Source organism: Panthera leo, chromosome A2 (assembly GCF_018350215.1).
Source record: "Panthera leo isolate Ple1 chromosome A2, P.leo_Ple1_pat1.1, whole genome shotgun sequence".
NCBI lineage: Eukaryota > Metazoa > Chordata > Mammalia > Carnivora > Felidae > Panthera > Panthera leo.
The window spans coordinates 60,785,387-60,922,143 of record NC_056680.1 but is presented as its reverse complement, the minus strand read 5'-3'; the positions used below and the strand labels follow the sequence as shown (position 1 = coordinate 60,922,143).

At 57.1% G+C, this 136,757-nt stretch overlaps 6 protein-coding genes and 3 non-coding genes across 23 annotated transcripts; 8 read left to right on the top strand and 1 right to left on the bottom strand.

Annotated features, from left to right (window-relative positions):
• Positions 1-8,535: 8,535 nt before the first annotated feature.
• TBRG4 (transforming growth factor beta regulator 4) lies at positions 8,536-16,944 on the top strand. 9 transcript variants are annotated; one of them, XM_042913451.1, is made up of 12 exons: positions 8,536-8,611; positions 9,182-9,260; positions 9,842-10,312; positions 12,429-12,746; positions 13,237-13,408; positions 13,686-13,843; positions 14,326-14,436; positions 15,122-15,266; positions 15,546-15,791; positions 15,905-16,016; positions 16,124-16,238; positions 16,685-16,944. In XM_042913451.1, the coding sequence occupies exons 3-12, from the start codon at positions 9,899-9,901 to the stop codon at positions 16,784-16,786; spliced, it is 1,893 nt and encodes a 630-aa protein (XP_042769385.1). In that variant the 5' UTR covers positions 8,536-8,611; positions 9,182-9,260; positions 9,842-9,898; the 3' UTR covers positions 16,787-16,944. The 9 variants fall into 9 exon arrangements, 8 of the variants coding, with proteins under 8 accessions (XP_042769385.1, XP_042769376.1, XP_042769419.1 ...); XM_042913442.1 differs by having other exon boundaries at positions 9,182-9,276; XM_042913485.1 differs by having other exon boundaries at positions 9,182-9,286; positions 15,550-15,774.
• LOC122214689 lies at positions 12,941-13,076 on the top strand. The gene has a single exon (XR_006200063.1). It is a non-coding gene; the product is annotated as a small nucleolar RNA SNORA5 (small nucleolar RNA).
• On the top strand, positions 13,454-13,587 carry LOC122214688. Its single transcript, XR_006200062.1, has one exon. It is a non-coding gene; the product is annotated as a small nucleolar RNA SNORA5 (small nucleolar RNA).
• A 14,734-nt stretch (positions 16,945-31,678) lies between the features above and the next one.
• NACAD (NAC alpha domain containing) lies at positions 31,679-42,032 on the top strand. 3 transcript variants are annotated; one of them, XM_042913397.1, is made up of 9 exons: positions 31,679-31,771; positions 33,566-38,136; positions 38,197-39,313; positions 39,442-39,569; positions 39,645-39,719; positions 39,975-40,121; positions 40,194-40,343; positions 40,445-40,567; positions 40,655-42,032. In XM_042913397.1, the coding sequence occupies exons 1-9, from the start codon at positions 31,705-31,707 to the stop codon at positions 40,667-40,669; spliced, it is 6,393 nt and encodes a 2,130-aa protein (XP_042769331.1). In that variant the 5' UTR covers positions 31,679-31,704; the 3' UTR covers positions 40,670-42,032. The 3 variants fall into 3 exon arrangements, 2 of the variants coding, with proteins under 2 accessions (XP_042769331.1, XP_042769323.1); XM_042913389.1 differs by having other exon boundaries at positions 33,566-39,313; positions 40,655-42,031; XR_006195963.1 differs by lacking the exons at positions 40,445-40,567; positions 40,655-42,032 and having other exon boundaries at positions 33,566-39,313; positions 39,645-39,699; positions 40,194-40,284.
• A 47-nt stretch (positions 42,033-42,079) lies between these two features.
• On the bottom strand, positions 42,080-83,606 carry CCM2 (CCM2 scaffold protein). Of its 3 annotated transcripts, none has more exons than XM_042913415.1 (10): positions 83,508-83,606; positions 61,431-61,604; positions 51,217-51,300; positions 50,618-50,801; positions 46,956-47,092; positions 45,602-45,737; positions 44,528-44,585; positions 44,234-44,372; positions 43,288-43,426; positions 42,080-42,508 (listed from the first exon to the last, which is right to left on the bottom strand). In XM_042913415.1, the coding sequence occupies exons 1-10, from the start codon at positions 83,535-83,537 to the stop codon at positions 42,228-42,230; spliced, it is 1,362 nt and encodes a 453-aa protein (XP_042769349.1). In that variant the 5' UTR covers positions 83,538-83,606; the 3' UTR covers positions 42,080-42,227. The 3 variants fall into 3 exon arrangements, with proteins under 3 accessions (XP_042769349.1, XP_042769363.1, XP_042769356.1); XM_042913429.1 differs by having other exon boundaries at positions 45,602-45,701; XM_042913422.1 differs by lacking the exon at positions 83,508-83,606 and adding an exon at positions 65,904-66,416.
• Positions 83,607-90,083: 6,477 nt separating this feature from the next.
• LOC122205203 lies at positions 90,084-92,917 on the top strand. 2 transcript variants are annotated; one of them, XM_042913372.1, is made up of 5 exons: positions 90,087-90,498; positions 91,441-91,478; positions 91,627-91,831; positions 91,992-92,148; positions 92,796-92,917. In XM_042913372.1, the coding sequence occupies exons 1-4, from the start codon at positions 90,130-90,132 to the stop codon at positions 91,998-92,000; spliced, it is 621 nt and encodes a 206-aa protein (XP_042769306.1). In that variant the 5' UTR covers positions 90,087-90,129; the 3' UTR covers positions 92,001-92,148; positions 92,796-92,917. The 2 variants fall into 2 exon arrangements, with proteins under 2 accessions (XP_042769317.1, XP_042769306.1); XM_042913383.1 differs by lacking the exons at positions 91,441-91,478; positions 91,627-91,831; positions 91,992-92,148; positions 92,796-92,917 and adding an exon at positions 90,907-91,288 and having other exon boundaries at positions 90,084-90,498.
• Positions 90,659-90,790, top strand: LOC122214694. Its single transcript, XR_006200068.1, has one exon. It is a non-coding gene; the product is annotated as a small nucleolar RNA SNORA9 (small nucleolar RNA).
• Positions 92,918-95,307: 2,390 nt separating the features above from the next.
• Positions 95,308-110,659, top strand: MYO1G (myosin IG). 2 transcript variants are annotated; one of them, XM_042913352.1, is made up of 22 exons: positions 95,308-95,505; positions 96,968-97,176; positions 97,301-97,394; positions 98,024-98,189; positions 98,364-98,417; positions 98,812-98,907; positions 99,146-99,265; positions 99,836-100,060; positions 100,170-100,315; positions 100,750-100,864; positions 100,978-101,148; positions 101,330-101,400; positions 102,504-102,578; positions 102,771-102,903; positions 103,463-103,629; positions 103,921-104,128; positions 105,785-106,008; positions 106,460-106,604; positions 107,189-107,293; positions 107,443-107,556; positions 108,091-108,245; positions 108,531-110,659. In XM_042913352.1, the coding sequence occupies exons 1-22, from the start codon at positions 95,414-95,416 to the stop codon at positions 108,685-108,687; spliced, it is 3,042 nt and encodes a 1,013-aa protein (XP_042769286.1). In that variant the 5' UTR covers positions 95,308-95,413; the 3' UTR covers positions 108,688-110,659. The 2 variants fall into 2 exon arrangements, with proteins under 2 accessions (XP_042769286.1, XP_042769293.1); XM_042913359.1 differs by lacking the exons at positions 105,785-106,008; positions 106,460-106,604; positions 107,189-107,293; ... (1 more) ...; positions 108,091-108,245; positions 108,531-110,659 and adding an exon at positions 104,669-105,772 and having other exon boundaries at positions 95,309-95,505.
• A 17,695-nt stretch (positions 110,660-128,354) lies between these two features.
• On the top strand, positions 128,355-131,412 carry PURB (purine rich element binding protein B). Its single transcript, XM_042913345.1, has one exon. The coding sequence runs from the start codon at positions 128,355-128,357 to the stop codon at positions 129,264-129,266; it is 912 nt and encodes a 303-aa protein (XP_042769279.1). The 3' UTR covers positions 129,267-131,412.
• The last annotated feature ends 5,345 nt before the right edge of the window (positions 131,413-136,757 follow it).

The following is a 136,757-nucleotide window of genomic DNA, read 5'->3' as shown; positions in this document are numbered from 1 at the left end:
CAGAGACCTGGCTGGCGGGATTTGGGCCGGCCACCCGAGCAGGGTCTGTGCCTTGGCCACTTAATCTTGCAAGGAGACCTGGCTCGGGAGCTGGGAAATTGCTTCCTGGCTACCTGTGACCCCACCTTCCTGCCAGTGGGCTCTGGTGAGGGCCGGGGAGGGGTGGGTGTGGAGAGCTCGCTGGCCCACCTGTACACAGCGTCCCTCCCTCCCCTGCCCCCACCCTGCACCTCTGAGGCCTCCATGTCCCCTGCAGAGGACCCCCTTCAGTGATGGGCTTCCCCAGGAGTCCCTGGCTGCCCAGAGTGACCCACCTGAGCCTGCCTGGCAAAAGCCTTCTCTCTCGGATCCAGAAAGCCCAAGATGTTTCCTACCTACTGCTAATAAAAACCCACTCAGCTTCATGTCTCTCTGTTGTCTGTCTGTCACATGTCCCGGGCACCTCTGGGCAGGGGCGGCAGACAAAGCACACAGGCCTCTGGGAGCTCCAGGCTGTCCACCGGCACTCGGGGCTCTGGCCCTCTGGGGTCTGGCCCCTTTGAGAGGCGTTGCTGGCATGGGGACAGGAAGAGAGTGGAGTCTGCAGGGAGGGCTGGGGCTTGGAGGTTGCCACGGCCTCTCTCCACGGCTTGTGTGTGGCCCCCACCCACTTGGCAGTGTGCAGAGGGCAGGCGTGCTTATGGGGAGTTTCCGCACAGACACTGCTCCCAGGAAGCCCTGTTTAGGACCTGCAGTGAAGCACGTGCACCCCACCCAACACCCAGGGGGCACCCCAGAGACCACTGCGGTTCTGATGCTAGGCCCCCCCAAGTTCCCACCAGGCTGCCAGCACCGCAGACACCTGCCCTACACCCTGACTCACTTAGCTACCAGCCCTGGGGTCTGACGAACCCCAAGCTACCAGTCCGGGGATCCCACAAACCCCAAGCTACCAGTCCCGGGGGGGGGGGGTCCCACGAATCCCAAACTACCAGTCCTGGGGGTCCCACGAACCCCAAGCTACCAGTCTTGGGGTCCCACGAACCCCACAGCTCCCATAAGTTGTGATAATGACCCACAGGACTCTGAAGGCACAACACTTCAGATCACACCCTGTGATAAAGGACACAGACCAGCAAAGCCAAATAAAGGCCACACATGGAAGGTGGGAGCGGAGATGCAGGAGCCTTTGTCCTCACTGGGCTGGGGCGTGCCACCTCCCAGCACGTCCACATGTCACCAACCAGGAAGCTCCCTGAGGTTTTCTCAAAGCTCCATTAGTAGGCATTTTGATGAAGCCGTTGTTGACCAGCTCAGTCCCCACGTAACCACACGGTTGGCTCCAGGCCACCAGCCCGTCCTGTGCCATGAGGGACCCCTACCCCAGAGTCACCGCATCTGCTTAAACTCAGGCGTGAGAAAGGAGTCCTTGCAAACAACACACGACACTTGCATCAGCCAGGAAACCACAAGGTGTTGAAGCGCTGCTCCAGGAAGGGGACAGAGAGAGACCAGAGCTCCTCACCATGCCCCCATGCACAGCCAGCCCAGGGGAGCACTTTCCCCCAGCCTGGCCCCAGGTCGCACACACTGAAGCCACCTGTCACATGCCAGACAACGTGTCAGGAGCCAGGGAGACAGGACGGATCGTCCCAAATAAAAAGGGCTTTCACCAGTGGCTGAATTTTGTTCCTGGACCATTCTCCAGCAAAAGGAAGCAGGATTCCTTGGGAGACGCCGTTGAGGGAACAAAGAACAAGGCCGTGGGGGACACCCTGTGTCAGAAAGTGGGAGCCAACCTGCAGCCACCCCCAGACAACCTTGCCCCCCCCTCCCCAGCGCCACCAGCATGCAGAGGAGAGGAGGCTCTTCTTAGCGGAAAATGCTAGTCAACACATCAGGGGGGAGAGAAGGACTAGAAACCCACCATCCCCAACTCCAAAGTAATCGTTCCTCCAGCCAAGCATCACCAGACGACCCAGATGACCAGAAACCCCTGCAGAAACATCACAGTCTCAAAGCAGCCCCGCTATTCACAAGGGGGAGCTCCTCCCACAACAGAGAGCTGGCCCCTAATTGAACCAAGGGATCAAACCTGGCATCCTAGGACCCACCATGGCTGTGTGTCCCCGTGCAACCCAAAGGGATACGCACCAACGGTCTTCACGAGGATGCCGTCAGATGACCGCAGCTTCCATTCAGGGTTCCAGAAGGGGATGGGGGGGGGGGCCTGAGCCCAGTCTGGGCAGCTGGAACCACCCAGCTCACCCTTCCTCAAGCTCAGAGTGAACCACCCCCATGCTGGAGAACTCCTCCCCTGCAGAGAACGCCCATCCCCTCCATCCCTGCGTTAGCCCTACATCCAGCTTCTGTAAGCCTGGTGCCCTAACATCTGCCCCGCAAGCATACTGGGCACTGATGTCATGCTTGAGTCAACTTACCTAGCCCACCCCCACCTCCCCCACAACTGCCCCAGGACTCCTCTCCTTCCATGGGGTAAGGGGAACACTTTTCAAATGCAAATCAAAGGATGCAGAGCCCATGCCCCAACCCCCTTCTCTCTGGGGTCTTACCATCCAGGCCACTATCCCCAGCCCTCCTCCCCTCCCAGGGGCAGCTAGGGGCAGCCCTTCCATAGCAGAGCATGCTAATTATTCACACTAGCCAGTCCTAAGCCCGCCTGCCCTCCCTTGTCTGGTGCTCTCCACAGAAACCACAGCAGAGGTCCGTACCACAGTGACCCCACCCCCGCCTCCTGACCAACCCAGTGCTTCCCTGTGTGACCCTGCCTTGTCCCTGAAAACCGTGACTCATACATTAGAGTCAACGGCAGTCCTCTCCTGATCTGTTGGCCTCACCAGACCCAGGACTTTCTGTTAATAAAGATATTTTAAAGACAATCGCTTTCAGGGACTGGAGGTCCATCTCAGAGAAGACCCGGGGGCATGGGGAATTGTCTCCCTCCTCCACCATCTCCCACCACGTGCTTACGGCGGCCAAGCCCAGAGCTCCCGGGCCCTACTAGGCTGATCTCCTGCCCAGGCCACTAAGCTCCATCCCCCCAAAGTGGATAAGGTAGAGGAATGGACAAGGAAAAATGGAGGAGTGATGGTGGAGGAGGAGAAGAGATGATGGAGAAGGAGGAGGGATAATGGAGGGGGAAGAGGGATGATGAAGGATGATGGAGAAGAGATGATGGAGGAGGGGGAGGAATGATGCAGGAGGAGGGATGGAGGAGGAGGAGGGATGATGCAGGAGAAGGGAAAGACAAAGGAGAAGGGGGGATGTGTCAGTCTGTGGGTTTTGGGGACCTGGCTGCTGGCAGGATTTGGGGGTTGGGAGGGCAGAGGGCTCATCATCCTTCCCCAGTTGGGAGGGAGCCTCCAGGCAGGATGGAGAGGCACTGGGAGTTCAGGTGTCTGTAGGAACCCTGGGTGCTCACTCTCCAGGTGCCCTTGGGCAGTCCCCTCCACGCCCTCCCTGGCCTCAGTTTCCCATACATGAAAAGCGTGTGAGGGACAGGTTCATGTGCTGGGCAGAGCCAGGGCCAGGCTGACCAGCTCTGATTCCTCCTCTTCAGGAGTCCATGCAGGCCCTGAGGGAGGATCTTTTCCTGAGAGAGGAAAGCCCTTTGGTGGAGAGTCCCCAAGACTGTCCCCAGGCTCTGTGATTCTGCAAAGCTAAGACTGCTTACAGCAGGAGGAGAGAAGAGGCACGGGGTGGGGGTGGGGGGGGGGTGAACTCTGGAGGAGGGCAGGCAGGAGCTTCCATACATCTCTCGGGAAAAGTTGCCCAGGAGGCGATGAATTCCGCAGTAACACAAGTGATGTGACGTCTGCCGGGAGGGGCTCAGTGCCCAGGGTTTCCCCCCGGCGCTGGGCTGGACGGGCTCCACCCAGAGTGTGCCAAAACCCAGCCCCGCAGAGGGCAAGCAGGTGCAGGACGGCCCCACGTCCCCAGGGAGGCCCAGGAAGGCCGCATCATGTATGGCACCTCTAAGCAGTCGTGTCTCCGGACACCAGCCAACCCTAATGTCCCTGACCACCATCCGTCGTCAGCAAGCGTGTTGGACAGAAGGACTGAGGTCTTCCCAGCAATCCCTCCTCTCCCTCAAGGGGAGACAAACCCATCTCAACCAGTGTTCCTGTGAGCCTGGTGCTGGCCCACCAGGCTGGGAGGGGGCACGGGAAACGGTGGGTGGTAGGAGGTAAGGAGGAGGAACAGGGAGGGGCTCTAACGGAGCAGAATCGGGAGGGAGACAAGAATGAACAAAACCGCCGCTTCTTCCCCACATCCCCACATCCCCACATCCCCACATCCGATCCATCCGGCCCACTGCCTCTGGTGGTCCAGGCAATGCCATGCTTGAAGCTCAGGAGCATGTTTGAACACATCCCGCAAAGTAAGATCCTCTCCACCGGCCCGCAAAACGGAGCCGCTACATTTCCCCACCCCCCACCTAGGCCAGGAGCTCCTCTCTGCAGAGTGTGGCCAAGGCATCTGGCCTGACCAAGAGTCTCAGAGCGTGGGGCTACCCTGCCAAAACCTGACCGTGGCCGCTCTAAATTAGCCCCCAGGCCCGACACTGCTCCCGCTAGAGTGAGGTCAGAGGCGGAGCTGAGACCACCTCTAGGGACCTCCTGTTTGCTCACTCATGGGAGAGGCTGCCATGTGGCACAGGGGCTCTCGGCGGGGATCTCCGGCCCCCAGCCGTTGCAGGGGAGGTGCCCCCCTCACAACCCCCACTAGCAACAGCGACAGGAACCCCGACAGAGGAAAGGTACGTGCGCTCAAGCCTGAGACTGTCTGTTCCCCCACCCAGCCATCCTCCCCCCATCAGGTTCCCCAAACGTCGGCAGCTCTGGCCCAAGAGGAAAGAACTAACAAGATGGCAACTGTAGGTTCCCCAAAAACAGCCTGACGGCGAGGTTCACTGCCAGCAAGTCCTCTTAATGGCCCGCCACTTTATTTTTAAGGTACCAGCTTTACTGAGATACAACTCACATGACGGATATTTACCCCTTAACGTGTAGAACCCACCGGCTCCCCATACCTTCACAGTTAATCGTGCAACCACCCAATCCCAGAATATTTCCAGCACCCCAAACAAATCCCAGACCCATTCATCACTCCCCATCTTACCCAACATCCACAGCCCCCTGGAAACCACTAATCGACCTCCAGCTCTGTGGACTTGCCTCTCGGGGACACTGCACACAAATGGAATCACACAGGGAGTAGGCCGTCTGGATTCCTTCATCAAGTGTAATGTTTTCAAGGTTCTTCTAGGTTAACTTGGGCTGACTGATATCCCACAGTGGATATACCGCGTCGTGTTTGTTCACGCATCTATTGGTTAGCATTTGGATTGTGCCTGTTTTTTGACTTTTATGAAAAACGCTTCTGTGAACATTTGCGTACAAGTTTTTGCACCGACCTGTTTTCAGTTATCTGCGGTATACACCTAAGTGACACACAGTAATTCTCTGACAAGAAACTGCTAAGCTGTCTTCCAAAGCAGCCATGCCATTTCACATGCCCCCCAACACTGCCTCAGCGTTCTGATCTCTCTACATCATCGCCATTGCTTGGTATTTTCTGGGCTTTCCTGTTGTTCTAATTGCAGCCATCCAAAGTGGGTGTGAAGGGGCCCCTCATCGTGGTTCTGATTTGCATCTTCCTGATGGCTAGGGATGCTGAGCAGTGTCCACGTGCTCCCCAGACTTCCATGTATCTTCTTTGGAGAAACGTCTACTCAGATTCTTTGAGCGGTTCTTACCTGGGCAATTGTCTTCTACTGTTACATCGTAAGGGTTCTTTCCTCAACATCATCGTTTTGAGACTCACCCATGTCCTTGCCAGCACAGGTGTTCATCGCTTTTTCTTTTTTCTTTTAATTTTTTTTAACACTTATTCATTTTTGAGAGACAGTGCGAGCAGGGGAGGGGCAGAGAGAGAGAGAGGGAGACCCAGAATCCAAAGCAGGCTCCAGGCTCTGAGCTGTCAGCAGAGCCCAAGATGGGGCTTGAACCCACAAACTGTGAGATCATGACCTGAGCTGAAGTCAGACACTCAACTGACTAAGCCACCCAGGCACCCCTCATTGCTTTTTCTTAATGTTCATTTTTTTAGAGCAATTTTAGGTTCACAGCAAAACTGAGTGAAAAATACAGTGAAATCTACCTCTTGTCCCCTCCGCACACCTAGTCTCAACATCCCCCACCAAAAGTGCATTTGCTGTGATCCATGAACCCATCGTGACTCATCACGACCACCAAACCCCACAGTTCACATTACGGTTCACTCTTGGAGTATACATTCTATGGGTTTGGACAAAGCTGTAATAGCCCATCCATCACAGTATCATGTGAATAGTTTCATTGCCCCAAAAACCCTCTGTGCTCAGCCCATTCATCCTTCCCCATTCATCCTTCCCATCCTTCCTAACCCTTGGCAACCGCTGGCCTCTCTACTGTCTCCACAGTTTTGCCTTTTCCAGAATGTCATGTCCTTGGAATCACCCAATGCACAACCTTTTCAAATTGGCTTCTATCACTTAGTAACACACATTTAAGGTTCCTCCATGTCCTTTCATGGCTTGATGGCGCCTTTCTTTTCGCCACTAAATAATATCCCATCATCTGGATGCACCACAGCTCATTTATCTATCTGCCTCCTGAAGGACACCTTGGTTGCTTCCAAGTCCTGGGAATTATGACTGAAGCTGCTGTAAACACCCGTGTGCAGGCTTCTGTGTGGATATGTTTTCACCTCCCCCAGGTGAACCACGGATCATGGTTGCCGGACTGCACGGTATCCTTTCAGACTGCAGTCACAAAATACCATAAACTTTGTGACTTACAAACAACAGAAACCTGTTTCTCACACTTCTGGAGGCTGGAACTCTGAGGTCAGGGTGCTGGCACGGTGGAGGGGGGATGTCTGTCCTGTAGTATAGACTTCTCGCTGGGTTCTCACATGGTGGAACAGCCAGGGGCTCTCTGGGGTTTCTTCTGAAGCCTCCACTCTCATGACCCAGTGACCTCCCAAACGCCCCACCTCCTAGCACTGTCACCTTGAACATTAGGTTCCACATATGAACCTGAAGGACAGAAACATTCAGCCCATTGCACAGTAAGAGTATGCTTAGTTTTGTAAAAAACAAACAAAACAAAAACTGGTAAACTTCAAAAGTGACGGCACCATGTTGCAGTTCCAACCAGCACAAATTGAGAGCTCCTTCTCCGCCACCCTTACATCTGAGAACAGAAACCAAAACAGTACGAATAATAACAGCAAGAGGAAAAAAATAACAGCAAGTAAACAGGGAGAAGAAAAACTCAGGGGGGAAACCCCTATCATCAAAATCCTTACAGGGGTAAGACAAAAGATCGCAATAGTGAAAAAAAAAAAATGTAAAAAGGAACATTCAGAAGCCAAAAAAGGAGCTCTTAGTAAAGAAAAACGTGTGGACAGGAACCTTCAGGAGAAGAGCTGGAAGCTAAGGAGGAAATAGCTCAGAAGGTCGAGCAAAGAAATAATGAGAGAATAACAAAGACAGGATGGGAAAACCAGGGAAAACCAGAAATTGGTGTACAAGAGCCAGTATTCAAACGTGGGCATTTTGGAAAGCCAGATTAGAGGAAATGGAAGAAAGGGAATATGAATAAACAACAACGAACTCCGGCCCGAAGACAAGTGCTTTTAGGTTGAGGGCCCATCAGGTGCTCAGGATGGAGACTTGCATCATTGAGAAATATCAGAAATCATGACAAGACACAAGCTTTTAGAAATTAAAAACAAAGCAAATTAAAAAGAAGAAGGAAAGAAGGGAGGGAGAGAAGGAGGGAAGGAAGGGAGGGAAGGAAGGAGGGAAAGAGAGAGGTCACTCTGCCTGTTTGAAGGACTTGTCCACAGGCAGTAAGGGAATTTGATTTTTCACTTGCCTTTGTTTCCCAAATCAAACACGTGGAATCTTAATCCAACAACAGAAAACAAGGCAATTACTAATTCAGAGAAAGTGAAAAAGCGTGGCAGGAAGGGAGATCAAGCCCGCAAACGGACTGCAGGTGCCTCGTGTGCTTGGCTTACCCGCACTTTAATTTTTTTCAAAATTAAACGTCAACACTCTCAAAAATCAGAAGATTGCACATAAAATTCCAGATTAAAAAAAAAAAAAATCCGGCAAGATGTGGGCAAACTGCCTGCAGGACCTCAGGCCGCCCTGGACGCCGTCCACCCCATAGCCACCCCACACGCTGGGGTGCAGGCCGGAGGGCGCCGAGCCTCCGGCCGCCGCTAACGGGGATCTTTGTTCCCCTCCACCCCCCCCCACCCCCCCCATTGCCCAACGCTCTCCTCTCCGCTCCCCCTCGCCTACTGCGCGCCCTCAGCAAAGATGGCACCCGTCCGGAAAGGAACAGCCAGCGTGACTTCCAGCTGGCTGCGTGCCCTCAGCAAAGATGGCATCCAACTTGAAAGGGTAGTGGCGTGACTTCCGGCCGGGCGGAGCGAGGCGAGGCTCGCTTCCGGCGGCGCCCAGAGTGACGTGACGAGGGCGCCGCGCGGCGTGGTCCGAGGACAGTGCGGGCGCGCATGGAGGTCAGCGGCGGCCCTCGCGGCGGCAGCTCAGGTCTCCCGGCGGCGGGGAAGGGGCTGCGGGGCGTGGGTGCCGAGGGCCGGAGGGCGTGGCCGGCTGGAGGAGACCGGACAGGCGCTCCGGGACGCGGGGGGTCAGGGGGCTGGGCTGGCGGGGTGGAGACGGGTTGGGGGGGCCGGGGCGCGGCGCGAGGTGGGGGAAGGAGCGGCTCCCGCCCGTGTGCGCACGCGCACCTCCACCGCGATCCCGCATGGTGACCCGCGAGCGGCGCGCTGACCCTCGCGTCTCAGCGCGCAGGCCCCCGCGCCTTGGTGCGGGTGCGGGGTCTGCATCTGCGGGCGGAGCTTCGGGGCCGGTGTAGCCCAGTTTCGCTCCTGGACCGCAGCTCGCTCCCCAGATCGTGGGATCGACCGGTCGTGACTTTCCGGCTTCCCTCTGACCGGGCTCAGCGGGGTGCGGGCTGTTACCTTGGGGCCGGTGTTCTTCCTGAGCCTCTTATGCTGTGTAATTAGACTAAGCGTTTTACAGCGGCAATAATGCGCTGGCCACGACCGGGTTCCGGGAAACCGAAGGTCGAACACGCTACGCTCTCTGCTTTGGCAGGCGCGCGGACCCCGTCACTTGATCGCAGAGGCGGGCAGGACTGAACAGTATCGGGATATGTGACACACCCCTGGAGGAGGTAACGTCTTGCCTGGGTGTGGAGAGGTGATGGGTGATTTTGTGGGTGCTGTGCTGGGGGTGGGGGGCAGTCGCCCTGGCTGGGTCTATTGAAGGTGCAGGGCCTGTCGGGATGAGGGAGTAAACCCAGGAGGTCATTCTGAGCCACGTTGTGAGGCTGCGGGATGTGGGTCATACGTCCAGGGCTTTCCAGGAGCATTCTGATGTGAAATATCATCTTGTGTTTCTGGAAGTCCATCATTCTTGATCCTGGGTTACTTTTAAAGTAAATGAAAGGACACTGTCCGATCTTGCGGAGACTCCCACCTAGGAACCCCGGGGCTGAACCTGGGGATCTGAATGGTTGAACTACCCCGTAGGCAATTGTGCTCTCCAGCCCTAGCTGTAATGCTCCTGGGGTTGGCATTTGGTTCCATCCTACAGCGAAACAAAAAGCCTCTGCCCCGGGTATGGGGCAGGCAGAAAGCAGAGGTTCTGGCTAGTGTGGAGAGTGGCCACAACGTTGTGTCACCTGCCGTGTTCTCGGATCTCTGACTCAGAAGCTGCGCCTGCATCACCCCTTTCTCTCCTTTTCCTCTTCAGGGCTTTGGACCTGGACCTGTTCACTAGGAAGCTGCCCTCCCTGCCACCCAGGCCATCATGGCAGCCCGCCTGGTGAAGCGATGCGCGTGCCTCCTGAGAGAGGCCACCCTTCTGGCCCCTGTGGTGGCTCCGGTAGGCCGACTGAGGCTTGCCAGCGTGGCCCATAGGACTCTGACTTTCTCAGCCACCTGCCCCAGTTCCCACTTCCCAGGCCCCTTGTCGGGCCTTGTGGAGAAGGAACAACTGTCTGCCCCCTGTCCAGAGCACCAGGAGGTGGAGCGGCTCATTGAGAAGGCCACCCGGCCAGAGGAGCTTCTGGAGCTGCTCAGTGACGGTCGCTGCCTGCAAGAGAGCCATGCGGCCCTCATGCTTATCCAGCTTTCTCGCCTGCTGTCTGACAAGCCGGAAGACAGAGCCTCGCTCGTGCAGGATGCCCGCTTTCAGCAGCTTCTCCATCTCGTTGACAGCCAGGTGGGTTTCTAAAATGTTCTCTCAGGGTTCCCCGTGCAGAAAACAATGGCACCAGAGTCCAAAGCAGCCAGTCACTTTGCAGGTATAGATGGGAACTGTGCTGCCTTGCTTAGTCCTCTCCGTCCTGTGAGAAGTTTTTGTTGTATAGAGTCTAGGCTACTTTTGCTTGCTGTTCCCCACTGATCTCAGAGCGGTCCCGTTAGGTGAATGTTGCCATCCTTCCACCGTCCTTTCAGCAGCACACGGGACACAGAAGCACAGGAAGCCGCACTGGTTCCACCCGGTTCCTTGGGTGCTCATCCCCTTGCCAGGGGATGTGGGGTGACTGACGGGGAATCCCAGGCAGCCGGGCAGGGTGGTCAGACCTCAGGCCCTCTCTGGGCTGGCTGAGGAAGGACTCCCTTCAGCCAGGCTGTTCGCTCCAGTGCCAGGGGCCCGTGGCACTGGCTGCGTCGGCCCTCACTCCCTGCCTTGGTCCGTGCTACCGGGAAGAAGCCGTGCTTCCGACACTGAGCAGGGAACCCTGTATTCAGTTGTCCGAGAGGATGGGGAGGAGAGGCATGGATCGGGGTGGCGGTTGCACTAACAGTGTTTTCCAAACCAGAGGCTGTGAGAGTAGTGGATGTGGCTGGCTGGTTTTAATGAGATAGGGTAATGGAGAAAATGCCAGAATGCATGTGTGGTAAGGGGAGCATGGCATCCTGGAACCTCTTGCTTCAGTTAGAGGTGTGTGCTGGGGTCAGGGCACCAGTTTGCTTCCTGGTGATGCCATAGCTGGTGACAGTTCACTGAGTCCCTTCTTGTTCCGAGGCTGTAAGCCTGTAATTGTCAGTGCACATTTCACACGCACGGAACCGAAGCAAGTTCTGGGAGACGAGGGCACCAGTTTGCTTCCTGGTGATGCCATAGCTGGTGACGGTTCACTGAGTCCCTTCTTGTTCCGAGGCTGTAAGCCTGTAATTGTCAGTGCACATTTCACACGGAACCGAAGCAAGTTCTGGGAGACGAGAGTGAACCTTGTAACAGAGTCGTAAGCTGAAAGCAAGTGGGGACCAGAGTGTGGGTAATGCGGATGGTGGCCAGGCTCTCTTATTTGAAAGTGTCCCTGCTGTCACGGAGCATGCGTGTCTCCAGCTGCCCAGCCCCTCCACGCCACCTTCCCTGTTTGCACTCAGCCCCCCCGCACCCCCTAACGGGCAGAGGCTGCATGCTGCAGGTGGAGCCGCACCTGGACCGCGGGGTCCTGCACCGGACTGTGACACACTGAGAACAGGGGGCCCCCTTGTTCAGAAACAGGCAGGCCCCCAGGAAGAGGGAAGCTCTGCCGTGCGCACTGGGGCTTTGGGGACGTCGTGGAGCCCAGCGTGAAGCTTCACGGCGTGCCGGTGTCTTACACGGTGCCGGTGGCAGCAGGTGGCTGGCCAGCCACTCCCCCCTCCGCCCCACTCCTCGCTGGTGCCAGGGAGTGTGGGGTAGGCAGGACTCTGTGACACCTGGCCTCTCTCTGCCCGCATATCAAGCGCTTTTTCACGTAGCTTCACGCGCGCCCCTGCGTGCTGGCTGGTGTCAGCAGCAGCCCTGGAAGGTGGGGGTTGGCGGGGTGCTGATGCCTGGGCATGCTCTGTAAGGATGTCACCTTTGCTGTCCTCGGTGGTCGCATTCCCAAGAAACTAAGTTTCCAGAAACCTTAGGACTGCTTTGTGGGAGAAAAGAGGTTCAGGGTTCGGAGTTTGTCAGATGCGATGTGGCCGCTGCTTCTGAAGAAGGGCCAGTGGGTCTGTAACACCTAAAAACTGTTACCGTCGCTACAAGCAACAGAACGAGCGGGTTGACAAAACTCTTAGTTCGGAGTCTGTCCCACATGCTTTCCCCTGGCTTCTGGACTCCACGGTTTTGCTTGGGTTTGGGCACACGGAGCCACAGCGAGTGTCTGTGGTCTCCCCTCAAGGGAAATCTTCTGACTCACACAGGGGTCCTTGCTCGCGGGTGACCCTGCACGGCTGACCAGGTGGCGCAGGAGGTAGACTTGGTGGTGGGCTGCAGACCAGCCCAGGGCAGGTGGGGTCCCGGCTGTGACTGCCCCGTGTGTGTCCCCTTCCCCCCCAACCTCCACCAGATAAGTGCTGTGTGGCACGGGACCCTCGTGAAACTGCTCCGCAGCCTGTATGCACTGGCACTGCCCGCGGCCTGCAGGGAGCTGCGCTCGGTGGAGCAGGAGGTCCGCTGGCGCCTGCGCAGGCTCAAGTACAGGCACCTGGCCTTCCTGGCCGAGTCGAGCGCCACGCACATGCGGGAGTCCCCGGAGCTGCTGGCTGAGCTGCTGCTGCACCTAGAGCGGCGCTGGACGGAGATCAATGATGGCCGCACTGTGGTGGCCCTGATGGCGAAGACGGGGCACCTCTCTGAGCCGCTGATGAACCGCCTAGAGGACAAGGTACTGCGGCAGGAGCCCCGGGCAGCTGCAGGCGCACCCCGTGGCCACACAGTGGACCTAGCTGACAGTGGACCTAGCTAGCGGGCTGCCGGCTCTCCTCCTCTCCCCGGAGGGCCTCGGGGGTAGGGCAGAGCCTAAGCCGCGCTCACAAGGGGGCTCCGCTTAACACTTCTGGTGATGTGCCACACGCCCCCGGCAGTCAAGTCAAATTCGGCCCCCGCTCCTGTTGTAGCGAGAGCTGGCCCAGGTGGCTGCCACAGGAAGCTCGCAGCTCATGGGCTCCGGGTCCCCTGCCCTGGGACCCGGGGATAAGTTTGGCTGCAGACAGGCCACTTCGGGCCCAGGGGTGCCCCGGCTGAGAACCGAGTAGGCCCGCACGGCGGGGTACTGGGTTACTGAGCTCAGGTCCAGTCGCTGTCCTGCAGGGGCGGCGCTGCATGGGATCCCCGGCCTGGGCCGCCGAGCTGACCCTGAGGGCTGTGGTTGACAGTGCCTGGAGTTGGTGGAGCGCTTCGGCCCCGACGAGCTGCGGAAGGTGCTGGTGACGCTGGCGGCTCAGAACCGGCGTTCAGTGCCCTTGTTGCGTGCCGTCTCTTACCACCTGGTCCAGAAGCCATTCCCGCTGACAAAAGGCATGCTCCTGGATCTGGCCTATTCCTACGGTGAGCCTTCCCCATGAGGAGCGGCCAGAAGGGAGGCACGCTGGCCGCAGCCGTGTCAAATTCGGTGCCCGCCCACCCGTGGCAGGCACCGGCCCAAGAGGCTGCCACAGGAACACCGTGGCTCATGGGCCCTGATCCTCTGTGCTGGGCCTCAGGGATAAATTCAGTCACGGACACCAAGCCCCTGGAGCTCCAGGCCAGGCACCGGGGGTGGAGGGAGGACAGAGCAGCCTGCCCACCCTCACCAGGTGAACCCTGGGGTCGCTCTGTCCCGAAGGCAAACTTGGCTTCCACCAGACCCAGGTGCTCCAACGCCTGGCCGCCGACCTGCTGCCCCACGTGCCCAGCCTGACGTCTGGCGAGGTGGCCCGTGGCGCCAAGTCCTTCGCCCTCCTGAAGTGGCTCAGCCCGCCCCTGTTCGAGGCCTTGGCCCAGGTGAGCCGGGCAGACCCTGCTCGTTCCACCGGGGAGGCACGGCCGCCCCGGACACTCCCCGGTTATGAACAGGGACTTCCTACCCGGCTCACTCATAGAGGCGCGGCCTCTGTGGGCAGTGGAGAATGGCGGGTGAGGACGGTGTCCTCCGTCGTGTCACTGGGCTCTGGAGGAGTTTCCATCCGTCTTCGGGTGGCTATAGCAGGACGTAGTGTGGACCGTGAGGCTTGGAATTTGCTCAGGACTAAACTTCATCCCCTGAAACAGCGAGGAGAGACAGTTAACGTTACCTGCAGCGGCTTGAGGCTGCACAGGCCACCCGGGGCGTTTGTGACACTACCACCGGTCTCTGGGTGGGGGCAATGAGCAGGGGGAGGTCTGGCCTGCCACCCTGTCCAGGTGACCCCCGGGCAGCTGGGGGCTCGTGGGCCCTGTGGGAGGGCCCCTCTCATTCTGTCCTCCACCCCATGTGGCCGGCCCAGCACGTCGTAGACCGAGCCCACACCGTCACCGTGCCGCACCTGTGCAACGTGCTTCTGGCCTTCGCACACCTGAACTTCCGTCCCGAGCGAGAGGACAAGTTCTTCAGCCTGGTATGGTCTGTGCACCTGTTCACCCACATGGGTGTGGAGGCAAGAGAGGGGGGCCCTGACCCGGGGGCTTTAGGGGTGAGAGGGGAGCTGGAGCCCTGTGTCACAGGGATGGTCTGGGGACAAAAGATGTGAGGTCCTCTACATGCCTGCTGTGCGGTCGTGTGCACAGGTCGGGAGGTGTCGGGTGGCTCACTCGCCGCAGGCAGGGCTAGGGGGCCACTGGTTCTCCCTTACTGTCCTGCTGGTGCTCTGAACCCTTGGCATACCACCATGCAAAGCGGGCCCGAGCAGGCCCACGCAGGCGTGACACATCTCGCGTGTGCACCTGGGCCTCCACGGGGACACTGCCCTCCTTGTACTCTCCCAAGTTCTCCCAGGGCCAGAAATCCATCCCTGTCCCCAGGGGCCTGTGATTTTGTGCCACAGGCCCTTGCTGCTGGGAGGGGCAGCAGGAAAGTCCTGCTGCATGTTGTGCTGTCCGTTAGTCCCGGGTGAGGAAGAAGGTTTCTGGTACTTTCTACTGGGGGAAGGGGGGGCTCCAAGCCTGGCCAAGAACGTCAGCCAGGATTGCTCCCAGTAGTTGTTCTAGCCTCAGCGCAGCCAAGCCATTCCAGCGCTCCGACTGCCTCCAGCCCAGGAGGTATGCGGCTGCTGAGCAGAGCCTCCCCGCCCCGCCCCTGTCCAGGTTAACGAGAAGCTGGGGCCCAAGCTGCGGAGCCTGCACCCGGCCCTGCAGGTGGATGTGGTGTGGGCACTGTGCGTGCTGCAGCAGGTGCAGGGGGAGGCGCTGCGAGCGGTACTCTGCCCTGAACTGCATGCCCGGTTCCTGGGTGAGTGCTGGGGCTTCCCCTCCCCTCCCTGACCCCAGGGGTCTGGGGGCCTCAGGCCTGGCAGGGAGGGGGCTCCGGAGCAGTGAGACGGTGCCCAGAGCTCACCTGGCTGGCGTCTGTTCCTCCATCCCTCTGCCTCTCCATGTGCATGGCCCTTATGATCTTGTCTCTGCCCCAATGATGCTAAGTTCAGAGTCAGTTGGGATCGAGGGTGTCACTGGCCCCCCTCTTTGGCCCAGCATCGGCCTTGGCTCACCCTCCCTTCTCGTTCTGCCTCAGGCAGCGAGTCCCCAAAGGACCAGAGCACCTTCCAGAAGCTGCTGCACATCAGCGCCACTGCACAGCTGGAGCACCCTGAGTACACGGGCCCCCTCCTCCCGGCCTCAGACTGGGCGCCCTGGCTCTTGGCCTGTGATGGGAAGGCCACACCCCTGCAGAAGGAACTGCGGGACACCCTGCGGGGGCTGCTGGGGAGCCCCAGCAGGGGCAGCTTCGCAGTGGCCACGCAGTACGGCTGGGTTCTGGGTGAGGCCCTCTCTGCACTACCCTGGTGGTGGGCACGGGGCTTGTTCTGTCCAGGACAAGGTCTCTGTGCCCCAGGGACGGTCCCTTCCATGTCCACCCGTGCCCCTCCCTAGATGCCGAGGTGCTGCTGGACACGGATGGCCAGTTCCTGCCCCTGAGAGACTTTGTAGCCCCACATCTCACTCCTCCCTCGGGGACCCAGCCGCTGCCCCCTGGGGCCAAGAGGTAGGTGGCCTGTGGCCAGCCTTGGACTCTGGCTTTTCTCTGGTGCCCCCCCTCATCCTTCCCCCTCCCCCGGGAGGATGCCTAACGTTCTGCCCCTCCCCCACCAGGCTGGCGTTCCTGCGCTGGGAGTTCCCCAACTTCAGCAGCCGGAGCAGAGACCTGCTGGGGCGCTTCGCCCTGGCCCGGCGTCACGTGCGGGCCGCCGGCTTCCTGGTGGTGGACGTGAGTACCGCCAGTCCAGTGGGCCCCTTTGTGCAGGACGAAGGGAACCCCGGAACCTCGTAGATTCCCTGTGGCCGCAGCCCTGAAGCGTCTGCTCAGGGCTCTTAGAGCAGGTCTGCGCCCCACGAGTGCCGGCCCCGGGGCCGCTGACCCCTTCCAGAGCAGACGGTCCTATATGGGCCGGGGAACCCAGGAGCACCAGACACCGTGTGAGGGTTTTGTCACATTTACTTCTTGTGGTTTTGGTATCTCAGTGGGTTTTTGTTTTTCACTTCAAAAATGAAAAAGTTGTCATCAGGTGCCACAGATTCTCAGATCCCTGGCCCCAGGGGTTCAGGCCCCGGCAGCTCCTTCCACAGCCACACTCAGCAGCTTCGTGGGCTTGGAGGGTGGGGAGGCCAGGTGTGGAGCAGCGGGCAGAGCACAGGTGCCCCCCCCCCCCGCAGGTCCCCTACTACGAGTGGCTGGAGCTCAAGTCTGAGTGGCAGAAAGGCGCCTACCTCAAGGACAAGATGCGAAAAGCAGTGGCGGAGGAGCTGGCCAAGTGACCCGGTCCATAGCCTGGACTGCACCCTGGGGGCCCTGGCCAAGTGACCTGGACTGCGCCCTGGGGGACCCGGCTCACCTGGACTGCATCGTGGGGGAGCTGGCCCCCAGCACCTGCTCTCTTGTGGGCAATAAACAGTGAATTCCAGTGTCCACACCAGGAGGTGTCCCAGACTTTGTCACCATTGCCACCACCCACCCTGCTCTCATGGTGGCCTGTCTGTCCCGGCTTCTCTGCCTCCCCAGGTCCCCTTGTCCCACATGTTCACACAGAGCCACCTGCTGTTCACACCATGTGGTCCACACCCAGGGTCCTGGGATTCCAGCATTTGGGCCGCGAGGACTTCCTGGGTCAGGCCTGTAGGGTTTTTGAGGACACGGCTTGGGGTTCTGATCTTGGTGTGGGCACTGACCACAGGCGTCCTGGGGGACGCCTCCTGCCTGTACTGTGGTCTCAGATGAGTGGAGGACCCCCAAGGACCCCAGCTGACCAGTGTCACTGGCTCTGGAACAGGGGACAGGTGCAGTCAGCTGACAGGATGCAGCTACCATCACCTCCAGACCAGGGGGATGCACCCTGTCCCTGAGTGGCCCGAGCCTCATCCCTGCCCCGCCCAGTAGTTTGTCCCTTCCCCAATCCTCCGCTGCAAAAGCAGGGTGACTGCCACATGCTGCCATTTGCCCCCAGCAGCTCAGAGCGGGGCGGGGAGAAGGGCCATCTCCAAAGTGGTCCCTCTGGAAGAGCTAGTCCAGTCTCCCAAAACCGCACAGCTCCCACAGGCGTTGGGGTATGGGTGGAGGGGGGCCTCTGGCACTTGTCATTTGCACAGGCCAGAGGGAGGAGCAGCTGAGAGGACTCTGAAGCCGGTGTCCCTGAGTATAGGCAAGATGTGGGAGCAGGGCGGACATCATGCAGTGAAGGACGGGCATGGATGAGGGTTGGGGTGTGGAGCTGGTCCTGTCCACTCAGGACCACAGGCTTTCACTGGAGACGCTCAGATCCCTTTGCAGTCTTGAGACATCACAGTGGTCCCTGTGTCCTCTATTACTCTTGGTGATGACATCTATAACTGGTTTGTGTTACCAGGACACCCAGAATAGGAACCCACGTGTAGGGCTACTGCCTCCATGCAGGGACCTCTCCTGCCACCCTTCACACCCACACCTCCCCCTGCTGGCGGCCACCAGCCTGACCTTCATCTCCACTCTTGTTTCCAGAGCTTTCTGTAGAGGAGTCTGCACAGCCCTCAGGCTGGATCTGCCTGGGCTCTCTTGGAAGACTCATCCGGGGGTCCATGCTCTGCTTCCGTGTTCCTGCAGGTGACCGGTCACCCCACACTCGGGGTGGAGGGAGCCTCGCTCTCCGGGATAGATGCCCGCCATGTGCATTTATGTGGGAGTTTGAGCTGCCCAGCCCTTCCAGAGTCACTATGCCGTCCTGTGCATTCCAGAAGGTGGTACGTCTTCCCTTGGCCAGTGCCAGGGAGCGCCCACTCCAGTGGCCAGTGGGCACCAGCTGCTGCCTCTGGGCCTTGCATTTCCCTGACGGCCAGTGCATTTGCATCGTTGCTCATCTGCGTGGGCTCTGGAGAAATTCCCGGCCCGGTTCTGTGTCCAGGACTTGATTCAGTCACCTTACGGAGTTGTCAGAGTTCTCTGTACACTCAGAACTCAGTTCCCCATCAGGAAATGGTTTGTGAATGTTTTCTCCCGTTTCATGGGTTCCGTCTTCACTTTCTCAGTGGTGGCCCTCAGGCAGCAAGCTTCCTGTTCTGGCAACATCCACCATATCTTCTTGATTTGCCTGTGCTCTTGGCATCCTGTCCCAGAGTCCTTTGGTGAATCAAGGTCATGGAAATATACCTGTTTTCTTCCAAGAATTTGATTTACTTAATTTTGCCCTTACAGATTTCTCCACTTCGAGTGAATGTTTGTATTTGGTGTGCAGTCAGCTCCACTCTGCACATGACTCTTAAGCTGCCCCAGTGCCATCACCAAGAAGATCATTCTGTCTTCTGTTCTTGGCACCTTTGTTGAAACTCTGCTGACCACAGGTGTCTGGGGTTAACTCTGGGCTCTCGGTAGCTGTCTCTTGATTGTTGCTTTGCAGGACATTTTGAAACTAGAAAGCGTGAGTCCTGGATTACATCAGAATAGCTTCTGCACAGTGAAGGAAACCACCAACAAAACTAAAAGTCAGCCTCCTGAACGGGAGGAGAGATTAGTACCCAAAGAATATAAAGAACTTATTCAACTTAACACCAAAAGTGAAATAATCCACTTAAAAATGGGCACACCAGGGCACCTGGGTGGCGAGGTAGTTAAGCGTCCAGTTCGTTTTGGCTCAGGTCATGATCTCATGGTTCAGGTGTTCAAGCCCCACATCGGGCTCTGCACTAACAGCAAGGAGCCTGCTTGGAATTCTCTGTCCCTCCCCCACTGCACTTTTCTCTCTCAAAATAAATAAACTTAATTTTTTAATGTTTATTTTTGAGAGACAGAGTTGAGCAGGAAGGGGCAGAGAGGGAGACACAGAGTCCCAAGCAGACTCTGAACTGTCAGCACGGAGCCTGATGTGGGGCCCAAACCCACAAGCCGCAAGATCATGACCTGAGCCGAAGTCAGACACTTAACTGACTGAGCCACCCAGGCGCCCCAAACTTTATTTTTTAAGGTTTGTTTATTTTTGAGGGAGAGCACAGTGGAGGAGGGGCAGGGGGAGGGGGAGCGGACAGAGCATCCAAAGCAGGCTCCGTGCTGATCGGGCTCAACCTCAAATGGTGAGATCACGACCTGAGTCAACATCAAATGCTCAACCAGCTGAGCCACCCAAGCACCCCTAACAAAATAAACTTGAAGAAAAGATGTGGAAAACCGGCACAACACGTGAACGTTTTTCCAAAGAAGAGCTCCAGGTGCCTAACAGACACATGAAAAGATGCTCCACATCGCTCCTCAGGGAGATACAAACCGAAACCAGGATGAGATCACCTCACACCTGTCAGTGGCTAAAATCAACACAGGAAACGAGTTGTCAAGGATGTGGAGGAAGGGGGCCCTCCCGCACCACCGGTAGGGATACAGACTGGTGCAGCCACTCTGGACAATAGTATGGAGGGTCCTCAAAAAGTTAAAAACTACCCTACAATCTAGCAATTTCGCTACTAGGTTATTTACTCATATAATATAAAAACGTGAACTCAAAGGGATCTGTGCACCCCAGTGTTTACAGCAACATTATCTACAACTCCAAACTCTGGAAACAGCCAGGCCATCAACTGATGAATGGATAAAGGAAGACGTACAGACACACGCACACACGCACTGGAATATCAGCCATCAGATAGAATGAAGTCTTGCCATTTGCAGAGACATGAATGGACCTAGAGAGTATTACGCTAAGTGAGAGAAGTCAGAGAAAGACCTACCATATGATGTCGCTCATTCACTGAAGAAATAAATGAACAAAGGAAAAAAGACAAACCGGAAAACAGACTCTTAACTGAGGGGCAGGGTGAGGCTGGGTAAGGGAAACAGGTGAAGGGGGTTAAGCATGTTTTTCTTTTTTTTTTTTTTTTGCTTATTTTTGAGAGAGACAGAGCACAAGTGGGGGAAAGGCAGAGAGAGAGGGAGACAATCAGAAGCAGGCTTCAGGATCTGAGCTGTCAGCACAGCCCGATGCAGGGCTTGAACTGAGAGATCATGACCTGAAACCAACTGAGCCACGCAGCCGCCCCTACACTTGAGCACTGAATGATCTGCGGAAGTGTTGAATGACTATACTGTACCCCCAAAACTAATACAACACTGTATGTTAACTACACTGGGTTTTTAAAAAGTGTGAGTCCTGCTTTATTCTCTATTTTCCAGGTAGATGGTTTTGGCTATTCTGGGGCCCTTGCAATTCCGTATAAATTTTAGAAGTAGCCTGTTGGGGCACCTGGGTGGCTCCGTTGGTTAAGTGTCCAACTCTTGGTTTCGATTCAGGTCAAGGTCCCACAGTTCACGAGTTTAAGCCCTGCTTTGGGCTTTGCGCTCATCGTAGTGCTGAGCCTGCTTGGGATTCTCAGCCTCCCCCCGCTTTTGTGTGTGCTCGTTCTCTGTCTAAATAAATTTTTTAAAAAAAAGGGAGCCTATCGATTCTTACAAAGAGGTAGTTCAGATTATGGTGGGGATTGCAAGGAAGCCTTAGATCAGTTTGGGGAGTGTTATCTTAACGTGATGCCTTCTGATCCGTGAACGTGAGATGTTTATTTAGGTATTCCTTAATTTCGACAGTTTTGTAATTTTCAGAGTATAAATTTTGAGTTTCTTTGGCTAAACTGATTCCTAAGTACTTTATTCTTTTTGGTGCCATCATGAATGGGATTTTCTTTATTTTAATTTTGGATTGTTTATTGCAAGTTTAAAGAAATACAATTGATTTTCTCTCTTTTTTAATTTTTTTTAACATTCAGTTTTGAGAGACAGAGCATGAGTGGGGGAGGGGCAGAGAGAGAGGGAGACACAGAATCCGAAGCAGGCTCCAGGCTCTGAGCTGTCAGCACAGAGCCCAATGTGGGGCTTGAACTCACAAACCATGAGATCATGACCTGAGCCGGTCAGACGCTCAACCGACCGAGCCACCCAGACGCCCCATCTCTCTCTCTTTTTTAAGAGAGAGCATGACAGCAAGGGAGAGGGGCAGGGTGGGAGAAAGAGACAGGAGAATCTTAAGCAGACTCCACACTCGGCTCAGAGTCCGATCCCACAACCCTGGGATCATGACTGAGCTGAAATCAAAGTCAGATGCTCAACTGACAGCCATGCAGGCACCCCACAATTAACTTTTCCTAATGGAAGTATAACTCACACACAATGAATTCACATACAATATTTTTACATGTGAAATGATCCCCATAAGTCCAGTTACCATCTGTCACCAAAGTTATTGAAATATTATTGACAGTATTCTTCATGCTCTGTGTTAACATATGTGACCTATTTGTTTTGTGACTGGAAGTTTGCACCCTCTTAATCTCCTTTATCTGTTTACCACCCCAACCCCTCCCTCCTGTGGTAACCAACAGTTGCTTTATCTACAAATGTGCTTCCATTTGGTGTATTTTTTTTAGATTTATTTGTAATTTATTTTATAATTTTGGGGGGAACCTCCATACCATTTTCCAGCAGTGGCACCAACTTACATTCCCACCAACAGTGCGTGAGGGGCCCCTTTTCTCCACATCTTCACCAACACTGGTCATTTTTTTCTTTTTGATACTAGCCATCCTGACAGGTGAGAGTCGTGTCTTCCCGGGGCTCTGACTTGCGTTTCCCGGATGACGATGGTGTGGCACCGTTTACACGTCTTTTGGCCATCTGCAGGTGTTTGGAGAAATGTCTACTCGAGTCCTCAGCCCTTTTATTTGTTTAATGTTTGTTTATCTATTTTTGAGAGAGCACAAGCAGGGGAGGGACAGAGAGAGAGGGAGGCACAGAATCCGAAGCAGGCTCCAGGCTCTGAGCTGTCCGCACAGAGCCCGACGCGGGGCTCGAACTCATGAACCGTGAGATCATGACCTGAGCCAAAGTCAGACGCTCAACTGACTGAGCCACCCAGGCGCCCCCTCAGCCCATTTTTTAATGGGGTTATTTGTCATTGTTGTTTATATTAAGGTGTGTAAGTCCTTTATATAGTTGGATGTTAACCCTTTATCTGTTGTATGATTGGCAAATGCCTTCTCCCACTTAGTAGTTCTCTCTGTTTCCAGCTTGAAACAACCCCACCTTCTCTCGCCCTTGCCTGAAGAGACTGGTCCACAAAACCATTGCCGAGACCAGAGTCAGAGAACTTACTGCCCGTGTGCTTCTCTAGGATTCTTAAGGTTTCAGGTCTCACACTGAGGTCTTTGATCCATTTGGAGTTCACGTTTGTGCGTGGTTTAAGAAGGATCCAGGTTTCCTCCCTCTGCCTGCAGCTGTCCAGTTGCTGAAGAAATGGGCTTTTTCCCATTGCATATATTTGCCTTCTTCATCATAGATTCGTCGGGGCACCTGGGCGGCTCAGTCGGTTAGGCGTCTGACTCTTGGTTTCGGCTCAAGTCCTGATCTCACAGTTTGTGAGTTCAAGCCCCATGTCGGGCTCCACAATGCACAGCCTGCTTGGGATTCTCTCTCCCTCTCTCTGCTCCTCCCCCACTTGCATTAGCTCTCCTGCTCTCTCAAAGCAAATAAATAAAATAAAATCTTAAAAAAATAGGTTCATTGACCCTATAAATGTGGATTTATTTCTGGGCTCTCTATTCAATTCTGTTAATCTGTGCATCCTGCCAGTACCGACTGTTTTGATTACTTATTTGCTTGGCAGTATAGTTTGAAATCTGGGAGTGTGATGCCTCCAGTTCTGTTCTTTTTCAAGATTGCTTTGGTTATTTGAGGTCAACAGTTGATTTTTTTTTTTTATGTTATTTGCTAGGAGGGGGAGCACAAGTGGGGAGAGACAGAGAATCAAGTGGGCTCCACGCTGTCAGCACAGATTTTTATATTCTGATCTTGAATCCTCCAGCCTTGCTGAACCAATGTTATCAATCCTAATGATTTTTGCTGCTTTTAAAAAGATTTTGTCTTTGACTTTACACATTTTTTTTTAACGTTTATTATTGAGAGACAGAGAGAGACAGAGCGTGAGCAGGGGAGGGGCAGAGAGAGAGAGGGAGACACAGAGTCGGAAGCAGGCTCCAGGCTCTGAGCTGTCAGCACAGAGCCTGACGCGGGGCTTGAACTCACAAACCACGAGATCATGACCTGGGCTGAAGTCAGACGCTCAACCAGCTGAGCCACCCAGGCACCCCTGACTTTACATATTTTTATATGATACGTGTGTTTGTGAGTCTGTCCACATCCACCCTGCCTGGGGTCCATCGAGCCCCCTCAGTGTGTGGGAGGGTTTTGTTTTCAGCTTGGGAAGTCTGCAGCTGTGCCTTCTTTGGATGCTGTCCTCCTCCTGGTACCCCGGTCCGTGTGTGGTCCGCATGTGCTGGTGCGGATAATGTGTTCCACACCTCTCGGAGGCTCTGTGCATTTTTCTGTTCTCTTCTCCAGCTCACGTAATCTCCTGTGATCTGTCTTCAAGTTCACTAGTTCTCCTCCCAGTTCAGATCTTCTGCTCAGCCCCTAAAGTGAATCTCGTCATTTCTGTCCCTTGTGGATATTCTCTACTTGCTGCTACCTCATCATCGTACCTTCCTTTGCTTTAACCGTGCTCTCCTTTAGCAGTGAGCATAACTTACAACAACCACCTTGACCATCTTTCTCTGTGACATACGGCATCCGGTCGCTCTTGTAGGCAGTTTGTGTTGCCTGCTTTCTCGCCAGTACATGGGTCATACTTCCTATCTGTGCCTGGTAATGTTTTGTTGGCAACTGGACATTTATTTTTTTAATTTTTTTTTTTAACGTTTATTTATTTTTGAGACAGAGAGACAGAGCATGAACTGGGGAGGAGCAGAGAGAGAGGGAGACACAGAATCTGAAACAGGCTCCAGGCTCTGAGCTGTCAGCACAGAGCCCGACGCGGGGCTCGAACCCACGGACCGTGAGATCATGACCTGAGCCAAAGTTGGACGCTTAACCGACCAAGCCACCCAGGCACCCCGGCAACTGGACATTTAAAAAAAAAAATTTTTTAGGGGCGCCTGGGTGGCTTGGTCGGTTAAGTGTCCGACTTCAGCTCAGGTCACGATCTCACAGTCCGGGAGTGGGTCTGGGCTGACGGCTCAGAGCCTGGAGCCTGCTTCCGATTCTGTGTCTCCCTCTCTCTCTTCCCCTCCCCCGTTCATGCTCTGTCTCAAAAATAAACGTTAAAAAAACTTTTTTTTTATTTTTTTTATGTTACTTTATTTTTGAGAGTGAGAGAGACAGAGCGTGTGTGGGGGAGGAGCAGAGAAAGGGAGACACAGACTCTGAAGCAGGCTCCAGGCTCTGAGCTGTCAGCACAGAACCCGACGCGGAGCTGGAACCCACAAGCCGTGAGATCATGACCCGAACCAAAGTCGGACGCTCAACCGACTGAGCCACCCAGGCGCCCCGGCAACTGGGCATTTTAAATAAAATATTGTAACAACTCTGGGTTCTGGCCCAACACCCCCTCTCCTCTGGGGCTTGTTACTGTCGTTACTTGCCCGTTTGCTTGGTGATGGGTTAGATGATTTGGGGGAAGCCCACTCCTTTTCCCCTGCAGGGCCCTGGGGCTTTTTCTCGGTGAGGTGCGTGGCTGCGCCCCCAGTCACCCGGGCCCGCTGCCGAGGCTGCGTCTTCACTGGCTCAGTGTGTCTTCTCCCAAAGGCCTTTGACCACAACCTCCACAGTCCCGAGGGGGTGCTCAGCTTCACACTACCCCCTGCTCAGTTGCAAGTGAAGCCAGATCCTGTGGGAAGAAACTGGGAGCCACCCACTTCACAGCCCGGCCAAATCTCAGCCGGGGCAGGCAGGCTTGGGAGAGACACCCCCCAGTGTGGGAGCTGAGCCCTCAGCGGACGGGGGATGGCAGCCTCTTCTGGTGTGGAACCATGGCCTCGAGGGGCTGCCAGGCCCAAGGGAGGGTCTCCCTCCCACACACGGAGGCTAAAGGGAGGAGGGGCCACCTCAGTCACACTGGCCTGGGACTCCTGCCCCCACCCCTGCAGCAGGTGGCGTCTCTGGCCAGGAAGTGCTGGGGGACCGGGGGCCCTGTGCTCTTCGGCCGGGTCAGGTGCATTCTCTGCCTTGGAGAGCAGGAGCTCGCGCCCCTCAGTTCCACTTCCTCGAGGACTTGGCACTCAGTGTCTTGAACAGCTATTTCATTTGCACATCAGACCCTTTCTGGGAGCTTTAACTGTTGGCCATAAGATCTCCACTGGTGTCACGGGGAGGTTGGCCGGTGGAGCCCCTCGTGCTTCCGTTCTGGAAGTCTGTCTGCTTTGCCTTCTTCTCTTGCCCCGTTGCAGGATTAGGATCTGCGGCCTCGTGTTGAAAACGGGCACAGCAGCGGAGGCCCTTGTCCCGGCCCGGCCTTAGCGTTCAGTCTTCTGGCTCCCGGCCCGGTGTCGGCTTAAGATTTTTGCGTATGCTTTTTATGGAGGTAATTTTAACTTGCTGAGAAGTCTTTTACAATCGGAACGGCTGTTGGATTATGTGATTGACACAATCACGTAATTTCTCTTCTCCAGCTTGTGGGCTTGACAGGTTCCGCTGAATGATTCTCACATGCTGAGCCGCCCGTGCACACCTGGTCAGAGGTGTGTGATTGTTCTGTACATTGTTGGATTGGATTTGCCAATATTTGATTGAGAATTTTTGTGCCTAAGTTCATGGGAGAGATTGCGCTGTAGTTTTTGTTTGTATTTGGTGCTGTCCTTGCCTTGCTTTGGTAACAGTATTTAACTCTGTCTCGTGGCACACCTGGGTGGCTCAGTCTTTAAGTGTCTGACTCTTGATTTGGGCTCTGGTCATGACCCCAGGGTTGAGATCGAGCCCCACATTGGGCTCCATGCTCAGCATGGAGCCTGCTTAATATTCTCCACCTTCCCCCCCCCCGCCCCGCCCCACCGCCTCTCTCCCTCTCTGCCCTTGGCCCTTGTTCCCAGCTCATTCTTTCTCTCTCACAAATAAAAATAATAATAAAATAAATTTGTCTCAGGAAACGAGTTAAGAGGCATTCCCTTAGGGCGCCTGGGTGGCTCAGTCGGTTGAGCATCCGACTTCGGCTCAGGTCACGATCTCGCGGTCCGTGAGTTCGAGCCCCGCGTCAGGCTCTGTGCTGACTGCTCAGAGCCTGGAGCCTGTTTCAGATTCTGTGTCTCCCTCTCTCTCTGACCCTCCCCCGTTCATGCTCTGTCTCTCTCTGTCTCAAAAATAAACGTTAAAAAAAAAAAAAAGAGGCATTCCCTCCTCTTCTGTTTTCTGGCAGAAATTGCTTTTTTTTTTTTTTAATTTTTAGTTTATTTTTTGAGAGAGAGAGAAAGAGAGAGAGCAGGGGATGGGGCAGAGAGAGAAGGAGAGAGAGAATCCCAGGCAAGCGCTGCACCATCAGCACAGAGCCCGATGTGGGGCTCTAACCCACAAACCATGAGATCATGACCTGTGCCGAATGAAGAGTCAGATGCTTAACCAACTGAGCCACCGAGGGGCCCTGGGCAGAGATTGCTTTAAGTTGATATTAATTCTACTTTAGGGGTGCCTGGGGGGCTCAGTCGGGTAAGCATCCGACTTCATCTCAGGTCACGATCTCACGGTTTGTGAATTCAAGTCCCATGTTGGTCTCTGTGCTGACAGCTCAGATCCTGGAGTCTGCTTCGGATTCTGTGTCTCCCTCTCTTTCTGCCTCTCCCCTGCTCACGTTCTGCCCCTCTCTCTCTCTCAAAAATAAATAAACATAAAAAAAAATTTTTTTAATACTTGGTAGAATTCCCCAGTGAAATCATCTGGGCCTGAAAGTTTCTTTGGGTGAACTTTTAAATTAAAAAGTAATTTCTTTCATGGCTACAGGACTGTTCAGATTATCCATTTCATCTTGCTTGCTCGAATTTGGTGGATTTTAATGTTTCTCATGCCTCCGGGATTTCATGCGTCACTCTGGCGCTCCCAGAAGAATATCTCACCTGCCACCCAGGCTTCCTGCGGCCCCCTCGGGCTGACATGGAACTAACCATCCAGCCCCCCGGTGTGCTCCTGGCCCTGGTCATCTGTGTCTGCTCTTTTAATGTTGGCAGCCTCGTTAGAGGTTTATCTATCTTACCAATTCTTCAAAGAACCTTTTCTTGGTTTCATTGATGCCCTCTCTTTTCCTGTTTTCCATTTCACTGATTTCTGCTCCTGACTTTATTATTTCCTTCTTTCTGCTTGTTTTGGTTTTATTTTGCTCTTTCTTCCCAAGTTTCACAAGGTAGGACATACGATGACTTTGAGGCCTTGATGACTCTTGGCACTCGCAGACCACACACTTTGATGTTCCGTATTTTTATTTTTATCCAGTTGAGTTTTGTGTTTTTTTAATTTTTTTGACGTTTATTTATTTTTGAGACAGACACACGCACACAGAATCTGAAGCAGACTCCAGGCTCTGAGCTGTCAGCACAGAGCCTGACTCTGGGCTCGAACCCACGAACCACGAGCTCATGACCTGAGCCGAAGTCAGATGCTTAACCAGTTCTGTGTTTTGTTTTTTTTTTTTTAATTTTTTTTTTTCAACATTTTTTATTTATTTTTGGGACAGAGAGAGACAGAGCATGAACGGGGGAGGGGCAGAGAGAGAGGGAGACACAGAATCGGAAACAGGCTCCAGGCTCCGAGCCATCAGCCCAGAGCCTGACGCGGGGCTCGAACTCACGGACCGCGAGATCGTGACCTGGCTGAAGTCGGACGCTTAACTGACTGCGCCACCCAGGCGCCCCAACCAGTTCTGTGTTTTTTTTTTTTTTTTTTTTTTTTTTTTTTTTTTTTAATTTTTTTTTTCAACATTTATTTATTTTTGGGACAGAGAGAGACAGAGCATGAACGGGGGAGGGGCAGAGAGAGAGGGAGACACAGAATCGGAAACAGGCTCCAGGCTCTGAGCCATCAGCCCAGAGCCTGACGCGGGGCTCGAACTCACGGACCGCGAGATCGTGACCTGGCTGAAGTCGGACGCCCAACCGACTGCGCCACCCAGGCGCCCCAGTTCTGTGTTTTTAAAAATGCCCTGGAGCACTTGCAGTTTGAGCCAGGATCATTTACAAGAGTGTGGTTTTCTTCCCAGTGTTTGGAGATTTTCCTCTTGCTGATTGACTTTGTGGGAGTCCACTGCAGTCTAAGTATAAACCCTGTGATTTCAGGTATTTTAGACATGTTGACGTTTGCCTTACGGTCTGGGGTTTGATCTGTCTTGGGGAACATTTCCCACGTTGAACACAGAGTCACTCTGCGCTGCTGGGGGGACCACCCCGCAGACCACTGCGGGCGGGCGACGTGACTCCCTTACATCCGGCTGCTTTTCTGTCTAGAGGTCCTAATGGTCAAGTCCAGTCCTCCACCGTTCCTGCAGACCGGCCCCCTCCTCTCAGCTCAGTCAGCCTCGGCCTCATGTGTTCCGAGGTTCCGAGAGCCAGTGTGTGTGGCTCCATTACCCGTAACGTGTGTCAGTCTGTTGCCGCCTACCCCTTTGCCCCAAAGTGCACTTTCTCACGTATTGACTTAGCCACCCCCGCTTGTGGTTGTGTGTTGTGTGTGTTTGGTTACTATTCGTGTCATTTTCTGTTATTTTCTTCCAGCACAGCTGTCACTGGACTTGAAGTGAGTTTATTATAAACAGCATGTAGTTGTCTGGCTTTTTTTAATGATTATTTAACTTGAGAGAGAGAGAGTGCGCGTGCGCACATACGCACGCACAAGTGGGGGAGGGGCAGAGAGAGGTAGACACAGTCCCCAGCAGGCTCCACGCTGTCAGCACAGAGCCCACATAGGGCTCGGTCTCACCAACCCTGAGATCATGACCCGAGCCGAAATCGAGAGTTGGCCGCTTAACCAGCTGAGCCCCCCAGGCACCCCCAGTCTTGCTTTTCTATCCACTCTGCAAATCTTTGCCTCCTGATTTGTGAATTTATTTTTATTTATTTATTTATTTATTTGAAAAAGAGCACGAGGAGGGGAAGGGCAGAGTGAGAGGGAGAGAAGAGAATCCCAAGCAGGCTCCACACTCAGTACTCGGTACAGAGCCCCACTCAGGGCTCAGTCTCACTAACACGGTGAGATCATGACCTGAGCCGAAACCGGGTCAAAACGAAGTCTTGGACAGACGCCTAACCGACTGGGCCATCCCGGAGGCAGGAGGGTTCTCAAGTGTTGAAAGAAAGTGTCGTTGAAAGAAAGTGTCGCTGGAGAAGGAAGGCGCTTTGGCCACAGGTACACACCCCGCCTGCCTGGAAAAGCAAGCCTGTTGACAAAGGAAGGACAGGACAAGTGAGCACCTGGAGGGAGGAGGGGTGGGGCCTGGGAAAGGCAGAAATGCTGCATGACGGGCTGGCTTGAGGGGAGAAGTGCACGGGGGCTCTCCTCGGTGCTCCCTTGGGTCTCTCAGCCGCTTCCCTGATTTTGTCTTCAGCGCTAGACGTCACAGGTCAGGCGTCCCGACGTGGGTTGCCTTAGGGTTTGAGATTTGCTCAGCTGCTTGAAGATATGTTTCTATTTTTTGCCTACAAGCTTCAGCTATCATTTCTTTGAATACTCTTTTTCCTTAGTTTTTATTTTATTTTTTCCTTATTTATTTTTTGAGAGAGACAGGGCACGTGCAGGGGAGGGGCAGAGAGAGAGGGAGACACAGAATCCGAAGCAGGTTCCAGGCTCCGAGCTGTCAGCACAGAGCCCGACACAGGGCTAGAACTCATGGACCGTGAGATCATGACCTGAGCCAAAGCTGGACACTCAACCGACTGAGCCACCCAGGTGACCCCCTCCCTCTTTTTTTAATGTTTTTTATTTTGAGAGAGAAAGAGAATCTCAAGCAGGCTCCGCACTATCAGTGCAGAGCCCGACGTGGGGCTTGAGATCATGACCTGAGTGGAGATCAAGAGTTGGTCACTTAAGTGACCGTGCTGCCCAGGCGCCCCTGTTTTGGTTGTCTCTTATTTCCTGCATTTCTTGTTAGATTAGTCAGGAGGAAAGGAGAGACCAGCCTATGCCCAGACTGGAAGCCCCTCGGGACTGCTGAAGGACTTTGGGTTTCTGGAAAATCTGTGTTGTCCAGATGGTAGGGGGTCTGCAGGGCAGTGGGAGCTAGGAGGGGGTCTGCCAAGGCAAAGGGTGAAGGGCCCTAGAAGGAGGCAACTTAGGAAAGCCTGGGAGGTGTGGATGAAGGGTGTGGGGGAGGAGAGGAAGAGAAGGGGAGCCCATGGGGGGGGAGAGGGAGGGGGACGAGGGGACGGGTCGCCGGCATTGCCAGCAGGTGACAGGGTGCAGGACGCAGAGAGCCAGCCCCACGCTGTGTCTGGGGTCGCGCCAGCAGCAGACAAGGTGGGGGACACTCCCCCCACCCCCACCCGCGACAACCGCCGCTCTGATTCCCTGCCTGCACCCAGCTCAGGGGTGGTGACAATGGTCATCTGTGTCCCCGGGCCGGAGCCTGGCACTGGGCGGGTGTGAGCGCGGGAGGGCCTGGGTGGGAGTGAGGGCACAGATCAGGGAGGCTCGAGAGCGCTGTCGCCCCTGGGGTGTGGCCCGGGCGGCCTCCGGGACGAGGAAGGCGTGTCTCCTCTTCCTCTGCCCGAGAGCCCAGCGGCGGGGGGCACGGGGACCGGGGCGGGAACTGGGGTTGGCCGCGGCTCCCCCTCCCTCGGGGCCGCCCGCCCCGCGGCGCTCCCACCGGTTTCCCTGCCCTCCGGTTTCCATGGAGCCGGGAGGCGGTTGCCACGGAGACCGACGGCGAGGACCAGCCAATCAGCGTGGAGCTGCGGCTCCAGCTCACCTCCGGGATGGAGGCAAGGGGTGGGGGGCGCAGGAGGCCGGGCACCAGGACTGCGCCGCCGCCTCCCCCAGAGCGCCCAGGCCCCCGCAGCCCGAGTTCTGGCGACCGTCCCCGCCCCCGCCCCTGCCAGTTCCCGGCTTAGGTGTGATGCTCCATGGGGTCGGGCTCCTCCCGTTAAAGACGGAGATGCTGCGGGAAAGGCGGGGCCGCGCGGCGCGGAAGGAGGGCGCAGCCTGGGTCGGGGGAGGGAGGGAGGCTGCACCCCCACCCGGCGCCTCCCCCCTGCACGGCCCTCCGCAGTGCTCGGAGCGCACGCGCACGCTCACTCGGGGCGCCAGCGGGCGGGGCGCCTCTGACATCATCCGCTGACCCCCACCCCCCGGCCGAGGGGCGGTGGCCGCGCAGGCTCGGCCTGACGGACACACGGACAGACCGGGCACGGAGGGAAGGGCGCGCGGTCAGGCCATGCCCGGGGAGGCTGCCCGCGCCGAGTTGCTGCTGCCGGAGGCGGGCGGGCCCGGGCCCCGCACAGGTGAGGTCTCGCTCCTGCGTGCGTCTCGGCCGCCCTCCGCCTCTCCCCGCCTGTCCCTCTCCGCCCTTCTCTACCCAGCCCCCCTCCCCGTCCCCTCCCGGGTCCTTTTGGAGTCCTGCCCTTTCGAGCACCTGAATCCTGACCCCCCCCCCCCCCGCCCCCACCCAATGCCCTGCAAGTCCCAACTCAGGACTGCGGGGAAGGGCAGGGGGAACCCGGGTGTCCTCCAGGAGCCAGAGGGGCCTTGTGGGGATCATCCCCCAGCTCTGGGGCTCGCGGGCCCACCGCCCGCCCTCTGGGCCGCCGCCCCATTGTCTTCGAGGAGCCCAGGGTCAGGCAGTCCTGGGCGGCTCAGGTCTCAGCTGAACCCTCAGATGCCTGAAGGCCGCCCCAGCGCCGGTGACTGGTCGGGCCTGGGTCTGCGGAGCAGGACTGGAGCTGGAGCCTGGGGAAGGCAGAGGGGCCGCTGTGAGCCGGGGTGCCCTGGGGGAGCAAGGTCTGGGGAACTAGGGCCGGGGCGCAGGCCCACATCCTCAGAGAGGCCGGGCCAGCACTGCTGGTGGAGGCTGAGGGGGTCTGCCTGGGTCTGGGAGGGCCAGCCAGGGTGACCAGCCGGAGGTCAGCCATGTGTGGGTCCTGGAGGGCCATGGGCACCTTGCTGTGGATAGAAGTCACCCAGCAATTTGACCAGTCCTGGGCCCAGGGGCCCGGTCTCCCTCTGGGGTCCCGTAAAGTGGATGGAGGCTAGGACTCCCCAGACCCAGGGTCTCAGGCTGGCTCTGCTCAGGCCGCTTGATGACCTTGATGGTTACAAAAACCTTTGACCTTTGGCTTCCCTTCCCCTCCCCCCTTGGCCCAGCTCTGCCCTCTCCCTGCCCCAGTGCAGGTTGGTAAGGGCACCACACTGGCTCGGTGCCAAGAGCCCCGACTCCACCCGACCCCGCCCACCACACCCACCTCCAGGCCCTGGGTGTCTGTCACACTGCAGCCAGCTTGTGAACCCGCTTCTCAGGGTCCCTCCACCACCTGAGAATCCCAGTGGTGTGGCCCAAGGGCCCCGGGCTCAGCCACGGCTGCAGGCCCGCGGGTAGGCCCGGGAGGGGGCTGCCCCTTTGTGAAAGTTTCCTCTCTAGTCCTGGCAAATACTCTACTTTGCAGACAGAAAGCCAGGGCACAGAGGTACTTGGGGGGTGATCGCAGGTGAGCATCATAGAACAGGACCCCCAGAGGCAGCCTCCCTAACACTGCCAGGGGACCCACTCGTGTGTTCCTGGGCAGGGGGGGAGCCCTTCCAGCCCCCCGTGACTCCCCAGGGCCCGTCCCCACTGCAGCGCTGCCCCCGCTGTGTGCTCCAGCCCAGGGCCTGTCCCGTCAGCTCTGGGAGCAGGTACGGGGCAGGGCCGGCTACAAGCAGGCAGGCTGGCCTCAGGTGCCCACGGGGCAGTGAGGAGAGGGATGAGGAAGAGGGCCCGGGCCCCCGCCTCACAGGAGCTGTGAGGCCTTCATTGTCCCAGGGCAGTTGAATGCGGAGGCCTCTCCCTAGAGGTCACGAGAGGTCACAGACTGAGGGCAGGGGGCCAGCCAGCTGGCACCCAAGGAGACAGGTACCAGCCTCACCCCTGCAGAGCCTCAGAGAGAAGCCCATTAGTGTGTTCGGCTGACCCCCTGCCACTCCCCATCCCCCCCGTTGCTGCTGCGCTGCGCCCCACGCCAGATGGTGCGGCCCCAGGTCACTCTCCCACCCGCCCTGCACTCCACACCCCGTACCCTCCTCACGCCCTTCTCTTCCCACAGAGTCATCCTGTGATGTGGCCTCGGCCTCCACCCCTAGAGGGGACCGGCTGGAGCACTGTGCCCTGAGCCCGGGTCCTGGCGGCCTGGCCCTCGAGTTCCTACCCAGCAAGCCGGGCACCCGGCCCCCGCCGGAGGGAGCCAGCTGGGATGCGGGGCCGCGCGGCACCCCCTCCGCCTGGGCGGTCCCCGCAGAAGGCAGCCCCAGCCCTGGGCCACCCGAAGCCCGGCCCGCCGGGGGTCCCCCTCCAGCCACCCTGGAGCCCCGGATCGTGATGGGCGAGGAGACCTGCCGGGCGCCCCCGCCACCCAGGGCAGCCCTGCCAGAGCTCAGGGACCGGGAAGGTGGGCATCCCAGCCTGAACCCACCCTCCGAGTTGTGTTCTCAGGGTGACTCTCCTGTGCCTTGCCCTGCCCCAGACCCCGACTCCTACTTCACGCCTCCCTCCACCCCCACCGAGACCACCTGTGCCCTGCTCCTCGGCGCAGGGCCCCGCAGGGACGCCCGGGACACCCAGGCTGAGCTGGGGGACTCGCCGCCAGCCTCGCCCTCGGGCTCTTACATCACAGCGGACGGCGACAGCTGGGCCTCGTCCCCGTCCTGTTCCCTGAGCCTACTGGTCCCGCCCGAAGGGCTGGACGTCCCCTCAGGCTGGGGCTTCTCCCCGCCGGGGTCTGTGGCAGACGAGCAGGAGCCGTCCCCTGCCGGGCCCCCAGGGCCCCTGTCCCCGGAGTCCAGCATCTCGGCAGACAGCAGCTCTTCCTGGGGCCAGGATGGCCACTTCTTCGAGCTGGACTTCCTGGCCAACGACCCAATGATCCCCGCCTCCCTCCTGCCTTTCCGGGGCAGCCTCCTCTTCCAGGTGGAGGCCGTGGAGGTGACGCCGAGGGCCCCTGAGGAGGAGGAAGAGGAGGAGGAAGAGGAGGAGGAGGAGGAGGACAGCCGGGACTCTGCAGGGGACCCTGCCGGGGAGGGCGAGGACGACAGCACGTTCGCCTCCTCCCTGCAGTCACTGTCTGACCTCTCCATCACCGAGGGCATGGACGAGGCCTTCGCCTTCCGGGACGACACCTCAGCGGCCTCGTCCGACCCCGATTCTGCCTCCTATGCGGGGGCAGACGACGAGAGGCTGTACAGCGGGGAGCCCCATGCGCAGCCCGCCACCCTGCTCCAGGATGGCCCTGGGGGGCTGCCCGCTCCTGGGATCTCTGAGGGAGAGGCCGGCCGGGCCATGGAGGGCCACGAACCGGGTGCCCAGGAGACAGGGGCGGTCCCTGCTCCCGCCCTGCAGGAAGCCCCAGGCCACCCCTGGGTGACCTCGCAGGCCTGGGGGGAGGAGGAGGGCTCCGTCCTGGGCCCAGCGCCTGTTGCCACAGTCACACTTCAGCCCCTGCAGTTGGAGGACGGCGCTGCCGTAGGCCTGGCCCCTTGCACTGCCCCAGAAGAGGGGGACCTCACACCAAGCCCAGACTCTCCGCAGACCCTGAAGCAAGAAGCAGGCCAGGACCCTGACTCTGTGGCCCCAGCCCGGCCCCCACAGGACACAGGCCTCCCCTTGGGCCGGGGGCCTGCCGCTGCGGCCAGGCTTCAGAAGCTGCACGTACACACCCCAAGGATCAAGCCTGTGGTCACCGCAGCCCAGCAGGAAGGACAAACAACCTTGGAACCGAGGCCGGCACCTGAGGAGAGGGACACAAGACACGCTGGAGGCCTGGAGCCTTCGGCCTGGAACCAAGCCCAGCTGGAAGGCGTGGAGCCAGCTGCAGACACTGGTACACTCTGGGCCTCAAGGGGAACTGCAGGCACCCCCAAGTCTGCCACGGAGGCCGCACAACCCCCACAGCCTGCCACGAAGACCCCAGAATGCCCCAAGGTTGCCACGGAAGCCCTGGAGCACCCCAAGACTACCACAGAGGCCCCAGAACACCCTGAGCCTGTCCCAGAGGCCCCAGAACACCCTGAGCCTGTCCCAGAGGCCCCAGAACACCCTGAGCCTGTCACTGAGACCCCAGGACACCCTGAGTCTGTCCCAGAGGCCCCAGAACACCCTGAGCCTGCCATGGAGACCCCAGAACATCCTGGGCTTGCCACAGAAGCCCCAGAACATCCTGGGTCTGTCATGGAGACCCCAGAACACCCTGAGTCTGTCACTGAGACCTCAGGACGCCCTGAGTCTGTCACAGAGGCCCCAGGACACTCTGAGCCTGTAACAGAGGCCCCAGAACACCCTGAGCCTGTCACAGAGACCCAAGAACTTCCTGGGTCTGCCACGGAGACCTCAGAAAACCCTGAGTCTGTCACTGAGACCCCAGGACGCTCTGAGCCTGTAACAGAGGCCCCAGAACACCCTGAGCCTGTCACAGAGACCCAAGAACATCCTGGGTCTGCCACGGAGACCCCAGAACCCTCTGAGCCTGCCACAGAGGTCCCGGAACATCCTGGGTCTGCCATGGAGACCCCAGAACACCCTGAGTCTGTCACCGAGACCCCAGAACACCCTGAGCCTGTCCCAGAGGCCCCAGAACACCCTGAGCCTGTCCCAGAGGCCCCAGAACATCCTGGGTCTGCCATGGAGACCCCAGAACACCCTGAGTCTGTCACTGAGACCCCAGGACACCCTGAGTCTGTCCCAGAGGCCCCAGAACACCCTGAGCCTGCCACAGAGGCCCCAGAACATCCTGGGTCTGTCACGGAGACCCCAGAACACCCTGAGTCTGTCACTGAGACCCCAGGACACCCTGAGTCTGTCACAGAGGCCCCAGAACATCCTGGGCCTGTCACCGAGACCCCAGGACACCCTGAGTCTGTCACAGAGGCTCCGGAACATCCTGGGCCCATCACCGAGACCGCAGAACACTCTAAGCCTGTCACAGAGGCTCTGGAACATTCTGAGCCTGTCATAGAGGCCCCAGAATGCTCTGAGCTTGCCACAGAAGCCCCAGAACACTCTGAGCCTGTCACAGAGGCTCCAGAACACCCTGAGTCTGTTACAGAGACCCCAGAACACCCTGAGCCTGTCACAGAGACCCCAGAACATGCTGGGCCTGTCACCGAGAGCCCAGACCACTCTGAGCCTGTCACAGATGCCCTGGAACATTCTGAGCCTGTCACAGAGATCCTGGAACATCCTGGGCCTGCCATGGAGGCCCCAGAATACCCTGAGGCTGTCACAGAGGCCCTGGAACATCCTGGGCCTGTCACCAAGACCCCAAAACACTCTGAGCGTGTCACAGAGGCCCTGGAACATTCTGAGCCTACCACAGATGCTCTAGAACTTCCTGAACCTGCTACGGAGGCCCTGGAGCACCCCAAGACTACCACAGAGGCCCCAGAACACCCTGAGTCCATCCCAGAGACCCCGGAACATCCTGGCCCTGCCACAGAGGCCCTAGAACATTCTGAGCCTGCCACGGAGACCACAGAATGCCCTGAGGCTGCAACTGAGACCCAGGAACAGCCTGAGCCTGCCACGGAGACCCTGGAACACCCTGAGCCTGCCACGGAGGCCCCGGAACACCCAGAGCCTGCCACGGAGGCCCCGGAACACCCAGAGCCTGCCATGGAGGCCCCAGAACACCCACAGCCTGCCAGGGAGGCCCCAGAACACTCAGAGCCTGCTATGGAGGCTCTGGAGCACCCCAAGACTACCACAGAGACCCCAGAACACCCTGAGTCCATCCCAGAGACCCCGGACCATCCTGGGCCTGCCATGGAGGCCCCAGAATACCCAGAGCCTACCACAGAGGCCCTGGAACATTCTGAGCCTACCACGGAGACCACAGAATGCCCTGAGGCTGCAACTGAGACCCGGGAACAGCCTGAGCTTGCCACGGAGGCCCCAGAACAGCCTGAGTCTGGCACGGAGGCCCCAGAACAGCCTGAGCCTGGCACGGAGGCCCCGGAACAGCCTGAGCCTGGCACGGAGGCCCCGGAACACCCTGAGGCTGGCACGGAGGCCCCAGAACAGCCTGAGCCTGCCACAGAGGCCCCGGAACACACTGATCCTGCCAAGGAGGCCCCGAAACACCCAGAGCCTGCCACGGAGGCCCCGGAACACCCTGAGCCTGCCAAGGAGGCCCCAGAACACCCTGAGCCTGCCAAGGAGGCCCCAGAACACCCAGAGCCTACCAAAGAGGCCCCGGAACACCCAGAGCCTGCCATGGAGGCCCCGGAACACCCAGAGCCTGACAAGGAGGCCCCGGAACACGCTGAGCCTGCCACGGAGGTCCCGGAACACGCTGAGCCTGCCACGGAGGCCCCGGAACACCCAGAGCCTGCCACGGAGGCCCCGGAACACCCAGAGCCTGCCAAGGAGGCCCCGGAACAGCCTGAGCCTGCCACAGAGGCCCCGGAACACCCAGAGCCTGCCACAGAGGCCCCGGAACAGCCTGAGCCTGCCACAGAGGCCCCAGAACACCCAGAGCCTGCCACGGAGGCCCCGGAACAGCCTGAGCCTGCCACGGAGGCCCCGGAACGCCCAGAGCCTGCCACGGAGGCCCCGGAACGCCCTGAGCCTGCCACAGAGGCCCTGGAATGCCCTGAGCCTGCCGAACGCCCTGAGCCTGCCCCGGAGGCCCCGGAACACCCAGAGCCTGCCCCAGAGGCCCCGGAACACCCTGAGCCTGCCACGGAGGCCCCGGAACACCCAGAGCCTGCCCCGGAGGCCCCGGAACACCCAGAGCCTGCCACGGAGGCCCCGGAACACCCAGAGCCTGCCACGGAGGCCCCGGAACACCCAGAGCCTGCCACGGAGGCTCTGGAACATTCTGAGCCTGCCATGGAGGTCCTGGAACTCCCTCGGCCTATCGTAGCAGCCCTAGAACCTCCAGAACCTGCCAGAGAGGCCCTAGAATGCCCTGAGCCTGCCACGGAGGCCATGGCCCCACCCACTCCTGTCTCTGCTGGAGAGGAAGCAGTGGCGGTCCTGTTGGCACCTGAGCAGGGAACCCATCCCGGGGCCCGTGTGCGCACTGCCCACACAGCTGGGTCCTGCTCAGCCCCAAAGGAGGCCCTAGGGGGTGAGAATTGCCGGGCTGGGGGCCTTGAGCCAGCACCCCAGGGGGCTAGGAGGGCACATCCTGCCGCTCGCCCTGAGGTAGGCCAAAGAGCAAACCAGGGGCTCGGGTTTCCCCTTGCTGTGACCTCGGAGGCGGGGCCGGGCTCCAGTGCAGAGTCCCCACTGAGGTCCGCATCCAGGCCAGGCAGGGGCTGCCCCAAAGAGCCTACCCCACACGCACCAGCACCCTGTCTGCAGCGGGAGCCCGTGACGGGCCCGGGAAGTGGAGCATGGGCGCAGGTGGCACCAGGAGCCCCCAGCTCGTCCCCAGCACAGTCCCTGGAGAGCCCTGCCAGAGGCCCACCCAGCGTGCCCCGGGACAGGGTCCTCGGCCCCGAGCCCTCTGCTCCCCGTGTCCCCACAGAGGCACTCCTTGCTCCCTGCCCTTGCCAGGGCCCCAGGGAAGACTCGGTGGAAGGCAAGGAGCCCTCGGGCTCTCCGGGCCTCCAGCCACCACGGGCAGGAGCCCAGCGGGCGGCAGCTACCTTCTCAGGAACCACAAAGCCTCCAGGGGCCGGGCATCGTGTAGGCCTCCTGCCCCACTCCCCCCTCCTCAGCCCCAAAACGGCCCCTGTGGGGGACACCCATGCCAAAGACCAGGCCTGGAGGCTCTCGCCCCCCTGCCAAGTGCCTCCTGGCCCTCGAGGGCTCCCGGCCGCCGAGCAGCAGGATGACCAGGACAGCCTGGAGGAAGGTGAGTGGGGGGCAGGGGAGGACACAGCCGGAGCGCAGTCCTGAGCAGGGCACCAGAGTGGGTGGGTGGGCGGGCTATGGGGCCAAGTCAGAAGGCGGAGGCCTTCTTCACACCTCCCCCCTCCCCAGACTCGCCACCCAGGGCCCCGGGATCCGGCCAGGGATCGGCCCAGCACTCCGACAGCCATGGGGAGTCGTCAGCAGAACCAGAGGAGCAGGAACTGTCGGGAGCACAGGGCGCACAGTGCCCAGCTCAGGTGCCCGGCCAGGGGGGAGGGCGCACCCCTGGAAGGGCATCCCCTACTCAGGGGCTCAGACCCTGTCCTCCCCAGGCCCCCGCCAGCGGTGGCAGCGAGGAGACCGTCGCCAAAGCCAAGCAGAGTCGCAGTGAGAAGAAGGCCCGAAAGGTGGGTGGGGGGGACGGCCACTTAAGGGGACCCCTCAGAGCCAATGGCCGACGAGCCGTCGAGTAAACGCAGTCCCGGACACCGGTGCGAAGCTGGGGCCCCATGTACGCCCGGGGCAGGGTGGGCCCAAAGCCCACAGAGGGTCCCCCAGAGTCGGCGGCAGAGCCCCCCTTCCCCCGTCGGCGTGCTGCCCCCCCACCCCAGCCTGGGACCCCCCCCGGCCGATGCCCGGGTCTGAGCCCACTGTGCCCCCAGGCGATGTCCAAGCTGGGCCTGCGGCAAATCCAGGGGGTCACCAGGATCACCATCCAGAAGTCCAAGAACATCCTCTTTGTCATCGCCAAGCCTGATGTCTTCAAGAGCCCGGCCTCGGACACCTACGTGGTCTTCGGGGAGGCCAAGGTCTGGCCGGCCCAGGGTGGGGGTGGGGACTCGGGGCGGGGGCCTGGCTGACAGCCGTGCCCCCTGCTGCAGATCGAGGACCTGTCCCAGCAAGTGCACAGAGCCGCCGCCGAGAAGTTCAAAGTGCCCACGGAGACTTCCGCCCTGGTTCCCGAGTCCACGCCAGGGCCGCTAGTGAGGCCCGAGTGTGAGGAGGAGGAGGAGGAGGAAGAGGAGGAGGAGGTGAGGCCCAGGGACACAGGGGGGCCAGGGGCTCTCGGGGCTCTTCCCGGGGAGGGGGCAGCCCCAGAACCTGCCTGCTCACCTCCCCCCACCCCGCCCAGGTGGACGAGGCAGGGCTGGAGCTCCGGGACATCGAGCTGGTGATGGCGCAGGCCAACGTGTCAAGGGCCAGGGCCGTGCGGGCCCTGAGGGACAACCAGAGTGACATCGTCAACGCCATCATGGTGAGCGGCCGGCCCCTTCCCAGACCCCTGTCGCTGGCCCTGCCGGGCCCCTCCCCAGCCTGCCCTGTCTTTCTGCATTTCCCACAGGAGCTCACCATGTAGCCGCCGACCGCCACCCGCCCGCCACGGATCCATCCCCACCCCCAGCTGTGCTGCTCAATAAATGGGTGTCTTCTCAGAGCCTCTGCTCTTGCTCCAAAGTCCCGGGCAGGCTGCGGTCACATGGCATTTGTGAAGGGGAGACACTTCCTGGACCCATGCAGAGCCCCAGGAGAGCGGGGGGGGTCTCCCCTCCCATGTCCTACAGGGTAGAGGTCTGTCCCCTGTGTTCGTAAAGGCTGGTGTGCCCACCCACTCATGTCCCAGAAATGGTGGCCTCCCCATGCCCCTGGAGGGTGGGTGTCCTCTCCCTCTGTCCCCAGAGGTCAGGGCTCTGTTCCCACATGTCCCACAGAATGGGGGTCCTGTGTCCACCCCCAAGTGGGGCTCTGTCCCCACGTGTCTCTGGAGGGTGGGAGTCCTCCCCCGTCTCCCAGGGGGGAGGCCCATCTATGTCCAGGGTGCCTCACCTGCCCAGAGAATGTGGGCAGTCACGAAGGCGTGGGCCTGGGGATGGGAGTTTCGGGAAGGAACCCCCAGACTCAGGAGCTCTGGATGATCAGCTGCGGAAAGGCATTTGCTGGGGCAGTGGGTCCCCAAAGTCCTTGGCCCCTCACTGCGCCCGGAATGGCCATGCAGCCTCTCCACATTTTCTCCAAAGTCCAGGGACCCACTGAGTGGGGCCACATGGGAGCGGGGCCCGCAGAGGGGAGGGAGCCGTTCCTGCCATCCACACAGGACACTTAGGCCAGGGCCTGTCATGTGGCCACCTCCCCCACCCCCACTATGGCCACTCAGACCCATAGTGGGCTGGGGAGAGGCTGGCCCCGACTGGATGTCCCCTTAGCTCTGCCTGCCCGGGCCCACGACCAGTTCCCAGACAGCGCAGGCCAGAGCCAAGAATGAGACCCCTCTTTGCATCCCAACCTGCTGCTGGGACCCCTGCCTCCCTGGAAGCTGAGGGCCCTGTCCTCCCTCCTTGGGGACCCAGCACCCACCCAGCTCAGCCTGGAGCTTCTTACACATGCTGCCAGGGGTCTCCCCGGGCAGAGGCATCTCCTGGGTGAGGAGGGGCTCTCCACCTGACCCTCCTGCACTACAATCTCCAGGCCCCGACCCCAGGGTGGGTCACCCCTGCTGCCTCCCCATGTGCCAAGGGCACAGGAGGGGCCCAGCCAAGAAAGACCTAGGATGCAGTGCCGATGGCCCCCTGAAAACCAGGACCCTGGGCTCTCAGGGTGGAGAAAGGGGGACAGGTTTGGGGTGGGACCACCTGTGACAGCAGGGAGACCAAGGAACCGGGGACTCAGGTGAGGGGTCACACCAGCACCTGCTGCCCCAAGAGCCAAAGGGCAGCCACCCCAGGCCCCCAGCCCCCCACCCACCAGATGACAAGCACACTAGGACCACGGATGAATCGTTCACATCGCAGTAAACTTCTTTGAAGGTCTCTGAGGGTTTCGACAGGAACGTCGTGTGCAAAACCAAAGGGACCCCCAGGATCCCTCCAGGGACAGGCCCGTGCACCGGCGCCCCGGGGCGCGTCCTTCACAGTAGAGGGTCAGGCCGAGTCCCGGTCCATGCTGCAGCCCAGAGCCTCGATGTCGTTGCTGATGTCCGAAATCATGCGGTCCCACTCGTCCCCTTCCGAGGGCGCAGACTGGTCGTCCGAGCTGCCCGTGGCCCTGTTCCCAGGGCAGGTGCAGGTGGAGGTGGAGCTCAGCGCCCGCCGGTACCTGCCAAAGCTGTCAGTGATGATGCCCCGGCCATCCTTCACCCCGATGGTCTCGAGAAAGTTCTCGAAGTGCTGGCTGTCCTTCTCTGGGATAAAGGGCCGCAAACCTGTGGACACAGGGTTCGCCTGAGGCTCCTGCCCCGCGTCCAGCCCCGCCCCCTGGCCCAACAGACGCAGAGGGAGCGCCGGCAGGTCCTGGCTCTGCAGCAGGTGGCTGGCCTCCCATCCCTGCCTGGTTCTGGCTGCGGCTGCTCACAGGCCTCTGAGTGCAGAACAGAGGGGGTGGGCGGACCTCCCCCGGCACCTCCCACTCCTCCGTGCGAGGACCAGACACAAAGGAACATGGGGGCGGTGGGGGTGTTTGCGGGTAACTGACCCCAGCGGGGAGGCTGGGGGTCGGCGAGAGCTCGGGCTGGATGTGCCAGGTGGCAGCTTGAACAAACGCACCCTCCCTGGACAGTGGGGGGCAGAGCCCACATCACCGGCTGCCTTCTCCAGGCTCAGGGTTCAGAAGACACATCCGAGGCGGTCATCCCACAGGGTGTGCATAGTAGGCATGGAGGGCCACATGTCACCCACCCACTGCCTGAGCTCAGGGCCAGCGTCTCAACAAAGGCAGGTCCTTCTACCTGGAAGTGGTGCCTTCGCTTCTCCGCCCAGCGAACTCCCTAGTCACCCGCCAAAACCCACTCAAGTGCCACCTTCTTGGAGGAAGCCCCCCCACCCCCAGCAGTCGCTCTGACCGCGCACACAGTCCTGGCTTCCTCAGTCTGGCTCCCGTGGGCAGGTCCTGCCAGTCAACGGAAAGAGCCCTCCAGGCCGACCCACCCTGATCCCATCCTCAATGGAGCCTCCCACACTCCAGCCACACCCCTGCGGGACTCACCCAGCAATAGGAACTTGCGGCTGTCCCCATACAGCTGGCGCAGATTGATGCAGAACTCATGCACTGAGGCCCCATCCCGGTACTCATGCAGCAGCGCCGCGAACTGCTGGATCTCCTGCGAGGACAGCTTGGTGCGCAGCTGCCGGGGGAGGGGGGCGGGGATGAGCGGCACTGCCACAAACCCCGCAGCCCCTTTCCCTCCACACTCGGCCGCAATCCTCCCACACACAAGGCTATGGTCCTCCCCCCTGCAGTCGCCATCCTCCCACACACACGGCTGTGATCCACACACACAGCCATGATCCTCCCCCACGCGGCCACGGTTCTTCCCCTGTAGCCGCTGTCAACCCCACACTCGGCTGTGCTCCTCCCCACAGCAGCCACTGTCCTCTCTCACACACAGCCACAGTCCTCCCCCCTACAGCCGTGGTCCTCCCTCCCACAGCCACAATCCTCCCCCCACACACGGCTGACTTCCTCCACACAGCCGCGGTCCTACCCCACACACAGCTGTGGTCGTCCCACACACACACGACCGCATTCCTCCCCCCTGCAGCCTCTGTCCTCCCACACTCAGCTGCAGTCCTCCTCCCTGCAGCCGCTGTCCTCCCCCACAGGCATGGTCCTCCCCCCTGCAGCCTCTGCCCCCCCCCCACACACAGCCGTGGTTCTCCCCCTCTGCAGCTGCTCTCCTTCACCCCCCCTGCAGCCACTGTCCTCCCCCGCCCCCACAGCTGCTGATCCCCCCCCCGCCGCCGCCCCGCAGCTGCCGTCCTCCTACAGGGAGGGGAACGCTGACCGAGACCCACGAGGAGCCCACCCGGCAGCCCTCCTCTGACCATGAGCGCGCCCTAAGGGTGCGGGCACACAGAGAAGCACACGAGGTCACCAGCAGGGTCCCCTGTCCCTGCTCCCTGCATCCCCCCCCCTGCCCCCTTAGGCGCACCGTGAGCATGTAGTCCTGCAGCAGCTCCGTGGCAGTGGCGCTCAGCTCGCTCTCACTGACCGTCTTGGAGTGGGGCGCCGTCTGCATACAGAAGGACAAGGGCGACACGCCGCCTGCGTGCACGCACTCGGGGAAGGAGCTGCAAGGACAGGGGCCATGGGCACGCGGCTCCCCGCCTCTGCCCCGCGCACGTGCCCCACTGCGTCCCGCGGGGGCCCAATGACAGCCAGGGGGCGCCCAGCATGGCAGTCCGGGCGGCTGACAGGAGCCAGGGGCAGTGGGTGGGGTACTCACAACGTGCCCACTTCTGTCTCATACGGCTCCTTCACGTCCACCTTGGTGGAAGAGTCGTCTGCAGGGAGTGCGGAAGAGGCTGCGGGTTACACGGGGAGGGGGCACGGAGACCGGCGGCCCAGCACCTGGCAGAAGATGCGGGCCCCTCCTGGGGGGTCCTGAGCCACACCACCTGCTGCAGGTCTGGGCCTGAGCGCAAGGCTCTGGCCTCAGAGGACGCACCAAGCGGGCGCCTGAACAGTGCTCCCCAGTGGCCAAGGATAAGGGAAACGCAACTTGGGGGCGCCAGCAGCGTCCTCGAGGCTGTGTTGCCCGCTTTGGATGAGGAATTGAATCCCAGAGGTCGGACGACCTGCCCCACATCTCACGGCCGCAGTGGGGGGGGTGGGGGGGTGCAGAAGCCACAATCAGAGGTGGGTCTGACCCTCAGCCTGGACCCAGGGAGCTCCATGCGGGGACAGCTACTCGCCGAGGACAGAGGCGGCCCCCGGGGGCCTGAGACCCTCACACCGGCAGAGCCTGGTGCACAGCAGCTCCTCGGGAAACACTGGACAGATGACCTCAGGTCCGTGTGATGCAGATCATGAGGAACACGGACACCATTGTGTGCAGCTGGTGAGCTCTGAGAGGGGCGGATGGGACAAGCAAGGGGCATCCCTGGCAGTGGGAACCAATGGACACCCTTGGTGTGCAAAACACAGATATAGTGAGCCAGCCGTGTGCAGGTGAAGCCCATCCCGTGCTCTAGCGCACCTGAAAATGCTCCACAGATACCAGAGGACGTGGTGGCTTCCAAGTGCCCACCACCCAGGCAGCCTTGGTCCTGGAAGAAGCCCTCACCCCGAGAGCAGCAAGGCGTGGGGGTCCTGCCCCATACCCACCCTCCAGCCCCCCGTGCTCCGAGCCCCTCGTGGCCCTCTGTTCAGAGGTCAGTGAAGCAACTGGCTGAGAGAGCGTTCCCTGGCCCCCAGTCATGCAGGATGCCACCAGGCTAGCCAAGGCGGAGGACCTGGCTGCCTTGTCAGGCCACGGATCAACGCCTGACAGCATGGCTGTTTGCCTAGGCCCACGTACCGCTGTGGAGAGACAGGTGGTGGGTGGGTGTCGAGGCCCCGTCAAATATGGCTCGGTCCAGAAAGTCGATGGTGGACTCTGTGTACACAATCTGGAAGACCTGCCCGAGCAGGGAGCACAGCTCCTCAGCAGCGACCTGCAACAAAGCTGGACCCTCCTGGGCGGCTTGCCGGGCACCTGCTTCTCAGGCCCTGGGCCCCCCACCTCTCAGCAGGTCCCCAAGGGGACCAGCCCACGTCCAGAAGGCTCTCTGGACCCGAGGGGCCAGGTGCGTCAGCCGCCAGCCCCCATCTGCTGCCCGGGGCTGCCCAGGTCCCCTTTGCTGCCCGGGGCTCGGGGAGAGCACACAGCTTTACAGGCATGTGGGTCCCGTCGGGGGCAGTTCTGCCCCCGGTCACGGGGTGGTGTCTAGAGGGACCTGCAGTGGGGACAGGCCAGGGACACAGCCCCCTGAGAGCTGCCTGGCTGGAAGGCAGGCAGAGCTGAGGAAGGGCACTGATCAGAGGCTCCTGCGCACCGCGGTCCCCACTAGTCTTACAGACATAAACTAAACTGACGACTACTAAAGAGCTCTCCTAGGCTGCCAGCCCTGAGGCAGCTGGGGGGCCCCAAGCCCACACTCGCCCCTCTCAGGGCACAGCTTGGGGTATGGGAGACCACTGCCCCCATCGGTCTTAGAGAAAAAGGGGTGAGGCCCCTGGAATAAAAAAGCAGCACAGCCTGAAGGCACCAGACTCAGTGTAGCTGGCAGGAGCCTAAGCAGGGCAGTGGGCCGGCATGTGGGAGGAGCCTGGATTGGGATGTGGGAGGGGCCTGGGTCATGGATGTAGGCAGGTTGTGGGAGGGACCAGGGCAGGTTGTGGGAAGGGCGTGGGCCGGCATGTGGGAGAAACCTGGATCGGGGATGTGGGAGGGGCCTGGGTCATGGATGTAGGTAGGACCTGGGCAGGTTGTGGGAGGGGCCTGGGCCGGCACGTGGGAGGAGCCTGGGTCAGGGTGTGGGCGGGGTCTAGACAGGGGTATGAGCGGAATCTGGATCAGGGTGTGGGCGGACCCTAGGTTGCAGCGTGGGAAGAGTCTAGGTCAGGGTGTGGGCAGAGCCTGCTCAGGGTGTGTGAGGAGCCCCCGGGGTCGGAGGAGTGTAGGAGAAGCCTGGGTCAGGGTGTGGACAGGGCCTGGGTGGGGGGCATCTGAGAGGAGCCTGGTTAGGGTGTGGGAGGGGTCAGAGTCTGGGTTGGGGCGGGGCCTGGGTTGTGGGCGGGGCCTGGGTTGTGGGCGGGGCCTGGGCCAGCTCTAGGAGGCTCAGGGACCTGGTGGGGACAGGTCTAAGTGCCAGGGCCCATCCTCTACCCACCTTGCTCTCGGTCGCCAGGATGACCAGGCAGCACGCCTCCACAGGCCCCACTCCGCTCTCTGACAGGGAGACTGCGGTGAGGCCTCTGGAACTTTCTGCACACAGACTCTGGCTGGGGGAGATGCCAGGGTCCTGGGCTGGGAAGCAACGTTGCAGCAGGTTAGGGCAGGTGTGGAAGCTCAAGAGCAAGCTATGGGCAGCCCCTACCTGGCTCAGGTGAGGGACAGGCCTGCCCCGGGTATGCCCCTCCCTCACCCCCTCTAAACAAAGCGGGTAACAGGTGAGACACGCCTTCACCCTGGGCCGTTGCTCGGCCGCTGCTCACTGAGAATCAGCACCCTGCAGGACCTCCTGGCATCCCCACTACCGATGACGCAAGCACCTTAGGCTGAGACACGAAATTGCCGATATTCGGCTGCTTTGGATCCACACGAAGAAGGTATTCCCGGGGTTCCATTCACAGCGTCACTGAACCATGGGCATGAACACAACTCCGACAGGAGACGGGGAAACTGAGGCACGGGGGCCGGAAGGGCCGGGCCCAAGGGCATGAGAGGAGCAGAGGCCAGGAGGGAGCCCGGCCCGCACACGCTCCCACCCACATTTCTAACACCCCACACAGCACCTCCCCAAAGGTGCCCTGGGGCAGACGCAGTGGGGAGGCCCCCGTTGGGCGGCCCGGGAGCAGGAATGGGAGGTGGAGCCTCCCTGATGCTGGGGTGTCTGGGGGCAAGCCCACCTCACCACGGAGGACACCCAAGACTCACACGTGGCCTGACACGGGAACCAGGCAGGAGCCACAGTCGGGACACCTGTGCCCACAGAGACCGGGGCCCTGTAGGGCGGGCAGCACCCCATGTGGGGCCAAGACCCACAAACGCCGCAGTGAGACCCCAGGGCCGCACAGCCCCACGTCGGCACCAGGCACTGCGCACGTCCAATATGACAAGTCCACCCTGTGGTGCGCATGGAGTGTGAACGACACACAGGGTCTCGGGAAGTACGGAGAAGAACACGTGACGTCTTAATGATGGTTGAACTGGCGACATGCCAGCACCACATCTGGGACACAAAGGACACCTATTTCCCTTGCTTGCTGTCACTGCTGTGGCTACGAGGACAGTCTAAGTAGCTCCATGGCCATTCCCAGGGACGCAGGGTGTACGGCCCCACAGTCAGGTCCAGTGCGCGTGTGCGGTCTCCGACAAGCCCACGTCCGGCCGCCAGCAGCGTCCCCACCAGCCGTCCCACAGCTGCTGCCTCAGATCCCCACCGACCTTCACACATCCACGGAAACCCCTCCACGAGACTGCGCAGTCCGCTCCAGCCCGGTGAGCCTGGACGTCTGGCCCCCGCCCTCCGAGCCGGGCCTGCCACGCGCGGAAGCCCCCACAGCCAGACGTGACCCCCACGCGCTCCTCCCAGCACCTGCGAACCCTGGACCCAAAGAGGCATCCAGAGGCGCTGCACGCGGTAGGCACTTAACAAATGTCAGCTGCCCGTGCCAGCGTGCTGAGGGCCGCTCTGCTCAGGACCTCGTACACAGCATGCCTGGCGCACACAGGAGCCTCGCGGATGTGCAGGCTCACGGTCTTGGGCCTTTGCTGCAGGGCCAGCCACTAAAATGACGAAGATGCCCAGGACACACGGACTCATTCTCTTCCTTCAACTCGAAAGCTCTCAAGTTTTCGTCTCACTTTGCCAAGTGTTGGAGTTCGCTCTCTCCCTTTAGAAAAATCCGTTCCCCATTTCCTAGCAATTGGCTCTAATGATGAACGCAGATGAATGTCCCGCAACACAAGAAACCAGGGGGGCCCGGCTGCCCACCCAGCAGGCTCAACACTGGCAGGCGCTGCTCAGAGGCCGGTCTTCCCACCGCTTGTTGTCCCTCAGGATGCCGCAGACCTCGGGCCTCCCGCGGGACTGTCTGTCCCCAGGCAGGGAAACGGGCGGCCACAGCGGCACCAGGCAGCAGTGGCGGGAGCACTTCCAGCGCCATTTCCTAGGCCAGCCAGCCCCCCCATCTCTCCCCCTGGCCCTCCGCCAGTCTCGCAACCTCTGTGCTCTGGTGGTTCATCCGTGAAGCAGGAGAACGGGACCTTCCTCACAGCTTATGTGGAGAGTGCACGAGATGATCCGGGGCCCACACTTTCTACTAGTTTGAGCCACACCAAACCGCCATTTTTATAAATTAAAATGGTTACGTATGGTAAGTTTTGCATCATTCAACCTGAAATAATGCCCATCATTAAACATCAGACGCTCAGCTAAGGCAAGAATAAGCAGATGACAGAGGGGACCTCGATGCACAGTGTGTCAGATCAGGGGTGTGAGTATGAATGTGCCTGATGTGTGGGGTGTGTGGTGTGAACCTGTAAGGTGTCTGTGATATGTTTGGTGTGTGTGTGTCGTGTGAACGTGTCTGGTGTGTGTGCGAGTATATGTAGTGTGTGAGTGTGCGGTGTGAACATGTCTGGTGTGAACGTGTGTGACGTGAACATGGTATGTGTGGTGTGAACGTGTGTGGCATCTGCGGGAATGTCTGTGGTGTGAACGTGTGTGGTGTGAATGTGTGGTGGGAACGTGTGTGATGTGCAGTGTGTGCAGGAGTGCTAAGCCACAGCCGCACAAGCAGAGGGCCTGCCTGTCACTCTCAGGGCAGCCCCCACAAGCCGCTGCAGGTACCGTGTGGTGGCCCCACAGTAGGCCTCCTGGATTCATGGCGGTAACCTCCCGACTGTCCTCGAGAGCCGCCCACACTCAGGGGCGTGTGTGAGAAGCCTCACCCGGACCCGGTCTCTTAAGAAAATCTCTCAGATGCCCCACGAACCGCCAACCTCGGGCAGAAAAACAACGTTCCGCCCACACTGCCTGAAGTGTGCTCTGGGTGAACCACCTGGCCCCCCGCAGGCCCTGCTCCCAGGCCCCCTGGAAATGAATGGCTTCAGGACCCCACCGGCCCCCAGAGCACCCAAAGGAGCCCAGGACATCGGTACCGCGGCGCCAACCTCAGATTTCCCCGAGGGGCACAGCTCAAGCAAGACCGTGACTTCTTCCTCATGTCTCAGGGACTGGGTACCAGGCAGAGGCTGCGGCCCCTGGTGGGCGGCCCATGGGGAAAGCCCAGCAGGCAACACTGGGCGCCCATCCCCGGAAGAGGGGTGGGCTAGGTGCAGGGGGCCCACCCCCTGGGGGCGGGTCTTAGGGCCCTCCTGACTCCTACAAGGACACGCGCAGAACGTCTCAAGGACCAGGAGCTCCGTGAAGGTGCGGTCTCACCTCTGCACCCAGCTTTGAGAAGCCATGGCCAAAGGCAGAGCCCAAATACTTGGAGGGCTGAGCTGAGGCGCACTTCGTGGCTGTACCGCGCCCGCACACCTAGAGGACACTCCAGTGTCCCAGAGGGGGCAGCACCAGGCACAGCGGCAGGCCCACAGACCCCCAGGGAGAGGGGCCGGCTCAGCACCTCTTTCTCCTGGCCTCCCGGGTCACTGACCTCCGGCCGAAGCTGACCTCAGAGCTAGCAGGGCAGGCCGGAGCAGCAACCCGATGCCGGAGGCACCGTCTCCAGGGCTCCATTGGATTCCCAGACTCACTACCGAGGACCAGGCTGCGGGCTGCGCCCGACAAGGACCCCTTGGCCCCACCTCCCAGGTCCATACCTGTCTTCAGGACCACCAGGTGCGAGGCGTCGTCCCGCACGTAGGACACGGCGGCGATGTCATGGATGGGGACCCTGAGGATGGTGTCTTCCCCGTCCCGCCAGGCCAGCTTGACATTGTAGGCAGACAGGCTGATCACAGCGTCGTGCTCCTGGGTCAGGTGTCCGGGGAGCTGATGGGCTCTCTGGAATGTACCACAGCATCAGAAGCGCAGGCCCGGCCGTGGCCCCAGGAGCCCCACGGCGTGTAGAGGCCGGGACTCGCCCTACGGCATAGCCACGCGTGCTCCAGGAGCTCTGTGGCTTCTGGAGCTGCCTGGGTTCAGACTACAGCGTGTGCTTTACCTATCTTGGAAATGTGATTTCCAGAAACAGCCCCAGGCCACAAGGAAGAATAAAGTTCATGTTCGGACAGAAACAGTCTTTATGGCCAAGAGCCAAGCGCACCCATAACATGACGGGACAGGGCCATCGCTCACGGCCACGGAGGCCCAGTGTCAGAGGACCAAGAGCTGGTGTCACAGTATGAGGGTCAGAGGCCAGAGCTAGGAGCTGGAGCAGAGGGAGGGTCAGAGGTCAGGGTCAGGGGGATGGGGTTACCTTTGCATTGTCTATGAAATGCAGGATTTCGGTCCTACTGGAGGGATTCAGGTATCCTGGTATGGACGTTAACTGACCTAAGTACTGAGAGAAAGCGAGGAGAGAAGCCGCTGTGAGGAAGGGAAAGGAAGGGAAGATCAGCCGGCGTGGATATGCAGAGGGCACAGCCCGGCCTCCACCTTCCGCCACCAGGCCTGCTGGCCCGGCTCGGGGCGGAGGCCCCCCGAGGAAGCACACCCTGAGCTCCTGGGGAAACCCTGTTGGCGGAGGAGACGCTCCCACACACCCCGCCGTCCTGCACTCTGAGCAGAGCGTTCTGTTCTCCATGACAAGGGCCTTCCCGCAAGGAGAACTCGCTTCCTAGCACCAGAGCCACCAGGGACGGGAACCCCCGACTCCGGCCCCCAGCCTTCTCTCCGGAAGAGGAAGCAAAGTGAGAGGCATGTGTGGCCGTGGCAGCACAGGGGCACAGGCTCGCGGGAGGGTGCAGGCAGACCAGCCACGGGATGAGAGTGCACCCCGCCCCCACACGTCGACCTCCAGCCAGATCAACACGCAACCTCACACGCATGGCGTGTCTACCTCCGTTCCTTCTACCTGATACATCCTGTCCAGCTTCCAACAAAAAGTCACGGGGCACGCTGAGAGGCAGAAACACTGTTTGAACGGACAGGGCAAGCATCACAGCCAGATGCAGACGCGCCAGAGCTGTTCTCAGGAACCGCCAGACCCAGAGCTCAAAGCAGCGTGCCTGGTACGCTAAGGGCTCCGACAGAAAAAGTGGACATCGCTCATCATGGGTGATGTGAGCAGAGACACGGAAATTCCAAATATGCATCAATGGGAAACATGGACGATCAAAAACACCACGACAGAGATGAGGACCAAAGAGCGCCTTTGACAGACACGTCAGCAGGCTGGACACGGCCACGGGAAGAATCGGTGAGCGTGGAGGCGTGTCAGCCAGAACGCAGAAAAAGAGGCCGAAGCATGAAGAAGATGGGACAGGATATCAAAAAACGGTACGAAAATGACAAGAGGTACACCATACATGTCGCGGGACCACCAGGAGAAGAAGAGAAAGAAGAAGAAATATCTGACGCCGGAACGACCCCCACACCAAACCACAGACTCGGAAAGCTCAGGGAACACCAAGCAGGACGTAGAGGCAGAAGAGAGGAGCGAGATAAAGGAAAAACCCTACACCTCGGCATTTCATATTCACCCCATAAAAAATCAAGGACAAAGAGAAGAACTTAAAGTAAGCCATGGGAGAACAGTACATCCCTACCGAGGAACAGGCCAAGGAAGGACATCAGACTTCTCCAGACACCAGGCCCACAGGAGAGGAATGAAACACTCAGGTGTGGAAAGAATCCCATCAACCTACAACTCTGTATCCACTGAGCCTGTCCCTTGAAGCAAAGGGGAAAAAAAAACCTGTCTCCAACAAACAAAATTGGAGGGATGTAATGGTTACCTGGCAAGAGACGTTAAAAGAATGTATTCAGAGAGTTCAAATAAAATCAGAGAAGGCAGAAAAAGAATAGAAGGCCAAAAACCAAAACAGAGAAAAGAAGCAAAGAACAAGGGCAATGAATATACACAGCTACAAATATGATAGACACGAATCCAAGTGTCAGAATCATCACTTTAAATGTGGCAGTTTGCATATACCGATTAAAAGACAAAGACTGTCAGACTCAATACAGAATTCAAGACCCAGGAATGCCTGGCTGGCTCCGTTGGTAGAGCATGTAACTCTTGATCTTGGGGTCATGAGTTCAAGCCCCAACTGGACACAGAGCTTGCTAAAAATAAAATTTTAATTCAAGACCCAACTCTAAGTTGACTACAAGAAACCCCCTTTAAAGAGGGGCCTTAGGGGGTGGCTGGGTGGCTCAGTCAGTTGGGTGTCCGACTTCAGCTCAGGGTCATGATCTCGCGGTCTGGTCTGTGAGTTCAGGCCCCGCATCAGGCTCTGTGCTGACAGCTCGGAGCCTGGAGCCTGCTTCTGATTCTGTGTCTCCCTCTCTCTCTGCCCTTCCCCTGCTCTCTCTCTCTCTCAAAAATAAACATTAAAAAAAAAAAATTTAAGAGGGGCCTTGGGGGGGCCTCTGGGTAGCTCAGTCAGTTAAGTGACCAACTTCAGCTTGAGTCATGATCTCACGGTACATGGGTTCAAGCCCCACATCAGGTTCTGTGCTGACAGCACAGAGTCTGCTTCACTCCTTCTCTCTCCCTCTCTCTCTGCCCCACCCCAGCTTGTGCTCTCTCAAAAAAAAAAAAAAAAAAAAAAAAAAGTAAAACACAAAGGGGCCTTGGGTGGCTCAGTTGGTTGGGCAACCAACACTTGATTTTGGCTCAGGTCATGATCCCAGGGTCATGGGATCAAGCTCCATGCCTTAAGATCCTCTCCCTGCCCACCCCCTAACCCCCACCACTCCTCTCCCTGGTTTGTGCGCACACAGTCTCTCTAAAAAAAAAAAAAAATTTTTTTAAAGTGGGGCCTTACATAATGAAAACAGTTCTCTAAGATGTGGCAATCCTTAACATATACGTACCCAACAACAGAGCATCAAAATACACAGGGCAAAAACTAAGAACTGCAAGGAGAAATAAATGAATCTACAACTGTAACCAGAGGCTTCAACCCCCTCTCTATCAGAAATGGAAAGACTCAGCAGGCAGAAAATCAGTGAGGACACAGGTGAACTCAACACCCTCAATCAACAGGATATAACTGGTATCTACAGACGACTTCAACGGACAGCTGTAGAGCACACATTTTTCCTAAGCTCACGTGAACATTCACCAAGGGGCAGCACATTCTGGGCCATCAAATACACCTTAAATTTAAAAGACTACAAACCGCACACAGTATGTTCTCAAATCACAATGAAATTCTTTGCAAGACCCAACTATCAAAATTCACATAAAGAGAAATGGATAATCTGAATAGGCATAATAGATCTATTACAGTAATTGATTCAATTTAAAACCTTCTAAAACAGAAAGCACCAGGCCCAGACACGTTCACGAGTGAATCCTAGCACACGCTGAAGGAAGAAATGATACCAACACTCTATAATCTCTTCTGGAATATAAAACCAGAGAAAACATTTCCTAACCCATTCTATGAGGTGGTATTACCCTAGTATCAAAATCAAAGATCCTACAAGAAAAGAAAAACTACACATCAGTATTTCTCATAAACATAAATGCAAAAATCCTCAATAAAATATTAGCAAATTGAATCCAACAAGGTATAAAGATAATTACGCACAATGACTAGGTGGCATTTATCCAAGGTAGGCAAGGCTGATTCCAAATTCAGAAATAAATTAATGTAATCCATCACACATCAACAGACTAAAACAGAAAATCATATGATCATATCAACAGACACAGAAAAAACCTTTGGCAACATCCAACACCCGTTCGTGACAAAAACACTCACCAAAGGAGGAACAGAAAGAAACTTCCTCAACCTGATACACAGCATGAACAAAAACCCTACAGCTATCATCATAACTAATGGTGACGTGCTTGAACATCACTTACAACAGGAAAAAGACACGGATGTCCCCTCTCACCACTGCTTTTCAACGCTGTATTGGAAGTCCTAGCTAAGGCAACGAGACAAGAAAAGGAAATTAGAGGTACAGACTGGGAAAGAAAAAATCAAACTGTGTTTATATGCAGAACCCTCTCCGACTGGGGAACTGAGCAGGTAGGTTACTCTGAAGATCAGCAAGCGCAAGCAAGGTAAACACGGAGTCACTGAGCACGAGCAAGATAAACACGGAGGCTCAGGCTGGTCTGCCCAGGGCTATGCCAGGCAATCACCTGCTCACCTCCCCTCGAGGAGGAAACTGGTGGAAATGCACACCGCACACAGCAGCAGGTGCAAGTCGAGCAGACTAAACTTCAGAAAAGCTGCTTTCAACAGCTGTCCGCAGGTGCCAGGCAGCTCTGCAGGGAGACACACACTCGTTCTAAAATGTTTTAGGGGAGACCGGGCGGCTCAGCCGGTTAAGGGTCCGACTTCGGCTCAGGTCATGATCTCACGGTTCGTGAGTTCGAGCCCCGCATCGGGCTCTGTGCTGACAGCTCCAAGCCTGGAGCCTGCTTTGGATTCTGCCTCCTCTCTCTGCCCCTCCCCCGCTCGTGCTCTGTCTCTCAAAAATAAACAAACATTTAAAAAAATTTAAAAACAAAACAATGCTGTGCTGGCAAGGATGTGCAGGACTGGAGCCCTGTGCACTGTTGGTGGGAAATGGTGTGGCTGCTGGGGAAAACTGTGTGTTGGCTCCTCAAGAAATGAAAAATCAAATCACAGTATTCCACTCCCGGGTCTACACCCACAAGACTGGAGAGCAGGATCTCAAAAAGATACGCACACCCACGTCCACAGCAGCACGAACCACAGAGCTTCAGGCTGGAAGCAACACGGAGTCTATCCACGCAATGGAAAGTGAGTTAGCCTAAGAAGGAAGGTGCACCCCGGGACACCTGGGGGCTCGGTCAGTTAGCATCCAACTCGTTTTTGGCTCAGGTCATCATCTCAGGGTTTCGTGAGTTCGAGCCCTGTGTCAGACTCTGTGCTGACAGCGCAGGGCCTGCTTGGGATTCTCTGCCCCCCTCTCTCTCTGCCCCTCCCCTGATCATGCTCTCTCTCTCTCTCTCTCTCTCAAAAATAAATAAACAACAACAAAAGAAAACAAAACACGGAAGGAAATCGTGCCATAAGGTGCAGGGTGGACTGTGAGGACACTACGCCAGGTGACATAAGCCAGTCACAAAAAAAACAAACGCTGTGTGATGCCACTTAGATGAGGCACTCGGAGCGGTCAGAACCACAGAGACAGAAGACACAACGGGGGCTCCCTGGGGCTGGGGCAGGGGAGCGGGGAGGTGCTGTGCGGGGACAGCTTCAGGTTTACGAGAGGACAGAGTGACGGAGCCGGACGGTGGCGGCAGCTGCGGAGCGGCGTGGATGTACTCAATCCTCTGAACTGTGTGCTCATAGACGGCTGAGGTGGCAGACTTCGTTATGTGCATTTTAACACAACGGAGCCACAGCAGAGACTTGAGCAGACATTTGTCCCCGTGTTCACAGCAGCGCTATTCACAACGGTCAGACAAGACGGACACCACCCACTGCCCTGCTGGATGAGGGGTAATAAGTAAAATGTGCGTATACACGCCGGCATGCACCCAGCCATGAGGAGAGACTCTGACACCTCCAACAACACAGCCACAATTGGGGGACGTGGCGCCGGGTGGACCGAGCCAGACACGGAGGGACACACACTGCAAGGTTCCATGTGTCAGAGGTCCCACAGCAGAATGGGGGGTGCCAGGGGCCGGGAAGCTGGGGTTCCACGGGGACGGAGCTTCAGTTTGGGGAGATGAGAACGTTCCGCACACAGATGGTGGCAGGGGCTGCACATAAACGTGAGTGTCCTTTGTGCCACCAAAACACACACTCAAACGTGGTTAATGTGACAAATTTTGTCGTGTATGTTTTACCAGGATAAAAAATGACCACATTAACTTTACTCACTTCATTTGCTAGAAATGTCTCGAATCACCATCAACATGATACTGGGTGTTAACTAGCACTCCTAGCTTCAGTGCTTGGCTGAAGTGAACGTGTCCCAGTTCCGCGTGTGCGGGATATCGCGGGGACTGCCCTGCTTCCCTGCAGCCACGGGGGGCGGCGGGGGGGGGGGGGGCAGTGGGGGGGGGAGGGGGGCGGGGACAACGCCGCCCATATCCTCCCTTCCTCTTAGCGCCACCAAGCTTCAGACTCAGGCCAGCGGATCTCCAAAGAGAAGTCTACTTCCTTCATAGGTGAGTCCTCATTCGAGATCTTCTTCGCGGTCGAGTGGGTCTTGGTGAAACAGGGTGGCCTGGCCAGTTCTCACCACACCCTTCCCAAGGTCCTGCAAGGTCCCTGGCCACCCCTGCAGGCCTGGCAGCTGGCCCACACCCACAGCACGCCCAGGGTGCCACCACAGCAGGGCCAAGATGATGAAGCATGACAGACCGAGGGGACGTCTGACTGGCAGTCATGTGCCCGGTGGCCTGGCACCAGCGAGGGGCAAGATGATAGAGCCAGGCTGTGTCGGGCACCGCTGACCCCACTGCCTTCCCACCACCCTCATGGGGACCACAGCGGTGTGCTGGCAAGCTCACGCTCCAGACATGGAAGGTGCTTCCAAAACTCCCTGCCGACGGGACACAATGCAAGTCCATTTGAAGCTGACCCCAGGCTGGCCTCTTGATGACGTCCACCCCGTGCAGGACTCGATCAGCGATACCCCATGGCAGGCGGGGCCGGCCTGGCAGGAGGGCAGGGCTTTCACACGGGGAGGGGGACACAGGGAGGTGCACGTGGGGACCTAAATGTCTTCTCGATGCCCCAGGCCTGCAGAAGTGGCCCATCCCCACTTGTCGGAAGACAGACAACCCCCGCCCCCCCCCCCAACACACATGCACACACAGGCATGTACACACCCCTTGCTGGGCAACGATACTCAGGCCTCAAATGGGATGGGCACGTTTCACGACCCTTCACCCTCCCCAGGGTCTGGCCTCAGTCAGATCTCAACAGAACACGTCTGGAGACTGAACGCTGACGGGCTATGGGCCTCTCCCCACGGCACAAACGCCACTGGTCCGGCTGTCAGCGGCTCAGCAAGAGTGAGGGCCGCACTCAATGCAGGGGACATTGCACCATGGCTGTGGTGGCCAGGGCCCCCCGTGTAAGAGGGACCCCCAGGCTGCTGCTATCCCCGCCCCTTGGGAGGGCCAGGTGGACACCCAGCTTTGGAAGGTGCGCTGGAATGGAGGCAGTGGCACCACGAGGGGCTCCGTGAAGGCGCAGGTGACCGCATGAGACACCCTGGAGCGAGGGGACGACGGGACTCAGGGAGCAGAGTCAGACAGCACCAAGCAGCCGGGGATGTAAAGCCGGGGCACCACCTAGCGCACACGCACAGCACACAGACACGGACCACACAGAGGGTGTGAGCCGCTTCCAGACCAGAAGCGGGGCCAGAGCAGACGCAGTCCCAGGAGAAGGCGCCCACAGTACAGGCAGACTCGCCGCACCCCTGGGCACCCCAGGGCACCCTGGGGAACAGGAAACCCTTCACAGGTTTGGAAAGGCAAGTCTGGGACACCGCACAGGGGCCGGGCCCAGGTGAGCACAGGGCGCGACCTCAGGGTCCAGACCCACGTCCCCTGTGCCACGGGCAAGCAGGAGCTGCTGGCACACAAACGGCCGCGCGGAAGCCCCTGGAATTCATCCCACAGCTGTCCCTGGCCACAGTACCAAAGCAAGAACAGGTCGCTGCCACTCGCAAAAGCAGAGAAGTGCTGCCCTCCAGGCCCTACATGGCTCCAGGATACTGGGCCCCGCCTTGTGCCCAGCTCCTGCAAAACCACTGGTGCCTGGTACGTGGCTATGGCCGTGGCCCGCACAAGTGAACCGGACAGACTCTCTGTGAGAGCTGAGCCCAGCTCGGCACCAGCTGGCAGCTGCTCTTTGGGCAAACACATCCCATGCCCAAGCACGATCACGGTCTTACCGCAGAGCCCCGGGACCCCATAGACGCGCGGGGCTCCCCTTAGCTCACCCTATGGCCTCACGATGCCCACATGCAGCTGACGGAAGGTGGAGGCTCTAGCTTGGCTCAAGTACCCGGGAACATGCCAGCACACAGCAGTCCTCATCACGGCGGCAGACTCTGTGGTCCCGAAAGGCGCCGTCCCGCGAGGGAGCCAAGTCAGCCCTGGCATGTGGCCCAGGGACAGGTTCGTGTCAGCCGGCCCTGCCCATTCCAAGTGACATTTCGTACATACAGGTGCGGGCTTGGGCTGTGGCTCCCTCGGAAAACTGAGCCAGCCCCTCATCCCTTCACAAAGGAAGCTGTCCCCTTCATTCTTCCCGGGAGACACCGTGTGGAACTGGTGTCGATTCTCCAAACGCCGGAGAGAGCACTCCAGGGAGAGCACGGGGGCCTGGAGGCTTCTGGATGGAAGGTTCTGGATGGGCCGCTGAGCATAGTCACTAGGTACAGCGCAATTCAAACCACCCTGTCCTCCTGCTACATGTGGCGGGGCTCAAGGAGGCGGTCCACCTGCTGGCCGCCATCTTTTCCACCTTGACCCTGGGCCCCGTGGCTGCTGTCCTCCGTTCTCCCTGTGGACAACGTGGTCCTCCCCGTCCCTGCTCATCAGAAGTTCCCTGATGACGTGTGGGTGTGAACCACTCGTGCTGTGCTTGGCTTCTCAAATCTCTAGGTTTGTCTTTTGCCCCAAACAGCTTCTCGGCGCCCCCTCCAGGACTCTAACGACACCCACACTGGGAAGTGTGCTCTGGTCCCACAGCGGCCATCCAGGGCACTCCTCTTTCCCACTGGGCAATGAAGGACGCTCCGGCTCCCCCAGGGCCCCCAGACACCCTAGTGTCCCCCAGGTTCATTGGGGGCAAAAGTCCCTGTTGCCAGGGAGGGCACGGGCCCCCATTCACCCTTGTTCGGTGGCGGGGCAGAGCTGGGGCCTCAGGCTTTCCCACCATGTTTGTTCTTAGACATTGTCTGTCCTGCTAGACCATCGCCTTCCTGGTCTTCAGGCCAGAGGGAGCGGCTTCTGTTGGGGTGTGTCCACACCTGTGGGTGTCTCTGGGTTGCCAGCCTCTTTGGCTCCAAGCCTGGGATACAGGTGGAGAGAGAGATACCAGGGGCCTCCTGTCGGGCCCACAGGCCCCTGGGGCTCTGCCCTCTGCCAACCTTGCAGAGCTTTCTCACTGTCACTGCACGGATGACGCCCAGGACTTCAGTCGTCATGGTAAGAGGGACAAGGACGTGCAGCAGAAATCCCCAACCTTACTCTGTGGTTTAACGCAGGCCACCTTCCCCAGCACCTGTTCTGCCCTCCTCACGTGGCTCCGACTCTTCCCAGTTCTTCCTGCAACCACACAAAACCAGCCTGTCCCTTGTCCCAGTACTGCCGCGGCCAGTCCACACACTCTCACGGGGGTCTGGGCTCCTGCCTGGGCTGGAGCCTAGGCTCTGGGCCCACATCTCCACCCTCACACTGTGTCCCCTCCCAACGGGGGCCCGTGTCCCACGAGGTCACATTGGCGGCTGGCACAGGTCCCACCTCACGGTCCGGAGGCCACCTCTCCTCCTCCACACCTGATGGGCCTCCTGGACCGACCTCTCATCTCCTCTGGCTCCCTTTCCGTCTCCTGTTGACAAACTTCCTATCTCTTCATCTTCCCATTATTCTTTCCCAGTGCCTCTCCTGATTTTCATCCACAAGACACACACTGACATCCTTTTGTCCCAAAGGCTCTGGTCTTCAGCCCTTTATTTAAAAGTGGATCCTGTCGCCTCACAGTTCGCAGTATCTCCTCTTACCTCTTCCAGAACATTCCACTTTCCCACTGTGTCCTGCACGGCTGCTGTCACATCCACGTTTGCTTGTGCCTGTCTCAGGCTCCATCTTGAGGTCACCTTTCCTCAAATGTATACGAACCTCAGAGCCCCTGACAGAAGCCGTGCATGGGCGGCGGGGCGGTAACCGGGTCAGCACGCAGACAGCAGGCCGTGGGGATGCACCTTCCACTCTGTGCATAGGCTGGCTTGACTCCCCGTCTTCACTCTGGGTCGCCCAAACCCTCCTCCATGCCAGGCGTCCCCACGTCTGAGCCTCCCCAATCCCATGTGTCTGCCTGGGACACCGCCCATCTCCCTGGTCACCTGATGGCCCGGCCAGAGTGGAACCCCCTCTAGGGACACACGTTGGCCCAAGGCGTTTCTGACCTGGGGGTCAGGCTGGACCGCCATGCATCCCCTCCGCACACCGTGCTCCCTCTCTGAGCACGGGGGCCATGGTCCTGGAGGAGCCCCCTCCACACCTCCCTGACCTTGAGGCCGCGGCCCCCCTCTGGCTCGTGTCCACCCAGCGAGCACGGGATTTGACAAGGTTCAGGCCGTGACCATGACACACAGAACACGCATGCCCGCCCGCCCTCGAGAGAAAGGAGGAGGCTGCTCCGGTGGAAAGAGCCGGAAATGGGGCCAGAAGGCAGGAGGCTGGAGCGTGGGCACAGTCCCCACAGGCCACCGAGGCGGGACAGCGGGCAGAGCAGCGTGGCGTGAGCGCTGGGCAGCACGTCCTGTGGCCGGACTTACCTTCACCTCCTTCTCGATGTAGTCGCTCAGCAGTCTGTCAGGCTCCACGCGCTCAGGCAGGGACAGAGCCACAGTGTGCAGAGGGCGCCTCTCTGTCACCTTCTCATGGGCTTTCTTATCTCTACTCTTTTCACCTTTTAGGAATACTCGTTTAAACGGCGACACAATCCCGGGCTGCGGGCAGAAACGGCAAGGATTGGAGTTCGTTATTCCTGAAGGCTTTGTGTTGCCCCCACGGCTAACAAGCTGAAGCCACCAAGCACGGTCCCCACACATAGGGGCCACCCTCGTGGGCCTGGAATGCACAGGCCAAGGGCCAGTGCGCACCGGGGTGGGGGCCCATCCCTCACCCACTCACAGACACGCAGGTGCACAGGGGGGCCATCCCTCATCCATCACAGACACGCAGGTGCACGCAGGCCCGTCCCTTACCCACTCACAGACACCCAGAAGGACAAGGGCCCATTGTCCAGGCAAGTGACCTCATGGCTAAGAAGAGAACGGGAAGGGGGCCCCTCAGAAGACAGGAATGTAGTGCCACCCAACCCCCTGACACCAGCAGGTCACTTCACCCCAGGACCCCGAGCAGGTGTCATGGCCTCACAAAGGCTGCAGCACAAAAGCCCCATGCCTACCCGCCTCTTTTCGACACGTGCACTCTGCGTTCCCTTCCCTCGTCCAGGGCCTCGCTGACCCCGGGTGCTGACCAGCACGGGGTGACCCACACACCGATCGGGGTCTCCCCTGGAGCCCAACCCTACAACCAAAGTCAACCCACAGAGCATGAGCAAGGGGGTGCGGCCAACAAGTCAGCCTGACCTGGCAGCCCCAGGAACAGGCCTGAGGTCCCCTCCCTGTGACTCTGCAGGAAAGCCCCTCAACGCCTGGGCATAGATGCTCACACAGTCACACCACAGTCGCCGCACGCCCGCACACGGACACCGAGGCGCACTGTGTCCAGCCAGCCCGAAGGATCGCAAACCAGAGAAAACCCACACACAGCCTCACTGGGAAGCAGCGTCCCATCAGTCCGAGAGGGCAGCTCGCCAGCCTATGTGGCCTGGCACCAGAAGGCAGCTGGGACCCAAGGCCCAGCCTGGACCCACACTCACGGAAATAGCTGGAGGCCGACACCACAGAACATTCCTCACAAGCTCTTGCTTCTGTGTCCCCTATGCACGGGATAGGGCCGTAGGACAAATCCCACACAAATCCCACCACCATGACCTCTGAAGCTATGAGGCTCCTCCCCAGCCCGTCAGCCTCGCGGGCAGAGGTGAAGAGGGGCAGGGACCACCCCCCAGCAAAAGCAGGCAAGGCCTCGGTGCCTCTCAGCACACCTGCACCCACCAGCACATTCTGCTACGCAGCCTCACCCCCTCCCTGGAGCACCTCCCCCTTGCCTTGGAGCACTCCCTCCCTGCCCTGGAGCACCTCCTCCTACCCCGGGAGCACCTCCCCCTCCCCTGAAGTACCCCCTCCCTGCCCTGGAGCACCTCCCCCCTGCCCTGGAGCACTTCTCCCTCCCCTGGAGCATCTCCTCCTCCCTTGGAGCATCCCCTCCATGCCCTGGAGCACCTCCTTCCTGCCCTGGAACACCCCCTCCCTGCCCTGGAGCACCTCCTCCTACCCTGGAGCACCTCTTCCCTGCCCTGGAGTACCTCCCCCTCCCTGCCCTGGAGCACCTCCCCCCTGCCCTGGAGCACCTCTTCCCCGCCCTAAAGCACCTCCCCCACACCCAGGAGCACCTCCCCCTCCCCTGGAGCACCTACTCCCTGCCCTGTAGCACCTCGTCCTCCCCTGGAGCACCCCCTCCCTGCCCTGGAGCACCTCCTCCACACCCGGGAGCACCTCCCCCACACCCTGGAGCAACTCCTCCTCTCCTGAGCACCTCATCCCCCACCCTGGAGCACCTCCCCCCTGCCCTGGAGCATCTCCTCCTCCCCTGGAGCATCTCCCCCTTGCCCTGGAGCACCCTTCTCCTCCCACTCCCCATGCCCCCTCCATGGAAGGCCTCAGCGCTCTTGCCAGGGGTGAGTGGAATAAGGAAGGAGGCCCACAGGGCTACCATGGAAGCTGGATGATGTCCACGCGGAGCTTCACGTACTTGTCTCTACTCTCATCTGTATTTCGAACCTTCCATCTCACTAAGTGTCTTACGTAAGGACAAGCACAGCTCCTGCCAGTGATTCAGCTGAGACAAGATAGATGCCTGGTGTCACCGGAACACGGCCACCACAGGCACGTGACGGACTGAAAAGAGACAGAGCATCTCCAAGGAGCCCACCTGCCCCTGGGGTCTGGGCAGACCCCAGGGGGTTCCAGCCCCACACAGTTTTGGGGAGTGGCTGAGAGTGGGAGTGCTCTGGGTGAAAGCCTGGGGGCATCAGAGCAGGTGGGCACTGTGTGCAACTCCCACAGGGAACGGTGGGAAACAGTCACCCACAATTGGCCCGACACCAACAGTAAACTTCAAGTTGAAAACAACCCCGGAAATTTAGTAGAGCGAACACCGCGTCTCACCAGCCCCACTCCAGGCGGGCCACACTGGACTGTGGCCACCACCCTGGCCCGCACCCTCGTCATCAGGGCCCTTCCTGATCACTGGCTTCTGAACACAGAGCACCTCCCAGGCCCTGTGACAGGTGTGCACTGCCCCAGGGCTGTGGAAAAACTGAGGCAGCACACAAAAACCTCAACCTTCTTGAAACCTACAATTTGCACAGATGCTGACGTCTGTCCCCATACCACCTCCACTTGGCAGCCCCGCAGAGCTCACACTCCTGGATCACAACCAGCTGCGGCACCTGGGAGCAACGGGAACTGACCTCTGAGAGGAGAGGTTTGCCAAGGTCAGCTTCTCGCCACGAAGCCCAGGCCAGATTACCAGGCGCACTGATCACACGTGACCCGCAGTGTTACTTTCAGGTTGAGACACAGCTCATAGAGTTAGTCTGCGCACACGGTCTGTGCTGCGAGGGACCCCGGGCCTCCCCCTGCAGGCCGCTCTCAGGGCAGGCCCTCTGCGGGCCGATAAACAGCACCTGTCTGGCCCCTGCAGGCAGAGGAAACCAGGACAGCTACCTCCTACTGCCCAGGGGCCACCGTCCCCCCACTGAGCCCCACACCATCAGCCTCTGCTGCACGGGACCCCGCACAGGACCTCAGCACTTGGGAGAGCAGGAAGTACTAGCTGGTGAACACTCAGTGCCTGTGCTGACCGGCCAACAGGCAGGCCCCATGGGTAGATGACACAATTCTTACATCGAGAAGGCGCAGTCAGGCAGGGGAGTCAGCCCAGAGCAGGTGAACAGGCATTAAATCCACAATAAAAAATGATGCCTGCTGTGTATCTCTGACAGAACCAGGGGACAGTGGTCTCTACTGGGAACCTATATTAATCTTAAGGCAACATAATCGTAAGGCAACACATACCACCTGGCCGCGTGTGCACAATCGGAGCTCAGTGTGCTCTGCACAAAGTCCCCAGCAGCCCCGGAAGGGAGGGGACGCGCTGAGCACGGGGGCGCCTCCGTGCAGGTGCAGGCATTCTCAAGGACGTATTGTATTTAATCCTTTACCTAATGATACAGAACCCGCCCCAAGTGCAAGGCCATGGCATCCTTAAGTTCAGCACTGAGCAAACGTGTAATGAGTACCTCGTTCGTGCCCGGCACTGGGGCAGCTGTGCACGGTGGTAGGGGCCATGCGGGGCTGTGGTCGACACTGGAGGAGGCACTGGAGCCAGAGTGGGAGTCAGGTAGAAGGCCCCGAGGCTACGCTTCCGTCCAGCTGGGCACGTCAGCGGCTCCTGCCCAATAGACTCACATCTGCCCCAGGCGCACGCGGCTAAGTGGAAACCCCCTGCGGTGAGCGTCCAGACACACACACATAGCACCTTCATCTCACACCTATGCTGCAACACTGCTCATCTTTTTTTTTTTTTTAAGATTTTATTTTTCAGCCCCAATGTGGGGCTCAAACTAACGACCCCGACAGCAAGAGCCGCTCACCCTTCCGACTGAGCCAGCTGGGAACCCCAACAGATAAGCTTTCTAAATCATCTTCAGTACTAAGTTCCTGCCAATAGGACACAGCCCATGCCCTCGGGCCTCCCGCAGGCCTGGGTCCCCATGGCTGCAGACATGCAGGCCACCCACGGGCGTCACCCACAAGATCCTGGCCACACATGTACATGTGCTTTCTCTTCATCCTTTCCCTGATTCGCTTTCCAGCTCAGATCCTGGGTCCCAGCCGACCACCGTCCCCTGCACACGGGACACCTGAGGCCTCCTGCCTCTTGAGTTATGACGACGTCATCACTCACCATCCACTACCAGCCACCACTTCTCAGACCCGGAAGCCACAGGAACCCTCCTCCCCTCTTCCCAAAGCAGGGGTGGGGGGGCCCGGGGCGGCCCAGGCCCACACCATCATCCTCGCTGGCTCCAGCCCCACAGGGCCGACACCTACCTCGTTCTCCATGGGACACGGGCCGGCCAGCAGGTGTGTCCGAACAGGGACTTCGGGGAGGAACTTTAGGGAGGGACTTGGGAAGAGCGCTGGTTCCTCCCTGCACTGGCCGTTTGCTCCTCCCTCCTCTGCTCACTCCTGATCGTGATGAAAACACGCTCGGATGGCAGCCCTCCCCCCGAAAGACACGTATGAGAAACAGGAAGATGGAGACCACAGCTTCCTTCTGCAAACCCACTGAAGCCGTTCAGCTCCGTCAACAGCATGAGAGGTGGGCAGCATGTCTAAGTGCCCGCAAAGCCCGAGAACAGCCACGGGCACGGACAGACGGGAGCAGAGCCGCACCCTCACCGCCTCAGCGTGTCCAGCAGGGCACATGGGCAGCCTCCCCACGCTTCCAGCCAGGGCTGCGGCTCGACCGAACCGCATGACTGCAATCCTGCACCAGCGCAAACAAGAGTGAGTGGGCAAACCCAGAGCCCACGGGGCTCCCCCCTCCACCGCTGGGGGGTGCCTCCTGGCCCTCAGCCTCCCCCCCCCCGGGCTCCTGAGCTGGGGCCCCCACTGTGACCCTGAAGAGCGTGTCTCTGAGCAAGTTCCCGTCAACGTCTTTGGGGTCAAAGCCGCTCATGTGGAAAAGCGGAAGCTCGTGAGCTGCCGGTGAAGGCCCTTGCACAGAACATTCCAGAACAGCCTGCCGACAGGGAAGGCTAGCAACTAAGCATCTGGTGAGAGCGAGCACGTATGCTCATTGGTCAACAGTCAAACTCAACAATTACAACAGGTTTGTTATTAGCATGAACCCAATCCACGTGCTGACTTTCAACAGCCTTTTGCCCATGAAAGTGGCCAATGCCTGTGATTCCATTTAGACTGTGGCAAAGTTCAGTACTTCCCGATTCTGAGAAGACCAAAGCTCCAAGGCGATCACTCTGTGCCTCAGTTACCACCCGTGCACCCCAGATGGAGAAGGTGCCATAGCACAGGAAGGCTGCCGTATCAGACTGGCTGGAAGAAGACCTGGTCCTGGCTGGAAGGAGACCCGATCCTGGCTGGACTGTCCCTTTATCTCCTTAGGAACTTGCGGCCGCATGCTGCCTGACCTCGGATTTCTCCTTCTTCCTCAAAGCCGCCCCCGCGAAGCAGGACCTCATGGCCCTGGTCCCCACCTGGCCGATGAGAGCAGATGCGGGCTGACCCCCCAACCCAGGCACAACTCCAGGAAGCCCTGGGAAGTGCCTACCTGCCAAGTGGCCTGCTCCCACACATACCACGGTTGCCTGCTGGATGAGAAAGAAACAGGCCAGTGAACACCTAGCAGACGCTGCAGAGAGACAAGAACGGACACATGCCCCTTGCAGGTGTCTGGGGAGGGCGTGGATGGAACCAGCCCACTAGTAGACCGTCCGGCCAATGTGCCCATGGCGCTAACGCTGAACCCCAATTAAACAACACACACCAGCCCCCAAAACAATTCCATTCTCAGTAGGGCTGTGACACAAAAACACTGTACTCAACGATCATCGTACTTTGAACTTCATCCGTGAAGATGTTGTGGGAATCCGTTCCCTCTCCGTGTCCCTGATTTTCCCTCTTGGGCCACAAAACCGAACATACGCACTACCAGTCCCTTTTTACGGGAAGTTTGCTTGCCCTGTCCTAGAACACAAAGCAAAACATGAAAAACAAGACAAGAAAGAAACACTACAGGCCACGGACGCCAGACCCATAGCCTGTAGGTGATCCAGGAGGGGACAAGGGCGAGCATAGGGTCAAGGGCGGGTATGGCGACCCAGGAGGGGTCGGGAGGGGCATGACAACCCAGGAGGGGTCAAGGGGGGGCAGACTGGAAGGGACTCAAATCCTGAAGACAGTGCTAAGACACTGGCTCTACAGACTTGGAAAAGACCTTGTACGAAGGCCGACTGGGACAGATGGACCCCAGACACGCAGACCCAGCGTCATAAAACTGCAGGGCTCCAACAGGGGACTTAAAGCATTCTGACAAGAAAATGTGGAAGGGCTTCCCGTTCTGGAAGGAGCTCAGAAGCATCCCTGTCAAGCTCTGCGGAGCAATTATTTTGAACCTAAAAGTTCATATGAGGTCAAACTGTCCATCAAGTTCAGGCAGAGCAAGGTCAAGTTCATATGTGCAGTGCTGGGGAATGTTTATACCCCAAAAACTCTTGGGGAGAGGAGGGGAGGGGGGTGAGGAAAGGAGGGGATGAGGAGAGAAGGGGAAGGGAGGGGGAGGGGAGGGGAAGGGGAAAGGAGGAGGAGGAGGAGGGGAAGGGAAAGGAGGACGGGAGGGGAAAGGAGGAGGGGAGAGGGATGAGGAGAGGAGGGGATGAGGAGAGGAGGGGATGAGGAGAGGAGGGGATGAGGAGAGGAGGGGATGAGGAGAGGAGGGGATGAGGAGAGGAGGGGATGAGGAGAGGAGAGGAGAGGAGAGGAGAGGAGAGGAGAGGAGAGGAGAGGAGAGGAGGGGAAGGGAGGGGAGGGGAAGGGGGGAGGAGGAGGAGGACATGTGAGAGGACGAAGGTGGACACCAATGTCTGACCAGGTCCTAGCACTTTGGGGCTCGTCACAGCGACCACAGAGCACCTGGCGTACCCCCCCCCCCGCCCCCATGACAAAACCTGAGCACAAAGCTAAAGGAAACAGGCTGCTCCGGAGTTTGCTCCGGTCATCCTCCCTTCTCTCTGGTCACAGCAGCCACAGCAAATCTGATCCTTTACCATCACCCAACATAACTGAGGACAATCCATGGCCATCGCCTTGCAGATGCTCATGTAGCCCACCCTCTGGCCAGTGGCAGGGGACAGCTTGGGGGAGACCCTGGGGACAGCTCAGGGGACAGCTTGGGGGATGGCTCAGGGGAGAGCTTAGGGGAGAGCTCAGGGGACAGCTTGGGGGGAGAGATCAGGGGAGAGCTTGGGGGACAGCTCAGGGGACAGCTCGGGGGACAGCTCAGGGGAGAGCTTGGGGGACAGCTCGGGGGATGGCTTGGGGGACAGCTCGGGGGATGGCTTGGGGGAGAGCTCGGGGGAGAGCTCAGGGGACAGCTCAGGGGAGAGCTCAGGGGACAGCTCAGGGGAGCAGCTTGGGGGACAGCTCAGGGGAGAGCTCAGGGGACAGCTCAGGGGAGCAGCTTGGGGGACAGCTCAGGGGAGAGCTCGGGGGATGGCTCAGGGACAGCTTGGTGGAGAGCTCAGGAGACAGCTCGGGGACAGCTTGGAGGACAGCTCGGAGCACAGTTCAGGGACAGCTCAGACCGGGGAGGAGCCACCGGGAGCACTACTGCCCCTGCAGGAAAGCACTGAGGTGTTTGCTGGCACTCGTTCTGGGGACTTGGTGACAGAGCAAGGAGACGAGCTTTCTGCATTTAAAGACCTTAGGAGTTCAGAGTGACAGTTCCAAATCCATCTGGGATGACAGGGTCACGGATCAGCTTCCTGGGCAGGCTGTGCCCCAGCCTCCATGACGAGAGTCCACACGTAACGATGCAAATGCAAGCACACTGCCACTTTATCCTCAAACACACACAGCAGGTGCAAAATGATACCAGGGTTATTACCAATAAGACGATCATAGAAAACAACTTGTTTAGGGCTTTTTTTGTAGGTCTCATCCTTGGTGCAGAACCCACTGGGGGCATGCGTCAAATGTCCACGGTTTAATTACCTCAAATAACTCTTCCCTGAGGGGTTATCCTTTTTGTTGGTTTACACCCATTTTTTTAAGTTTATTTATTTATTTTGAGAGAAGGTGGGGGCAGAAAGACAGGGAGGGGCAGAGACAGACAGAGAGAGACAGAGAGAGAGACATCCCAAGCAGGCTCTGCACTGCCAGCCCAGAGCACACAGGGCTCCATCCCACGAACTGTGAGACCACAACCTGAGCCAAAACCAAGAGTCGGACGCTTAACCGACTGAGCCACCCAGGTGCCCCTACATCATTTTTGATACACGTTTTGCTTTTCCTTTCCAAGTGACATTTTAAGAAGCTTCTATTCAATTTATAATATTACAGAACATTGGATGGTTGCGGTCATGAAGCTTATGCTAAGCGGTCCCACTCTCCTTGCCTCCAGGTGACCACTTACAAACTATCAGAGTGAGTACACCCACACGCATGTCCTGGGGCCCACTCACAGGGCTCTCCAGTCATGCCACCCCGACAGCCGGCGTGTGGGCGCAGCGCGGTTTGGGGAACGCGCACCTACACGTGGCGTGTGGCCATGATGCACGGCTCAGGGCACAAACTGCTCCCCACTGCTGCCAGCAGGTCCCTGGGTGGTCCTCGGAAGTGGGATGCTGGTTCAGTCAATGCCACGGCGCCCTGTCAGCTGGGGGGTTTCCGCGGACCTGGGGGGGAGGGACTGATGGCCAGAGGTGCTCTCGGTTTGCATTTCTGTTCTAAGGAGTCTGAGCTGTGTCTTCACACATCAAAACCCTTTTGCGTTTCTCTTTCCATGAGCTGTCTGTTCCCACGTCTTGCCTGTTTCTCCTCTCAGCCCCGGGCCTCTGCTCTGCCTTCCATGTGTTATTTACGAGATGTTCACCTTCCCTGTTAGAAGTCGCAGGTCTTGTTCTCTCCACCTATTTGTCTTTTTACTCTGCTTATGTGTGTGTTACGGCTCAACTAGTTTGTTTCTCACTTCAGTCTCTGTCTATCTGCTGTTCGTCGGCACAGAGTACGAAGGACGCATGCGTTTTACCCTTCTGTGTGCGGCCCCGCGCCTGCGGCAACTCCTCGGGGGAGCGTGAAGTTGAGTCATTGGGCTCCAGAGAAGAGACGGGTGGCATCTTCGCGGGGTCCCAGGGGGACCAACACAATCACGGGGCCGCCATCCCGTCCAATCACGAGACAGGTCCTGTTTCCACCAGCGCTGGTCTGTTTCAGGAGTCTGTCTCGCGGACAATTTTGGCCAGGTCTGCTCTCAGCCCAGAGCACCCATGGGCGGGGCCCTCTCTATTACAGGCCAGCGGGCCGAGCAGAGCCAGCGACACAGGCCCCCCACCGCCCACAAGTGCCCGTGCTGACGTGAGCACTGGTGCTGGGGTGCTTGGCAGACACGGCTCAGGGCATCGATGCCACCACGCGGTAAGGCCGTCACCCCTAGAGGGGCCAAGACACACGACGGAGCCCAAGTCGGGCAGAAGCCACGGTACATGGAGCCCCCAAACAGCAGGGCTGTTGCCCCCACGCCACCCGGCTAAGTAACTGGGCCTGAACGTGCCGCCACCACTGCTGGCCCCTCGTGCGCCCTCTGAGGAGGAGACAAGGAGCAGCCCGTCACCATCTGACCTCTCCATCGGCTGCACGACACCCCCACGTGCCAAGTGACGGTGGGCCTCATTCTGGGGGGAGTCCTGGTTGATTGATGGCCTCCAGAGAGCACCACCTGCAAGGGTACCAGGCGTTTCCGCACTTCTGCCTAAAGGGCAGGTCGTGACAAAGGCGAAGGCAATGGCCTGGCTTCCCCAGGTCACCCCGAGCCACCTGGACAGGACCACGGACAGCCCCACACAGGCGGGCCCCACGGCCACCAACAGCAGAGGGGACACCCAACATCGCACAGCCTCTCGGGAGACACAGGAGGCTTCGTCCACGTGTGGGTTTTCCACAGCTTCCTCCCAGTGTGGCTGGAGGCGAGCAGCTCCCCGCCGCCCACCAGGGACCAGTCCCCCCGTTTCCGCCCCCCTCGTTCCCTCCCTATACGTGGCCCTCATGATCTCTTGTCTCTGCCCCTGATGATGCCAAGTTCAGGGTCACTTGGAGGCGAGGGTGTCACTGTCCCCTGCCTGGTCCCCCTCTTTCTCTGGCCCGGCGTCAACCTTGGCTCACCCTCCCTTCTCGTTCTGCCTCAGGCAGCGAGTCCCCAAAGGACCAGAGCACCTTCCAGAAGCTGCTGCACATCAGCGCCACCGCCCAGCTGGAGCACCCTGAGTACACGGGCCCCCTCCTGCCGGCCTCAGACTGGGCGCCCGGGCTCTTGGCCTGTGATGGGAAGGCCACACTCCTGCAGAAGGAACTGCGAGACACCCTGCGGGGGCTGCTGGGGAGCCCCAGCAGGGGCAGCTTCGCGGTGGCCACGCAGTACGTCTGGGTTCTGGGTGAGGCCCTCCCCGCAATCCCCTGTTGGTGGGCACGGGGCTCGTTCTGTCCAGGACAAGGGACCAATAAGGGGTGCCACTCATTACGTGGCCAAACCCCAACAACGGATGAAGCAAAACAGGGGGTCAGACAACCATGTCCCACAGCTGAAGGCAGGCACTGGGGACACGAGGCGGGCCAGGCGTCCAGGACCTCCCTGCAAAAGTCAAATCATGCCCCTTCCAAAATGCTGTGGCACTGAGGAGATAAACACGAGTTTCTTATAATGTGTAGGATCCAGACACTCAGGAGGAGCTCTGGAAATGAGGGTTCCCAAGCAGGATGCTCCAGGAGATCCGTGGCTGTCGCATGGTGTCTTCTCTGCATGCCCCAGGTGATAAAACACCGCTGACAGGGTGTGCTGCAACCGGGTTTTCTCCCTCTGGTAATTACAGCAAAACTTCAGCTATAGGAGCAAATTTACGAGAACACTTCACACAGACGCAGAAGGGTCACCCCAGAAATAGGGTCCGCGGATGTCTCTTTGTAACAGGCATGAAAACACAACAGAATCTTCAAGGGATGCCCGCAACCAGTTACCCTGATGCCTCCACCTTCTTCCAGGACAAGTAACTCCTCACAGGTGAGCTCCACCTCCTGCTTGTCTCTACACAGGCCAGATGTAGCTACAGAAATCTGTGCTGGTCACCAAGGAGCAGCCCAGCAGGGGCAGGCAGGGTGGGCCCTACTTGTCCAGCAACAAGAGGACCACGTGACAAAGTGAAGATAGCAAGGAGATGGAAGAAGGGCCCTTCAGAGAATCCACCCATTTTGCAAAGTGCACATCCTGACCCACCACCCTGTGCTCCTTCTAACAGCACTCACTCTCTCTATTTCATGGCACTAAAAGCTCCCCCAGCAGATGGTGAAGGAGTTCTGGGAAGGCAGTGACAGTTCCCCAGAAAGCCCTGCACTCAGTGGGCACTAAACCAGTGTTTGCAATGAATGAAACCAAGGAAATACAACCGTGCACAAACACAGAAAAGAACGCACATGTAAGAAAGCCACCTGAAAAGCTCTAATGGTTGTTTCTAGAAGATGGGATTTTTTTCCATTTATTTCTTAAATATATTTTGCTACTTTTTCTCAGCTGTGCATTTTTCAGTAAGAAAAAATTTAAGTTCATTTTGGAAAATAAATCCCCAAATTATTAGCAAATACCATTTCCACCTATTGGCTTGACAAGCATTCAACAGTCTGATAACCAGAATCAAAACCTGTACTGCTGTAGGGAACAACTTACAGGTACCTACTAAAATTACAAATGTACGTAAGCCTTCCTGACAATTGCATTTTGGGGAACTAATCCATGGAGACAGTACACACGTGTGAAAGGTTAGTAGACAGCCAATCTCTGCATTTTCTGTTGGAGCAAAATGACAATGTAAAATTCTATAAATAGGCTACTGCTGAATTATGAATCCTATTAATCCAAGGGAAAATGCCACCGAGCCCCAAAGAGGAGTAACAAATGCATAATGAAAGCTCTCCAAAAATACGCTGTCAAGAAAAATAATCCACAAGAGGTTACTAGTCCCCTCATAGAAGTAACAACACCCCCACAGCAGTGAACACATCCACTGACCAGATCTTGGTTTCTAGAAACCACCTCCACTGAGAACAACCAGGCCCCTGGACAAATGTCTGGTTCTGGGCTGGGGCAGGAAAGCTGCAGATTAGCCCAGAACATCTTGTAGCAAATGTAAGCGAGAGCTCATAGAATACTGGGGACTGGTCAAAAGCCACCAGCCATGCAACAATGTGAACACACTTAACATGACCAGACTGGCGGGGCACGTGGATGGCAAGGGCGGTTAAGTGTCTGCCTTCAGCTCAGATCATGATCTCACGGTTCTTGGGTTTGAGCCCTGTGTCAGGCTCTGAGCTGTCAGTACAGAGTCTGTTTGGGATTCTCTGTCTCATCTCTCTCTGCCCCCCCTGCTCATGCTCTCTCTTTCTCTCTCAAAAATAAATAAAGATTTAAAAAAATGGTTAAGGGGCACCTGGGTGGCTCAGTCAGTTGAGTGTCCGACTTCAGCTCGGGTCATGATCTAATGAACGGTGGGTTCGAGTCCCGTGTCAGGCTCTGTGCTGACAGCTCGGAGCCTGGAGCCTGCTTCAGATTCTGTGTCTCCCTCTCTCTCTGTCCTTCTCCTGCTCTCACGTTGTGTCTCTCTCAAAATTAAGTAAAGATTTAAAAAAATTTAACAATAAGTAAATAAATAAAGTTAAAATGGTAAAAGGTAGGTGATGGGTTTTTTTACCACAATTAAAACTAAAATGACACCAGGGGCACACGGGCGGCTCAGTCAGTTTAGTGTCTGGACCCTTGATTTCAGTTCAGGTCATGATCTCATGGTGTGTGGGCTCGAGCCCTGCATCAGACTCTGCACTGACAATGCGGAGTTCCTTTGGATTCTCTCTCTCTCTCTCTCCCTCTCTCTCTCTGTCCCTCATACTCTCTCTCGCTCTCAAATCCACAAACTTTGATAAATAAATAGAGACCAGAGCCAGCCTAAAGTGGCTCCCTTTGGCTGAGTTTGGGACAATTTGAACTTAAAAGTAAATAATGATAATAAAAGATTATAGCCTTGTGAGTAAAATAAGAACAGACTTTAAAATGCAGAAACCTGGGAAGTGATGGGTCAGTGTCACCAGAGAGCAAATCAGCGTCAGTTAGCAAGTGTGGATGAGGTCTGAGAACCAGGCAGCAATACTGGACTGATGCTAATTTTCCTGATCACAACAGTCTGACTGACGTTGGAGGGTCCTTGCACCTGGGAAACACACATTGAGGGCAACAGGGTCATGGGGCATCACGTCGGCAATCAATTCTTAAACGATTTAGAAATGTTAACAGCCGGGGAGTTTGGGGGGGAAGGTATACAGGGACTCTGTGTGCTAGTTATGCAATTTCACGCACAATTAAAATTATTTCAATATAAAAAAGCAAAAATCAATTGTTTTGTTTTTAATTTTTTTAACATTTATTTATTTTTGAGCGACAAAGAGAGACAGAGCATGAATGGGGAGGGGCAGAGAGAGAAGGAGACACAGAATCCAAAGCAGGCTCCAGGCTCCGAGCTGTCAGCGCAGAGCCCGACGCGGGGCTCGATCCCACAAATCACGACACCATGACCCGAGCCAAAATCAAGAGTTGGATGCTCAACCGACTGAGCCACCCAGGCACCCTGAAAAAATCAATTGTTTAAAGCAAAAATGATAATGCTGGCTTTACAACACGTACAGGAATAAATCAGGAGCTAGACTGCTGACAGTCTCCCGCAGCAGGACAAGAAAGAACATGGCAGGGCGCCTGGGGGCTTGGTCGGTCAAGCATCTGCCGCTTGATCTCAGCTCAGGTCTCAACCTCAGGGTCATAAGTTCAAGTCCTGTGTTGGGCTTCACGCCAGGCAAGAAGCCCACTTAAAAAAGGGGCGGGGGGGAGCATGGCAGTGATTTGTGGCTGTCTGTGCACCCTACAGCCCCCACAGCAGGCCAAACTAGAGTGGTTAGCAATACAACAGAACCCTAAAAATACTCGATCCCAAAAAAGACTAGAAGGGAGGATCAAAGCACAGAAGAGAAACAGGAAATGAACAGTGAAATGGCTATCAATAATTACATTACCTGTGAAGGCAAAATTAAAAGGCACAAATTGTTAGACTAGATTAGAAAGGCGTAACAACCACACAAGCAGTACGTGGATTGTAACAGATGCAGTTTAGATACAAAGCTATAGACACGCTGGGAGACACAGTATGCCCACGTGCAGTCGAAGGAAGCTGGTGTGGTTCAACGGCACAGAACATGAAAAGTTTATGACAGTGCTTTCCAACTGCACATTGTGACTAGCCATTAGGAGACCACCATTTGTTGAGTTTTGGTATAGTATCGATAACAAGCCGGGGCTCAGTCGGTTATGTGTCTGACTCTTGATTTCAGCTCAGGTCATGATCTCACAGTTCATGAGTTTGAGCCCCACCTGGGGCTCTGTGCTGACAGCTCAGAGCCTGCTTGGAATTCTCTCTCTCCCTCTCTCTGCCCCTCTCCCACTTGCTGTCTCTCAAAAAGAAGTAAACATATTTATTTTAAAGAAAGAAAGAAAGAAAGAAAGAAAGAAAGAAAGAAAGAAAGAAAGAAAGAAAGAAAAACCACCACTGGGGCACCTGGCTGGCTCACTCAGTAGAGCATGTGACTCTTGATCCTAGGAGCTGGAGTTCAAGCCCAACGCTGGGTGTGGAGCCCTTTAAAAAACTAATAAAGCAATGATTTTTTTAAAAAGAATCAAAAAAATTAAAAAAAAAAAAGAATCCACCATTATCTGAAAAGGTATTAAAATATTTCTTCCTTTTCCAGCTACATATCCGTGTGAGGCCAGATTTTCTTCATACTTTTCAACCAAAACCACATATAGCAACAGACTGAATGCAGAAGCAGATATGAGAATCTAGCACCCTTCTATTTACCTAGACAATAAAGAGATTTTCAGAAACGCAAAAAAAAAAAAAAAAAAAAAAAAAAGCTGGTGTGCCTATATTAACATCAGGCAAAATAGATTTCGAAACAAGAAATAATACCAGAAATAAAGATGATTGTTTCACAATGAAAAAGAGTCATTTCAATGACACAATGATCCTGAATGTGTACGTCCTTTAGAAAAAAGATTGAAGCCAAAATGAACGGAACTACAGAAAACAAACCCAGGATGATCGCCCGAGATCTGAGCGCCCAGTCTCGCAGTAGCTGCCACAATTAGGTGACAAAGATACTGGGGAGCCGTGGGGCGGTGTCTCAAAGTTAAAACGTGGTTACCATATACTTGGCAATGCCAGCATTTGGTATTTGCCCAAAAGAAACGACAAGATACATCCACGCACTGACTTGCTCGCAAACGTTCTGAGCTCCTCCTAAGAGCCCGAAGCTGGAACGGACCCGAAGGGCCGGCGGCAGACGAACGCATCAACATGCCGTGCTCTCTGCGCACAACAGAGCGCCACTCGACACGACGGATGAGTCTCAGAGCCGTGATGCTGAGTAACGGGGTCCAAGCACACAAGAACGTGTACTGCGTGAACCCACGTGTGAGGTTTGAGAACAGAAAGTAACCCCGCAGAACTCTTCCAGAGTGGACACGATTGGCACGACACCCGCTCCAGGGATGGCACGAGGGACCTTTCTGAGTGAGGGAAACGGCCTACATCTTGGCAGGGGTTTGGGCTGTATGTATGCACAACTGTCAAAATTTAGTTGACAACGCACACTTCGCTCTATATCGGTTGCACAGAGAACTGCAAAAAAAAACTGTAAACAGCACTGAACTCTAGCTAATGATGTGCACGTTGCCATACTCAGATCGAAGCGAATGATGTCTCAAGTGCATCAGGAAGACAAAGTGAATTGATGGGGGTCCAGACAGAAGCAGAGGAGTAGGTACGGGACAAGACAAGCACAGCAAACATTCACGGTAGAATCTAGGGGGTGGGCGGACAGGTATTTACTGTAAAATCTTTCAACTTCAGTGTATTCAAAAACATTCATAATAAAATACTGGGGGGCGGACTGTACACTCTCCCTCCACGGAGGGGGCTGAAGATTCAGTGCTGGGGGAAAGGAGCCTCGTAACGGGGCCGGAAATGGGTCCGACATCAGGGCACACAAGGGCAGGTCGGCTCCGGCCACTGCTCCCCCGCCAAACACGAACTGGTTAAAGCCATGTATGGTGACGTGTCTACTGGCACTTAGACCTGAGACGTTTCATGACATGTGACACACAGGATGACAGACCTGACACATAGGCATGAAATCAGTGAACTGTGTCCCCACCAGGTCTACAGCGAGGGATTCTGAACCACGCCTGAGCGCAGGGAGGTTGTAACAATACCCAGGAGGCATAGTGGATTTAGGGAAAGACACCGCGTGCAACTCTAACCATAGGACGGACCGTAAAGACTCAAAGACAGAAGTCTCCTTCTCAGAGTCACATGGGACAGCAGGTCGAGCAGTCCACCACGCACGAGTGCGTGGCGCCACACCCGCCCACACCAGCCGCTCTTTGAGAAGTCCACTGTTCTTCCCGCCTCCCGAGTTACAGGACACCCAGCACCCTAAGCCTCAGACAAAAGCCCCAGTTCCGACTGCCTGCTGCACCTGGCGAAGGGGATGGTTTCCACTGCTCGGATCCAATGCCCACATCAGGTGCCCCAGTTCTTGGCAGCCTGGCCAGAAACTGCTACTTTTACAGTGCCAAAAGGAAACAGTGTAACATTTCTGGCACTGGCTGAGGCGGGAGGGGGGGATTTCCTTTTTATTTGTCCACTGACAAATCCAAAGCGGAGCTCCCTGCGGAACCATTAAAACCAAGCTGCCGTTCCTGGGCTGAGAGATGGGGAAGGGCAGAGACATGTACCTGTGCAGACCACGGGGCAGGATGGACACCCTCAGCCCGCCCCCCGCTGCAGACCCCCAGGCACAGAGCCTGTCATGGGCTACACATCCCGAGTGTGCGACGCATCATCCTGCCACTGAGTGGCTCATCCGTGTCTGAGGGGTCAGTGGGGACAATCAGAACCCCTGGGCTACATTGAGACCACTCCCCCCAACAGAGTTCGAGCACAGACTCTGGCCACATCACCCTGATGTCTCAAATGGCCTTGACAAAGCACCAGACCAGGTGGCTCAGACAACACAGTTATTCTTTCCCAATCCTGCTCGTCCCAGATCCAGGCGCAGCCAGGCTGGTCCCTCCCGAGGCCTCTCCAGGGGTGCAGATGGCCGTGTCATCTCCGTATCCTCACGTGGTTGTCCCTCCGTGCATGTCTGTGTCCCAGCTATCTTTCTATAGGGACACCAGTCACATTGGAGTAGAACCCACATTCGTGACCTTGTTTTACCTCCATCACCTCCTCAAAGACCCGTCTGCACCTACACACCAGCTCTGGGGTGCTGGGGGTCCAGGCTTCCCCATGAGGACTGGGGGGCCCTGGTCCAGCCCATCACAGCTGGGAACATGCTGGATGAGGAGAAGACCGATGATGTTTGCACTCAGGGCACAGGAACTCTAGTACAAGATTGTCTCCATGCCTGCACCTGACGTCTTCATAACAACAGGGGTCTTGCGCACTCTCATCAAAGCTTTCTCCAACTTCACTCTCATCTGCCCTCTGAGCCGCATCTCCAGCTCAGTGGCCACAGAGCTCATGTGTCCCCCAGCGTCCAGTCCAGCACACGGTCAGTGCCAACAAACAGTTCTTAAAGGCGTACGAAAACCTCCGGGGTCTTCTGCTGCAGCTGGGGCCCAAATCCCCCCGCCCCACTGGGCCCAGGCTGTCCCTGCACCTCCCCCGCTGCTGAGCGTCATGAACTGGTGCCCACGTGAGACAGGCTGCTGCCCACCGTGTCTCTCCCGACGCAGTGGCGCTGGCCCCCTCCTTCTCCAATGACGTGTGAGAGGTGATGGCCCCAACAAGTGCAGTGTCCTTAGCCCTTCTCCTCACTGCACGTGGCAGGTCAAAGGCACTGGGATGAACAAACTGGAAGATGCCGTGTGTTAAACCTACAGTCTGACTCCCACCACAGAGCCGGGCTGCCGACAGAAATGAAGAAACGTGAGACCAGCGGTCACCGCGGTGACCAAGCGCACTGGGACAAAAGGCACTCGTCCCTGACCTCACGGGCAGAGGGCTGACGGCATTCTCACCTCAGAGCCGCGCCCATCACGGTACCGTTGCTGAAAGAGATGTTTTCCTCCACACGACATTCCTCCCGAATGATGCTCAGAGCAGTAACAGCCAAGCCCTGCAAGGTTCTGGCGCCTTCGGACTCTAAAGCACGGTTGCCAGTGGATCACGGAATCTGACTGAAGGTGGCAGGGATTCCACGTTCCTCATGTTGGAAATTAATAAATACAGGATACTATCTCAGGGTACCTGGGTAGCTCGGTGGGTTGAGGGCTGGACTCTTGACCCTCAGCTCAGGTCCTGATCTCATGGTCGGTCGTGAGTTCAAGCCCCGCGACAGGCTCCGCGCTGGGCACGGAGCCTGTGTAACGCTCTCCGATTCAGAGAGGAATGAGCCTCACAGTTGCTGGTCTCCCTGGACTCACCTACTGGCCGCCTGACCTACAGTCTCTGCCAGGCACGTCGTGCACTGCTCTTCCTGCCTCCATGCTCGGGGCGCCACATGGTCACCCAAGAATCACCGTGAAAACCACCCGAGAGGAAAGATGAAACAAGGGATTCACCCCAAGTGCCTTTGGCTAATTCACCTCAGCAGTTCCGGTTGCGACAAGGCGTGACTGGCAGTTTTTTAATGGGAGGGAGGGGAGAACAGAATAAAAAAATCAGAGTGTATTGCTTATATTAAGCACCATTTCTTTAAAGTTTCATTTCAGGTATACAAATATTTGCACACACACACACGCCCGTGGAGAAGGCTCTCTGACGGCTGGAGAGACGAACATATAAAGGCATTGGTCCAGGGGCACGTGGGCAGCTCAGTCAGTTAAGTGTCCGACTCTTGATTTCAGCTCAGGTCACCATCTCACAGTTCATGAGTTCGAGCCCTGCGTCGGGCTCTGTGCTGACAGCTCAGAGCCTGGAGCCTGTTTCAGATTCTCTGTCTCTCTCTCTCTCTCTCTCTCTCTCTCAAAAAAGTAAACATAAAAAAAAATTTTTTTAATAAAAAAAAAAAGGACAGGGCTGTACCTGGGGCCACTCTGTATGAAACCCACTCTGTTCTATTTATTCTCTGGCAGCTCACAGATTCCCATCCCGAGGAAATAAATAGGCCACGTTAGAACAAGCCTGAATAACTGCTTGACTGGGGTCTGAAGACCTGAAAAAGCCTATCAATCCATGTTTTTAAAGGTTAAATCTGGGGGTGCCTGGCTGGCTTGGCCAGTAGAGCATGCACCTCATGATCTCAGGGTCATGAGTTCAAGCCCCACGATGGACCTAAGGGTTACCTTAAAAACCTTTAAATAAAAATTAAAAATAAAGGTCAAATCTGCATTTTTTGAGGGAGCTAACTTGAAGATAGAATTTATGTTAAATTTTTTAAACATTTACTTTTAAGAAAGAGACAGAACACGAGCAGAGGAGGGCAGAGAGAAAAGGAGACACAGAATCCATAGCAGGCTCCAGGCTTTGAGCTGTCAGCACAGAGCCCGATGCAGGGCTCGAACTCACAAACCGTGTGATCATGATCTGAGCCGAAGTTGGATGCTTAGCTGACAGAGCCACCCAGGCGCCCCTGAAGAGAGAATTTACATGCCCAAATTGTACTTTCATAAAATGATGAGGTCATTACTTCTGCTATTTTAGCTATTGAGTTCTGTGTATCAGGTTTTAATTTAATGTTTATTTACTTTTAAGAAAGAAAGAGAGACAGAGTGCGAGTGGGGGAGGGACAGAGAGGGAGACACAGAATTCAAAGCAGGCTCCAGGCTCCGAGCTGTCAGCACAGAGCCCTATGCAGGGCTTGAACTCACAAACCGTGAGATCAGGACCTGAGCTGAAGTCAGACTCTTAACCGGCTGAGCCACCCAGGTGCCCCCCTTTGTGTATCAGTTTTAAAATAGATTAATCTGGTTAATTTACCCCAACGAGAACAACATAAGCGCCAAATTTCGTGAGTTGGAAGTGACCTCACACTGAATGGAGGAGCAGAGCAGTTATGCCTGGCAGACAGCAACAGAGAAAGTGTGCTAAGTGGTGGCCTGGATGGGAACTCGTGTCCCAGAGCCGGCTGGGACCGGCACCACGCACCCCCCCCCCCCCCCCGCCCCCGTGGGAAAAAGAGGTAGGGCAGTGGTAGGATACAGAGAAACACTGAAGCCTGACTTGGACAACTATGTAACAAGAGATTATGTTCTCTAACAGAGACAATGAAATTCATCTTTAACCTTCTCTCTAGCCTGAATCTCAACACCGCCCCAACTCCAAAACTCTTGAGTTTTGCTGGCTTGTCACTTCTACTTCAAAAGCTCAGGAATGCCTCACTGATTTCCCGTCTCTCTCAACACTGCTGAATATTGTTTCTACCAAACCTGCTAGAAGGAAGGCTCTAGAAAGAATTCAGCCTACCCTATGCTTCCCCGTCATAGACAGGTTAGCATCCATTCAAAGGGAGTGACTCTCCTTAGCCAGCACCATCTGGCCTGGGTGTGAAATATACCTGGAGGCCAAGACTGGTGCTGTGCTGGGACACAGCTCCTCTGGCAGCCATGCACTGGGGACAGGCCCTGTCCTGGGCGTCCCGGCCCACCTGCTGCCTGCCTGCAGCACAGCAGAATGGACTGCACTGACTCTTCTGGAGCTTTCCCCCCAGGTGGGCAGCCTCCCTCTGCAGTCTGGCGCTTGCAGGCTGAATCACTTTCTTGGGCTGTTTTCCAGACTTAACCATCTCTGTAGGGAACTGCAAAACTAGAAGCGAGAGCGCTCACAACACAACAACCCGGAAAGAAAGTGAGGACAAGCTGGGCACGACGCCCTGAAGACCCCCGCTACTGGACCTCAAATACAGCCTTTTTAAAACGGGCGCCTTGTAAAGCACGGTGCTGCGGAGGGGTCATGGAAGGTCATGGCCGGGGCCAGCTCCCGCTGCGAAACTCGGAGGACCCACCAAGGTCTGTGTTAAGCTCGCGCACGAAGTGCACACTACCGAAACTCTGCAGAAGACAAATCCTTTAGCACTAAGACCCATTTTCCAGCTTACCCCGCTGAGCGTACCAACGACTCCAGCCTATAATTAAAGCCACACTTTTAAAACTGCAGGAACTAAGTACGGCGCCTCCTGAACTATGTCCGAGACACAACTGCCAAATGTAGCGTCACTGAAATCGTTCGGCTACACTCGGGCAGAGCAAACCTCGGCCGGCGAGCGGCTGCCCTGCAGGGTGCAGCCTCTGCTCCCACCCGGGTCCGCTGAGCAGCCCTTGTTGGGGCTGGCCGAACCCCCATTGTCCCCAGGGCTGCGGCCCCGGAAAACTTTGGGACCGGCTCCGCGGCAGCCCCCGGTCGCTGACCCGCGGGGATGGCCATGTGCAGAGCCCGGTTTGGGGGCGAGGGGGGGTGCACTGGCCGGAAGGGGAGGAAAGGCGTGGCCCCTTCCTCCCCCGCCGCGCGGGCCGGGCCCAGGACCACCTAACCGCATTGTCCGGGGGCGCGCCGCCCACCCCCGGCCGCGCGCACCGACCCCCGCGGCCCTGTCCCGGGCCCGGCCGCGCGCGCTCCAGCTCCCGCCTGCCCGCCCGCCGACCGCGCTCCCCCCGACCTCTCCACGCCCGACCTCCAACCAGACCTCCCGAACCCCGCGCCGGGCGGCCGAAGCGCGACCCCGGGGGACCTTCCCGGTCCACCCCCGGCGCCGGCCCTTCCGCCCGGCCCCGGGGTCCAGCTCGCCCCACGCCCGGCCCCCGGGGGGCGCGCGCCCGCGCACGCTCACCTTTTTGCCCTTCTTGCCCTCCTCGTCCATGTCGCCGCGAGCGGCCCCCGCGGCCCGGCCCGCCCCGGGAGCCCCGCGCCGCCCGTGGCCGCTACATGCTCGCCCGGCCCCGCGGCCGCCGCCGCCGCCGCCGCTCCTGCGCCTCCCGCCCGCGCGGCCGCAGTTTCCGGCCGCGGCCGCCAGGGGACGTCCGCGCCCCGCACCCCGCACCCCGCACTTCCGGGCCGAGGCGCGGCCCCGCCCCGCGCCCCGCCCCGCCCCCACCCCTCGGGGCGGCCGGGGACGCTCCCGGTGCGCCCCGCCCCTTCGCGGCCGCGGGAGCGCGCCTGCCGCGCCCCTCTCCCGCCCCATTGCCCTTCGGCGGGGTGAGAGCGCGCCTGCCCCGCCCCCAGCCCGACCCCCAGCCCGGGCCCCGCCCCTCAGGGCCGCAGGAGTGGTTCCAACTTTTCAATTCTGCCGCCATCTTTAGGGCGGCCAATTTCCCGGCCTGCTTCGCGCTCGGGAAAGCCGCGCTCCGGCCCAATGGAAACAGGGGGGCGGGGCCGGGGAAAGGGGAGGGGCTAGCCATAAGAGCAGGGCGTGGCTGGGGGAGGGGTCGGGCCTGCGAGAAGGGGCGGGCTACCAGGAGGAGGGCGGGCCGGTAGCAAGGTAAAGGCCAGGTATGGAGAAGAGGCTGGCCTGGTGGGAGGAGCGGGGCTGTCGGGAAGGTGCGTAGCCGGTAGGAAAGTCGGGACGAGAAGGCAAAGGGGGTGGAGCTAGCAGGACGGGGAGGGCGTGGCCTGTGAGATGAAGGCGGGACAGGCGGGGATAGGAGAGGCTAGCTGGAAGGGGCGTGGCCTGCAGGAAGGTGAGAGCGGGGCATGTAGGGAAGGGACGAGGCAAGAAAGTGGAGAGGGGGGAATGGGAAGGAGGCGGGGCTGGCACGAAGAGAAGGGTGGGGCCTATGAGATGGCGGCGAGGCCGGAGGGGTGGTGTGGGGCTAGCGGGAAGGGTGGGCGTGGCTGGCAGGAAGGCGGGGGCGGGCCATGTGAGTTGAGTGCGAGCCGCCGGGTGGGGCGGGACTAGCGGGGAGGGAGGGCGTGGCTGGCAAGAAGGGGCGAGGCCGGCCGGAAGGTGAGGACAGGAAGGGAAGGGGGCAGGGCTGGTAGGATACCCAGGACTGGGCCTGCCGGGTGGGTGGGCGGGGCCAACAGGAATAGGAAGGCGTGGCTGGCGGGAAGGGAGATTGGGGGCTGGGGGCGGGGCCACCGGAAGGCTTGGGCGGGGCCAGCGGGGCGAAGCCGCTTCCTTTATCTTTCTCGATGGGCGCCTAAATTTCGTCTGCCTCATCCGTGCCCTATTCCGCGACTTCCTCTGCTGCAGTGCCTGTGTTGCTCAGACAAGCCCTCAGGAAGGTGGGGATGCAGTAACTAGCAACGCCTGGGTCCTATCAGAACAGTCACCGTAACAGTCAATGACCTTAAGGGTCACCAGGGTAACTGCCGCCTTTTACAGACGAGTCTGGAGAGTCTGGTGGTTTGCCCGCCACGCTGCAAGTGGGAGCCAGCAACAGGAGGACACTATTTTGCCACTAAGCCAAGCTGCTAGCAAGAGCCTTGCAGCACAGGGGTTCCTGGGTGGCTCTGTCGGTAAAGCGCCCAGCTTAGGCTCAGGTCATGATCTCACAGCTCGTGGGTGGCTCGTGGGTTACAGCTCCGGATCTGGCTGTGTGCTGCCAGCGTAGAGCCTCTTTGGATCCTCTCTGTCCCTCCGAGCTCACGCCCTATCTCAAAAAAAAAAAAAAAAAAATGTTTAAAAACTGTTTCCAGAACCTTGCAGCACAGCTAGAATGTAAACTGATACCAAACAAACCATTACTTGTCTCCACTGATGTTTTACAATGTTGCTTGCTGCGCCGGTTGTGTGTTATCTCTAGTTCCGCGTTCACTCTCATTCCATGCCCTGCAGGATGGAGCTGGGCCCTCTGAGCGCTCTTCCCCTGCCAGGTGGGCCATTGCAGAGGTGTGCGGGGGAAGAAACCCCCTGGGAGGCAGTGCGGGAGGAAGGGGCTTTGCTGCCGGCTCCAGTGAGTTCCCTTGACAGCTGCAGAAGGAGAGGCCTCCCCGGAGCCCACCTCCCCGCACCAAGGACGGCTTCTTCTAGCTCCAGGTTCCGCGAGCACCCGACTCCGCGGTGCAGGCTGCCAGAACGCTGCTCCAGCTCCTGCCCTATAGCCGCAAAGGCGCGCCCCTGAACAGCTTTCCTGGCACTCCGGAGGGACTGCCAGACGTCCTGCCAGCGCTTCTCCGCCATTTGGTGAGCTGTAGCTAGGCTCTCTCCAAGCAAGTTGGACCTCAGCCCTGGGGGTAAGGAGGTCTCTTCCCCCGGGGGCTTTACCCCAGCCCTCAGAATAGCGGCTCCTTCTTACCTCTATTCTCCCAATCTTCAGAGCTCTCTTTACGTTTACTGGCCTATCCCTTGGACCCTATTTGAGACAGATACCAAATAAATAGCTGGTCCCTAGCACTCCCAAAGGTATTCCAGGCCCTTTGGCATATAGAGCAGAGGTGGGGGAAATGATCTTTCAGTCTTCCATCTGCATCGTTTGGCACCCACCCCCGCAAACATGAGCAGTGCAGCCCAGGGCTCCCACCCCAGCACAGAGGTCTGGTCTTCTGGGTCTCCCACTAACGTACCTTTTTCTATACTCTCAGTGCCCATACTCTTTTTCTATACTCTCAGCAGCCCATAACACTACTACAGCTTGCAGTAGCCCATGTTTTAGGAAAAACCACTCTCCTCCTGTGTCTCCTTTACTCTTAACAGCTACCGCTCCTGCAGCGATTCTGACACCAGCTGTGTGACACCAGATCCTGACACCCAGCAATTCTGTGACATCAGCTGGGTATCCCACAGTAACTCACTCTGGCACCATCCACCTGGAGACGGCATCAGATCCACAGGTAGAGGGCTTCATCCTGCAAGACCCCCCACACTTCAGATGCCAACCGCGAGTCCAAACTGGTATCTGTGCTTCTGACCAATTGGCTATGAATATGAATTGGGGTTCCCATGACCCTCCCTCAGGTGCAATTAACTTGTTAGAGTGGCTCACAGAACTCAGAAAAAGAGTTCACGGACTGTTTACCAACTTATTATAAAAGGATATGACAAAAGCTACAGGTAAGCCTCCAGATGAAAGAGATGTCTGGACCAAGGTATAGGAACGGACACGGGGATTCCATGTCTCTCCAGGTCACCAATCCACCAGCACCACCATGTGCTCACCAACCCAGGAGCTCTTTGAACCCAGGGAAATAATGAGGACCCACCAAATGAGAACAAGAAAAGGCTATATTTGTTCAGAGCCTGCAATAGTGAGGGAGTCACTCCATCACCTGGCCTGGTAGAGGCCCAGAGGCAGCAAGAGAGGGGGAGAGCTTCATGGTGGAAAAGGGGGACTCAGGGGTGCCCTGATGGGGGCTGTGGGCCTGAGGGAGCCAGAGATGAACTCTAGAGAAGTGGGGCATCTCCTGTGTTCGATTTTCTCTGGTTGGTCCTGAGTTGGACCCGGGAACAAAAATTAGGTAAGATGTCAGTTATTGACCGAGTCCTGGCCATCTGGCTTATTTGGACTGTCACAGGGTATTGTATGGCTTTCTGGGTTGTCACCAGAGCCAGCAGTCTGAATTGCCCCAAGTCTGACTTCGAGCAGCCGGCTTCCTGGGCAGGCTTCTGCAGAGGAGGCATTGGTTTTGGGCGGGCTGCTGCAGGCCGTGGGCCTATTTTCATAAATGGTCTGGCCACTGGCCACTTGTATATTCAGTTTATTATAATAGGCACTGATGAGCCAGTACAGTGTTAACAGAAAACATTTCTCCCAAGGTCACAACTCAGCTGTGAAGTGTCCTGACAGCCTCTTCCTTCTTACCGGTAACTTCCATAGCCTGCTCTGTGGCCCTACCTCATGAACAAAAATACCTAAGACCCAGTTACTAAGTGGTCCACACTTCGTGACAGCAACCATCTGAAGATGGCCCTCACTTCCCCTCTCCCCTCCTCAGAATTATTCAGTGCAACCCCAAACCTTACAAAATTCCCTCTCCAGTCTCCTCATGAGACACAACGCAGAAATCTCTAGGGTTCTCTCTTTGCAACAGGTTAATAAACCAGACCTGGTCTATTAGGTTTATCCCTAGTGGACTTGACTGTTGGGCATTTTCACCCAGCTCAAGTATCTTCTCCTCCACTCAATCTTTGGATGCAGTTTTTCCCTCCTCCAGCCCCAGAATACTTTGTGTGTCCTGATGCTAGAGTTAATTAGCTAGAGTTAATGTTAGGACACTTCCTCTACTAGACTGTAAGGCCCTTTAGAGACTGTGCGGGATTCCTCTTTGTGTCCGAGTTCTAATGAGACAAATGATGTGCACCTGGCCAGACAAAGATGGACGCAGTCTCCCCTGGCTAAGCTCTCGAGTGTTCAAGAAAGCCCTGAACAAGTGAAGATTTATCTTCAACTGGCCCTCTCAAAGACAGTTTTCAATGGACTCATGTCTTGGCTAGATTCCAGCTAATTGGTGTAGGTTTTGTTTGTTTGAAGTTTATTTATTTTGACAAAGAGAAAGAGAGAGCATGTGCACACACACACACGCACACACATGCACACACGGCACTTGAGCAGGGGAGAAGCAGAGAGAGAGAGGGAGAGCGATAATCCCAAGCAGGCTCTGCACTGTCAGTGCAGAGCCCGACTGGGGGCTCAAACTCATGAACTGTGAGATTGTGACCTGAGTCAAAACCAAGAGTCGGATGCTCAACAGAGAGAGCCACCCAGGTGCCCCCCCCCCTTTTTTTTAAGTGAATCTTTTCACTGTTCCGAAGGCTGACTTCAGTGTTTTCTTTGTCCCTCTCCCCCATCCAGGATCTCCCTCATGAGACTAAAGAGCACATAACTAACGAGAGGTCTCCAAGTTGTCCTTGGACACATGCACCTCATACCATGCTGTGCCCATGACAAATCCAGTGGGTTGATTTACTCAGCAAAGAAAAGAATTTCAACTCACTTTGAGTGAATTCTCTTTGTAGTTTCAAGTTTCCAGGCCTGTAAATGATAAAGGACCAAACCAGCTCTAGATTGTGACAGTCCCTGTGAGTACAGCCACCCTGTGTGGCCTCCTGTGGAAGAGACCCCACCAGCTCCCCCTTGACATTTCCTTGGCTGTAACTCCTTATGTATTCTTCCAGAGCCAAATTGGTAATATTCTTTTCCAGGCATATATCCCAGTTGGCTTGGAAGAATAGTGGAGTTATTCTTTGGAGATGTGGATTTGAAGAAAGTTCTTTTCGATAGTCTGTTAAGTCGTTAAAATGCTGCTGAGAGGTCTGTCTCCCTTTGTCCCTGTCTCATGCACCCTCCCTGTACAACTCAAGTGAGCTTTGGTTCTATGATATTTAATGTTTTGGCACCCTTTTTGTTTTAGGTGTATTTATTTATTTGGGGGGGGGGGGGAGATAGAAAGAATCCCAAGTAGGCTTAGAGCCATCCGTGCAGAGCCCAATATGGGTCTCAAACTCACTAACTGGGAGGTCATGACCTGAACCGAAGTCAGATGCTTAACTGACTGAGCCACCCAGAAGCCACTGGCACTTTCTTATTCTTTGGAAAACAGTTTCCATAGAGCATCGTCTCCTCTCTAGTGAATTTTGTTATGATTTTAGAAAGCAGCTCTTCTCTTTCCGTCCTGGGGAGAGCCCACCTTTTTTGGTCACACATATACACCCACATCCTCACACCGTTTCTCTATCTCGTGGCAGACTCACGGAAGGCAAACAGCACCAAACTCTTGAGCTAGAAAAACCTAGCCTTCCAGGAGATCATGAGCAAGCCTCCTAACCTCTTTCGGCAAATGTTATTTTCCATGTGAGCAATCTGGAAGTAAAACTCCTGCCCCGTCTCATGAGATTTAATAAAATACATAATGGGATTCGTATACGCTGAAGTGCTTGAATGGATTTAGCAGGTGCCATAAGTAAAATGAGTTTCGAGCCCTGCTCAGCTCTTCTTTACTTACAGAACTCCGTTCTCGCCTTGCGAGCCTGATCCCTGATCCCAGACCCCCGAACATGCAGTCCGTGCCCCCGGTCCCCTCGGAGAATTTCAATTTCCGACCAGCCGCACCCTTTCCGGCTTCAGTACCCTCCCCGGCGCGGCCCTCCCAACCCAGTCAAGCGCTCCACAAAAGCAGAAGAGAAGGAAATACTTTTATTTCAGCGAAAGAATAGACCGGGACGGGCTGCCCACCACGGGCAAACCGCTCACGGGAGGCGACGACAAAGAAAGCGCTCTCGCGCTCAGCCCAGCGGGACCGGCCCTGCCCGCCGGCCGTGCGCCCTCCCCGCGTCGGGAGCCGGGATCCCTGAGCCGTCAGGGACACCACTCGAGCGGAGACGGCTGTGAGGCGGAAAGGGGGGCGCGCACCCCGATGGGAGTGGACAGGAGGCAGGCCCCCCACTCCACGGCCCCGCGGCCCCGGACAGCCGTTACCCGACTTCCGCCCGCGTCCTCCCGGTGGCCGACTTCCGGCGCGCTGCGTGACGTCATTGCGGCCGGCTTCCGGCGCGCTGACTTGTGCTCGGCGCTGTCATGTGTCGCTGGCGACAGGAGGCTGTCGGGCGGCCTGGGCATCCGAGGCCATCGCGGGTACCCGGCGGCGCTCGCTCCCTGCTAAGGCCAGGGGAGGATCGGCCGTGGGGGCAGCGCCGCGGGGATGGAGTCGCGGCCGGGGGCGAGGTCCCGGCGGCGGCTGACCGCGTGTCCTCCTCGCGGCGCTGCCTCGGGGAAGTGACGCCGCTCACGCCGCTGCTCCCCGGCCGACGGCGCCCGCCACCCCGCTTTCACCGGAAGCCCTTGCGGAATCCGCCGAGTGTGCCCGGGGGTCTCGGCCCGCCGTTCCGGAGACTGATCGCAGCTGGGGAGTACTTGCCGGGAAGACTGGCAGGAGGGCAGCTCTGGGTAATGACCGGTCGTACGGCTGTTTCTCTGTTCTTGGGAGTTGAGGGAGTTCCCGCTCAGGACCTCCAGGGTCGTGGGGGACAGCGTTGAAGGTAGCCCCTCCCGTCTGGTCTGCAGGCCGGGCCGGTGCCCCAGGCCTAGGGGCTTTCGGGCAGGTGGGCGGCAAGCCTCCAGCGTGCCTGGGTCTGGGGTGGCCCCGTGCATTCCTGCAGTGCTTGCAAGAACATTGGGAAACGGTTTGAGGCCTTGCCCTGCTCCATCCAGAGCAAGGTTATAGAAATTTCGAACAGATGACCGCGTTTTTTCCATTTCTGATGTGCTGCACGTTGTAAACATCTGCAGTTGCCACGTGAGTTTAGAGGAAGTAAAGTTTCAAATCCGGGTTTTTATTCACTGCTCACTTGGCAGGTGCTCAGGAGACACACCTTTGGCAAGTGGCTACTGTTGGAGACCATGCAGCTCACAGAACGTTCACATCTACAGAAGTTATTGTGGATTTGGGGGTGTTTGCTGTGTTCACGCTCGTTGCAGATTTTATATTATTGTCCTTAAAAGCCTTGCAAAAGTTGGAAATGAAGTTTAGGGGGAGTGGTAAAGGGGGAGCCTCGGGGAATCATGAGTGGAAAACAGTGCCAGACGAGCCCGGTGGGATGGATGGATGGATGGATGGATGGATGGGATATCACAAGTTGTAGGAAAAAAATGGTGAAATTCTGCAGTGGGGCTGCTGGAGGGTGAAGCCAGCGTGTGCTCATCTTAAAGGAGGGCATTCCTGTTGGTCTTTGTTCTTCCCCCAGTTCAAATCCTTGGGGACCCCTGAGAGGTGGTCTTGGGTCCGATATGGAACAGGGGCCCACGTCCAGGGTTGCCCAGCCAGAAACTGGCAGATCGCGATTGCACACCAGGCCTCTCCCACCCTACTTACTGTCTGCCCTTTTCCAGATGCCAGACCCAGAGGGAGGAGTGGAATCTGGAAGCAGGTGGGAAGCTTAGGTGGGAGGGGAATGCCCGGGGTGTCCTGGCCTTGGTGGGAGGGCTGTTGGGTGCTGTCAGGGATGGGCCAGTGTGGTCATGGCAGGGCAGCATAGTTCCTCTGGGTGGCCGGGTCACACCACGTCTCCTCTGAAGGTTGAGGCTTTCAGCAGACTTGGGATCTGCCTCTTCAGTCCACGTGCGGACGCTGACCACACCGGCCTCGAGGACACACTCAGTCTCATGTTTCTGCGGTCCTGTGAGCAAGGCGTTGACTGAACTCTGGCCCATCTTCAGATGTTCGAATAGCAGCCAGCCTTGGGACATAGAAGGGAGTGCCTCCCTCTGGGGCAGAGAGCAGGTAAAAGGCTTGGCTTTCCTGTAACACACGGCCCTCCCTGTGTGTGGGTGTTTTCCGGCTCCCCTGGTGGGAATTGGGGCTGGGGGAAGATGCCGACGCCCTGACTGCTGCTGCTGAGAAGGGTCAGCTCTGTAATCAAAGGCCTTGTGTGTCCTACCAGCATGCTTGAAACTGGCGGGCCACCTTGTCACCCTGCCCAGCACATGACAGTACTGTCCGCGGTCCCCCAGTGTGTCAGCCACCGCAATCCCAAGATGCAAGAGCCCTGAGAGATGGCCTCGTCGGTGGCTGCCAAGCTGTTCCTGGAATCTGCAGTGGTGAGTGTGCTGGAGAGGTCTGTCTTCACTTCATGTCTACTAATTTCCCTGAGCCCCCTGCCCGAGAAGTTCAAAACCATCAACTTATTCTGATCTTCCCATATTGAAAATCAGATGATGGAGTCCCAGAAAGATTAATTGCTTTCAAGCTCACGAGACTATTTTTGGACGATAGTGGTCTAATACCTGGACTCTTGAGGCCCTGATTCTTTGGCACGGTGTTGATTGCCTTGGTGGTTTTGGATTCGACCTGCAGCCTTTTCCCCAGGAACCTCCAGGGTTGGTGGTGTGCTGGCCTGGGAAGGCCAGGCTGCTGCTGAGTCCCGTCACAGGGCTGGTTAGCTCACGGTGTGGCCAGGGGTGTGGATCCTGGTCCAGTTCTGTCCCTGCCTCTATGGCAACTGGCATTTGAGAGTCCCTGGCTGTGCTCAAGTTACTTGATTTTTCATCGCAGGCCTCCAAGTCCCTCCTCCTCCTGCCTGAAGGTGTGGCCTCACCACAGACATGCCCTTGTGCTGCTCCCATTCTCAAAGCAGGTGCAAGTCCTGGCATGCTCCCCTTCATGGAGGCAGCTGGAATTTTTTGTTTTCTGCCCAGGGTGGCCTGGGGCCTGGTGTGCGACTCTAACTGGTGTTCTCTGATCTCAGGTTTGGATGCCGCTGCGCTGTCTGCTTCCAAAACAAGGCTCGTCGCTGTCATTGTGACCCCGGCCCCTCTGACAGCTCCTGTGTGGGAAGATGGGGATAGTTAATAAAATCTTTTCAGTGTGTGGTTCGGCCCGGAGGGGTCTCCTTTCTTGTCACTCCTGTCTTTGCAAATGGCTGTGTAGGTGATGGGGCGCCAGCCCCCTACCATCAGGAGCTTTACCTGGAGCCTCAGAGCAGCCTCTGCTGCCTTGACGGACTTCCTTCCCTCTAGTCCTCACCAGCGGGGTGAGACCTGGGTGTGGGGCACATCTTCACACCTGCACACACATGCAGGTGGCCAGGCCCATGTGTGGGCTGACACTCAGTGTGAGCGATGCACACCCAGTTGACTTGTTGGAAAACTGACGCCGGCCCTCTGGTGGACTACACCTGCCCACTCCCAGGTTTAGGTGTTTATTTAGCTCATGTTGGTGAGGCTATCAGCAAGGAATGTCAGCAGGCCCCGCTTGCATCAGAAAACATATGCGGTCAGTCTGTTAACTGATAGTGTGAATGCACAGTGCCCACAGGTGTAACTCCAGGCCACACCAGAAGTGTACTTTCTGGGAGGAAACCCCCAGGGTGGAGGGGGAAGAGTGGGCGGTGGCTGACGAAGTGCCCTCCCTGGTGGGGCCTTCCCCGCAGCAGCCTGCGGTTCCGTACGCCCTCCCCAGTCAGGTGGGTGTAAATCTTTTTTTTTTTTTTTTAACGTTTATTCGTTACTGAGAGACAGAGCATGAGTATGGGAGGGGCACAGAGAGGAGGAGACTGGGAATCTGAAGCAGGCTTCAGGCTCCGATCTGTCAGCACAGAGCCTGACATGGGGCTCAAGCTCACAAACCACGAGATCATGACCTGAGCCAGAAGTCGGACACTTAACTGACTGCCCCCAGATGGACATAAATCTTGAGTGGTCCGGGAACCTGCCAGGGAGAAACCAAAAAGATCAAGGGCATCAGCAGGGGCCAGGGTGGGGCCGGGAAGGAGAGGGACCTGGCTGAGGGAGGCATCTTGGAACTTCCGCTGACCCCATGAGGTCAGAAGAGTGACACACAGCCCCTGTGCTCCTGCTCAGTGCCCCAGCTGAAATCCCGAAAGGGGTTTGTCGTCCCCCCTCAAGATGAGGGGGAGGCAGCCTGGAAGGGAAAGGACTTGGTGTGATGTCATCCCCATCTCCAGACAAGACTGGTTAGGCCTGAGGTCACACTGACAGCCCATAAAGCCCATAGCAAGCTCCGCCCAGGGGCCAAATCCCCAACCTCAGGATGGTCTTGACATTTCTACCAGGAAAAACCCAAAGAGAACTATCCAGGGATGTGAAAATTGATTCCGTTCAGGTTTTTGTGTCCCTGGAATTTCAGACCTCACCTGAGTTCCTCTAGTGTTAATGCATGACGGGGGACCCCATCCATGGGTTGGAGATTGGGGAAGTGACATCCTGGGTCAAGATTCTCCTGAGCGCTGGTGTGGAAAAGCCCTTCAAAAGCACCAGGCCTGTCTTGATGGAAGGGCCAGGCCAACAGCTCCCAAGAGAAGAGGGTGTGCAAGGGTGCCTGCCCAGTTTAATCAGGCATTTGAATAAGCATTTCCCAGTCTTACTAGGTTGTATTCATCTTAATGAATTTGAGGGGCAAAAAAAATCCCTTAACTTGCATGTCGGTTACTGCAGAGTTCAAAAAGTGGGCTCATTGAAAGGCAGTTATTAAACAGACTAGTTTTTGAGTACAGGCCCCCGAAAGCATCCCACAGATGACTCAATTTTGGCCGATACTCCAGCCTCCGCATGACCCAGTGGGTGGAGACAGAACTGTCCGCCTGGAGGATGCCATGGGGTCAAGGAGGCTGGAGACAAATCTGAGCCAGCCGGTCTGCCCATTGTAGAGAGCTCTCTACTATTCCTGATACTTACTACTGAAGGGATAGGCCGGGGGAGGGGGGGGACAGGCTTCCTGTGGCACGACTCTCCCGAGCCTCAGCCTCAGCGTGAGGATCCCAGGCCACCAGCCCTGTGGTGTGGTGCAGTCTGACCTAGAGCAGGGTTTGTCATTCACATCCTGGTGTGGCCTTGCACAATTACAAGAATGTTATTCTAGACCCCAGCCCCAAGCTCTGGGCCTCAGCATTCCCCACTCTTAATCAAGATACAAGGTACCCACCCTAAAACGCACCTAGTGTTGAGCTCTGAGAGTTCACACACATGGGGTTGGCAGCCATGACCACGTCAAGCTACACGGGTGACCCTCCCCCCTGCTTGGGCCAAGGCATGGGCATAGAGACCACAGAGGGTCCAAGCTTACTAAGGCAGTCAGCAGAAACCTTCCAGAGCCCCCAGTGCCTCCACCGTCGGGAGTCCGCCCTCTGGTTGGGGGAACCAGGAAGCAAGGGTGAAAGCCCCTCTCGGGAGGGAGCGGCAAGGGGGGAGGGCAGCCCCTCCCCAGGGCCAGAACCCACTTCCTCCTTTACCACACGCGCCCAGGGAGACAGGCCCAGAGGGCTGGGCCTGCTCCCAGCACCCTCCCCTCTGTCCCTCTGTACAGGAAGGTCGGGGCCACCTGGCCCGGGTGCCTCCCGCCAGCAGGATGGATGAGGAAGGCCCTGACTGCGGCAAAGCCGACTTTGTGCTTTTGGACCAAGTGACCATGGAGGACTTCATGGAAAACCTAAAGCTCAGGTGAACGCAGGGCACCGGGCCCCCTCCCCCACCCCCAAGCTCCCTGGTCCCTGTCAGCCCAGGTTGGGGGGGTGGTGCTTACACACACACACACACACACACACACACACACACACACACACACACGGACCGCTGTCTGGGTGACTACAGGGGGACCTGGTCGGGCACGAAGGACAGTCCTCCCAGGGCAAGGGTGGCCAGCCAGTGATGGGCCGGCTTCCCAGACCCCCTCCTTCAACACAGTCTGGCTACCTTCTGCCCCTCCTGCCTGGCAGGGACTGGCAGGGACCGGCAGGTGCCAGCCCCGACAGGGCACACAGTCTCTCTCCGGCCGGCCAGGGATCGTGTGCTGGGCCCTTCCCTTCCCCCCTCCCCCCCACCGCCTCCGCCAAGGGAAGCGAGCAGGCCCTGTCCCGGGGTGTAGCTGAGATGACGCTCAGGGGGGTGCATGGGGTGCTGCAGGGCGTGGCTGCTAGAAGTGACATGGGGTCTGATTTGCCCTGCAGGAGCCAGGGGATAGGGAGATGGGGTGGCCGCCAGGACTTGGACAGGTGGACCGCCAGGGCGAACAGAAGGCGGCTGTGGAGCTAGGGGGCACCACCCGCCCGGCACACGTTGTTGAAGGAGGAGGACAGGAGAAGAGCTATTTTGTTCAGGGCTAAGCATAACCTCACTTCATTCTGACAACCTAGCCCATGGGACGGGAGGGCATCCCCAGCTCCATTTTCACGATGGAGCACTGAACCCGGCCACATGGTTCGCAGGGGGCAGGTCGGGCGACGAGAGGGTGTGTGGAGGGAGCTGAGCTGGGGGACTCCCTCTACTGAGGCGGCAGCAGAGGAAGAGGAACCCCTGAAAGGGACGGGCCACAAGCTGCTGGGGCAGGGCGGGTCCCAGACCGCTTGGGAGCAGGCAGCCCCGGGTGCCTCCCAGGGCAGAAAGGTCAAGAGGGGGAGGGATGTAGGTCCTGGGGGGGGGGGGTCCCGAAAGGAAGGGCTGAGAGGTCTGAGGATGTGCAGGGGGAGGGGCCGCAGCCCTAGGCCCCCTCCCTGCACTCCTCCCCAGTCCCAGCCATCTGGGTGGGGCTGGGCGGGGGCCTCAGGACGGAAGCAGCCCGAGTCTCCTCCCACTGCCTCCCAGCCCCTTTCTCCTCTCCGACCTCGACCACCTGGTTCCACCTTTCCCAGTGTGGCCTCGGCAAATCGGCCTTTCGTGAAGTGGGTGGTCCTGATTCCTGGTACCCCCGTGGAGAGCAGCGTGGACCCCAACGTGACCCTGCAGCAGGGGTGGGGTTCCAGCAGGATGGCACCGGGAAGTCTCAGATCACCCCTCACCCGCTTCCCACTCTCAGCCCTGGGGTGGTCTAGGGCCTCTCCAAGGCTCCCCACAGCGGCCCACGGCCCCAGCACCTGGGTGTACAACCCCAGTCCTGAGCGCTGAGGCCCGGCCCCTCCTGTGCCAGGTTCGAGAAGGGCCGCATCTACACCTACATCGGCGAGGTGCTGGTGTCCGTGAACCCCTACCAGGAGCTGCCCCTGTACGGGCCTGAGGCCATCGCCAAGTACCAGGGCCGTGAGCTCTATGAGCGGCCGCCCCACCTCTACGCTGTGGCCAACGCTGCCTACAGGGCGATGAAACGGCGGTCCAGGGACACCTGCATTGTTATCTCAGGTACGTGCCCCGTCGCCAGGGCCCAGGTAGCCTAGCCTCCCCGGACCCGGTGGAGGGGGGTGCACAGGGAACCGGTCAAGGGGACCAGCCGCTAATTCTGTCTGACTGTCCGTCTGCCCGGCAGGGGAGAGTGGGGCAGGGAAGACAGAGGCCAGCAAGCACATCATGCAGTACATCGCTGCCGTCACCAACCCCAGCCAGAGGGCAGAAGTGGAGAGGTGAGAGCAGGGAGAGCTGGCCAAGGGGTGGCCCTGGGTGTGACACCTGGAGGGGAAGACCCATAAGAGTTCAGTGGGCTCATCTGTCAGGAGGGCTCCAGGTGACCCGTGCAGGCCCTCTCAACCCCAGGGGAGGCAGGCCCAGTGCCAGGGGGACCCACCGCCAGGAACATGAAGAGGCAAGGTGCACAGGGCCGACAGACAGACGCTGGGCCCTCAGGCTGACCCCACAGAAGGAAGTAGTTGCCCGGACGGTCAGGAAGTGCCTGGCCGGGATGAGGGCCCGCCTGTCCACCTCCTTGCCCGCTGCTTACCGGCTGTGACCGGTGGGGCCACGTGGGAGCAGCTTCCTGTGTGAGAGCCCCAGTTCTTCCTGGGCCCTTCCTGTCGAGAGAGCCAAGGTGGAGTTCCGGGGGCTGGGGGCCCAGTGCTGGAAATTCTGGGCCACCCCGGGACTGGAGGTGCAGGGCGGGGTGCGCTGTCCTCCCTGCAGGCTGCAGGTGCCTGGGAGGCAAGGAGGTGCACTTCCGAGAGCACCTGGCAGGTGGCCTTCCCAGCCCACAAGATGGGAGGCGGCAGGCAGGGGTGCTGAGTCTGCGGCCTCCAGCCCAGCCCCCCTGCCCCGCCAGGGTCAAGGATGTGCTGCTCAAGTCCACGTGCGTGCTGGAGGCCTTCGGGAACGCACGCACCAACCGAAACAACAACTCCAGCCGCTTCGGCAAGTACATGGACATCAACTTCGACTTCAAAGGAGATCCTGTCGGGGGGCACATCCACAGCTATCTGCTGGAGAAGGTGGGCCCTGCTGCCTGGGGTCCGGGGGCAGGACACACTTTCTGGGAGGTGCCAGGCTCTGAGGGGGCCCCCTCTGCACCAGGCCTGCCTCACCCACTCTGCCCGCACCACCCTGGGGGCTCTGGGAGGGGTCCCCTGTGTGGGGCCAGGGCCCAGCTGCCCTTCTCTCCTCAGTCTCGGGTCCTCAAGCAGCACGTGGGCGAACGGAACTTCCACGCCTTCTACCAGGTGAGCCAAAGCAGGGGTGTGGTAGCGCCCAGGAAGGCCTTCCGACTGCCCCACCCACAACCCATTTCCCTCTCGGTCTCCCCTCTGCTGTGATACCGCCAGTTCCCTACCCACCCTGCGGCTGGGGAGCTCCCTGGACACCATCGGGGCGGTGTCTACACTGGGTGAGGCCCCCTGGATAGGATCTTCCTGGACTCTGGTGGTGTTTATATCATGCCTGACTGCTGAAGCGGGATCTCTCTGTACTCCCGTGGTGTCTACAGCATGTCTGACCGCTGGACTCAGGCAGTGTCCACACTGTCAATGAACTCCCTCGGTTTTGTCCTCCTGCACGTTTGCGGGGGGAGTCCTTGGAGTTCGGAGGGCCTGACAAAGGGGTGTGCCTGACCTCCAGGTCCTGCGGGGCTGTGAGGACTCACAGCTGGAAGACTTGCACCTGCAGAGGAACCCCGCCCTGTACAGCTTCACCCGGCAGGGAGCGGGGCTCAATGTGAGTGGGGGTGGGGCTCCTCAGGAGCACCAGGGTGCCCAAGGCTCCATGGCGCCAGGTGCCGGGGCACTGGGTATAGGCAGGCGGCAGGACCACAGAGGCCCCGATTTGACGGGGATCCACGGGGAGGAATTGGGGGCTTTGCATGGGGAGGGGTGCAGCAGGTGAGCAGGCAGGACAGGTCAGAGGCATCACGGGCTCAGCGTGGCACCGGGAGGCTGAGCCCCTCCGCCTGCAGCCCCTGGACAGCGACGAGAGGAGCCACCACCAGGCAGTGATGGAAGCCATGAGGGTGATCGGCTTCAGTCCCGAGGAGGTGGACTCCGTGCGCCGGATCCTGGCCGCCATTCTGCACCTGGTGAGCCCGGCTAGGGGCTGAGGGGCCGTGGTGTCCTAGGGCCGCCCCTGGAGGAGGAGACTGGCCTCTGGCAGTCCAGCCCCATAGCCAGCCCTCTGTGAAGCCTGGAGGCCTCCCCGAGCTATGGGTTTTGTGTGCCCACGTACGGGTCAGGCCTGCAACATGCCACGTCCGTGTCTGGCAGGTGAGCCTGCACTCAGCAGGCTCAACAAAGCTGAGCATCCTGCGGACGCCTCTTGCACCTGTCATTTGAGGTCTGTGTGGCTTTAGTCAGTTGCTCCACCCCTCTGAACCTCTCTGTGAGGTGTCTTGAAGAGCAGGGGGCACATAGAGGGTGCAGGAAGACGCAGCGGGACCACGGATGTAATGTTCTGGGTGGGAAGCCTTGGAGAAGGCTCTACTGTGCGCTGTGGGCCACTCCCTCATCTGGGGCCACTCCCCTGGCAGAAGCCAGGCCCCCCCACACCCCTATCCCTGCCTGTCCTTTCTTCTCCCTGGGTAGAGGTGTGCAGGCAGGCTCCTCTGGGATCTGGGATGGGGAGCCTGACTGTCATGGCTCGCCATCACCAGGGAAACATCGAGTTTGTGGAGATGGAGGAGAGCGGGCTGGAGCAGGGGCACGTGGCCGTGGCCGAGGAGGTGTTGGTGGACCACGTGGCCAAACTGACGGCAACGCCCCGGGAGTCGGTGATGCGCTGCCTCTTGTCTCGCACTGTGGCCTCAGGAGGCAGGGAGCTCATTGAGAAGGGGCACACGGCTGCGGAGGCCAGCTATGCCCGGGACGCTTGTGCCAAGGTACTCTGGCGGCAGGCTGTGGGGAGGGAGGCGGGGACACCCAGGAGGCCTTCCCAGAGGAGGCAAGGACAGATGCAGCTCAAAGCAGCTGGCTCCTGGCCTCCCCCAGGCAGTGTACCAGCGGCTGTTTGAGTGGGTGGTGAACCGGATCAACTGTGTCATGGAACCCCGCGGCCGGGACCCCCGGCGTGACGGCAAGGACACAGTTATCGGCGTGCTGGACATCTATGGCTTCGAAGTGTTCCCTGTGAACAGGTGGGCGGCCCAACCACCGCATCCCACACTCTGACCCCAACCTCTAGGGCTGCCTTAGTCCCACGGAGCTCCGCAGGGCTAGGGAGCAGGATGTGCGGCGTCTGTCTGTCTCAGCTGGTCCCTAGCCCCAGGCTCATGCCCCCGAGTGTGCCTCAACTGTGCTTCCCATCCAGTGGTGCCCAAGAAGGCAAGATTTGGGGCTCACTTCCCCTGGCCATGACTCCCAAATCCACTCTGGAGCATTGGCAGGGGTGGGGGGGTGGTCTGGAGCGGGAGATGCTCCCCCACAGTGGGGCGCCTCGGGGGAACTTCAGGGGAGCTATTCCGGGAGGGGCCGCCGGAATGGGTGCATGGGATCTACACAGAGCGAACAGCCCCAGACGGCCCGCGGGGCGAGTGCAGGGCGTAACCGCGGGCCCCTCCGCCGCCCGCAGCTTCGAGCAGTTCTGCATCAACTATTGCAACGAGAAGCTGCAGCAACTATTCATCCAGCTTATCCTGAAGCAGGAGCAGGAGGAGTACGAGCGGGAGGGCATTGCCTGGCAGAGCGTGAGTGCCGGCAAGGGTGTGTGGGGGCCATGGGGGGCGGTGCGCTCGGGGGCCCTGGGGCGCGGAATGGCCCAGGCTCACGGGCACACTTGGAGACGCCAGCCGCTCTGCAGGTGGACTACTTCAACAACGCCACCATCGTGGACCTGGTGGAGCGGCCCCACCGTGGCGTGCTGGCTGTACTGGATGAGGCCTGCAGTGCCGCGGGCACCATCACTGACCGGATCTTCCTGCAGAGCCTGGACACGCACCACCGCCACCATGCACACTACACCAGCCGCCAGGTGCTCCTCTGCCCCCTGCGGCCGCCCCCGCCCCACCTGTCCCCAGCTGGTCCCTGTCTGAGCCCCACAGGCACCGTGCTGCCTGTCTTGGTGGGACCTTGGTGGCCGGGCCTCCCCTCAAGGACGGTCTTCTGTGCCAACCCCTGCCCTGTGCCTTGACCCTGGCCCGCCCCCTCCCCAGCTCTGCCCCACAGACAAGACCATGGAGTTTGGCCGAGACTTCCGGATCAAGCACTATGCAGGGGATGTCACGTAAGGCCCTCTCACCATTTTTTTTTTTTTTTTTTTACTTTTTCTTAGTTTATTTATTTAGTTTTCGAGAGAGAGAGAGAATACAGCAGGGGAGAGGCAGAGAGAAGGAGAGACACATTCCCAAGCAGGCTGTCAGCACAGAGCCAAGTGTGGAGCTTGAACTCATGAACCTTGAGATCATGGCCTGAGCTGAGATTGAGAGTCGGACACCTAACTGACTGAGCCACCCAGGCACCCCATCTCCCCTTCTTGCACACTTGAGACGTGCCTGTCAGCAAGTACACAAGTGAAACGCATGAAATGGAGGTTTTAAGATCAGAGCTCTCAGTCCTGCCTGCACCATAGAATCCTCTGGAAGCTTTAAAAGATGCTCTCATCTAGGCCCCACCCCATGCTGGTGCTGGGGGAGGGACACGCTATTATGAAGGCGTCCTCCCTGGAGATGCAGGTTGGGAGCTGGGGGTGGGGCGCAAAGGGGCCAAAGTCAGTGTTTCCAACAAGCTCAGTACCAATGCCCACGGAGTCCTTCGGAAATCTCCGTGCTATTTTACAAATTTACCTGTTGCTCACCTCATCCTGACTGGGACTTGAGGTGGCCCACAGGGAGAGGCACAAGTGTCTACTTGTCCCTCACAAGGACAAGAAGCGGAGAAGACAGTGCAGCCAGAGGTCAGACCCCATGCCCGTAGCCTTTGCCGGAGCCCCAGGTGGAGCCAAGAGTTTGGCCCTGAGCGATTTCTAGCCTTTGTCATCAAAGGGCAAGACAAGGAATCTGAGGTTCTTGGTGCCACAGTCAAAACACACCAATGAGTCAGGAGTTCCTCGTTTAATTGCTGTCACTGATACTTACAGAAACTCAGTAGGCGCTGTTCTGAGCATGTGATGTGTATCAGGGCACAGACGGGTTGTCACTGGTCCCAGGCCACACATCACGTATGCACTAGAGCCAGGGTTCAGTGCTGTGGGCACAACCACTGACTCATATTCCTGGAGGGAGGCTCTCAGAGAGGGGAGTCTTATGTGGGTGTTGGAGGGAGGAAGGGGGAGGCTGGTGGGGACTTCCTGGGGCTGTCAGAGGCCCCTCACCAGCCCTGCCTCTGCAGGTACTCAGTGGAGGGCTTCATCGACAAGAACAGGGACCACCTGTTCCAGGACTTCAAGCGGCTGCTGTACAACAGGTGTGTGGGCCGGAGGTGCAGGCCGAGCCCTGGGGCTTCAAGCACGACAGGCTTTCAGACGCCCAGGTCTGACACCCGCCTCATGGGCTGACAGCCTGAGGTTTAACACAGAGGCCACAAAGCTTACCAGTGGCAGAGCTGGGGCGGGGCTGCCCTCCAGAGGGCGGCTGGGGATGTGGCCTGTGTTTGCAGCTCAGACCCCACCCTGCGGGCCATGTGGCCAGACGGGCAGCAGGACATCACAGAGGTGACCAAGCGCCCCCTGACAGCCGGCACCCTCTTCAAGAACTCCATGGTGGCCCTGGTGGAAAACCTGGCCTCCAAGGTACTGCCCCCTGCCCCTGCCCCTTCCCCTGCCTTGGATCTTTCCAGGTCCTTCTGTCTGTGCCTGTGCATCAAACTGCCCACACCCCCTGCCGACTTCTGCACATCTTGGGAAAGGTGGTGTTCACCTCCTGCAGTGAGCTCTACCCCACCCCCACGCCCACCCCCATCAGCCAGCAGGAAGCCGCCAGAGTGCCAGTGACATGTCCTGGGCTGGGCTGAAGCCTGAGTAAATTCGTGGTTTGAAGCCTCTTTCCTGTCCCCACCGCCTAGTGCATGGGCGGGACTCACAGGGACAGGAAAGCAGCTTCTTGGGGAGCTCAAAGTCAAAAGGGACCTCAGGAAGACCCCAGAGCCCGCTTAGCCACAGAACATCTGGACATTCAGCCTGGCCTCTGCGGAGGCAAGAGGGAGGCCGGCACAGCCCCTCAGCCTCCCCTTTCCCCTGCAAGAGCCCCTTCCCATACACACAGTGAGGGAGTGGGGCAGGGGGCACACCTGCCGGGTGGCCGGGTGGGGGGGCTGACGCTGGTCTCCCTGAGTGTCCAATGTCGTGGCAGGAGCCTTTCTACGTCCGCTGCATCAAGCCCAATGAGGACAAGGTGGCTGCAAAGCTGGACGAGGGCCACTGTCGCCACCAGGTCGAGTACCTGGGGCTGCTGGAGAATGTGCGTGTCCGGAGGGCCGGCTTTGCTTCCCGCCAGCCCTACCCTCGGTTCCTGCTCAGGTACCACTCCCTGTGACTGGGAGCCCCATCTCCCCAGTGTCTGTCCCCCACGGGCTCCAATGAGGAGTCTGAGGGGTAGGCAGAGGGTCCCAGACGCCCCCAGGGCCCCTCAGACGCAGACACGCAGGACACTGGCAGCGAGGACCCTTGCAGGACAGGGGACAGGGTGGCCGTGGGCTGGAGTGAGTGGCATGTGGGGCGATGGCATGGGCCAGGTGTAACAGGCCAGCGCGGGGTGGTTCCACACCTGTCCCTAGAGCATGGTGCCCACCGCCCCGTCCTGCATCACAGGTACAAGATGACCTGTGAGTACACGTGGCCCAACCACCTCCTGGGCTCTGACAGGGCAGCCGCGAGTGCCCTCCTGGAGCAGCACGGACTGCAGGGCGATGTGGCCTTTGGCCACACCAAGCTCTTCATCCGCTCACCCCAGACTTTGGTCACACTGGAGCAGAGCCGCGCGCGCCTCATTCCCATCATCGTGCTGCTGCTGCAGAAGGTGTGCCCGGCTGGGTGCCCACCATGGAGAGTGTGGGGAGAAGGGTGTTCACCTTGGGGCGAGGCAGGAATGGGTGTGCACCTTGGGGGGAGGGGGGAGGGGTGTGCACCTTGGGGAAGGGGAGGGGTGTGCACCTGGGGGTATGGGTGTGCACCTGGGGGGAGGGGGGAGGGGTGTGCACCTGGAGGGGGGAGGGGTGGATGTGCACCTGGGGGAGGGGAGGGATGAGTGTGCACCTGGGAGGAGGGGAGGGGTGGGTGTGCACCACCTGGAGTTGGGGGGTATGCGTGCACCGACGGGCCCACAGGCACACCTCCAGGCACCACAGGAATCCCCTTTAGTCAGAGACAGACCAGGACTAAAACTGACTTAATCAAAAAGTATGGCTGTGGTTCAGTTCACCTCAGTCCTGAGGCTGTCTCTTTCAGGCTGGGGTGGATCCAGGTGCTCAGAACAAGATTTTCAGGAATCTGGCTGCCATCTTTTTACCTTCCTTTTTTTTTTTTTTTTTTTTTACTTTTTTCTTCTTTATTCTAAAAGACTTGGGACCTGGACAAAACCATGCATGCTGGGGCTCCAAACTCCCCCACCTACTCCCCGCAATCAGTTGTGTCACCCTGTGACCAGTGTGGTTTTCTGCCGACACCTGCACCCCACCTCAGTTCTGTTCAAGCAAATCATTTTGTTTAGAGTCGTTTCAGGATGTGTTTCCAAAGGATGGGGATGCCGCCGTGTCTCTCCCTGTTTAACATTTTAAACCTACTGAAAAGTCAACAGATTTCTCTGATTACTTCCTGTCCACCTGGACTGCTACATCCTGTGCCCGCTACCCCACCTCTGTGCGTCTGTCCCCACACCCACATTCAGACACTCATACACGTGTATTTCTGTTTTCCTGAATTCTATAAAGTAATGACACCCCCAAATATCTCAGCACACATATCCTAAGAACAAGGATGTCAAACCATGCTGACCTTAGCAGACAAGAAACCTAACGCTGATAAAATATCATCCGTATACCTGAATCACACATAGCCTGTGTTCAGGTTTCCACAAATGTCCCACTATTACTTCTCACATCTTTACAAACCCAGCCAGTGACAACACACTGCATTTAATAATTGTTAGCTTTGCTCTCTCTCCTAACACATAGGGACCGTTTTTAGGAACAGGACACAATGCCTCTGTCACAGAAACAGGACTCAGGAGGCTCACACTGGGTCCTTGTGGCCCCATGTTTCCAGGGCTGTCCACAGTGCCATCCATCCTGTCCTCCATCTGTTTGAGTCTGGGCTGCCTGCTGTGGGGCTCCAGTCTGGATTTTCATGGTTGTATTCTTGGGGTGCCCCCCATCTTGGGGCCTCCTTGGGTTGGAGGTCAGACCTGGGCCAGCTCAGCTCAGCCCCTCGTTGGGGGGGAAGCACCCACACCTGCGGGTGTCGGATCTTCCGTCTAAGGGTGTGCAGTGGGAGCTCTCCCAGGGGTCAGGCAGAGGCCCCAACAGGCAGGGCCGTGTGCCCACCTGGGAAGCAGCCTGCCGCCAGGTGGAGGTGGCCCCTGGGCAACACAGACAGGTCAGCCTTGCCCAGCAGCAGGCTGTGGGTGGAGGGGGTGGGGGCCTGGCCAGGCCTGATGAGAGCCTGGCTGGCCCCCCAGGCATGGCGCGGCACGTTGGCCAGGTGGCGCTGCCGGCGTCTCCGGGCCGTCTACACCATCATGCGCTGGTTCCGGAAGCACAAAGTGCGCGCTCACCTGGCAGAGCTGCACAGGCGCTTCCAGGCCGCGAGGCAGCCCCCCTTGTATGGCCGGGACCTGGTCTGGCCGACGCCCCCTGCTGTGCTGCAGCCCTTCCAGGACACCTGCCGGTTGCTGTTCTGCAGGTGCAAGCCCTCGGCCCCACCCCTGCGCTCTCCCCCACGCAGCTAGCGCCCACTGAACCCCCGGTGCCAGTCACCTGCACCTCGCAAGCCCCATTTCATGAGCGGGGAAAACAGGAGGCCGTGCACATTAGCTGGGTCCCCACACCCCCACGGTCATCAGCAGAGCCCCGAGGTCTCTTTGCTGGAAGCCTGCAGAGGACGGTGGCTGGCTGGGGCCAGGCAGTGGGGGACACAGCATCTGAGTAGAGCTCTGAAGGCTGGGCAGGAGTTCTCCGGGAGGGAGCCCCAGCAACTGCTGTGCTCAGACCAGGGAGGCTGAAACACAGGGCGGCCGGGGCCAGGCTGAGAGGCTGGGCCTTGTCCCATGGGGGAAGGGAGTAGAGGCCATGCATGTGAGTTCTGGGGGGCAGGACCTGGGATGGGGTCCATCTGACCACCAGGTTCCCTTCAGGTGGCGGGCCCGGCAGCTGGTGAAGAACATCCCACCTTCAGACATGGCCCAGATCAAGGCCAAGGTGGCTGCCATGGGGATCCTGCAAGAGCTGCGGCAGGACTGGGGCTGCCGGCGGGCCTGGGCCCGGGACTACTTGTCCTCTGTGAGTGCTGGGGCAGTGAAGGCTGGGCACCAAGGAAAGGCTCAAGGCTAGACCTTGCCGGTATCCACCCCCAGTGTCCTCTCCCAGGGCTTGGCCGTCCAGCCGGCTTGGAGGCCATGCCCCTCCGCCAGCCCCTTGCCTCTGAAGTTTCAGCTTTCCACCCAGAACCAGCTGGCCTGGGCTTTACTGAACATGGTCTCCTCCACCCTCTGTCCCCCACCCACCCCCTTCTCGGGCTCATGCACCCCTATGCCATGGCTCCCCTTGGCCCTCACACAGGCACCGGGAGCTGTGCCCCTGGCCCCATTCTACAGGGGATGAAGGCCAGGGGCTCAAAGTTTTCCCTGGTCCCATCTGGCCCCTGCCATCCCAGCTTCTGGGCTGGTGGGCAGCAGTGGAGGGCACAGGCCTGTAGAACCTGGGGCTGCACCGGTCCGTGCAGGGGGGCCCCCAGAGAACCCAGGGGAGGCTTCACAGGGCCTCACTCGGCTTGGCTTCCAAAGGGAAGGGTAGCCGTGTGGATTCACCAGACTTGCTGCTGGTCGAGCAAGGACCTCCCTCAGGCAAGCCCCATCTGTCCTCAGGCCACCGACAACCCCACAGCCTCTGGCCTGTTCACCCAGCGACTGAACGCTCTCCGCGAGAAGGACGGCTTTGGGACTGTGCTCTTCTCCAGCCACGTCCGTAAGGTGAGAAGTGGGGCCGGAGAGCCGCAGCCCAGCCCAGCCCAGGGCGGAGGTTTCAGGAGCGGTCAGCTCCACCCCGGTCCGTGAAAACCCGGGCCCAGGGAGAGGAGGCCCTGGGGCGCGACAGGACCCCCAAAGCACCTATCCCGCAGGTGAATCGCTTCAACAAGAGACAGGACCGGGCGCTCCTGCTCACTGACCGGCACCTTTACAAGCTGGACCCGGGCCGTCAGTACCGGGTGATGCGGACCGTGCCCCTGGCCTTGGTGAGCCCCGTGGGGGTGAGGTGGGGGCTTCTGCGGGGCCCCGCCCCTCGAGCCTACCTGGGAAGACCTGAGCTTTCTAGAACTCAGCATCAGCTCGGGGTGGCGGGAAAGGCAGGAAACGAGCCGCGGGGCCCTCTTCCCTGCACCCCTGTCTCCTGCCCCACCACGCTCTTGCCCCTGTGGGGGAGGGGGTGCTGTAACCGCGTGGGGGCCCACCTGGTGCGTTGGCCACGCCGCTGGCGCCGGTTAGACATTAATGGGTGGAGGGCAGAAGGTTCAGCGTCCCGGCCACGCCAGCACACTCAGGGTGAGAGCCGCAGGGCAGTGGTGGCACCGGGTTAGAGGCGCCCTTCTAGAACATTCCACCGTGTCCTGGAGCAAGTTCTCGGGAGCAGCGCCTGGGCCAGTCCTCCCCTTTGGGGCGGACCCGGGGCGGGGGCCCGGTGGGGGGCGGGCGGGAGCTCGCAGGGGCCCCGGGGACAGCCCGGTGGGGAGGGGGTGGGCGGCTGAACCTAGCTAGCCCTCGCTGAGCAGGTGACCGGGCTGAGCGTGACCAGTGGGCGGGACCAGCTGGTGGTGCTGCACGCGCGGGGCCAGGACGATCTAGTCGTGTGTCTGCACCGCTCCCAGCCGCCGCTGGACAACCGCGTCGGGGAGCTGGTGGGGGTGCTGGCGGCGCACTGCCAGGGGTGAGTCAGGGGCGCGCGGGGGTTGGGGGGGCTCTGCCAGGGGTGAGTCCGGGGCGCGCGGGGTGGGGGGGGTGCACTGGCAGGTATGAATCTGGGGCGCGCGGGGGTGGGGAGGCACTGCCAGGGGTGAGTCCTGGGGCGCGGCGGGCTGGGCACTGCCAGGGGTGAGTCCTGGGGCACGGGGACAAGGGGCGCACTGCCAGGGGTGAGTGCCGGAGCGCACAAGGGAGGGTGCTGCGCCGCGGATCCCGCCCCGCCCCTGATGGCCCTCCCGCCCGGATTCAGGGAGGGGTGCGCCCTGGAAGTCCGCGTCTCCGACTGCATCCCGCTGAGCCAGCGCGGGGCCCGGCGCCTCGTGTCAGTGGAGCCGAAGCCCGAGCAGCCGGAGCCAGATTTCCGCTGCAGCCGCGGGGCCTACACCCTCCTCTGGCCGAGCCGCTGACCCGCTGGCCGTGCCCTGCACCCCCTCCCACCCCCCACCCAACGCCAGCCCCGCAACGCGCAATAAAGGCAGCGTGTCTCTGCCCTTCGAGACTTGCATCTGTGGGTGGACGTCCGCACAACTGCCAACAACTTGGGAAACGTAACCCCAGCATCCTCCGCTGGCCCCGTGCGGTCACCGGAAGGGGAGGAAGAGGCCTGGGGGCCCAGTTCGGTGGGGCAGCAAGACCCGGTTCTTCCAGGGACCCCAGACTGGACCGGCTGGATGTGCTGCCCACAGTCCGGGAGGAAACGTGCCCTTTATGTTCCAGGGCCAGGGTCTCTTCCTGTTCCCCTCCCATAAGGCTCCTCGCCTTATCCCTACTGAGCCATGGGGAAGCTCAGGGCTCCCAGGGCCACCTCAGGGCAGGGCTGTGGCTAAGCGCAGCAGACACTGTCCCAGCTGCTGTGTCTCTGCTGAGTGCGGGCATTCCAGGCCCCAGGAACCCTCCCTCTGGGACACAAAGGACCTTGAATCCGGGGCTGTTCAGAAACCACCCAGAGGAAGATGGATACGCCTCCCCTCTCTGGCCAGTAGAGTGGGTCCCCAGCCCCTCTGTCCCTCAGTGTCCCAGCCCTGCCATCCCCACCCCCAGAAATCTCTGTCCGTAGGTGGCCCCTTCCTCCTGGGACTCACTAAATTTGGGTGGCATCCTTGCCTTGTTGTTCCCAGTTGATATGGAAGGATGTGGCATGTGTCCACCACAGCCACCTGGAAGGGCTCACAACTTCTGAGGCCTCCCCAGGGGGCGTGGCAGGTCGCCACCTGCTGGGTGGGCGGCTGTGTTAGGCTGTTCCTGCCCTGGGAGCCCAGCCTGGAGGCCCATGGAGACCCCCACATAGCCCGATCCCGCGTCTGTCCCCAGCTCTGGTGGCCTTAGGACAAGCCAGCCCTTCTCTGAAGAGCAAGCTGATGGTGAAGGGTGCTCAGATCCCCTGGGATCCGGAGAGTCGGCTGCTCTGCACAGCGGGTGGTCCTGGCCAAGGCCAGCAGGACAGCCTGCTTCCTTTCTGGGTTCTCTGCAGCTTTGTGAGGGAGAAAACACTTCCTGGCCACATTTGGGGGTCCAGCCCTGCTGAGGGTGCTCTGTGCTGCAGGCCCAGAGCCAAAAGTGGTTTCTCCAGCCTCCAGACAGGAGCGTCATGGCTGCCGGGCAGGTTCCCCGGGCTGCAGGGTCTGGACACCAGCAGAGGGGTCGGGAGACAGGCCAGGAAGAGGAAGGTCTGGACCTCCTGTATTCAACCTCACATCAGTCTACAAATCCTCCAATTTGTCACAAAGGGAGCGCTTTGCAAATGACACTCAGCCCCGTACCTGCCGAGGTCAGAGGTCAGTGTGAGCTTTATCTTGCCCTGTGACGGAGGGGAGGGGACAGGTTCTGTGACCTGCCATCATGTGTTGAATGGGGCAGCTCCAGGCACACACGCCCCACAGCACACCAGCCGAGGCACTGGCTTTGCTGAGTCACGAGACTCAGCCTTTGCTTCCCCTCACGGGGCAGGGCCTCGGTGCCCTCTGGCCTCGGGTGGATGTCCGCGCCCAAGCAGGATTCCCCAGACTCCAGGCTGGCCCTGAGAAGAGGTGGGGGCGTCTCCGGGCCCGGGGCCTTGAGAAGCCAGAGACACGTGGCAAGGGGCCACATCGGGAAGAGCACGAGACACAGAGAGAGACAGAGGTGAGGCGGAGGCGGCCAGACCAGCAGTTTTGAGCAGTGGTGGTTTTAAGCCACTACATCCAGTGGTAATGTTTTTTGCACTGTGATAGGTAATGGAAACAAAGATTAAGCTTTCTGACCCATGTCTGCGTATCTTTCTGTGTCCCCAAGTCTAGCCAATGAGCTGTCATAAGTTGTCTGAGCTTCTCTGCAATAGTCTTGCACATCTTTATCACATGAATTCGTGGGACCACTGGATTTGGATGCTATTGTAAATGATAACTTTTTATTTTTATTTTTTTTGTTAACTTTTAAAAAAATGTTATTTATAAAGAATAATAGGGGCGCCTGGGTGGCTCAGTCACTTAAGCGTCCAACTTCGGCTTAAGTTGCGATCTCACGGTTCATGAGTTCAAGCTCTATGTCCGGCTCTGTGCGGACAGCTCAGAGCCTGGAGCTGCTTCAGATTCTGTCTCCCTTTCTCTCTGCACCCCCTCCCCACCCCCCCACTCGTCCTCTGTCTCTCTCAAAAATAAAATTAGAAAAATATAATAAAAAATAAAAGAATAATACAATAACTATATATCCAATACTAAGAGTGAACCGTGAACATTTTGCCACGTTTGGTTCAATTTTTCCTGAAATATTTTCAGGTTAATTGTAGATACCACACCATTTCATCCCTAAATATATCAATACGCATCTCTCAAAATGAAGCATGTTATCTTACATGACCAAAAGCTGGGATCAAAACTAACAAAATGCGTAATAATTCCCTTATGTCGCTGAACACTTGGTCAACGCTCAGTTTTCGCCAAATGTCCTTTTACAGGTGGTTTGTAAGAACTGTTATCAAAATAAAATCCACATATTTGTCTCAATCCTTATCCAAGCAAGGGTCCCACATGGTAAGCCTCTTTGTCCTGTGAAGTTCTCAGAATCCACTTGTGTGGTCAGCATTGTGGACCCCAAGTTTATAGACGAGGGGCTTGGCCATGGAGAGGGGTTGTCAGGAGGGGCCCAGGAGCTGGGTGAAGACCCCTCCTCCCACAGAAGGGGCCAGCTGTGCAGTCTTGGGTCCTGACCCACCGAGCCGTCCCACTGAGGGTGGGAATTGCTCTCGTAGAGGGTGTCCGTGCCTGAAGCATACACACTCCTGCAGAAGGGCCCCAAAATGTGCCCACGGAATGCCCCTGCTGGCTCCTGAGGGGACAAGAGGGGAGTGGTGTGGGGGCCTGGGGAGGCCAAGCAGCTTGGGGCTTGTCTGGAAAGGGTGTTCACAGGAGAGGGTGGTCTGCCCATGGTCTTGGAAAGACCTGAAACAACAGGAGCGCCTGGCTCACCAGCTGCCCATCAGATGGGCGCATACCTCCTGGCTGAGGGGAGTCGTCGGACCTCGTCATGGGACCACACCAGGTGGGCCCTCGGGATGCACTTGCGGCAGGAGGAAAGGGCCCCCCAGGGCGCGGCCAGCCCAAGGGAGGGTCACCAAAAGGAGGCAGGAGCCTTTTATGGGAGAAGACCTCCCCCAGACACCCCCAGCCAAGGCCAGACCTGGTGCTGTGCCTGAGCTGTCAGCACAGAGCCCGATGCGGGGCTCAAACTCATGAACCATGAGATCATGACCTGAGCCGAAGTCAGATGCTTAACCGACTGAGCCTCCCAGGTGTCCCAGCGCTACGATTTTCACTTATACGTCTGGGTCTGTGATCTGTCTGGAATTAGTTTTTGCGTCTGGTGTAAAGTAAATGTACATGTTCATTGGTTTTCCCACATGGACATTCAGTATCCAGCACCATTCAGTGACAGTATCTTCCCTCCCGTAGACCTGAGTCCTACTTTCATTTACCGATGGTGTTTTTGAGTCTACCTCTCCGTGTGTCTGTGTGTTTAGAGGTGGCTCTGAGTATTACCGTGTGCCTATGTGACCCGTCACAGGCCCCCTGCATTGACGTGCCACGTTCCTGTGATCCCCACCCTCCCGTGTTTTCCTAGTGCAAAGCCTTATCTTGTGAGAACGGAACTCTCTTCGTCCTCTGCTTTGTGATTTTAATACCTGGATTTCATTTATCTCCTGCATTTTTATTCTCAATACTTCTAGAATAGTTCCTGCAGGGAAAAAAAAAACAAACTTAAATAATAAGCAGGGCAGTGAAAGTCACTATCGCCTTCTTGATCGAGGGGATGCCTGGATCGTGCTCCCATGTGGGGGATTTTGGCTTTCAGCCTGAGATTATTCAGGAAATAGATGCATTTCTTTTTTTATGCTTTTTTTTTTAATATTTATTTTTGAGAGGCAGAGACATAGAGCAGGAGCAGGGGAGGGAGTAGAGAGAGAGGGAGGCACAGAATCTGAAGCAGGCTCCAGGCTCTGAGCTGTCCGCACAGAGCCCGAGGTGGGGCTCGAACCCACGAACTGTGAGATCATGACCTGAGCCGAAGTTGGGTGCTTAACCAACTGAGCCACCCAGGCGCCCCTAGACACATTTCTTATTGAGTTTTTAATTGTAAATGCACTTGACTTTTATCAGCTCTCTCTCTAGGGTCATGAAGAGGCTTGTCACATAGCATATAAATTACATTAAATACAAGCATTATATTATCATGTTTTAAAATCATCCAGAAGAAATAACACATGGAAATAGCCAGAGAGGCGCACAGTTACCACACAATCAGGAGGACACGCCCTCCTACCTTCGAGGCCCCTGGATACCCACAGACAGGAAGAACAGACCAATGCAAGACAGGGAGCCCACAGCACAATTCCATTCTAAGGTTATGAAATATGGTAAGAACAGCAACAAAAACTGCTGCCCTCCCAATAAGTGTTCTTGGGGTAAATTACTAGGTATCTGGGAGATGTTACTAAAATTAATCTAGGTTGATAAAAGTATCAAATGTAAAAGAAAACTTGATTAATATACATCTAAATAGTTATATTACCTTAGCGATGGGAAATCTTTGTTTTTTAATGTTTGTTTGTTTTTGAGAGAGAGAGCTCTCAGGAGGGGCAGAGAAGGTAGAGTAGAGGATCTGAAGCGGGCTCTGGGCTGCCAGCACATATCCCAACCTGGGGCTCAAACTCACGAACTGTGAGATCACAACCTGAGCCGGAGTCCAACACTTAACCGACTGAGCCCCCCAGGTCCCCCAACGGGAAATCTTTGTAAGCATGAGAGCAAGGCATAGAATGTGACAGAAAAATGTATATGTATGCATATATGTGTGTCGTATGTCTGTACAGAGCTATGTGAAAAGCAAAATGCTCTCATAAAAAAGAAAAAAAAACCCATACGTGAAATAACATGGCAACTGATGAAATGGGAAATCGTAGCATACAGGGGAAGGGTTTTTTGGTTGTTTTTTTTTTTAATTTATTTTTCAAACAAGCTCTACATGGGGCTCGAACTCGTGACCCTGAAATCGAGTCGCAGCCTCCTTCTGCTGAGCCATCCGGGGGAGGGCGGCATACCTGTGTCATGCATGGTGCTCTGGCAGCCGCATCCTCATGGTGGCAGGCAGGCAGGCTCTGAGGTGCTGAAGCAGTCCACGCAGGCTCCCAGAGGGGAGCGAATTGCGGGAGGACGGCGGCGGGGGCAGACCGGCTGCGGGCCAGCGGCTCTGACAGCACCTCGGGGAGCCACACGCACCCCACAACTGGCCAGCACAGATGGCCCAGAGCCGGGGCAATGCGCAGGCGCAGGGATGTGAGCTGCGTGCGGCAGGCCACCACGCAGGGAGCACCGGGCCACCCTCAGGACCGAGACGGAAACGTAATGCTAAGGAAGGAGGGTCACCTGCACAAACGAGAGGAGTCATACAGAGCAGTTGTAGCTTCCTTACAGTTTTGGGGAGCCAGGAGGGGGACCTCCCCGTGGTGCACTGTGTCCATTTCCTGTTACTCACCCCTGCCCCGGAGCTCATGTCCAAGCGTGGGCTGTGCGTCTTAGGGCGAGTCTCGTGAGCCCAAACCACAGCCCTGACTATGCTCGGAGGCAGCCTGTGCTGTGGGTCTGGAAACACATGGGCTGTGGGGGTCACGGTCAATGCCGGGACTGCGCCGCTCAGGACCCAGGTCTCCGGACTGAGCCTGTCCTGCCGGGCATGGATTCCAGCCGCCTGGGCATCCACTGTGTCCACACCTGCCTCACACGGCTCTAACGGGTACTGGACACCCACAGCCCAACGATCGCCACCTGGGGCCACGGCTGCTCGCAGGGCACCTGCACACTCTGTGGGCACCGAGAAGAGAGACCAGCGTCCACAGGGAAGCAAGAAAGTGCATCAGTGGCAGTGGAGAGTGGCTCACTGTTCTCTACTCTTTTTGTTTGTTTATTTATTTTGAAAGAGAGAGAGAGAGAGACCCAGTGGGGGCGGGGGGGAGGGGGACAGAGGATCCAAAGCATGCTCTACACCGACAGCTGAGAGCCTGATGCAGAGTTTGAACTCATGAACCATGAGATCATGACCTGAACCGAAGTCTAACACTTAGCTGACTGAGCTCCCCAGGCGCCCCTCGCATTTTCTACTCTGACCACGCTTACGCCTCTCGGCAGGCAGGATGCCTGTCTTCAGCCAGCAGTGCTTACGTAGCAAAGCAGAAAGCCAGTGGTCAGACCCGGGGGACTTGGCTTGCCCTGGAAACCCCAAAGCCTGGGAGCTGACAGTGCAGAACAGCACAGTCCAACGGCAAGAGGGGTCAAGACACAGAAGGCATGTTCAGTCTTCCAGTACCCATTTTAGAGGAGATTTTGGGGGCTCAGTCCGTTAAGCGTCCAACTTCGGCTCAGGTCATGATCTCATGGTTCATGAGTTCGAGCCCCCCACCGGGCTCTGTGCTGACAGCTTAAAGCCTGGAGCCTGCTTCGGATTCTGTGTCTCCTTCTCTCTCTGCCTCTCCCCTGCTCGTGCTCTGTCTCTCTCTCAAAAATAAATATTTAAAAAGAGAGAGAGAAAATGAGCAGGTGAAGTGGATTTTAATCGTGTTTTATTTAACACAATCTATCGAAAACATTATAATTTCAACAGGTAACCAGTATAAACATGATTAAAGTTTTTACCCTTTTCGGTACTATCCAACACCCACTGTGTGTTTCCACCTGATTCGCATCTCAGTTTGGACTCCCAGAGCCGTGTGGCTGATGGAGGACAGCGTGGCCATGGAGCTCTGGGCCACAGACACCCAGCAGATCATTCAGGAGGGACTCGAGAGAACCGGAGCCGCAGGGGTGGGGGAGGAGAGGTGGGGCAGGGTGGGGGGGGGAGATGTGGGGCGGGGTGGGGGGGCTGGATCCCCTCTGGGACGGCGCGAGGCCACCAGGGGGCGGGCAGGAGGCCCTGCTGAAGCCCCCGGTTTCTCCGTCTCCTCCTCAACCTGCACTCAGCTGCTGGACTCACCTACAGCCCTGGCCCTCCTAAAGGTCAAGGCCTCTCCTGGACCCCCCCTTAGCAGGTTGTCAGTAGACGGTGTGACCTAACAATGCCACACTTGCGGGGAGGCCACAGGCCCCCTGGGAGGAATGAAGGATCCCGTGTCCACTCCTTCCACATCTGACACATCAGGCCCAATTTGAGTATTTGACCCCAAGTGTAGGTTTACAAGTTATTTCAGAGGCGCCTGGGTGGCTCAGTCGGTTAAGCATCCGACCCTTGACCTTGGCTCAGGTCATGATCTCACTGTTTCAGAGTTCAAGCCCCACATCAGGCTGTCCGCAGTCAGTGCAGAGCCCACTCCAGGTCCTCTGTCTCCCTCTCTCTCGGCCCTCCCCTGCTGGTTCTCGTTCTCTCTCAAAGTTAATAAACTTTAAAAACTAAAAAAAAGGACGTTATTTCAGATATTAAATTAATAAAAATTCCTTCAAGGACATTTGAAGACCTAATTGGCTTTATTCAATGATTCACGAATCAGGCAGCAACCCATCCAGCAAATACAAAGGAGTCCCAAGGAGGGAGCTGCACAGGACATCGGTATCTAAAGGCAGAGCGGGGGCAGAAAGAAGGAAATTATTAGCAAGGAAGGCGTCACTTCCGGCAAGGTGGCACTCCTCAGGGGAAGGGAAGGGGTGTATCGGCAGATTAGCGCCTGGTGCTGACAAGAAATCCCAGGTCGGCTAGTGAGAGGTCACATTTCTGGGGGGCTGGGAGTGTGGGCAAGTCAAGGTATTGGGTCCAAGAGCACTGGCGTGGGCCTCAGCACAAGTGGCTCTGTCGGGGGCCTGCTGTCTTCAACACACCCCAAGGTGACTCTCATTTCTCACCTGGGGGAAACAGCCTCTTTCTGCCAAAGACCCTAGGGAGACAGGAAAGGCAATGAGCCTCTTCCCTGAGGCCACTCTCAGATTGTAGCTCCCCACAGGGAGATGCCAAGGCCCTGTGGTCACCAAAGGAATCCAGCACAGCTGACGCCAGACCTGGAAGGGGCCACAGGCCTTCTCATCTGGGGGAAGGTGCTGGTGGCAGGCAGGGGCTTCTCCCAGTGTGGTGGGTGGGCCCTGCAGTGGAGCACCCGGTCCTACTCAGGCCACATCAGGAGACCCGCTGTGCCACATGGGTCAGAGCCCAAATGCATAGAAAGTTTTCTTTCTTGCTGAGCTGAAATCAGACTTTGTGGCAGCTAAGTCCCACATGTCACCCACCACGGAAGCCCCTTCCACATGAGCGTCCTTCCGTGTCTGGGACTACCTCGGTCTGCCATCCTTCCCCAGCCTCCCACCCCACCCAGCCCCAAATTCTGGCAAAAATGCCTGAGTTCCTTTAAAGTTCCAGGCCCTCTTCCAGCCTCATCAAACTCCTCGAACGTGGCCTCGAACATGGCCTCAGGGCTCTGGTCACCCAACGTGTCCCTGCGTTCTGAGCAGCAAGGCACTTGGGCTTTGCCTTTCTTCTTTCTTTTTTGTAAATTTTTAAAAATATTTGAGAGAGAGAGAGAGAGAGAGAGAGCAGGAGAGGGGCAGAGAGAGAGAGAGCGAGCGAATCTCGAGCAAGCTACATGCTGAGCTTGGAGCCTGACGTGGGGTTCAATCCCACGAACCATAAGATCACAACCTGAGCCAAAACCCAGAGTCAGACACACAACCGACTGAGCCCCAGGCGCCCCTGCTTCTTTCTCTTTTTTAAATTATGGTAAAATACACATAATATAAAATCACCATCGTAACCGTGAAGCGTGCAGCCTTGTGGCACCGACCACATTCAACTGTGGTGCAGCCACCGCCGTCCAGCCACTGAACCTTCTCATCCTCTTGCAGTGATACTGTGCCCTTGAAGCGCTAACTCCCCGCCCCTCTCCAGCCCCCGGGACTCACCGTTTCAATCTCTGTTCTTTCACAACTGGCTTATTTCAGCTGGCATAGTGTCCTCAAGGTCCGTCCATGCCTTAGCGAATGGCAGGCTCCCCTTGTAAAGGCCAGATCACGTCCATTGTGTGGACGACCAGTGACGAGCCACGCATCCCTGGCCCAGCACGGCACCGTGGTGCTCCCGCCTGCAGGCTAGCATAATGCTATTGTGAACACAGTGTTTGGGTGTGCAAATGCCTCTTCGTGCTTTCAGTGCTTTGGGGCACGTAGCTCAGAGTGGACTTGCTGCGCCACACGGTCACTCTACGTTTGCTTCTTTGAGGAAGTGCCACGCTTTTCCCGTCCCCAGCAGCCCGCACCCTGTTTCCTTCTTTTTGTAACAGCCATCCTGCCGGGTGTGACAGGTTCGATTTGCATTTCCCAGATGATCAGTGATGCTGATCATCTTTCCAGGTGCATAACGGCCATTTGCGTGTCCTCTCTTTGTTAAAAATTTTTAATGTTTATTTATTTTCTAGAGAAAGAGACACAGTGTGAACAGGGGAGGGGCAGAGAGAGGGAGACACAGAATCTGAATCAGGCTCCAGGCTCCGAGCTGTCAGCACCGAGCTCGACACAGGGCTCGAACCCACAAACCGTGAGATCATGACCTGAGCTGAAGCCGGATGCCCAACCAACTGAGCCACCCAGGTGCCCTGAGATTTTTTAAAAATAACCTCTAAACCCAATGTCGGACTCGAACTCACAACCCCAAAATCAAGAGGCATATATTCCACTGACTGAGCTAACCAGGAGCCCCTGAGAATTTAAAATAAAAGGAAAAATCACCCACAATTTTACCATGCCTGAATCCAGTGAAATAAAATTATACATTTTGCTTTTTTTTTTAAATTTATTTATTTTGGGAGGGGGTGGGGGAGAACATGAGTGGGGTGGGGGCAGAGAGAGAGAGAATCCCAAGCAGGCTCCAGGCTCCGAACTTTCAGCACAGAGCCTGACGCGGGGCTCTATCTCATGAGCTGCGACACGAGATCATGACCTGAGTTGAAATCAAGAGTCAGACACTTAACAGACTCAGCCACCCAGGCCCCCTATTTTTTTTTATTTTAGAGAGAAAGCACACACACAAGTGAGAAAGGGGGTGGGGGAGGGAGAAGAAGAGACAATCCCAATCAGGCTCCACACTCCACTCACAGCAGGGAACCCAACTAGGGGCTCAACCCCACGAACCAGGAGGTCAGACACTTAACAGACTGAACCACCCAGGTGCCCCAATTTTTTTCATTTTTAAATTTCCTGTAATATTTTAGTGAGGCTTTAATAAATGCTACTTTAAAAAGACTTCATTTCTATCTCCTGGATTGTAAGTTGACTTAAGCCTGGAAGCAGTCATCTGGAGGACGTGGGGTGGCGTCTGGCTTGTACCCCAGCGGGCAGGCAGGAAAACACTAAAGTGATTAGAAAGAGAGGGAAAGTGTGATCCCCTGGACCCGGAGGAGTTTGCCCTTTTGTCCTGTGAAGACAGGAGAGTGTCCGGGCTTTGGAAATGAAGGCATTTTCAAGGCTCTGGGCTGTGACTCTGACCCGCGGTGTCGGGCTCCATTTTGGGGTAAGTTCAGCCACAGCACGTGCCTCGGGAGCAGATGGCGTAGCCGAGCCTCCAGCAGTGGGGACAGCAGGGCCAGGCCTGAGGGGACCTGGGGGGCGGGTCTCAGTCACATGGAGTCTGAGGTGGAGGCAGGACAGCCAGCTAGAGCCACACAGCACTTGAAGGCACCTGACGGCGACCGGAAGGGTCAGCCTGGGGCAAAGCGGTTAGAGCTCAGAGAGCCATCAGTGCCCCCAAGGAAGATGTGAGGGGCTGTCAGGATCCCCGGGGGGTGGGGCAAGGGGAGGTGACCAGGTTCCAGGATCCCCAGGGGGCAGCAGGGAGTGGGGCGGGAGGCGGGGGGGGGGGGGGGGGGGGGGGGGGGGGGGGCGGGTGATGGCTGATGGCTGGGCTCTTGGGATCCCAGGGGGGAGGCAGGGAGAGGTGCCCAGGCTGGAGAAGAGATGCAGGGCTGGGGTGTGGGGACAGCTTTGTGGGAATCCAGGCAGCGAAAGCCCAGGCCACCGTCCACCACAAGATCCACAAGCTGTCCCTGAGGCCCAGGGCAGGGGTGGCAGTGTGAGTGAGGTGCAGGCAGCATTGGGCGCCCTCCGAGAGTGACCTCCCCAGTGAGAAGGGATCCATTTACTGCTCACTTAACTGAAAAGACACTCATTGCCCCTCGGCATCTGGGGGACGTGTGGGCAAACACAGGTGTGTGGTGACTGCTGCCAAGGAGCTGGCCGACCTCCACCTAGACCCTGAGGCGCTGAGCACACAGAGGGCGCCCAGGGCCCACTTCCCTCACCAGTGACCCTCAGATCCAAACGTAGTGTGTGTGGAAGCCCAGAAGCTCCCCCAGCCCATCCTCTACTCCTGCTCCTTCCTGCTGGGATGGCCCTGTGCTGTCTTCATAAACTCACTCTCTTTATTCCCCATTCAGATCCAGCAGCCTCTAGACACTGGGGAGTGACAGGAGGTTCTCTGCCCCACTCAGTTAGAATTGGGGTGGGTCTCATCCCAGACTAATTCCATCGGGACACATGGATCCTGGACTCCAGTGTGCAGCCAGGCTGATGGCCACGGGCCAGGGGACACTACAGCATTTGCCACATGCTTGTACATCAGCACACAGGCCATCGCTAAGAGCACCCAAGGAAAAGGAAAGATGAACCGCAAACAGGAAAAGAGAGCACGGTTGCGCTGAGGACACGCACAGAGTTCCCCGCCTGACAGAAACATGGGCAAGAGCCATGAACAGGCAGTTTCCCTGCAAGGAGATACCTAGAGCCGGCAGACATGAAGACAGACATCTGCCCCTTGTACATCGGGGAAACGCCAACTAAGGCAGCAAAGAGGAAGTGTGTCTCATCCATTCCAGGGCAGACCTGAAGCATCTGGCAACACCAAGGGCTGGAGAGGCTGAGGGCCAAGGGTGCAGACATGGCGAGGGGCAAAATAAGATCAGAGGCTGAGAAGATCACTCAGCCTCTCATGGGCCCAACAGCTCAGGAAACCACTCCTGGGTGTTTACCTAAGCCGCAGCCCCAGCCGTGTACCCCAGAAAAACAAACCCCGGAGCACCCAGCCTGTTTGTGACAGCAACCATGGCCCCGATGCCACGTCATGGTGGCATTTTCCTTCAATGGAATATTATACAGCAGTGAACGTGAGTTAACTCCAACTAGATGAAAGATGGTGTGTGAATCTTCACACCATAATGGGGAATGAAAAAATTCAAGTCCAGGAGACCACTTATGTGATGGCTAATTTTATGTGTCATTTTGGCCAGGCCACGGTGCCAAGATATTTGGTCAAATGCCAGTCTAGATGTCATGGTGAAAGTGTCGTTTAGATGAGATTAACATTTACATCAGAGGACTTTGAGTAAAGCAGATCACCCTCCATAACATGGGTGGGCCTCATCCAATCAGTGGAAGACCTTAAAGAAAAGGACTGAGGTCACCCAACGAGGAAGGGAATTCTGCCTTCAGGGGGCCTCTAGACTTGGGATGCAACCTGGGTCTCCAGCTGCCCCCTGTCTTGCAGACTGGACTTGTCAACACCCACAACAGTATGAGCGATTCCTTAAAATAATCTGTCCTACTCTCTCCCTCTCTCGCAACACAGGCACACCTCATTTAAATGCACTTTGCTTTGTTGCATTTCACAGATGTTGTGTTTTTTTGTTTTGTTTTGTTTTTTTACAAATTTTAGGTCTAGAGCAAGCCTGCACTGAAGAAGTCTATCAGCACCATTACAGCATCTGCTCATTTCGTGTCTGCATCGCATTTTGATAATTTTCATAAGATTTCAAGCTTTTTTAATTACTATTTTTATCTATTATGGTGAAATGTGATCGGTGACTGTAACTCACTGAAAACTCAAATAACAATCAGCATACTTTAGTAATAAAGTATGTTATAGGGGTGCCTGGGTGGCTCAGTCAGTTAAGCATCTGACTTCAATTCAGGTCATGATCTCACCGTTTGTGAGTTCAAGCCCTGCGTCAGGCTCTGTGCTGACAGCTCAGAGCCTGGAGCCTGCTTCAGATTCTGTGTCTCCCTCTCTCTCAGCCTCTCCCCTGCTTGCACATGCATGCTCTTCTCTCTCAAATTTAAATAAACAGTAAAAGTAATAAAAATAAAGTATGTTTTAATTAGGCCGTGTATGTCCTTCTCATGCATAACGCTACTGCACACTTAACAGACTGCAGTCCAGTACAAACATAAATTTTCGAATGTTTATTTTTGAGAGAGAGCACACGCACATGCAAATGAGAGGGGCAGAGAGAGAGGAAGAGAGAATCCTAAGCAAGCTTCACGCTCAGTGCAGAGCCCGACGCCAGACTCGATCCCAAGACTCTGGGATCATGACCTGAGCCAAAATCAAAAGGCAGATGCAAGCATCTTAACTGACTGAGCCACCCAGGAGCCCCCATTTTGGATCACTTAAAATTTTTGATCACTTAAAATTTTGACAACTTGAATTTTTTTTCTTACTTTTTATCTTGATATAATTTTAGACCTGTAGGAAAGCTGGCAGGCAAGCATGTGTCCCACTCATTGTCTAACTGCCTGCTACCATCGTCCTACATCGGCTCTCTCACTGTGCACGTACGTGTCTCTTTCTGAATCGTCTGAGCATAAACTGCAGCCACAATGCCCCTTTTACGTATAAATGTTGCAGGTGTATTTTCTGAACACAAGGATATTCCCTTATATAGCTATGGCACAGCGATCAAAGTCAGGAAATTAACACAATACTGTTATCTGATCTACGGGCCTATTCAGACCCCCCAGTAATTTACAGTGAAGAAGCACCCAAACCACAGGTTTTCACATCCCGTCTCCTTTTCTCTGAAGCAGCTCTGTGTCAGCCATGCACACCCTGTGTCCATGTGGTTAGCTTGCAGCACGTTGTGGGGTTCACTTGAACCTTGCAGCTCCTCCTGCAGTGTGGGCTCATCTGCTGTTCCCTCAAGCCCAGACACAGGGTCTGCATTCTTGGTGGGTACCCAACAGGGACACGTCCTCTCAGTGACCACAACAGTTGGCCCCGAAGTCGAGGGGCCCTGTTCCCCAGGATGCTACCCGCGGCCCCTTGTCACGTTACTCTGGGACCAGGCATGCATTCACTTCACTCAGTGAGCCTTCCTCCGCTGGCGATGTGTGACTCAATCATCACGATGCTGGTGGCTTAATGGTGCTTTTCAGAGTCTGTCTTCTCTGCTTTATCACTGGGCTTTCATTTCTCTTGTGTGTTTGTCTCAGGAGGTATACACACATTCTTGTCTCACCCAGCAGCTTATCATCTGTAGCTGTCATTACTTAGGTGGTGCTTACGTTGCCCCAGATGGAGCCGGCAGGAGTGTCCTTTTGTCATGTTCCCCCCACCCCCACCCCTCGTACTCTGAGCAAGTGCTGCCTGGCACAAGATACTCCAGGCTCAGCCTGCGCTTTCTCTCCTCTAGCCCTGGGGCCAGACATCTCTCTGAACAGCTCTGGTTCCTCTCAGTAGAGAATGGAATTAAGAAACCAAGATCAGGGGGCACCTGGGTGGCTCAGTCGGTTAAGCATCTGACTCTTGATCTCAGCTCAGGTCTCACGGTTCGTGAGTTTGAGCCCGGCATCCAGCTCTGTGCTGAGCATGGACCCTGCTTGGGATTCTCTCTCTCTGCCCCTCCCCTGCTCACACTCTCTCAAAATAAATAAACATCAAAAGAAAGAAAGAAAGAAAGAAAGAAAGAAAGAAAGAAAGAAAGAAAGAAAGAAAGAAAGAAACCAAGATCTGTGTGCTGGGTGTGCTCACTGCCGCTGGGATGTCCTTGATTTTAGGAAACACATGTAAGTACATTTGCCCACACCTATGTGTCTGCATGCGTAGATTTCCGCATCCGTCTGTGTCTGCATCTGTGTGTGCTTGTATGTGTGTGAACGTGCACACACTTGTGTGATGAAAGCACGAGCTCATACTGCTACCTCGGATCTGAATCTCCTCCTGCCCATGTTTGTAGCTTGCTTCGGGCTGTCAGCGTTACCGCGGGGCCAGAAACCATCCTCTCCTGATTGGGTAGCCTTGCTTGGTGCTCAGGCTTCGGCATCACCGGCCTGCGGGAGGCCCTCATCTGGCTGAACAAAGGACAGATGGAGTCACCAGGCAGGGGCCTGGTGCTGAGCCAGACGGCCTTCTGGAAGGTGCCAGGGAGGCAGAAGCAAAATCCCTAGGAAGCTCTGGGGCGAGGGCAAAACCCTAGGATTTTCTGGATGAGATGAGAAGCCAGAACAGACGGCTGCTGTCCAGCTCTGTGGAAAGACCACAGGGGGCGAAGGGTCGCTGGGAAAGGGCAAATGGGTCCCCAAGCAGCTGGGACGGGGCTCCTCACACCCTGCTGTCCCCCAGGAGAGGCCACCCTCCCTTGAGGGCATGAGTGACTGGGTTCAAACACGAGTGACCCTGCTTATGCCCCCCCCGCCACCTGCTTATTCATAACCAGCGAATACAATCTCCAGGTGTCCTATTTCTGGGGATCTTGCTCCTTTTCCTTTTTTTTTAAGGATTTATTTAATTTTATTTTGTTTAAGTAGGCTCCAGGCCCAATGTGGGGCTACAACTCACCACCCTGAGATGAAGAGTCACATGCCCTACCGACTGAGCCACTCGGGTGCTGTGGGGTCCTGTTCCTCTCAAGTTTCTTCTGTTGGGGGTTTCATCTGTCTTGTCCCACAAACATAGTTCCCCCCACAGGCAAAAGTACTTCTGGGGTTGATGCACGCATGCTCTCGACTCAACGCTGGCCCCAACAGAACGGGGAGCCTGCAGAACAGGTCTGCGCACAACTAGGAAGATCACCAGCAGGGGCAAGGCCGTTCTGGAGCTCACAGGCGGTGCACGAGGCCTCCTCCCTGCCCAGGGTGGCGCACTCAGGGCCAGGAAGCAGGAATGAGGCCGCTCATCCCTCCAGCTCCTCCGAGTGCCAGGCAGTGGAGGCTGGGGTGCTCTGAGGAGGAGCCTAAGCTCCCCAGGCCGCATGGCAGGGCCTGGTGAGCACGGGATCAGCAGGGCTTGGCGAGTGCGCTCCGAGCTGTGCCGGCCTCCAGGAGCGCCCTGAGAGCTGCATTTTCCAGGCCAAGAGGAGCTACAAACCCTGGAGAGCTACTGTATTGACTGATACACCCCAAGGCTAGAAACTGTGCCTGGAACTCAACACCAGGGCGGGGAATCACAGAAGACAGGTGTCCCCAGAATGACAGCAGGTGCGGGCCTCTGCCCAGCAGCATGAGGCAATCTCCATGGCTGGCGCAGGAAGATGTCACTGGAGGCTACGACGCAAGCCGGCTGGATGCCGTGACCAGAGCCTCAAGCCGAGATGCAGGTGCACATGGGGTGCCGGCCGAAATCTCGGCGCCCACAGGAATGGCACCCCCAACGCTGGGGCATCGTGCCTGCACCTTACTCTCAAATGGTTCGGGGGTGAGAAAGAACAGAGAGAGATGAAGGAAAAGTGGGAAAATATTGACATTTGAGGGATCTGCATCAAAAGTATTATTCCTGAGTGGTTCTGTTCCAACTTTAAGCTTAATAGGAAAAACAACGGGGGGGGGGGGGTGGGGGTGGGGGTGGGCGGGGAAGGAACCAGGAGAAGGGCCAGCCATCTGAGGCCACAGACCCTCGTCCCCAGTTCCTCGCGTGTGTCCTCAGCCCTGGCAAGGCCCGCTGCCATCTGCGCCTCCCACCCAGCGCCAGCTGCTCACAGTGGCTGCAGGAAGCAGCGTGCTTTGGCCCCAGCCTCAGCCAGACCAGCTGCTCACGGGGGACTCTAGTCGAGCCCAAGCCTCCCGCCCAGCAGGCAGCCCCCACTCGGGCCCTGGAGCAGGTGCAACCTTTGGCCCAATGCCCCATCTCCTCTCCCAGAAGCTCCTGTGTCTCTCACCCGCTCTCCCTGGTCGCAGAAGAAAAAGGACGCATCCTCACCCACCAGGGCTGAGCCCTTCCCTCTATGCCCAGCTCCTGGCAGCTGCAGGCCCTCACTTCATAACCGCCCCACGTCCCCCAGCCTCAGAGCCGGCTCGGGCCTCTGGAAGCAGCCTGATGCCTCCCTTGATTTGCCTCCTTCTCCACCTGCACTCCTCCTTAGCTCAGTGACGTCTGGCTTCCACTCCCCCCAGATGGGGCATGAGAGACAGGATTTAGAACTGCCACGAGCCATCTCTGCTCCACCTCTTAGAGTCATAGGATTCTCGCCGCCCTCGGCCAGGGCTTGTGGGAAGCCAACATACAGGCTCAAGTATGAAATGTGACATTGACTCCTCAGCCTTTCAACCCCCATCTGGTCTGCCTGCCCCTGCCCCCCCCCCAGCCTCCTGGGGGCTCAAGTCAGACCCACCCTGTCTGCCTGTGGCTCCCCAACCTGTGCCCCTCTGCTCGACTTAGCTTGTCTGGGTCCCACAGCTGCCTAGAGGTCTCCCTTCGGGCAGCGGGCCAGCTCCTCAAATTTAACATGCCGACCGACACTTGGGCCCGCTCTCATTTGTGCCGGATTTGCCAAAAGGCAGTCGCAGCAGGTGCTTAAGGCCACTAAGAAGAAACAAACTTCTGGGGAAAGAATTTGACATTCCAAAGATGCATCAAAGCGGCCCATCTAGTGTACCAGTCACTGTGACTTGCGTGGGGCAGGACCCTGAGGTCTCTGTTCGGTTCTCCCCATCAGCCCCCGAGCTGGCCCTCCCCAGCAGCCCTGGGCACTCTAAACTCAACTTTACTCCTGTTACATGTCCCCATATCTGGTTTTTAATCCTGAATCTTCTCTTGCCCCAAAGGCACGTCCCATCTCCGCTCCCTTGGGTCTGCAACAGTCGTTGCCTCCCATTCGAGACGTCTTGCTGTCCTGTGCCATGGGTCACCTCCTAGACATACAGAGCAGACATGTCACACTCCTGTTCACACAGCTCTGGTGCTCCCCTTTGACCGAAGCCCAAGCCTTTGCCTACAGGTCAAGGCGCTCCCACTGCGGTGTGCACCACCCCCTCCTCACAGACTGGGCCCGGGCTTCAGTCAAACCAGACTTCTCGCCATCTGGGAACATATGTTCCCTCTGCCCCAAATAATCTCCATCCATCTCCACCTGTCAAGATCTGTTCTTGTTCAATAAATAGCACTGGGACAATTGGCCATTGAAAGGACATTTTTTAGATTCTCTGCTTCACAGTATACGCCAACATTTATTACAAACTAGAATTAAACATAAAATATATACAATGTAATCACATGTATTACACAACAAAACTGTAAAACGTCTGAAAAATATGAGGTTATCAAACACATGAAAGGGAACAGCATAAGCTTAATGAAATTCCAGAGTAAACAAGCAATAGATGTAACTCCGGGGACAGAACTTCAGTCATCAGAGGCAAGCTGACGTAGGTGGGCAGAGAGCAGCGTGCCCTCCGCACCGCCAACCGAACGGGCCCGGGCAGCGCGGGAACTCGGTGGCTCGGTCAGCAGGAACTCAGACAAGGAACCGCGCGCACGTCTTCGACGAGGGTCTTGCACGAGGGCCGGGTGAGGTCTGGCCTTTCATTCCTTCCCTAGCTCTTGGGCGTCGTGTCCTCTCCAAGCCTGAACCTTTCCGAGCCCCAAACCTGATGTTTTTGGGCTCTCCTGTGTTTGTTTGATAGCGATCACCCTGATTTTATTTTTCATTGGGTCTTTTTCACGTACGGAGAAGGGCTGATTACTACGCAGCGCGCGGTTTGGTGCTTTGCACGCGTTATATCACGTGCTTATCGCTCCCGCTTAGCACGCAGAGGAACCCGTCGCCGTGGCGACGCTCATTTCCCCAAGGAGCTCCCGCGCCCGGCCCGCCGCAGCCCGGGGACACCCGCGCCCCAGGCAACGAGCCCGGGGGCCGGCAGGGACCGATCCTCAATTCCGCTCCCCTTCCGCTCTCGCAGCGGCGGAATGACGACACCGCGCGCCCACGTGATGCGAGCGCCTGCCACTCCCTGGCCGTTGCCCAGCAACACCACCAGGTGGGCTTTGTTCTGAGTACGGATGGCCTGGGCATTCCCGCACCCCGCCCCCCCGCCATGTCCTTTACTTCCTCTACATTTAAAAGTAATAACAATCAAAACCGCGGCACTGAAGCACCCCTGAGATACGCGACCGCAAAAGGGATGCACAACACCTCCGCCCGCGACCTCCCACGCCCTCCCCAACCCAGGATGCCCTCCCCTTCCCAGTGCGCCGTGCGCCGCTACGTCACTGCCTCGCGCCCCGCAGCTGCGGGCGCGGCGCTTCCGGCCGCGAGGACGTGTGGGCGGAGGCGGGTGGCGTCAGGGGGCGCGCGCCGGAAGCTGGCGGGAGCCGGGCGGAAGTGGCTGGGCGGAGCGCGGGGCGATGGGGGGCGGAGCGCGGGGCGATGGGGGGCGGCGGCGGCGGCGGCTGGCGATGAGCGGCGGGAGCGCGTGAGCTGCCGGCGGGCGAGGCTGGGGGCCCGGGAGAGCGAGCCGCAGGGCGGAGGGCGGGCGCGAGCGCGGCGGGCGGCGGCGGCGGCCGAGGCGCGGCGGCGGCGGCGGCGGCCGAGAAGATGGCGGACGGCGACAGCGGCAGCGAACGCGGCGGCGGGCCCGGCGGCTTCCAGCCTGCGGCCCGCGGCGGCGAGCAGGAGACCCAGGAGCTGGCCTCAAAGCGGCTGGACATCCAGAACAAGCGCTTCTACTTGGACGTGAAGCAGAACGCCAAGGGCCGCTTCCTCAAGATCGCCGAGGTGGGCGCGGGAGGCTCCAAGAGCCGCCTCACGCTGTCTATGGCGGTGGCCGCCGAGTTCCGCGACTACCTGGGCGACTTCATCGAGCACTACGCGCAGCTGGGCCCCAGCAGCCCCGAGCAGGTGGCGGCGGCGGCGGCGGGCGCCGAGGAGGGCGGCGGACCGCGGCGCGCGCTCAAGAGCGAGTTCCTGGTGCGCGAGAACCGCAAGTACTACCTGGACCTCAAGGAGAACCAGCGCGGCCGCTTCCTGCGCATCCGCCAGACGGTCAACCGCGGCGGCGGCGGCCCCGGGCCTGGCGGCCTGCAGAGCGGCCAGACCATCGCGCTGCCCGCGCAGGGCCTCATCGAGTTCCGGGACGCGCTGGCCAAGCTCATCGACGACTACGGCGGCGACGACGACGAGCTGGCGGGCGGCGCGGGCGGCGGCGCGGGGGGTCCGGGCGGCGGCCTGTACGGCGAGCTCCCGGAGGGCACCTCCATCACGGTGGACTCCAAGCGCTTCTTCTTCGACGTGGGCTGCAACAAGTACGGCGTGTTCCTGCGTGTGAGCGAGGTGAAGCCGTCCTACCGCAACGCCATCACCGTCCCCTTCAAGGCTTGGGGCAAGTTCGGGGGCGCCTTTTGCCGGTATGCGGACGAGATGAAGGAGATCCAGGAGCGGCAGCGGGACAAGCTGTACGAGCGACGCGGCGGGGACGAGTCCGAGGGCGAGGAGGTGGACGAGGACTGACGCGAAGCGGGCTTCCTCCCCGATGGGCCCCCCGCCCCACCACCGTCCCCTTGGCCGGAGAGCCCCTTTCCCGCTCATCCCCAGGGAGCCAGTGGAGGCGGAGCAAGGGGGGGCCCCATCGGGAGAACACACAATGAAAAATAATACAGTTAATTAAGAGAAATAACCACAAAAGAACAGTCGCGAACAATTAAAAGCAGCAAAGTTACAAGGAGCTGACAGCAATCTGCAAAAAGAGGACAACCTGAGCAAAATCGTTTCGGCTTCTGTTGTTTCCAGCTGAGGTTTCTGAACTCGCCAGGGTAGCCCTGGAGGGGTCAGAGCTTCATGTGCCCAGGCCGTTGATGACAGCTGAATTGGTGTCACGCCTGGGTGTCCTGGCCTGACCATCTCTCCAGACCTCACTGTCATGGTGTCAATCCCTTCACATTCACTGAAATCAGCATATTGGATCTGGGTCTTCATGGAATTCTTGAGAAGGGAGAGGCCTTTATCCGATTCTGAGAGTACAGGTTTCACGCAAAGGAACGCGGCTCCAAATAATCATGGACAGGGCAAAAGAGCAAATCAGGAAGCCACCAGGGAACGTAGAAACCCGTTGGGTTCTGTCTAAAATGGCTTTGCGTGGAACCTGGACCAGTGGCTGTCTCTTTGCGGAATTGTTTTTCTGGATGCAGATGGAGTCAGACGTCAGTCCTTCAACTAGAATCTGTTACTAAAGGATTTTAAAAGTTGGCAGAATTTCTCCAAAGATCAGAGCAGTTTTACACTGGGGATTGCTGAGGCAGACGCAGGAAGAAATCTGGCATCAAGCACAAGGAGGACGGAGTGGATGGGCTGCCGCTCACTTTAGTCCACTCCAGGTCTGCAGACACCGAGGTCCTTACCCAGAGATGGTTTAGGGGTGAATGAGAGCCAGGTGCCCATGGCTGCACCGTGCGAGGCCAGCGAATTATGGCTACTTCGGCTGTTTGGGCCACTGGTTGGCTGGATTTTAAACCGTAAAACTTGAAGATCCCTGCAAAAGGAACCGTGTGGCTACGAGCCTGAGCTTTAATGGAATGTACGTCCTCCCGGGAAAGTTGGGGATAACCAAAACTGAAGTCTTCATCTACCTTCAGTTGAATCTGTGGATTTGCTCAAACACTAAAGATCCTCAGGTCCAGAATTCCAGCATCATCTATTCTTTAAAGTAGATTTGTAAGAACTTGATCCATTGTTTCAGTACCTCACAGTCGAAGTTGGCAAATGATGGATGAGTGATTCGAGCCATGTGCCCTTCGGAAGCTGAAATCCATCTGCATGGGGATGAAGAACGTGAAAACGCTATGTCCTGGAAGCATTTTTATACCATCTTGAAATTTCCACAAACTGGCCCTTGGCCAGTTGACCCAGCTGTTTTCCAAGAATAAAAGTTGGGGTTTTCAAGGATCGCCTCTTCTATATTTTAAATGGATTTTCAGTAAAAATGATTTTTACTAATCAAGTTAATCCCACCCCATCAAAAGGTATTCCTAGAAGTGTCACAGACCTAGGTGACTTTGAATTGAACGGGAGCTAACGTTCTTTCCAAAGTTTGTAGGTCTTCCTGTGCGACACCTTCTCAACCGGGAGGCAGGTAACCCCCACCTCCACGATCTTAGTATTTTTTTTTTAACTGCATGCCTGCCCTTTATTTGAGCTGCCTTTTAATTTATTGCGTACCCTTTTTATTATCTTATTTTGGTATTATTCAATCTATACAATCTTTTTGTATTTATTGGGAAATAAGTGATCTACAGAAAGGTCGTTTTCACGCATTGTGGCCGAGAGGGAGAGCAAGAACTGTACATAAAATTAGGCTTTTTTAAAAATTAGACTGATTCAGAATACTGTCGATCTTAGATTTTTTTTTTAAAGTGGAAGAGCCACAAACAATGGTGCCCTTTTCAGACTATTTCTCTACTCTCATCATCCACAGTAGACTTTTTAAACAGATTTTTTTTAAAGCTTTTCCTTTTTTTAAAAAAAACTTTCTCCGTTGCAAAGAATGTTTCCTAAATTGTATGGGAGCAATAGTATTTTTGATGTTTTAATGACATCCGTATACTTGTACTGTATTTTGTACTACAAGGCAGCTGTTTTCAATAATGTCCTGCTGTATTTACCTATGTGTTTTGAGTGTTTATTTCTTTGCTGCGGAGAACAAATCCCTGCATAGTTTTGGTAAGGGCGCCGAGAAGCTGGCATGAGGTTTGCAGAAACTGTTTTGGTTTCAGACTTCAAGGCAGCGATGGAAAGTAAGGTTGCAGCTCTCAGTTCATTGCTGTGACTTTTTCCTTTTCAAACCATGTACGATTCCCATGCAGACCGACGCGTCTGCTCGCTTCTGCGAGGGTTCCCGTCGCCCAGCTGCAGTGAGCCAGTTCAGTTCTGCAAGGGTGCAGTGCCTCTCCTTTCTAAGGGGCGGGTTGTCTTTTCTTTTCTTTTCGTTCGGCTGAATTGCAGTCCTAGCCTTGCCTTTCTATTCTGTAGAAACGACAGGGTCTTCACAGTCCTTCACCAGTGGCTACTAAGCTATAATTAGCTGAATAGAAAGAATGTGGAAGTGGTCTGAGGCATATAGACTATATGCCAGGAGCACTACCATATACGGTATCAGCTTTGGTTACCAGAGAAATTTTCTTAGTCATTAGACCATGTAACAGTAATATATCATATGTAAATCTTTAGATATCAATTTGAGAATCCTCCAAAAACAGGAGCAAAGAATGCATAAGCTATGTGTTGGAAAAAGTAATTTATATTAAAATTTTGACCTGCCTATGTAAGATTAAGTGGTAAACGTCATAGTGGTGGGTTTTTAAGTCTTAGCCGATCTCAGAGGTTGGTTCCTCCTGCAGGGGTGGCTCGGGGCCTCCCTCCTCCCTGCAGGAAGGTTACAGGAGGGCGTTGATTAGCTGTGGCATTTCACCGACCCTCATTCCGCTCACTGATCTGGGGCAGTAGAAAGCCGAGAAGCACGGAGGCCATTCCTTTGATGTGCGGTGGGTCCGAAAAGGCCGTGTTTTGGAACTCGTTCATAAACCGTGCTCATTAAGGAAAATCTTGGTTGATTCTGGCCACCACATGGCCTTACAGATGGGGAGACACCCACTTTTTTTTATCTTGTGTTTCGTCGTCTCCTACGAACAGTGATTTTTAGGGCTCATTCTTTTTAACTTTGGCAAACATCCCAGCGAATCACATGTTCCAAATACTCCTCTGTTTCTGAGAAGCAGGGAACTAAAATCCCCTTTCAGACAATTGCTAAATCGTTTCTCAAACTACTGCTGTTAGAAACGCGAGAAGTCAAATTTTAGGCACAGGATCAAGAGAGCAAAAGTCTATGACGAGATCCTACGACTCCCTTTTGGTTTCTATCGTCCCTGCTGTCATTTCAAGCAGGACGGCCATCCTCGGCAGCACAGAAAGGCCCCCGTGCACGCGCTCTGCCCAGGGCGCAATGTCCATCGGCACAGCACCCCAGATCCAAGTGGAAACCAAACGGAAAACCCAGACACCCTATGTTGCTGCGGGAGGCATGTAGATGGTATAAGGGACTGTGGCCGCGGCGCACACGCAGCCACCTGTCAAGTCACTTTCCATAACTTTACTGCAAAACGATGGAGAAGCTTCGGGTGCGGGCAGCCCGTCGCCTCCCGCCGCCTCTGTTCCCTCCGTCGTTCTGCGGTAGACGCAGGTCTTTTAAGAGACGCGAGCTTCAGTTTTCTCAAAACAAAACAATTCTCCTGTCTTATCCGAAAATGCAGGGTTGTGGGCAAAAGAGGCTGGTTATAATAATGCCCTCATATTGAGTGGTGTGAAAACGGCTGCACACTGCAGGCACCGTGGTTGCTGAGGACACTTTGTTACACGTGACCTTGACTGGCTCTACTGGAGGGTAGTGACCCACTCAAGGTGTGGCAAGGTAACCAATCGTTGGCGTCTGCCTTGCTGTGAGGTGGATGAGCTGGAGGAGAAGCTTGAGTGTGTAAGCCGTGCACATGAGTATTCTTCACTGTAAATTGTGTTTTCATTTTTAACCCAGTTGACGGTACTTTGTCCAATGCACAACTGATCTCTCAGTAGATATTCATTTGCAAATAGCGTGGCCTTGATCAGTGAGAGGGAAGGGGAGAAGTGACTCTGCGTGCGGGCAGGTAGTCCCTTTACCAGGGGGCCGCCTGCAACACGCTTAGTGGCGAATGCGCTTGCGGTTCGTCTCCTTTCTGACTGGGGAAAGTTCATGGTTTTGACCCTGGAGGTATGAATTCAATTGAGTTGTCTTCTATTTTTAGGAAGTATCAGAATTGCGCTGATAAGTAACAAAGTTGACTGCTTTGGTGTCCAATCTCAGGTTTTAGAATATATATAGTGGTGTGAAAACCCCACTGTTAACTCTTAAAGCAATTTTAATTTAATACACCCTAAGAGTCCCACGCATGAGGCCTGCTCAGAGAGTAAGACCTCACCCGTTTCGCTCCTGTTCCACTTTGTACTTCACTTGAGAAAGTGTCGATGATTTACATTGTATATTTCCATTGGAACCCCGACATATTTCTCAAAGCTAAAGCACTTTTTGATAATGAGATACATGGGATCTTTGTGTGATGTGGGTCACAGTTTCTCAGGCTCCCTTAGATAATCTGCTTATGAATATTGTTCTGTGTAAGAAGAGTGAAAATCTTAGCTGATGTTAGAAAGTTTGTATTCTTGATCCAGAATGCGTTTTGCTAGCTTCCAATGCGCGGGAGAGTAGACAATGCTGCGTTCACGAGGTAATACGTTACTTTCCCTTAAGCCTTAAGGTAACTTTTTGTTTTTTTTCCTGTCAACAACAGCACTGAAGTTCTAGTAAGTGAATGAGATGATCAGTTTCCAGGGTTGCTTTTAGAGTACTGTAAATCAGCTAGCTGTCTTCCTAAACAGTTACCATCCCCCTTCAATAAACTGGATGGTGGGCGTGTGGGTGGGCTGGGGAGATCGTTTGTAGAAAAAAGAAAAGAAAAAAAGAACCACGTTTACCTTAAGAAAAATACAGAAAGTTAAAACCGTGCATGTCAGGGCCCTGTGTGAAATTCCAGACATACGTCATGTCCCCGGTTGTTAATCCAGAAAAGCAAACTCCTTGATTTTGAAGTCTGTGCCCATAAGTTTCCAGAATTCAAGCTCGGGAACGGTGGGCTCCCTTCCTGTATCTCCGTTCACTCAAGTCACTGTTCCCAGCTCTTGGGCTTAAAACGTTTTCATTACTGTTATTTTGCTAACTGTGGTCCAGTTGTCAGTATGGAAATTGGACTTGGGGAAAACAAACAAAAAAAAACAATCCACTTGTACCATGAAGACTTACTGCTCTGGAGGTTTCCAGTTAACACCCGTTTCCCTGATCCAAGTAAGACTTTTATGAATGTATTCTGTATTTCCTGATGAAACAGGGAATATGCCATCGGTGTGATCACCCTTGCTCACCCCCCATCTCTTAGGTTTCATTTGAAAATCTGCCTCCTCCTTCCTCGGATTAGACATTCCGACTGGGACTGGGAAAGCTGGGTTCAGATGGCAGCAGACACCATATTGGTAGTTTCACCGCTCGGTGGGGCTTCTGATAACAGGAGGGCAGAGCTTTATTTGAAGCAAAAAAAAAAAAATTTTTTTCTCCCCCCGTCCCCCCTCCGAGGTGATTCTGACAAATGGTTTTTTGAAAGGGTCTGACTGTACTTGTGATTAGCATGAAGCTTTGAGTCTAGGAGCAGATGTCATTCCCTACATGTAACGTGTCCGCTGACGTGGATGAGGGGGAGGGTTGGTTCTGTGTTTAGGGGTGATGAATTGTGGGGCCACCGTATCCCGAGAGAGTGGTAGATCTATCCATGCTCCTTGTGCACGAGCATACTGTAGGCGACACGAGCCTGTCTCTTTTTTTTCCTGCCTTCAGTAACTTCAACAGCTAACTCAAGAAAAGTGAGTTAGACTAGACCTCGTTTCCTATAGGCAGCTGTCCATCCCCAGCCTCACACTGTGCTGTAACATCAGGCGAGGTCAAAAGAACTCTGTTTGGAAACAGAATGGCAAGTAGTGTACATAACAGCCCCAGGGAGGGTCCCAAGAGAATTGAAAAAGAGGACTGTATCACTAAGCACACTTGTGTTGTAGGGATTGGTTACAATTTCATTGTAAACAGCTCAGATGTGGGGCACGCACCCTTTCCTCCCAGCCCACGTGTCTTCACATCCCAAAACTCTGGATTTCTAGAAATTAATAGGTGCAGCAAAAGTCCAAAAACTGAAGTTGAGTCAGTACAGAGCTTACTTGTAGAGTGTATTTTACACGTTGTGGTCGCAGGTGAGTCTATTTGGTTGTTTTTCAGTGATTATCAATATTTGAGTAATAACTAAGAATATCGGTGCATTTGAACAGTTAGTGGGGATTTACTCTTCCTTTTGCTCCTTCATGCAAGTGTTTTTCTAGGATCACTTCTAGAAGTCCATTTGTCTTCTGATAGGTCTCCAGGTAACACACTGTCCGTTCTGTAGGCACCTTCACTGCCAGTCATGATCACCAGGGGCTTCCTTAGACCCGAGTCTCCACTCCAAAGTTGGGACTGATGTCCTACCGGTAGAGAATCTGCAGAAGTTGTTGAAATGAGTTAAAACCAAATCTTGACAGCAAGAGACGGAGCTTCCCTGATCTAGACGGACATCTAGGTATTTTATTGGGGGGATGGCTCCGGTCTCTGTGTAAATACCCACATGCTTGTGCATTGTGCACCAAGTGTGTGTTCCTGTGTATGGATTTGTAGAACTGATTTCTGCTTCAAGAGAAGCCGCACCTTTAATTTTATAAGGTCCCCTCCACCTGTAACCCTATAAATATTTGTAAATAGAACACTAAAATCTGTAGCGTTAGGATCAGTTTGGGAATATCTGCTGAGAGACCAAAAAGTTCATTTTTTTAAGTACCTTGGTTAAAGAGTAAAGATTATTCCTCTTATTTTTCAAAAGAAGAATGCACTTTAACAAACAGCTGCACGGGCGATTCTGACAAACCCGTGGAGCACAGTGCGGTTCAGAAATCACACTTCCTGGAAACCGTTCAAAAGCAGAGTGTAGACGGGCTGCTGAGCTCACTGCCTGGAGACCGGCGACTCCGGTGCCAGTCGGTCTCCAGACAAGCAGGGCTGTTACAAAGGCGCAGCGAGAGCACAGCCAGAAGCTTCCGGCAGGCCTGTGACAGGCGGGTCCCGTATTTACCACTAACTAGCAAAACTGACAGAAAAGCAGAGAGAAAAAAAAAGTGTAAGAATCCTTACTGCTGGTGTGCACTCCTTACAATAGCGGATTTTGCAAATGGAGTTTTACAGTCTATATTTAAAAATTGTATGTTTGTAACAAATAAAGTATGCAGAAAAGTGAATGACAGTCTTGTGCTGGTGTCTGATTTAAGGAATCAGGTGGGGAGCGGGAGGGAAAG

What these genes read in the sequence shown, in the direction of transcription:
- TBRG4 (XM_042913451.1), top strand. Translation starts at nt 9,899, where the DNA reads ATGGCAGCCCGCCTGGTGAAGCGATGCGCGTGCCTCCTGAGAGAGGCC. An exon ending in TCCATCTCGTTGACAGCCAG is followed by an intron (nt 10,313 to 12,428) that starts GTGGGTTTCTAA and finishes AACCTCCACCAG; the next exon opens with ATAAGTGCTGTGTGGCACGG. An exon ending in ACTGCATGCCCGGTTCCTGG is followed by an intron (nt 15,267 to 15,545) that starts GTGAGTGCTGGG and finishes GTTCTGCCTCAG; the next exon opens with GCAGCGAGTCCCCAAAGGAC.
- NACAD (XM_042913389.1), top strand. Translation starts at nt 31,705, where the DNA reads ATGCCCGGGGAGGCTGCCCGCGCCGAGTTGCTGCTGCCGGAGGCGGGC. An exon ending in CCAGGACAGCCTGGAGGAAG is followed by an intron (nt 39,314 to 39,441) that starts GTGAGTGGGGGG and finishes CCCCCTCCCCAG; the next exon opens with ACTCGCCACCCAGGGCCCCG. An exon ending in GCGCACAGTGCCCAGCTCAG is followed by an intron (nt 39,570 to 39,644) that starts GTGCCCGGCCAG and finishes TGTCCTCCCCAG; the next exon opens with GCCCCCGCCAGCGGTGGCAG.
- CCM2 (XM_042913415.1), bottom strand. Translation starts at nt 83,537, where the DNA reads ATGGACGAGGAGGGCAAGAAGGGCAAAAAG. An exon ending in ACATCGAGAAGGAGGTGAAG is followed by an intron (nt 51,301 to 61,430) that starts GTAAGTCCGGCC and finishes GCTTTCTCTCAG; the next exon opens with TACTTAGGTCAGTTAACGTC. An exon ending in CCGCAAGTTCCTATTGCTGG is followed by an intron (nt 42,509 to 43,287) that starts GTGAGTCCCGCA and finishes CTGTGTCCACAG; the next exon opens with GTTTGCGGCCCTTTATCCCA.
- LOC122205203 (XM_042913372.1), top strand. Translation starts at nt 90,130, where the DNA reads ATGTGTCGCTGGCGACAGGAGGCTGTCGGGCGGCCTGGGCATCCGAGG. An exon ending in TGGCAGGAGGGCAGCTCTGG is followed by an intron (nt 90,499 to 91,440) that starts GTAATGACCGGT and finishes GCCCTTTTCCAG; the next exon opens with ATGCCAGACCCAGAGGGAGG. An exon ending in GGAGTGGAATCTGGAAGCAG is followed by an intron (nt 91,479 to 91,626) that starts GTGGGAAGCTTA and finishes TCTCCTCTGAAG; the next exon opens with GTTGAGGCTTTCAGCAGACT.
- MYO1G (XM_042913352.1), top strand. Translation starts at nt 95,414, where the DNA reads ATGGATGAGGAAGGCCCTGACTGCGGCAAAGCCGACTTTGTGCTTTTG. An exon ending in CCCGGGACGCTTGTGCCAAG is followed by an intron (nt 100,061 to 100,169) that starts GTACTCTGGCGG and finishes GGCCTCCCCCAG; the next exon opens with GCAGTGTACCAGCGGCTGTT. An exon ending in AAGCGGCTGCTGTACAACAG is followed by an intron (nt 102,579 to 102,770) that starts GTGTGTGGGCCG and finishes CTGTGTTTGCAG; the next exon opens with CTCAGACCCCACCCTGCGGG.
- PURB (XM_042913345.1), top strand. Translation starts at nt 128,355, where the DNA reads ATGGCGGACGGCGACAGCGGCAGCGAACGCGGCGGCGGGCCCGGCGGC.